Source organism: Diceros bicornis, chromosome 25 (genome assembly GCF_020826845.1).
Source record: "Diceros bicornis minor isolate mBicDic1 chromosome 25, mDicBic1.mat.cur, whole genome shotgun sequence".
NCBI classification, from domain to species: Eukaryota; Metazoa; Chordata; class Mammalia; order Perissodactyla; family Rhinocerotidae; genus Diceros; species Diceros bicornis.
Genome location: NC_080764.1, coordinates 21,667,423 through 21,811,601, shown reverse-complemented (window position 1 = coordinate 21,811,601; position 144,179 = coordinate 21,667,423). Strand labels below are relative to the sequence as shown.

Below are 144,179 nucleotides of genomic sequence, written 5' to 3'. Positions count from 1 at the left end.
ACCCGTGGGGATCAATCCACTTATGTCTGTCACTGCACATAGATGCTTAAGTTGTTTCATTTTAGATAATGTTTTTGTTCCCCTGGAGAAAACGCAGCAAGTGCAAATTCTTCCTCAAATTTTTCGTGGTACTTTAAATAACTGATTCAGCACTTTGTCTGCTACTAATGGGTAGAAAAGGCCACATGTTCTCAAAGGATTGGTTTGGTCTGGATAATTGGCTTTACCATTTGTGATGTCCTTTCAAGGACTGGACTGAGAAAAATTTCTGGGGGAACTCAGATCCAGGAAGAAAACATGGAGATGACTTCTGGCTCTGACAGACCTAGCAAGCTCTTCACTTATGAGCTTTGGTGACGTCCCCTGTAAAGGAGGAAAATATGATGACCCAACTCAAATGCCTATTGGTAGAATTGAACACACACATATCCTTAGAATATATTGCACCTTGCATTACTTTGCTAAAGCTGCTGTAACAAAGAACAACAAATTGGGTGACTTAAGCAACAGAAATGTATTGTTTCACAGTTCTGAAGACTAGAATTTGGAAATCAAAGTGTCATCCGGGTTGGTTCTTTCTGAAGGCTGTGAGGGAAGGATCTGTTCCAGGCCTCTCTCCTTGGCTTGTAGATGGCTGTCTTCTCTTGTGTCTCTTCACATCATCTTCCCTCTATGCATCTCTCTGTGTCCAAATTTCCTCTTTTTATAAGGTCCCCAATCATATTGGATTAAGACCCTACCCTATTCCAGCATGACCTCCTCTTAACTAATACATCTGCATAGACTCTTTTTCCAACTAAGGTCACCTTCCGAGGTACTGGGGTTTAGGACTTCAACATATGATTTTTGGGGAGAAACGATTCAACCCATAACACACCCACATAGACCTTTGTGCTACATATCATAATTGCATAATATTTAGTATATTCTTACATCTTCCAAAGCATTAATGAAAAAGACAACCTCTTTCAGGTTAAATATGTACTCAAAATGCAGTTTAAATGGAATCAACATTTTGGCAGAATATCCAGTCAAGGAAAAAATTGAGGGGGAAAAAATCTTCCCTCTGAATTGAAGAGGTAGGAAAACTGAACCTGGCAGATGAATTTGACACTGGCACACGGTGAGGTAAGATTTCTATTTCTCCTCTGCAATGTGTCTTTCATATTAACGGTCATGGTCAAGGTGCCTGAAGCTCTTTGATCTCCTACCTGGCAGACTTCATTTTCTCTGCTCCCCGGGCTCTCTGCCTTTAGTAGACTTCTGTTACCCCTATATAAATAGCTGTCCTGGCCCCAGCCAAAGCTTTCAATGTTAATTAGTTCCTATGAACTGACTGTAAACTTGTGGAAATGATGGCTGATTACTTTTTATTTCTTCTTTTTTTCCTTCATTGACTTTTTAGATGTTCTTTGAACCCAAATCTACACATCTAATCTTCATCTCATATCTAATCAACATAATATAAGCAATTTGGGGATAATTTTAGAAATAGAACACTCTCATGCATGAGAATATTAGAAACAAAGCATGAGGTAAGAACTTTGGCCCTTTCTTACCTAATCCTCGCCTACAGGATCCCTCAATCTCTTGGTTAGGAACCCCTTTAATCACCATCTTTTTGTTTTTTGGTTTTTGGTTCTGGGTGAGGAAGATTTGCCCTGAGCTAGCATCTGTTGCCAATCTTCCTCTTTTTGCTTGAGGAATATTGTCCCTGAGCTAACATCTGTGCCAATCTTCCTCTATTTTTTTTTGTATGTGGGACGCCACTACAGCATGGCTTGATTAGTAGTGTGTAGGTCCATGCCTGGGATCCAAACCTGCGAACCCCGGGCTGCTGAAGTGGAGCACGCGCACTTAACCACCATACCACTGGGCCAGCCCCGATCAACATCTTTTTTCTTTGAAATGGAGATTGCTTCATTTTCTTTCTGGTTGCACACACATAGTCCATACTTCTTGTAAAAAGTTTATTAAATATAAATATAAAGGCACAATAATCATCTTTTATTTTTCTATCTCCTTCCAGACTTTTTCTTTTTTGTGTGTGTGTGTGTGGAAGATCAGCCCTGAGCTAACATCCATGCTAATCCTCCTCTTTTTGCTGAGGAAGACTGGCTCTGAGCTAACATCTATTGCCAATACTCCTCCTTTTTTTCCCCCCCAAAGCCCCGGCAGATAGTTGCATGTCATAGTTGCACATCCTTCTAGTTGCTGTATGTGGGACGTGGCCTCAGCATGGCCAGAGAAGCGGTGCGACAGTGTGCGCCCGGGACTGAACCCGGGCTGCCAGTAGTGGAGAGTGTGCACTTAACCGCTAAGCCGTGGGGCCAGCCCCCAAACTTTTTCTATACACATATAAGCATGCATATATTTTACAAAATGGTGCCATAAATATACACTCTGTGATCATCTCTTTGCACAGAAAAATGTAGCATGAACATATTTCTTTGTGAAGAAATGGAGCTTCATGTTATCATTTTAATGGTTTCTTGGTATTCTGTACGTAGATATGGCATGATGTGTTTAATACTTTGACCCTCCAATCTTGATCTATGACGTTTTCCAGATTTCACACCAGTTTTTACCTCTTTTTTAGAGGCCATACTTTTTAGGTTTAAACTGCAAGTTTTAGCAATAAAAATAGAAACTCAGGGCACTGACGTCTGAGCCATAACTCCTGTCAAGTCACATCCTGCGCAGAGTGCCACCGTTTTTCCACTGTGAAACGTTACTTGAACAGATTCTCAAAATAGCACTCCCTCTTTTTAGCATGGCAGCATCTCACTTGTGTTATCTGGCCCTCCCAAGCGGCCAGCAAGAATTCTCAACTCCTCGGCTCCAGAGTCCCTCTGTCCCTGTGCCAGACCAGACTTAGCGATCAGGGCATGATATCGGGGAGCTGCAGGCAGTTGCACCTTTGGGACAGCAAGTGGGAATGCAGACTCGTGGAGCTGGCCAGCTCCCTGTCTCCACCCACGGCAAGAGATCCTGGTGTCATGCATGGTAGTGTTCTGAGTTGGAGATGAAAGGTCAGGGGTACAGGCTTACAGTGTGCTCCAAACCCAGCCTAACCAGCTCCCATTTTGCACATGCTGTTATCTATAAATTACAGAGCAGGTTTAGGGAGGTTCTAGACTTTTCAACTCTCTAATTTTCACTAGATGTAGTATAATTTAGTAAAAGAGTATGGCCTTCAGAATCAGACAGTCTTGATCTGCCCCTTACTATTTATGAGACCCAACACATAAGCACTCAGTAAATACTTATTGAATAAATGTGTTGACTGTATGTCTGTGAATTTCAGTTTCCCCAGTTGTAAAACGGGGAAACTGAAACAGCCCAGTTCACAGGGCTGTTGTGAGGCCTATTTGATGAATGCACAATTGGCTTATAAAAGGCGTGCCATAAATTAGAGCTGCTACTTTATTATTCGCAGAAGAAAAATTAGAGCTCTTCTTACCAGAATCCGTTTTATAGTCCTCTCACCAGATTTATTCATTCAACAAATAGTTATTAAATAGGCACTGTGATAAGTACTGAGGAAATATGTTGAATAAGATGCTGTCCAGGGCTGCAATCTAGAAATATCCACTCATTCATTCATTGAACACATATTTATTCACCACCTGTTGATCAGGTAATGAGCACACAGTCATTTACCTCCAAAATATTTCTTGTATCTGTCTGCTTACCTCCATCTCCATTGTCATCATCCTGTGGACCATAGCCATGCTTCGTAGCTATTCTCCCTCCCTCTATTCTTGACTCTTTTAAATCATTTCACATCCAGAGTGGTCTTTTAAAATTGTAACTCTGATCATGCTCTTCCTTTGTTAAAGCATAAAATCCCATTTAAAATAAAAGCAAACTTCTTACCTTAGTCCATGTGGGCCTGCATGACCTGGCCTCTTCCTACATCTTCAACCTCAGCTTAGCCCACCCATATCACTCTCCCTCTACCCCTATGTTCCACAGCCTGGCAGCTCCTACAACCAGCCAAGCTGGTTTTCTACCTCAGGGTCTTTGCACGTGCTGTTCCCGCCATCTGGAATGCCATCTCCTAGACTCTTTGGATGACAGGCTTCTTCTCATCTTTCATATATCAGTGTAAAGGTCACTTTCTCAGAGAAGTCATCCCTAAAAACCATAATTTATTCCCTAACACAGCATCTTGTTTATTTCCTTCCTACTGTTTTTTACAATCTCCTTTTATTGTTTTTTATTTGCTTACCTGTTTATTGTCTATCTCTCCCACTATAACATAAGCCCCATGAAGGCAGGAGCCTTGTCTCTTATTCATTTGTTTGCTCTTCATTTCCTAGGACTGTGCCTGCCACATAGTAGGCACTCAATAATTTTTTACACGGAAGAATGAATGAATAAATTTCTATTATTTGAAAACCTCCAGGAAAAGAATTCTCAACCTCAGGTTGGCACGTTCTAGGTACATGTCTTTTGATGTGAAAAGTTATTTTTATGTTGGGCTAAATTTAAAAAAAGTTGATAGAATGCAACCTGGAGAGGAGAAGGGAGTCAGTCTCCTCCAGGAGACGAGCAGTGAAGAGGACACTCCAGCAGCAGAAAATTTAAAAACTAATTTGTATTTGGGGACAGAATGAGTTGCTTCTCTACTGTCCCCTAAGTAAGGCTTCATGGTAAAGAGGATGGGCTTTGGAGCTAGGAGCCTGGATTCATGTCCCTGCCCCACTGCTTACTAGCTGTATGACCATGGGCAAGTTAGATGATAGCTCCAAGCGCATTTGAGTGAGAAATGGACCCCCAAGTCTGCTACAGGGTAAGCACTCAGTACATGTTAAATAACAATTATTCTTTTTATTCTGCTAAAAATATTTCTTCAGATATACCATTGCCAGTTTAAAAGATACCAATGGCCAAGGCCTAGCACAGTACTGGCTATGTCAGAGATGCTTAAAAGGTGAGAATGCAACATAGCAGAGTGCAGTGGTTCACAAACTCGAGTGTGCATCAGAGTCAGATGGAAGGCTGGTTAAAACACAGAGGGCTGGGCCCCTCCATGAGTTTCTGATTCAGTAAGTCTGGTAGGGCCTGAGAATTTGCACTTCTAATGAGTTTCCAGATAATGCTGACGCTGCTGATTAGGGGACCACACTCTGAGAATGATCGACAAGGGTTAAAGTACACCAACTCTGGTGCCAGACTGGCGGGTTCAAGTCCCAACTAAACCTCCTCACTATGTACATGATCTGCAGTGAGGTGCTTAATCCCTCTGGCCTTCGTTGCCTCATCTGAAAGCAGAGATAATAATTGAGCCTTCCAGGGCCGGCCCTGTGGCTTAGCGGTTAAGTGCGCATGCCCTCTGCTGCTGGCGGCCCGGGTTCGGATCCCGGGTGCGCACCGACACACTGCTTCTCCAGCCATGCTGAGGCCACGTCCCACATATAGCAACTAGAAGGATGTGCAGCTATGACATACACCTATCTACTGGGGCTTTGGGGGAAAAATAAATAAATAAATAAAATTATTTTAAAAAGATAATAATAATAATTGAGCCTTGCTCTAGAGGTTGTTGTGAGGTTTAAATGAGGCCTCACATATCATAATTGTTCAATACACATTAATTGTTAGTTGTTAATAAAAACCAATTTAAATGAATTTATAACAGTGCTATCCAATAGAACTTTCTGGAATTATGAAATGTCTTATTCTATGCTGTCCAATTTGCTGGCTACTAGCGATATGTGGCTATTGAGCACTTGCAATGTGGCTAGCACAATTGAAGAGCTGAATGTTTAATGTCAATTGATTTTAATTAATTTAAATTTAAATAAACACATGTGGCTAGAAAAGCACAAATATCTAGTTAGAATTCCTCCCCAAGACCTGGGCAGAGCCTCCTTTTTTTTAAGTATTTATTTATTTTTTTTTTGTGAGGAAGATCAGCCCTGAGCTAACATCTGCTAATCCTCTTTTTTTTTTGCTGAGGAAGACTGGCCCAGGGCTAACATCCCTGCCCTTCTTCCTCCACTTTATATGGGACACCGCCACAGCATGGCTTGCCAAGCGGCATGTTGGTGCGCGCCCGGGATCTGGGCTGAACTCCGCGCCGCCGCAGCGGCGCACATGCACTTAACCACTTGCGCCACCAGGCTGGCCCCTGGGCAGAGCCTCCTTGCGGCAGCTCTGTGAAAAGCTGACAGCCCAGGCGAATGTAAAGACCTGGGTGTGTGTGGATCTACCACTTTCTAACAGCTTGACCTTAAACAAGTAGCTCAATTTCTCAGCAACACAAACTCATCTGTAAAATGGGGATAATAACACATGCCCTGATTCCTCAGAAATTCTCTATGTGTCTTAAAGTGATAATTAATGTAAAATCATAAACTCAATACAATTACAAGGATTTCTGTAAAGCTTTATATCATTCCCACAGTTTTCTTCCTTATGACCTGCTTTAAGGGCAATGGCTCATCATCCTCAGCCTTTTGTGTCCACAGGGCCTGACACGTAGTAGGCCCTGAGTTAAAATGCAGCCTCCATGCAGAATGTCTTCTAATTTGGCCCACATATATCAGTGCTCTAGGACGTGTAGTAAGAAGAAGGAAATATCCGTATTATTTTCAACACACCAATATGCCTTTAAAAAGTTATTGTCCAAAACTCTTTTTAAAGTAATGTTTATTTTGTCCCAATTGTAAATAATTCATAGTTGTTTTAAAAATTGGAAAATGCAGACTATTATAAAGAAAAAATATAATTCATCCACAATCTCTCCAGCTAGAGATAACCTTCATTAATATTTTGAGGCATTTCTTTTCAAATTTATGAGTATGGGTGCATATTCATTCATTTATTCATTCATTCATTCAACAAATATCTTTTGAGTATCTGCTACGGGCAGGCACTTTTCTAGGTGCTGTCCTAGGTGGAGCTTACATTCTAGTGGATGATATTTGAAGACTCGGTAAAACATATATACGAATTTTGGGCCGGCCCTGTGGCTTAGGAGTTAAGTGCGCATGCACTCCGCTGCTAGCGGCCTGGGTTCAGATCCCAGGGGAGCACTGACGCACCGCTTCTCCGGCCATGCTGAGGCCGCGTCCCACATACAGCAACTAGAAGGTTGTGCAGCTATGACATACAACTATCTACTCGGGCTTTGGGAGGAAAAAAAAAACATATATACGAATTTAAAAACAAAATCAGGCTAATGTTGTTATACTCTTATATAGGCTATTTATTGTTTTTTCTCCTTTCCATTATGTTGGGAGTGTTTTCTAATTTTTGTTTTTTTAAAAGTAGATCTGTCCTTACATTCATTGCCTGCTGAGGCAACACACAGGGCTTGTTGAGGTAAAAGGAAAAATAAATACTTAAGTCATGTCCTCAGGAACTTCAGCCTGCGGCATGATGTTCTTAAGGGATCAGTTGGACTGCCCAATACTCTGTCCCTTGAAGTATCTCGTCCAGAGCCAGAGAATCCCAAGTCCAGGTCTCAATGTTCAGATTTGACTGAGTCTTCAGGCATCGCTGTTTCGTCTTGTGACTGAAACATTTCTTTAGGTCTTAAAAAGAAAGTTTTCTGGAGTCATCAGGATCCATATTGTTTGTGGCCCACGCTCTTCTATTCCAGTATGATTAACATGGCTAATTACTCTGCCCTTTTGCAGGTTTAGATGAGAACAACTAAAACTTAAATCCTGAAAGAGCCTTCTAAGTCAGAGGAATGAGGAGCACGGGTGGGGAGCAAAGCTCAGACTGGGATCGGGGGCTGTAGCTGCTAGACAGAGAGAGCAAGAACAGTTTGTCCTCTTCTGCGCCCTGGGCCATGACAACCTTCCTTTTCACAAAGCTTCCCTCTCTTCCTGTTTCTTCCCATTCCTCCTGTCTCCCACGGCCCAATGTCCTTTGCCCCTTTGAGTCTGCAAAAAGCAAGAGAAAGCCCGTATTTCCTCAAACCAACAAGGGCTGACTTGGGAATAAAAGAACAAATCCATGAATAAATGAAATTGTTGCACAGAGGAAAGTGTCATGTTGATGGGCCTCAGTGTAAATCATCCAGAAAGATTGTTTTTCATCTTTTGTCTAGAGAGGAACAAGGAAGATGTCGATTGGTTGCTGTTGTCTGCTCATCAAAGGCTTGCGCCAGAACAGAGTCTAGAAATGAGGAGTCTAAACAATGAATGGCACCACAGAGCTCTACGTGTTGAAAACAATAGCCAACATTTTGCGCTGCTTCAGGATTTTGCTGCTGATAATTTCAGATGACATCTCTGCTTCTCTTCTTTTGTTCCTTTCCACAGTCTTCACCGCATCATTCATGCTGACAGTCCATTCACGTTGCTGATAGTTCTATGCAAAATGCAACCATTAGCACTGAAAGGCTTTGCTGCCGGATGAAGAGACGGTATAATGTAGTATAAGAGTGTGGACCAGTACTGTGCAATAGAAATAGATGGAAAGCCATGAATGTCATTGAAAATTTTCTCATAGCCCTACTAAAAAAGAAAAGAAATAGATGAAACTAATTTTAATCATCTCTTATTGAACTCTGTGTACCCAAAATATCATTTCAACATATAATCAATAGAAAAAATGTTAATAACATATTTTATATATTTCATACTAAGTCTTCAAAATCTAGTGTGCATTTTCTACTTACAGCACATCTCAGTTCTGACTGGCCACACTTCATGTGCTCGACAGCCACATGGGCTAGCGGGCACCAGCAGTGCAGATATGGGCTCTGCAGCCAGAGTACCTAGGGGTGTAATTCTGGGAAAGTTGCATAACCTCTGTGCTTCAGTGTCCTCATCTATTAGCTGAGGAAATGATAATTCCTACCTCATTTAGAATTGTGATGAAGATTAGATGAGCACTTAGAACATTCTCTGACATAGACCTGGCACTCAGTAAATGTTAGCTCTTACAGTTATCAGATATATATTTAACTACATCCTTATAATGATCAAAGCAATCTTTCAGTAAGGTCCTACTCTGGGCTTCCTAAATAGGGACTGTATGTCTGATATGTTGCAATGATGAAAATCATATGCCACTTCAGAATTCCTCCATCACTTCAAACACAGGTTATCGGAGAGAGTTTGGTCCTGAGCTGTGCTTTTGTAAAGCTGGGTAACCTGTAACTTGACAAACTTCTTTATACTATTAAGTCTGTAGTTTCTTATTGAATTTTCCAAATAAGCAGTATCATATTTTTATTTGGACGTAAAATTAGGTTCACAGTTATAAAACTATCCCAGCTTGCTTTTGACGATCTCTTATGAGACTGAAACCGCGCTTCACTACCGTAAGAAGATAGCACTCATCTTCTTGAAACTACGGCTTACAGCCGCAAATCCATATTAATATCACAGGATCTATTTGGGGGCTGAAGCACCATGATATATAAATTATTACCTGGGCACTTTTATGAAAGCATTTGAATAAACAACAGAGTAATCCTACTACAGTTGTTTTGGGCCCCTTTAAAAATATACCTTAGAAGTTTTCAGATTGCTAATTCATTTATTTATATATTCACTCATTCATTCATTCAACTATCTGTTTACTCAACAAGTATGTATTGAGGGCTTACTATGGGCCAGAAACTTTGCTAGGTACTGAAGAGTCGATGGTAAACAGAACATACAGTCCCTGCCCCCATGAACTTACAGTCCACTGGGAGAGAAAGACGTTAATCAAATAATCATGCAAATAAAATTGCCAACTGGCATAACTGCTATTAAGGAGAGGAAATGTTGCTCTGAGAGCCTTGGAGGAGGGAATTTGATTTGGTCAGGGAAGTTTTCCCTAGAGAAGTGCTGATGGGGCTGAGAGCTGGAGGAGTAGGAGTTAACTATGTAGAGAGAGGAGGGAACTGCATTCTAGCCAGAAGGAATAGCATGAACAAAAGCCCTGAGGTGGGAGGGGCATGGTGACAGGGAGAGATTGAAGGAGGTCTGTGGGCCTGAAACAGTGAGGGCAGGTAGGCTGAGGCTTAGCTGGAGAAATAAGTTGGACCAGACATCACAGGTTCTTGACAGGCACCTTAAGGATTTTATATTTACAAGAGGAACATTAGGAAGCTGTCCCAGGGTCTCCAAACTTGGGGATGCTTTTCTTTTGTTGGATCAGATCTCACTTTGATTCTTTGTAATTGTGATGAAATATAAATGTCAGGACACCAAGACGTAGACACTAGGCAGAGGGCTACACATGCCTTTTATTCCTCATCAAGTGCAACCCAAAGTAACAGCCACTCCAGCTCCTGCCTCTGGTCCTCCCTTTAGCTGCTCTTCTTCAGTTATCTGAACAATTCTGAGCCTCAGTCTTCGTGTTCCTCCCTTGGTGTTTGGGAGAGGAGACAATAGAGGAGTTTTGACTACAGCTTAGATGGGAACCCCTGAAGAGACCAACAGTTGCAGAAAAGGAAATAAAGCTCTTACACATTTTGAGTCAGACCAATGAGTCTTAATTCTGGGTAGGAGGCAAAGAGGAAAGACATGATCAGATTTGCCTTTTAAAACAATAACTAGGTACAAGTCACAAAAAAAGGATGAGAGGAGGTTAAGAGAGGATGTATGGAGACAAGAATACCATTGTTATCATCCAGGCAAGAGGTGATGTTAAACGTAAAGACACGTAGATAGATTTGAAAGATAGCCAGAAGGTAAAACCAAGTGGACTTGCAGATAGATTGGATATAGAAAGCAAGAGGGAGGGAGATGTCAAGAATAACTCCTAGAATTTTGAGCTGTATAACTGGGTGGATGGTCATACCCTTCCTCAAGATATGGAGCACAGAGAGAGCAAGATTTGAAGGAAAAGACTGAGTTCAATTTTCAACTTGTGGAATTTGAGATGCCTCTAAGGTATCCAAGAGAGGATATATGCAGTGGATGTTAAGGTCTGGGACTAGAGACATACATTCTTCAAGACGCTTGATGGATGTTTTCAATCTGGAAGCTCAAGTACTTCAGCCTGTAAATGCTCTTGAATCATTCCTTTGAGGCTTTTCTTCCCTGCATTTTCTCTGTTCCTTCTTTCTATTGTTATTTCTATTTCTCTTGTTATTTAGGTCTTATCTTTCCTCTCCTATTTTTCATCAAATAGCTTCAAATCAGTTGAAGCAAAGCCATTTGTAACCCCTATTAACTTGCAAGTTTTCTAGGGTTCTGGCTTCCAGGAGAAGTTTTCATTGGCTGATAATCCTTGGGATGCAAGATTAGCAAGAGGAATGACCACTCTTCATTTCCCAGATATGATTTACTTACCAAACAATAACTAGCTTCATGTGATTTAAATGACCTGGCCATTTGCTTTTATTTCAGTTTTGACTTTTGTGTTTCCTGAATCTATATAATGCATTGCCTGTAGATGCCTTGCCAACTTCCACTGTCCATCTCCATTATTGGTGTGAAATGGGAATTTGAAGATCCTCTACTTACCTCTGCATATCTTTGATTAGTTTTTATCTTAATTATTCTGGAAGCTTGAATTGTATCCCATTGGAAGGGGAAAAGAGATATTAGTTCTATCTAAAAGTTTATGATTTCAAAGCAGCCCACATTGACCAAACTCAGAAAATGAATTTGAAGAGGGTGATTCGTGGCTTAAAAGTAAAAGTTGCAGCTATTATTTCAATGTGAGACTCCAAGAAGGGCAATGTTAGATGGTGCCTTGGTCCATACTTTTTGAAAGAGAGGCTTGAGTTGACACTGACACATACTTACATTGACCTGTACTCTAATATGGAAAAGAATCTCTGCCAAGAGCGTCAATAATGCTAAGTGAAAAGTCTAGTTAACTTACCTGAGTGTGATTTCCCACAGCGGCCCTATGCTTTGAATTGACTTTTTTTTCAAGATGTACATGGCTCCCTGCCCTTTTAAACACCATATTGATTTCCTTCTTTTATTTAAACACCCGTCCTCTGAGTTCTTAGCATTTTCAGCTTATTAAAACATATTTTTCAAGTAATCTTTGCAAACTCCTACAATACCGAGTCCTGAAAATGTCGCTAGGATAACCAATGTAGTCCCTTCTCCAAGTAGAGTGACCCTACATAACGTTCTGTGCCTCAGTTTCCTCATCTGTTAAAGGAGAGTAACAATAGTACCTATCTCAGAGGGTTGTTGTGGAGAGTAAATCAGTCAATACATGGAGAATAGTTTCTGTACAGAGTACGAGCAGGCACCACATAACATTTCCGTCCATGAGAGATGGCGTATACAGTGGCGGCCCCATAAGATTAGTACCATATAGCCTAGGTGTGTTGTAGGCTATATCATCTAGGTTTATGTAAGTACATTCTATGATGTTCACACAACAACAAAATCACCTAATGATGCATTTCTCAGAATGTATCCCCATTGTTAAGCGACTTATGACTGTAATTACTCAAAAAATGTTAGGTATTACTTTGTTATTATTATCAATACTATTATTATATGAGAGCTGAGTGGCTGGTAGGAGACATTCCTGGCTTAGCGTTCTCTTGGGATGTTATCAGGAGAGAGTGAATTGGTATTTGAGGTTTCTTGATCTGTCCAGGATGGATGAATGTGTTACAGTGTCCTTTCCGTACCCACCAGAGCCTCATGTGGACCTTAAACTCTGCCTTTGAGACTTTTCCAGGGTACATAGAGTCACCAAACAGACAGAAGATTCCTTGAGATTCTAACCACTTGCCATTTAAACCAGTAGATCCAAAAGATAATACCCTCCACCCTTACATAGAGCCCTAAGTAGATAGGATTTTTTATCTACCCCTGCGTCCTAATACCAAGAGGACAAACTAGGCAGAGGTGGTATGACTGTGACAGGGTAAGTGACATGGTTGATGTGGCAAAGCACAATCTCATGAAACAGGCCCTACTCAGCTTTTGATTTAAAGAATGTTAGGCCATGCTATTCCTAGGGCAGATCCATCTGCACAGCAACCCCCGCCCCTCATCCAGGGTGAGATTTATACATGGCTGAAAACACACCAGCTAATTCTCTTTGAGTCTAAATCTCTCCCCAGCTTGCATTTGAAGATGGTTTATGGGCACAGAGCTCATCCCTGGAATGCTGAAAGAGCTAAATATTTGCCCAGTAGGCACTGCAACAAAGGCGGCCCCAGCTTTTTAGCTTTGATGGTTGCTTCAAGGTAGGATTTTGCAAATCTATCTTGCTGCACGCTTAACCAGACTTCTCGGCTTTGGGAAGGCAAGCCAATTCCCAAAGTCCCTTTACTGAAACTAAATCAATTCTCCATGACTGCCCCAAGTTCCTGATTCCAAGTGTAATCCTTTTATGTTACTCCTGTAAATTAACTGTGACTAGAGAAGGATCAAAGAGCTTCAGATACAATTCAAATTAATTTTGAAGGAAAGGATTATCTCAACTGAATTTGAGGAGATCCATTCCTTTCAGCAGCTGGTGTTGTATTTTCATATGTATATAAAAGTATTCTGTACAAATATCAATCCTACAGATCTGGGGGCAGGACATAAGGGAGATTTAACCAATCAGGAGATATTTTTCATGCCATCTCAAAGTAACTCACAGATGCCTGACAGCTGCAGCTGTCCGGGCCCCTTGCGATGGCATTGCTGTATGACTCAGAGGGATGTTTGTGCCAGAGAATGCTGCCACTGCAACACTACCCCAGAGATGCCCCAGGAGAAAATAATTTGGAGCAATGAGTGAGTGAGGAAGGTCCCTGGGCAGATTTAGTCAAACCAAACCCCACCTGAGTTCAGTTAGTGGTCTATGGAGAGGGGGAAAATGCATGGGCTTTGGGGTCAAATAGACCCAGCCACAACTCTCAGCTCTGGGCACTTTATATTCAGCCAGTCAGTCATTTACCCATTCACTCACTCACTCAACTAATCTTTATTGAGGATCTACTATGTGCCAGACACTGTGCTAGGTACTTGGGATATAATGATAATCAGGACTGGCGACATAATTTGTGGGTCTGGTGCAAAAGGAAGATGCAAGGCTCTTGTTCAAAATTTATTAAGAATTTCAAGATGGTGACAGCAGAGCATTAAACCAAGCATGGGGCCCTCTGAGCTTGGGCCCGGTGCAACTGCACTACCTGAAGCCAGTCCTCATGGTAAGCCTCAGGAGACAAGAGACTTTGTGCTCATGGAAATGAATTTCTGGGGAGAAATTCATTAATCATACCTATTAATCTAAAATTGTGAATCTGACCAAGGCTGTGAAGGACAGGAGCATGGTGCTATGAGTGCCTGTAAGAGGGGGTGTCTTAGTCGGCTCAGACCGCCATAACAAAATACCATAGACTGGCTGGCTTAAACAACAGACATTTATTTTGTCACAGTTCTGGAGGCTGGAAGTCCAAGATCAGGATGCCAGCAGGATTAGGTTCTGGTAAGTGCTCTCTTCCTAGCTTGCAGAGGCCTTCTTCTCTCTGTGTCCTCACATGGCAAAGAGAGAAAGCTCTAGTCTCTCTTCCTCTTCTTATAAAGGCACTAATCCTATCATAGGGTCCCCATCTACATGACCTTATCTAAACCTAGTTATCTCCCAAAGGACCCATCTTCAAATACCATCATATTGGAGGTTAGGTCTTCAAGATATGAATTTGGGGGGGGGGGGGGACACAAACATTCAGTCCATAACGAGAGGGTTTGATTAGTCAAGGAGACCAGGAAAGGCTTCACCAAGGAAGTGATGCTTAGGATGAGATTAAAGATAAATAGGTATTAACTAGGCAGAAATGAGAGCTGATTTTTGATCAACATTGTGCTCTGAGATCTCTTGTGACTCAGAATTTACATATCAGTTGGGCTGGGTTCCTAACTGGGAGATGGGAATGAGGTAGGGCTGGTGTAGGGAATGTAAACACTTGGGATAGATTATAGAAACACATGTCAGCTTAGAGACGTTCATGTCAGATTCCTAACAAAGAACGGGAAAAGGAACAGATTCCACATTTTCTGCCTTTCTGAGTTCATTCCAACATTGTCCGGGTATTAGACCTCCTTACGAATGATGTTGGGCTCTGTGGTTTTTGTTTTCTGCAACCTGCTCTTGCTAATGCTCTTTAACAAATTCAGAAGCAAAGAAATTGAAAACCATAAGACTAAGCTCCCATGGAGAGGAAACTTGAACATCTTATTCATCAGAGTGTATACAGCAGTTCACAAAGTGCCTGGCTAAAAGTGCATATTCCCAGAGGAAGCACTAATAGAGAGATGGAGAAGAGAGACAGGGAAGGGAAGGAGGCCAATGAAAGTGTGTTATTGAGCACCTGAGACAATCCTATTGGGAAACTCTGGGAGACCAGATCACAATCATTGCAAAATTGTCTCCCTCCCCCAGAGGAAAGGAAGATAAGGTATTTATCCTCCAATTCCCAACCATTAGGCCCGCCTCTGGGGGGCCAAGAAAAGGCACTTAGATGGAGATGACTCCTGCAGGCATGTACTGGAATGGTTAATGCCCAGGGGACATGAGTAGGGCATCAACAGGGTCTGCTACAGAGAAAAAGAAAAACAGAGTGAAGAGCAAAAATGAAGAGGAGGAGATAGGAACAACTCAGTGTAGGTGTGTGTGTGTGTAATGAGATCTATTAACAAAAATTTTTAAATAATAAATAGAAATACCTCACAATCAACCCCTCTATACAATCCTCTCTCCATCTAAAATAAGCACTTCAACATTTACCAGTTTATAAAGATTGTTGTTTCTCATGCAAGGATTTCCAAATAGAACAACATGCTATAAAGTATTTATAAATAAAAATAGATTCAAAGAAGAGAAAATTCCCTAAAGGGCTAGTAAAGATAATAAATATGTGAAATGACATTCCACCTCATTGGTAATCAGAGAAACGCATGGTAAAACGACGAGATACCATTTTGGGGAGAGAGTGTTTTGGGAAATATTAAAAAGATTAATAATATCCAGTGTTGACAAGGATATGGGGGAATAGACATTGCCATACATTACTGTTAGGAATTGGAGTTACTACAACTTTTGGGGAAAGAAATGTAGCAGTTTACATTAAAATTATAAACACACACACCCTGTTGTTCTTTCAGTAGTCTCTCCTGAATAAATAAAGTCACTGGAATATAAGGATATTTATACAGGCATGTTTATTGCTGCATTATTTGGGCAAAAAGGTTAATTCCATTAACATGGAAAATAAATGAATTAGTGCGGTATGTATTGACTTTTGAGGAATATTCATGATACAATGAGAGAAATTAACAAGTTGCTCTATAATGTGTATAGTTCAATCCATTCAAGTGAAAAAAGGAAAATGTCAAAACCTTACGTATGCACAAATATATTTGTGTGAGATAGAGAAAGGTATGGAAAGATGTACTTCAACTGTTGCCATTAGTTACCTTGACGTTGGGGCATGGTGAGATTTGTGGCAGAGGGGGTACTGCAGGTGAAATATTTGTTTTTTCATTGTATTGTTTGCCTTGTGGCAAAAAGCAGGTAGTTCTTTTGAGGTTTGAAAAGAAAATTAAATAAAGCATGAAATAAACAACCCCTCAGTGCCGGCAGGACTGTTGAGAAGCAGACGTTGACAGATAATTGGGGGCCTTGAGAATCAGTGGAATGGTTGTGGAAAGAATCAGAGCAGCTTAAACAAGGGGATGATCCTCACTTTGGGAATATTTTCTGAAGAAATAGCTACCTCTCCCCTCTCTGGACCTCCCTTCTTTTAAAAAAATGGTACAAATTTTTTTCTGCAGTGCTATAGAAAACATGTCCAAAAACTGAGTAGTTGAGCAAACCATAATATACTAAATACCTTGCAGTTGAGTAGTAAAGGCCAGAACTAGGCATCTTTGGGTCTGTGTTGGGCTCTATTACTTGCTGTTGTGTGACTTTAAGCAAATCACTCAACACATTTGAGTTCTAGTTTCTTCATCTTGAAATGAGGATAACAATAGTATCAAACTCATAGATTTGCTCTGAGGATTAGATGAGATCTGCATATCATTATGATTACTACTACTACTTTATAACATAAAATGAACGAGTGAATGATTAGATGAATGCAGAACTCTATGTGAGCTACTGCTAAGGGAAAAAGTAGAACAGGACATGGGGGCTTTATATTAATTATGTCAAAATTATTTATACAATGATTAAAATGAAAAGGTCAAAAACTTTTATAAATGCTAATATTTGCCTCTAATTTTATTGATATTTTACTTTAAAGTTAGTTAATTGTGTAATAGCTTAAATGCATATATAGTATTGAAAGCAAAGCCAAGAAACAAAATTGCTTAGGGGTCTACTCTTGGACAATAAAAATAATGTTTTGTGGTGTGATTGCAACAAATATTTACTATGTCTCTCCCCACGCCCTTCACACCCACCCACACACCCACACACACACACACTTCTCCCAGAATAACCCCATAGTCCCCAGGCTGCTCATCAAGCTTGTGGCTGACAGCTACAGTCTTACCAAAATACAGAGTCTTCTAGGATGTCTTGCCAGAAGGACCGAGGTCCAGGCTGGCGGAGGCATTTGGAGCAGGTTCACTCAGACGGAGTTCGAAAAGCAAGGAACACACAGATACTGTGTATCTATGCAGTAGACAAGCCTAGTTGATAAAAAAAAAAAAAAAGAGGAAGCACAAGTTCCTTAGCAGGGTAGATAAGGCGCCTCAGAATCCGGCTCAGCCTCGTTGTTAGTCTCCACTCCCGGCACTGCGCAGGCCCCGCTGCGCGCCCTTGCACCAGCCCCACCAGCCTTGCTGCCCATCGCTGAACACCGCATGATGTGCATGCCTCCATGCCCCTGCCCAGGTTGCTTTTTCTGTCGGGAATGTCCTTCACACTCTCCAAGGTTCCCCTGGAAAATCTGCCCTCATCATTATCTTCTCTTCTTTCTTTAGAAGATGGAATCACTGTCTACTGCGCACAGCGTTGGGTACAATTCTCTCCCAGAGCACTTACCATCTTGTACTGTAACTATTTGGTTCTATAATGGGACACCCCCAGCTAGACTCTCTTCTCTACCCATTTTTTGTTTCTCTTTCTCCCTGCACAGTCACTAGTAAATAGCAGGCATCCAACCCTGTTGGTTGGCAAAATACATGGGGAATGAAACACACAGAAAGAGAATTGCTTATTCAGTGACATCCAATTTAATTCAGCACCTCACTATTACACAAGCAACTCTAACACAGAATTAAGTATAAACCTAAGTCATGTTCAGATGTCACCCCAAAAGGTTTAGTCACAAGAAGCACAAAAAGAACTATGATAATAATTTCATCTAATTTGCTCTCTGCCTTCCATGAGCTCAAACATAGTAATCTACTCCACTTGATGTCAATTTCCTTTCTATCCTTCCCTCCTTTTCCTTCCTATCCATTTCATTCATACAATAAATTTTGACCAAGCACTTCGTATTTGCTTAGAACAATGCTATGGGGATACAAGCATTAATAAGATGTAATTCCCGCAATATTTAGATTTAGAATCTTGGCGCCCTCACTTAACAGTAGAATGAACCTTGGGGAAAACACCCTCCCTGACCCACAGCTTCCTCATCTTGGAATTGACCTAGCTTTTCTTCTGTCAAGCAAAAATCCTTCCTCTTTAGGGCTTTGGGAAGAGGGAGAATTCTCTTTGGACAGGGAGGAAAAAAAAGTTGTGGATACTCTTATATGACTTTTTTTTTTGTCCCATCACAAGGATGTTTGGCAACCTGCAGGAAAGAACGTGTCAGAGTCAAATGTAAGAGGAGAACCAGGTTAAGAGTGGAAAAGCATGTGAAAAGAGTAAACAGCATGTGGGTTTGCCAGGATGGAGAGGAGGAAAGGGTGACCCAACCACCTGATTGTAACTTAAAATATCTTTTCTACTCTATTGATATGACCATTGGATGTTACTAGTGTGGTAGAATTTGCATAGTTGATGAATGAATTCTATCCATGGTTATAAGGTAATCTGATATCTTTAGAGATGATGTTATTGCTTAAATTTTTAAGTGCCATGTGTGAAAGTGAATTATTGAAGAATCAAATCAGGAACAAACACATCACTGGATTGTGTTTAAAACACATAAACAAGCTTATTGTTGAGTGGGGGAGATAAAATGAGAGACTGAGAGATTTAGCTAGCTTATATTTTCTCCAAGGTTCAGAATATGGGCTTGGAGCCTGACAATCTAGAGTCAGATCTCATCTCCACCACTTACCAGCTGTGTAACTTTGGGCAAAATACTGAGACTTTTATTCCTGAGTTTCCTCATCTGTAAAATGAGGATAATAATACTACCTACTACATAGGATTGTTGTACTTGATAAATAGTAACCAGTAATATTACATTAGCCCTCTTGAGATGGAGAGTTGAGAATGGTCTTCTCCTTATATTAAACCATTTGATGAAATAGAACTTGAGCATTATAATTAAATCTGAATGGGATGAGGAAAGAAAGCAAAGCACCGGCAGAAATTTTCATTTGACTGAGTTGTTATCAACGTGGCTAATACAATCATAATATATTACAGGCAATGAGGGCACTGCAGATTTTTGGCTAGGTATTCACTGAAACCATTAGCACTTCGTATATCAGAAGTTAACGCCTAATCCCCTGAACAAGGCAGTTTGAGCCTATATTTATAACTGCCCTGGAAGTCTGTTGCTGAGATGAAAGATCCTTATTCATTTGGGATCTTAGTCAAGTTCAGGCCAAAGGAAGGAAGGGGAGAAAGACTGCAGTTAGCTGGCACTAATCTAAGACACGGCTTGGGATCGATGTCTTAACTTGTCACAGAGATGTTTTCCAGAGCGGATACTAAGTAACGTTGAACTTGAAGAGAAGTTAATATTATCCAACTAACCATAGTGTGGCTTGTCTATTCTTTTTTTTTTTTTTTTTAAGTATTTTTCGCTGTATTATTATTTAAAACTTATTCTCCTGTATCTGTCATAGGAAAGGCTTGAAGGCTTGAATATTCCCTGAATTGCTTATCAGCAAGGGAAAATGACTTTGGTATTGCTATTTTTCCTTTTCTAAATTCAACTCCCACCAGTACCCATAGCAGTGCTGTGAGGACAAAGTTGGCTAAAAACAAGCGTAACTAGAGTTATTGAGATTTCCTTACTGTACCTGTCACCAGCTATATCACATGCCCTCTCTGTGTTTCATCAGTCCTATCAAATGTTCCCTTAAGCAGACTATTACAGATGCTATGGGAAAACCAAGTTAAGTGTGGGTTCAGGAATGCTATAGTTTTTTAGGAGAAAAGCAGACCAAAAGAATGGAAAAGACCCCCATTCACTAGCCTTTTGGTTGGGGTTCACGGTTGCTTAAGATTCAGGGCACTTGAAACACTTTACTCTCATCTGCAATAGGATAAGACAAGGAGAGGTTCTTTGTTCAGGGTTCAAGTACTCTTGTGACCATCCCAAAATAACTCTGAGTGTAATACAGTAGGGCCTCACGTAACTAAACCCACAAGCCTTCGACCTGTCATCATTGTCACCCCAATCGTTTTTTCCTTCCTTCTTAGGCAAGCCAGGCACTTGAATAAAATTTTCCGTCAACACTCAGAGTTGCATAAACCCCTTCTTTTTGCTTTTCCAAATCCACTGGGAGTCCCCCTGTCAGTTAAAGAGAAAAGTACATAAGCTGGACTTATCAAGCACTTCTCTCCTAAATAAGTTTGCCTAGTGGCTTACACTGTTCTTCACTCGGATTCGAATCAGATTAAGCCAATCTTCCCAGTTGCTTTCATTTCACCAAAGGGTTTTATTTTCTTAATTTGTCAGATTTTGCAAGAATTGTGATATTTTCAACCAGCCCTTTATTCACGAGGCCATGTGTGCCACTGTGCAGCATGTATTTATTCCATCACCCAAGTGATTGTGCTGAGTTGAGCATTAAAGAAATTTGATCATTTCTTTGGTCTCTATTTTGGAAGATGCTGGTGTTTTATCCTTGGTGACAACATGAAAACAATATTTAAACTAGGTTTACAAAGAGAAGGGGTTGAGATGGGAAGGTAAAACTGCAAACATTTTGTTTTAAATTACCTCAAGATGCAGCATGGGAAATGAAAAAGTTTAAGCTGGGAAGTTTCTAGAGTTATGGTAATACGACATAGAACAGCAGCACATTAAATATGTATGTATGAAACAGTGTGAAGTTGACACAGATAGGAAGGAGATAAGCCAGTAACATTGAATTCTTGCTTGGGTGATAAAATTTCAGGCAATTTTTTTTTTTAATATCGTGTGGGATTTTTTTTCCTTTTTATTTCTGTAGCTTTTTCTATATCTTCTCTAAATCTACATGATTTTACATAATCTTTGCTGTCTCGTGCAAGCGTTTTTTGTACAATAAATTCCTACAAAAGGAAGTGTATATATAAAACAAAGTTTTTATTAAAGGATGTAAACCATTTTTATTTTAGAAATGTATAAAACTTAAATAATAAAATATTATATAGCTAAATCTTTGCCAATTTTTCATTTTCCTTTAAAAAATTGTGTTGGTTTTCTCTTATCTTTGTTGCAAACAGTCTATGGTATAAACAATGAAAATTGTTACTACTTTAAGGGATTATTAATTCATATTAATAATAATTATTTTTTACATATTATTATTATTTACAAAACAGAATCATATTATAATACAGTTCTGCAACTTATGTATTTCCCCAGATATATCTCGAACATACTGCTCCTAGTCAATATGTATAACTCGACTTCTTTATTTTTGATGCCTGTAAGCTCCTTTGTATGTGCCATTTTACTGTGTAGCAGATACATATATTTAATCAGAATCTCATCACTGCACAGGGTTCATTTTCTTAGTAATTGCAAACAGTGCCATAATGAACATCCTTTTATGGACTCTTTACCATATTGTGCATGAGTTTTGCAGGGTAAATTTTTAGAAAGGGAAATGTAAGTTTCCAAATCAGGCTGGCAATTGGGTTGGACAGCCTTTCCAGTGTAGGACGACCACAGGAGGATGAAGTGTGTATCCCACAGCCAGCACCTGCCGATGGCATTGTCTGAAAAGACACTAAGTTTTGTTGGAAAAACGGAAACTTGTCAGTTTCTTCACCAGTAGATGGCACCTAGTCTCCCCTTATATTGACTAAAATCCCCCCTAACTTCAACACATTCCCAGCATGTCACCCAGCCTGCACTAACAAAGCGATGATCACATCGCGTACAAATGCCCCTGTCTCATTCCGCTTATCCCGTGTTTGTATTGTTCTGGCTCCAGGACGCTGAGACTTTAAGCCCAAGGCTCTAACTTGAGCAGGAAGAGTTTATTTTGGGATGAAGAATCTTCCCCCATAGGAGGGCCTCTCCCCCAGTGTCTCTGTTTCTCTGTCTTTAGAAACTGGGAAGTTCTGGAGGGGAAACTTTTTCGAAATCCTCAGAATTGCTTCTTTCAGAAAATATCAGACTCGTGTTGGTCAGATTTATTCAGTTTATAGAGGGGAACACAGAGGTGCAGGTACGTTGAGGGGTCATGTTGAGAGTGATTTCAGTCAATTATGCATAGGAAGATCACCCTACATATCTTAAGTATTTGGAGTTGAAGGGATAAATATATACAAAGTATCCATTTCATCAAACCTATAAATATACATGTTTCAAATGGCCAGAGAGGAAGGAAGGAACAGCAAACTATAATTTTTTAAAATGTGATGACACATCATTTTGTTTTGTGTAGGTGTCAGTTTTCTTTACAATAAATATATCAGAAAAGCTCAGTGTGACTGTTTATTTTATAAGAAAAAAACATTTTGGTCAAAGTGAATGTAAATCTCTTCCTACAGAAAACATTACATTAGTATCACCTTGAATAAACCTTCAAGAGAAATGTAAGAGAGAACTGGAAATTCCAGATTGCCTTTTCTATAAATATGGAAATGTCCAGACAGAGTTCTTGTCACTCTTAAAGAACTGTGCAAGCACATGAGGTTTTCTCAGAATAGATAAGAAAGATGAGATTTTGGATTTGGTAAGAAAGGAAAAAAACCAATTTATGATACATTTGGCCAGTTGCACCAATGTAGCACTGTGAAAATTCCACTTCTGGCCCTTTGGGGACGGTTTTATACCATGACACACAGAGTTTGCTTATCATCACCATTGCCTGCAAAAGTATAGTCCTTGAAAAACAACCAGACCTTCTTCCTCCTCTTCTCCCCCTCCCTCTCAAATCCAGATAGAGAATGTAAAGCTAGGGTCTTTCTTACAGAATATTTCATAAACAATTAGGTGATAGGGACCAGTAAAATACAAAAATACCTTTGTTTTGTTCTAAGTTAGTGGAACACATCATTATGTTGACCCCCCTCCCCCAGAATATCATGATACTGATATCGGGGGAAAAAAATAAGTGGTGAATTTTCAACTTAATTTATACAATGTAAAATAATTTGCTCCCACGTTTATGTAAACACATTTTCTTCTTTTTTGGCTACAACACTGCGTTTTTAAATCTTCTCGTCCAGCATAAGTCTGACACAGCATCAAAATTCCATCTCAGCCTCACTTGAGATTTTAAAGGAAAGGTAGATGATAGCTTTGGTAGGAAATGTGGAAGAAAACTGGTTTGTTTTATGTGACTTATGAACAGAATATGATCCTTTATATTCAGTTCAGTATTAGGCTTTTTAAAAATGATCACAAAACTGTTCACTACATGATTCTTTATATCAGCTTTCTTGGTGCGTTGAGCGATGGTTATCAGATCATTAGCTACTTGGCAAAGAAGTGCAAGTGTTGATAAGGAGCTGCCAATGAAAGAATAGGGCTTTTGAAATTATAAAGCTAGTGAGTGAGGTGGTGTCCTAGTAGCAGTGGCCTTTCAGAAATACTTCCACTGCATAAAGTTAGCTATGCCTGTAGGCATCCTTCCTCTGGGCCAATCAGCTACACTGCTCGGTTCTTGAAAGTCTGACTGTTGAGACCCCTGTTTACAACCTTAGCTGAACATTTTAATCATCTGGGAAAACAATAATTAAAAACAATATTGATGGTGGAGCCCCATCCACCCACCCCAGTTAAATCTGAACGTGGGCTTGGGCAAGGCGGTGAAAGCCCCGGTATGGGTATTTTTTCAAAGTTCCCCAGGAGATTCTGATGTGTAGCAGGGTTGCAAACCATCTGTTTAAATCTAAAAGAAAATTTCCATTTCAAATTCCCTGAGCAGCTTACAAGCATCTGGTTAGAATATGAGGTTTTTTTCCTCCCTTCCTCAGAAGGGGGCAACTGGACTGTGCTAATGATATAACCAAGACAGTTGGGGAGAGAAAAGAATCTGACTTATGTAAAGGTCCAAAGATACCCACCAAAATTATTTAAAGAAAGGTAAACTTTTCTTGCTGAGGGTGCCTCACAGTTACCATTTATGATGCTATACTTGCCAAGATCTTTTTCTCCTTTCAGAGCCAGTTTCCCAAGAAAGGATGAAGCTGGCCGCTGGGCTTCCTCTGGTGTCTTTTCCTATCCCCCTCTTAGTGAGCCCTAATGATGATTTGAGCCTGTGAAACTTTCTGGTCAATGAGTCCTCCTAGTTTAGGTAATGGAGTCAAATGGACTCCTCCTAGCTTAGATAATGGGAAAGAGTCTTCTCATTTCTTGCCAGCTTTTCATGGCTGATTGAGCATGAGAAGCAGTGCATCATAGGAGTTAAGGGTGGGCATCGGAGACAGACCACACAGGTTCAATTCTGACTCCTCTACTTCCTAAATATTTATATATTCAGACAAATTATTCAATTTCTCTGAAACTTGTTTTTCTTATCTGTGAAATGGTGATGATAATTTTCAGGGATATCGCAAAAATTAAATGGAATAATGAACGCAGAATATAAGGATTAAATGAAGTAAGGTATGCAAAATGCTCAACATGGTGCTTGACTCAGAGTTAGTAGTCAAGAAATAATAGATACTACTATTTTTTTTGTTTGTTTGTGAGGAAGGATTGGCCCTGAGCTAACATCTGCCAATCCTCCTCTTTTTTGCTGAGGAAGACTGGCCCTGGTCTAACATCCAGGCCCATCTTCCTCCACTTTATATGAGATGCCGCCACAGCATGGCTTGACAAGCAGTGCGTTGGTGCGCGCCCGGGATCCGAACCAGCAAGCCCCGGGCCGCCACAGCAGAGCGTGCGCACTTAACTGCTTGCGCCACCGGGCCGGCCCCTAGATACTACTATCTTAACTCTCTTTATCCACTGCCACTTAGCTAACTTGCTAAATTAACCACCTCTCTTTACTCCCTCTAAAAAAAACATACTGACTGATGCCCCTAGAATACCCTTAAGTACACAGGCTTATTTCTCCTACCAGTTGAGTTATAACCTTATCAAGAGTATTATTTGCTCCCAAACCTGTTTATGCCAGTTATACTTGTAATTTAAATTTAATTAAATATTAAGTAAACAGATGAAATATGAATGTGGAGAATTGTTTCTCTAAAAACTAGGTTGAATGCATAAATCAACTCAAATTGCAAAAAAATGTCAAAGTAGATGCGGTGAAACAACTAATTGTAACAGACTTAGAAAATGGTAATAATCTAGAAGAATTTTGGGCACAGATTGATTTTAAAATGACTTCAAGTTTTGGCTCTGCTTTTGAGAAACCGATATTAGATATCATATGGAGGTCATTCATGTAATAATAACAAGAATCTCTAATCAGCATATTTAAAAAAGACTTGGTCTTACATCAAAAGATTGATGACTGGATATACACTTACAGAGTACACTTTTTTTTTTTTTTTGTGAGGAAGATCAACCCTGAGCTAACATCCATGCCAATCCTCCTCTTTTTGCTGAGGAAGACCAGCCCTGAGCTAACATCTATTGCCAATCCTCCTCCTTTTACTCCCCAAAGCCCCAGTAGATAGTTGTATGTCATAGTTGCACATCCTTCTAGTTGCTGTATGTGGGACGCCGCCTCAGCGTGGACAGACAAGTGGTGCATTTGTGCGCGCCTGGGATCCAAACCCAGGCCGCCAGTAGCGGAGCGCATGCACTTAACCGCTAAGACACGGGGCCGGCCCCCAGAGTACACATTTAAAATGTTGGTACATAACATTTTTTAAAAATTATCAGATCTTTTTGATTAACCTACCACCTTATCATGTTGGATAAAGAGGCTTTTATTAAAATATTATTTTCCAAAGCTTTCACATTGGGAAAAAGGGGGGAAAGGTGATTTTGTTTTCTCAGGGCAGCCACTTTCCAGTTGTAATTAGCATGAGATGGATAAGGTTTTTTCTCCTGTTTTTGTATTTTTATTACCAAAAATCTTAAGCATAAGAATATTATAATGAACCTTCATTCTATAGGTATAATGATCCATCATCCAACTCCAACAACTATCAACTAACTCATATCCAATCTTGTTTGATTTATAGTCTACCAAGGTCATTGCTTCCTGTATTATTTTGAAGAAAATCCTCTATTCTGAAAGTTGATTTTTTATGGCTAAAATACTTTGTTTTATTGTTTCCAATTAGAAAATGTTATTGAAGTGTAATATGCATATGGAAAAGTACATATATTATAAGTGTACTTGTTCAATTAATTTTCTCAAACACAATACATTGGTGTAAGCAGCATCTAGATTGAGAAGCAGAATATTATGACTTTTAACTGCTTAGGTTAGCTTTGCCTATTTTGTTCTTCATAAGATGGAAGGGTATAGTATGTTCTCTCTGTGTCTAGCAGATTTGTTTAGCATAAAGTTTGTGAGATTCATCCATATCATTTATGCTCATTACTATCTAATATTCCCTTGTGTGAATATACCATGATTTATCCATTATACTGTTGATGAACAATTGGATTAATTCCAGTGTTTTGATATTATGAATAATGTTTTTATCTTCTTATGTACATAAGAATGCATTTCTGTTGGGTATATACCTAGGAGTGGGATTACTGGGTCACATTCAATTTTTATAAATGCTGCCAAGCATTTCTCCAAGTTGACTGTCCTAGTTTCAATTTTAAAATATTTGCTTTGTGAGCCAGCCCTGATAGCCTAGTGATTAAAGTTTGGCACCGCTTCAGCGGCCTGAGTTCGCTTCCCGGTTGCAGAACCACACCACCCATCTGTCAGTTGCCATGCTGTGGTGGTGGCTCACATAGAAGAACTAGAACGACTTACAACTAGAATATACAACCATGCACTCACGCTTTGGGGAGGAAAAAAAAACGGAGGAAGATTGGCAACAGATGTTAGCTCAGGGAGAATCTTTCCCTGCATGAAAAAAACAAAATCAATAAATTAACTTCCTTTGGAAAAAAAAATTGGCTTTGTGGTGTTAGACTGAGAAGTTCAGAGAGCCCATCTGTGTAGCCCTGAGGATCAGAAGGACTTGTGTGGGAAAGTTCTTAATCCCTAGAAAGGAAGCTCTAAGAGGCTCTTGGACACCATGTCTGAACCTCCTCTCTCTTTAGGCCCTCTCTGGAGAAAATTTTAAATTCCCTAATTGGGATTACAGAACAGACCCAAACTGCATGGGAGATGGCCAAGGTCCAGTGTGGAGGGCCCAAGATGACATGCAAACTACGGGATTTTAAAAATGCTATTGGAAGTTTAGGTCATTTATTTAAAATAAGTTCAAGATGTGACTCTGTAGATCTTCCACTTGGGAATATGTCCCAGGAGGCAAGTTATACACAAGTAAAAATATATGAACACAACAGGAGACTTGATCTATATGTGCAATTATGATAATCTCCCTTTGTCCCTGAGAGGGGAAATGACCATGGTGTTATGATGGAAATAGACTTACTAGAACTTGAAAGATGGTAGGGTCAACGAGGAGTCAAATTTTCTGGCTTGGACAACTGGGTTGACTGTGAAGCTATGACCCCTGAGAAGGAGTGTGGGAGAAGCAACAGTCATGCTGTGTGGCTGATACAACTTAGACTCCAAGAAGTCTTTTTATGTTGTTGGGGACACACTCTTCTTCAACCAATGAAAGAAATCATATTTGGCTTCTTAAAAAGTTTCGTGGTATCACCAACAAGTCATACTAAGTCAAAAATGGCAAGATGGCATCACCAACAGTGAGCTCTAGTTCACAAGCTGGTATTAAAGAGGTGAGGTTTCAACCCATCCCACCACCATGAGGGTGATAATGCGAAGAACTGCCATGAGGTGAACTGTTGGTGTCTGTCTCTCCCGTGAACTAGAGGTTCTGTGAGGACAGACACTGGGTCTTTTCATTGTTGAATACCCAGTGCTAAAACTGTGCTAGGCCCAGAGAATATGCTCCATAAATGGGCACTGAGCTGAATTGAACTGAGGTCTCTTATAAGGATTGGTCATAGGAGTCTTGTTTATCTCAGGAGACTATATAATTGAACCAAAAGACAGGTAAGAGAGGGTTCTGTGCAGGAAGGTTTAGGGTGTGCTGGAGGGTGTTGTATGCAGAAAAGATTATTCTTAAGTTTACTCTCAAATACACAATTGGCATTAAATTTATTATAATCACACATTCATAAGCCTAGTTTTTTTTCAGCTTTTAAATTGAGATTAGAAATCTAATAATTATATTTTACTCCTGGCAAAATTTAGCCGTCATTTTTAGGAGATAGTATAATAAGATTGTTCCATTTATATATCCAGTTAGCTACATTATCTTTCTAAATAGCACATCGCTCTAATAGGCCAGATTTTATAAATCTGTTATATTAGGTTTTCTTTTTAAATATTTTACTTTTATTAATTAAATAAAACTTTAAATACTTAACTCGTGTGTGTGTAAAATAAAAATTCTCTGAGCTATGCTAATATTGCCCATAAACTCTATGAGATTTCAACTTAAAACCATAAAATAAATGAGATTTCAATTTAAGTCAATTACTCAATTACACATTTTAAATTGGAATTATGAGACTGTCTCCTACATAGCATGGTACGTATGACAAATATTAATATGAAAATATTAATATTATGGTTTTGATTCTCTGCAACTTTTCTACACTTAGTTTTAAATTTTCCCAGCGTGTAAAAAAGAATGCATACTCGCTTAATGAAGATGATTACTATGCTAGTTAACTGAGGCTGCCTTTTCACAATAAAGACCATTCCAGTTAATGGTGGTCATTTAGGACTAGAGATTTTGTCCAGACTTGAGACCTAGAGCTCCAGAGATACTTAGCGATTCTTCTCCTCAGTCTACGGTCATCCTGACCTCCTTCTTATTATAGTCACTGTATTTTGGGTTTTGAAACTTGAAAGGAGGTTGTCCGTCTAACTTGCATTACCCAATTCTCTGTCTGTTGTCAAGGGTCTACAACTCAGGACCAACTCCAAACCAGGCGGATCACCTGCTTTCATTTTATTTCTTCAGCTCTTAAGACATGCGCGTAGGTTTCTCTAAAGACTTTTGGACTTAACAGGATTTGAAGACACATAAACGTTTTTTCCACTTAAGTTAAAAGACTTTGAACTGACAAAATCCTAAGATATGAAAATGTTTTCTATTTTGCTTGATGGAAACTCAGGACAGTATACTTTTCAGGAATATTAAGCTTATAACTTTGTCCGACTTGTGGTCCTAACTTAAGAACTCATTCTATTGCTACCTCCCTCAAGATGACGATACTAAGACTCTTATTTGTGGACCTTTCCGCTTCATAATCAGTAGACAGACATTCTGAAAGTCCTGTGCAGACTTCACTAATTGATCACTGCATTTTCCTCACTCAGTCCAGATGCTACTCAGAGTCCTTAAAGTAATTTTGCAGGTGACACTACGGAGATCTATGAATTGAGCCTAGAGAGGAAATCTCTTTGTCACCTTCTCTGTCATGCTAAGGGAGCAACAAACATCTCAGGATTGGAAGAAATGTGTTCTCAAAGGAAAGATATTCAGCTAAATTTATTTGAAGAAGTATAGTTTAATGGTTAAGACCGTGGATTCTGGGAAACATACCTACTTTCAAATACTAGCTCCACCTCTTACTAACTGTGAGCTTTGGAAAATTATTTAACCTCCTTGTACCTCAGCTTCCTCATCTCAACACTGGATAACAACGGTTATCGCAGCGTTGTATGAATATTAAATGAGATAATACATATAAAATGCTTAGCAGGATGCCCAGGACACTGTAAATGTTTACTAAATGATGATGGTGACATTCCTGAATTTTCTGGGAGACAGCTGAGGGAAGAAGCACACCTTCAACTCGGGAGGCAAAACGAGGGCACTGGGGGACAGCAGCAACGGTCAGGGCAGCTGAGCAGGACCAGAGCCTTTTTAAACAAAGGCATAGGGCAGAAAATAAATCCAAGCCCCAGAATCCCATCTCAGAGGCCCCAGGACTGCAAATAGCAGCTGCAGCTGCAGACCAAGGGCTGGCCTTTACATGTCCACGGTGTGAAAAGACTCATGGTGACAAACTGATCTGTTCCGTCACACCCACACAGAGCCAGCAATCACACACAGGAGTAAACTCGGAATATAAAGCAGCCATTTTTAGTAGAGTACAGCAGACTAACTGATAATACAGACTATGTGGGAAACAGGGCTTGGTGAATTTTGTATACTTGGTGAATTAGATATTCTCGTATGTACTATAGATGATTCTGGATCATTTAGCTGCCAATAGTAACTCCTTCCATCTGTAGAGCACTTACCATGTCCAGACACTGTGTCAAGGACTTTACATATGTTAGCTCATTTAATCCTCCCACACAGCTATGGGGCAAATATGATTATTGTCCCAGTCTAGATCTTGAAAGGGGGCCAGCAAAAGACAAGGAAACTAAGGCTCAGAAGGTTAAATAGTCTACCCAACATTACAAGATTCTAAGTACACAGCCAAGATATAAACCCAAATCTGTCTGACTCCAGTGTCTCATCTGTTAAATACTTTGCTGTGCTGCCTCGAAATTATAATGATATCTTGCTCACAAATTATTTCATGTGGTTATTTCTTGTTACCTCAAATAGTCCCCTACAAGGAGGGACCGAGGTGCCACACCTCGTTGTTTTGTATCTCCAAGCTTTCAACACATAGTAGGAGATGAATAGATACTTACTGATAGATTCCGAACATTGTTGTGATGGAGTAGGGGAATGGGAGGAATTGGTCAGATCCCATGACATAACCTCAAAGTCACTTAAAAAAAAAGACTTACCTCTCAATCCATATACATTTAATTTTTCAGCTACATTCGCTAAGTGCTTGCTGCAAGATATAAAGATCAAGACAAGATCCTGCTTCAAGAATACTGTAGTCTAGACCAAGTATTGCAAATTCAAATGCCCACCTGGGCTAGGCAGTTAACACAAATGATGGAAGTGGCCCAAGAAGCAAATGGGAGTGGCCCCTATTGAGCTCTAGCTTATTCTTTCTACCTGGACCCAGTATTTCCAAGAGAAGCCAGAAATTTAGATTTTATGTGATTTTTATTTTTTTTTGTTTTATTTTTTTGTGTGTGAGGAAGATCGGCCTTGAGCTACCATCTGCCAATCCTCCCCACCCCCCCCCTTTTTTTTTTTTGCTGAGGAAGACTGGCCCTGGGCTAACATCCGTGCCCATCTTCCTCTACTTTATATGGGACGCCGCCAGAGCATGGCCTGACAAGCGGTGCATTGGTGCGCGCCCGGGATCCGAACCAGCGAATCCCGGGCCACCACAGCAGAGCGCATGCACTTAACTGCTTGCGCCACCAGGCCCGCCCCTGATTTTTATATTTTTTAACAAATGTGCGGGCCCAGCAAAATTCATTTGCAAACTGGATTTCACTCACAGGCTACCAGGTTGAGATCTCTGCTTTAAACAATAAAACACATAGATAAGGACCATACGAGGCAGACAAGACTGTAATTACCATACAAGGAGTATATATAAAGTATTCAGAGAAGTCAGAGATAATTTCCAGCTGGAGCAATAAAGAAGACATTATAGAGGAAGTTACCTTTGAGTTTATCCCTTCAAAATGCACCAGCTTTGGAACCACCGTGATAGTAAGGAACGCAGCTTCAGCTGCAGGTTACAGGAGAAGCCAGGACCTGCAGATGGGAAATCATGGGTCAAGTTCGGGGACCTCCCAGTTACACTGTACTTTGTTTTTTGTTTTGTTTTTTAGTTTCTTGCTGAAAATAAATATATTGTACATGTAATCTATAGTTATCAGAATTAGAAAAACTTTTGTGTTTTTCCCGTCAGCATTATCAGCATAGAGTAGAAGATATAGAGGCTGAAAATTGTTGAGAGTCCATAAATTGAAGGAGATTTTAAGGCAAAGGAACTCTCACTTCTTGTAGCCTACTGCATGGTGTGTGGTAGGACATGAAGCTTAAAAGAATATCCTAGGCTTGGAAGGGATCCAGCAAAGCCACCAGGACTAATTTGGGAGATGAAGGGTATGTCTTAGGAGGAGAGGCTTAGAGAGCTTAACATGCTTCAGTTTTAAAATAAGGCGGGTGAGCAGAGTTCTATTGATAGCCTGCAAGGCTTCCAGTGTGAACTTGTATTTGGTGTAAGATAAAATTCAAAGTCACACTAAGGAATGTCAAGAAGGCGGGTTCCTTTCTTTTTCATTTCAAGAATGATGAGTCCAGGAACATTTTGTGCAAGAAAGTCTTTAAAAATGGAATGGATTTCCATAGAGTATTTGGGGGAGCATCTTAAATTTTATCACCAACCGTTCACTGCAGTGCTAAATTTAAAGATCAGTTATTCGTGACATCAATTTATAATGTTGTGGGTAGAATCATGACTGTCTTTGTAGCTGCAAGTACACATAGAATAAACTCGAGAGAGCCAGAAAACGTAATTTACTAAGTGAAACATAATTCACTTAGTAAAACTCCGCTGAAATTCTACAAATTCACCAAACCTTCACCACCTTTGCCATGTGTTCCTTCTGGTTTCAAGTACACTGGGGCAGTTTATGGCCAGAGAACTGGTAGACCTAAGAATGTCAGTAATAATTCTGTGGAGTCAGGCTTCAAATTTTAAATCACTTGATAACCTGATTTCTTTTGTATTTTGACTAATTTCATTTTGGATCCTAGACCTCTGCTCTTCACAACTTAGTGAAAACTCAAAAATCTCCACAAAATACACATTGAAGAAAACTGGAAGGAAATATAACAATTTTAGCTATTTTTATTATCTCTAAGTGGTTAAATTTTTAATATTCAATATACATTGTAGGTTCAAAAATGGAATTCAGGATCAAGGTCAGAGACAGGAGTCATTCACACAGTAATACCTGAGAATGTGAGAGGGGATTAGCTCGCCAAAGGAGAGAATGTACGTACAGAGCAGAGGGCCAGGAGTAGAATCCTGGGGACCTCACCCCCCAACCCCGCAAGGACCCAGGCAGAGGAAAAGAGGGAAAGCTGGGGGAGAGGCAGAGTCTGTCTACTGCCACTTAGATCCCTGAGCCCCTTCCTCCTGATCACTAACAGTCATCTAAACAGAGCCCTTAAGCTATCTTGTTCGCATGCCTTTTGCTATAGACTGTATTATGACCCCCTGACCCCCAAGGTGATAGTATTTGGAGATGGGGCCTTTGGGAGGTCATTAGATTCAGATGAGGGCATGAGGGTTGGATCCTCTTGATGAGGTTAGGGCCCTTGTAAGAAGAGGTACCAGAGAGCATGCTCTTTGTTTCTCTCTGCCCTGTGAGGACACAGTGAGAAAGCAGCTGTCTACAAACCAGGAAGAGAGCTCTCCCCAGAACCCTAACCACACTTGCACTCTGATCTCAGACTTCCAGCCTCTAGAACTGTGAGAAATAAATTTCTGTTGTTTAAGACACCCAGTCTATGGTATCTTGTTATGGCAGCCCAAGCTGACTGACGCATCTTCAAAAAATTTTTTGGATAATCTTTACACATTCTCAAATTGATATTTTAAGTTTCCTATCATAAGTTTAAATAGTTGCAAAGAATGTAATTTTCAGCTTTCTGTAATAGTTAACGTTAAAAATAAAACTATAATCTCCCTATTTTATTTTATTTTATTTTTGTGTGAGGAGATCATCCCTGTGCCATTATCTGCCAACCCTCCTCTTTTCCCTGCTGAGGAAGACTGGCCCTGGGCTAACATCCGTGCCCATCTTCCTCCACTTTATATGCGATGCCACCACAGCACGGCTTGCCAAGGGGTGTGTCTGTGCGCGCCCGGGATCTGAACTTGCAAACCCCGGGCCGCCGCAGCAGAGTGTGCACTTAACCGCTTGCGCCACCTGGCCGGCCCAGTAACCTCCCTATTTTAAATATCTCCCACAGAATAAAAATGCCATAGTGATATGATACCCACCATAATATATTAAAGACACATAAATAAGATCTTTAACTACTGGAAATTTAACATTATTCCCTTTCCCCCTGAGTAAATATTTTCATTCTACTTACCTGACAGGATTCTATTCCCATTTAGTATAATTTCTTACCTTAAAAGTTTTTTTCTTTATTTTTCATCTTATACTTCTCTGCCTCAAAAGATATATAAATAGAAATTTTAAATAACATTTTTTCTGTGACCACAAGTCTTTATAGTATTAAAAAATGTATTTGGAATTAAGTTATTGTTATAAGTATTTTTTGTACACATTGATTACAGCAACATAAAAGATATTACTAACTGACAAATAATTATTAAGCTCAAAATGATATCTTATTGGAAATGCATCTGGTGGTTGGAAAATGCTTTTCTCCTAATTAGTTTATTCATGACTGAGTATTATTTATTGTTCGAAAGGGACCGAGTTCAGTATCAATATCAGACACAACATTCCTGTCACAAAAGGTCGCTTACTGTATGATTCCATTTATATGAAATATCCAGAATAGGTAAATCCACAGAAACAGAAAACAAATTGCTAGTTGCAAGGGGCTGGGCAGAGGTGTGAATGGGGAGTAACTACTTAATGGCGCCAGGTTTCCTTTTAGGGTTATGAAAATGTTTTGGAACTAGATAGAGGTAGTGGTTATATCACATTCTGAATGTTCTAATGCCACTGAATTGTTCACTTTAAAATGCTTAATTCTATGTAACGTGAATTTCATTTCACTAAAAAATTAATTTAAAAAATACACTGACAAAAAAATCTTAATCCTTTGAAATTAAGAAATCTCTCTTAAATAACTCTTGGATCAATGAGGAAAATAAAACCCAAACTGAAGATTATTCTGAAATTAATGAAAAAGTAAGTACATTAAGTCAAAACAGCCCTAGTCCTAGGCTGAAAATAAAGTCTAAATTAAATCCTCAGCGTAGAAAAGAAAACGACAACAACAAATTTGACCAAAAGAAGTTAGGAGAAGAAAAGATAATAAAACCACAAACTGTTTCTTTCAAAACACCAATAAAAATAGTTATACCATGGAAAAATGTATTAAAGGAAAGAGAAAAAATAAAAATATTTATTCGGAATGAAAAAGGGGCATAAAAATCTCAGACACAGCAAATATTACAAATTAAAATAAAACATGGCATATCACAATATTCTTACTAAATCTAAAAGAAATGAATAATTTTCTAAAACAAAAAAGTTAATTTAAAAAGTAGAAATCCTGAACATCTCAAGGTCTAGAGAAGAAATTGGAAATATTGTTAAAAATGGATCAGACCAGATGGGTTTACAACCAAGTGTCATCTGTTTTCAAAGAACACATTTGCCTATGTTATTCAAACTATTTCAAATATTATAAAAAGATGCAAGTATCTATAATCAATTCTATGATGCTAACATAACATATGCTAAAAGAATTTATGGAGTAATTTCACCAACAGACATAAATGCAAAAATATCTAAAATTAAATATTAGCAAATGAATCCAAATCTATATTAATAAAATAATACACCATAATAGAATAAGATTATTACCAGGAAGGCAATGATTGTCCAACATTTGGCAATTTTTAAAAATACTATAACTCATTATATAAACAAATTAAAGAAGAAAAACACATAATTGCAACAATATATACAAAAAACACATTTGATAAAATTCAATAGTCATTACATTACTAATAAACAGTTAAGTAGGAATAAAAGCAAACCACCCAAAAATGATAGACTATTTACTGTAAATTAATAACAAATATCACATTAAACTTAAATGCTAGATTCATTTCTATTAAACTCAAGAACAAGAGAGGAGGTCCCACCTTCCACACTATTATAACATTATATTTGGGGTTCTAGCTAATGTAATAAGTAAATAAAATAAATTCAATAAATATTAGAAATTTAAAAAATAAAATTTCATTTTTGCATATTATATAATTATATAGTAAATAAATCCAAATGACTTTCCTAAAAATTCTATTTTGACTTAAAAAATTTTTGATTAGGTGGCTGGATGCAAAATAATTATACAAATAACTTCATAGCTTTTCTTCATACTCTCAGTAACCAGTTAGAAATAGAGAAAAGAAACTTCATTGGAAATAGTAACAAAAACTATAAAATGCATAGACACAAATTTAACATAAATGGTATAGGATTTTTATAGGAAAAATTATAAAGTTTTATTAATAACTATAAAACAATGTCTCACTTGGAAGATATGCCATATTTCTATATGAAAAGGTTTAATATTATCAGATGACAATCATTCATGAATTAATATATAATAATTTATATAATTTTAATTAGAACAACCTTTGTGTTGGAAGAAAGTGACAGCAATTGACAAAATGAATTTAAAGTTTATAGAGAAGAACATAAATGGAGAATTGCAAAGAAAATTTTGAAAAATTAGACCAGAGAGGGGAATTTGCCCCGCTAGATATTAAAACTTAACATACAACTAACCTAATCCAAATAGTATAATAATGGCAACACATTAATAAGTGAAAAATAAACACTGTGTCTATAAATAGATTCAAGTTTATATGGAACTTAAACTCTAATTAACATTTCAAGTCAGTGGTAAAATAACAGTGAAATGGTGCTGGCATAACTCCCTGTTAAGCCAGGGGGGTAAAATAAATAAGTTTAGATCCCTAATTCACACAATAAAAATATTTAGTTATTTAAATACATTTGAAGAGAAATTTATACAATGTTATAAACCAATGTTATTGCAATAAACAAAAAATTAAAAATAAATAAATAAAAAATAAAAGCTAAAAAAAGAAATCAAAGAAAAAATAAATAAATACATCTGAAGAAAATTTATGAGGTATTTGAATAACCCTAGGTGGAGAGACTGTAAAGTAACACAAAAAATTTAGAAGCCATAGAGGAAAATGTGACAGATATGAATAAATAAAATCTAAAAATTCTTTTATAGCAAAGGACATCATAAAATCAAAAGGCAAAGAAAAAGAGAAAAGTTATTTGAAATACATATTATAGACAGAGTTAATATCACTAACGAAAAAATAAAGGATTTGAAAAAAGCAATTCACAGAAAAAGAAATAGAAATCACTAATAAAGATGAAATATCACTTAAGCTTCTGGAAAAATGGAAACTCAAATTACAAGTAATCATTTCTCCCATTAAGTTGACAATTTTTTAATAAATGATAACAGCCAGGGTATGAGAAAATAGGCAATCTTATATGTTGTTGCTGATTGACCTGTTGAATAGGCAACATTTTGGGAGAGTGATCTAGCAGAAATCTATAAGATTTAACTATGCATCTGCACCAGTAAGCTCACCTTTAGGAATCTATCCTGCTAATTTAAAAGTATCCGTATATAAGGTTATAGTCTATGATGTTTATTGCAGTATTAATTGTGGTGGTGAAACACTGAAAACAACCTGAATGTCCATCAAAAGAAAAATAATTGAGAAAATATGGCGCACTATGGTGCATCCATACCATGAACGATTATTCAGCTATTAAAGAGACTGAGTTAGGTCTATATAAATGTTAATGTGGAGGGATGTTTATGAGAGGTTAAATGGAAAAAGCAAATTAAAGAGTAATGTAAATAAAACATAGATGAAGAACTCCCTACATATGAATATCTAAGTTTTATGTGTCTATGTGAGTACAGAGGAAATTTAGACCCTAATTCACACCTTGGCATGAAGACAGGGTTGGGGAGAGGGTGAGGCTTATTATTTATATTTTTCTGCACTCGTTGGTTGGTACAGCGAACATTATTGCTTTTATTTTGAAAGATGTGGCAGAGATTGATATTTGCCTATCCAACATCCATTTTCTTCATTCTCTTTAGTAACAGAAGCCCATTGCCACTGAGAATGAAAGACTACGTTTTCCAGCTTTTTTGTAGCCAAATACGGCCATGTGATCAAGTTTTGGCCGGTGGGATGTATTAGACGCTTTGTGTTAGACTTCAAAGAAGGCTCCTTAAAATGAAGAAAATGAGTCCTTTTTACTTTTTTTCTGCTGCTTGGAATGTGGATGTAATGGCAAGAGCACTAGCAGCCATTTGAGTCCATGAAGTTACCTGGAAGACAGTAGGGCAGGAAGAAGGAGCCTAGATTCTTGATGATGCTGTGGCGCCACTATAATGACTCTAAACTAGTTACTTTTGGACTTGCTTTATGTGAGTGAGAAATACTTCTATCTTGATTTAACTGTGGTTATTTTGTGGGTTTGTGCTATATTCAGCCAAATCTAATCTTAAATGATAAGAAGGGGAAAACCCAATAAAGCATTTAACAACAAAAAAAAAAGAGCCCTGTTGACCGTTTTCCTCACTTTCTGAGAGTGATGTTGGAGATAAAGAGTTTGAAACCTTCTAGATGGATGTATAAGATCTGACTTAGGAGTTAAGGGCCGGCCCTGTGGTGTAGCAGTTAAGTGCACGTGCTCTGCTGCTGGCGGCCCGGGTTCGGATCCCGAGCCAATGCACCGCTTGTCAGGCCATGCTGTGGCGGCGTCCCATATAAAGTGCAGGAAGATGGGCACAGATGTTAGCCCAGGGCCAGTCTTCCTCAGGAAAAAGAGGAGGATTGGTATGGATGTTAGCTCAGGGCTGATCTTCCTCACACACACAAAAAAATTAGGAGTTAGGTGTTCCTAAAACAGCACAGTCCTGGGAAAATTAAACATATACTTATTATTCTAATTTAAAACGTTACTTTAACCATCTAATACACACTACAACCATTTACCCTAGAATTTGTCCATATTTCCAATTCCTCCAATAGAGTTTTGTGTTTTTATAATTAAGCCCTTTATTACCAAAAAGTTCCCCAGGTCATAAAATATTTTCCCCATGGGTTGCAATATTTCCTGGTACTTGTTCACATCAGTAAAACGATCAGTGCATTGAAAACCCAAAGAAGTTTCTGCAGAAGCCAACAATGGCAGGGCACCTCTTTTGTGGCATGTGTGAAATCTGCTCAGCATTATAAACATTCTTCTGCAATATGACACTTTGTCCTTATGTCCATTTCTTATGGTGGTGTTCAGTGTGCTGGGAATGTTGAAAAAATGATTCTTTTTTATGGACTACCCGTATAGAATCACAATGTTAAATCTAGAAGGGGCTTCGGAGGTCATTTTTTTAAGCCCCTCATTTTACACAAAAGAAAACTGAGGCCCAGAAAGGCCACCTGACCTTCTTAGAGTAACTCAGCTGGTTAATGATAGGTCCAGAAATAGAACCCAAGGGTCTGACTTCAGATTCTAGGTTCTTTAATTTGTTTCATGTATTAATTGATACTCTCATGGTAGACTCAGGAAAAAAAGTTATTTTTTTTCTTTCAAGGCACATCTAACTTTATATTACAGAATATCCTGTTTTCTGGCTGATATTTCGCTTTTTAGCATCTAATTGCAAAGAAATATTTTAAAAAGCAAAACAATGTGTGCAGTAGCACTATGTGGTTGAGAAAAAGCTTTCTTTGTAGAAGATGCTCATTGACTTTCTTAACTGGCTTTCCTCCCTCTCCCCCCACATAGCTAAAGCATGATGCTGTTGAGTTCTAAGTTGAGTTTCCACCCTTATATGAAAAGTTAGCTTGGCACAGTGTTTGGTAGGGCTAAGTCTGCCCAGCTGCGCTCTCAGCCACAAGGGAAATTAAATGAGACAGTGTGGCTGGTTCAGTATAAATCAATCAGGGTCTTTTGAAAATGATCTTGAAAACGCATACTAATGAAGGCAAGCGAGTAGTTGTCTTTTCATATAAATTAATTTTAGTCCTGGTCTCTGAGGTGCCATGCATGTGGACAAAGAAAGTAAGGTGTCTTTTTAGTTTGACCACTTGGTAGTTCATATTTCTCCATCAGTTCCATGAGAGTTTTGGGAGAAAGTGTTCAAATCTGATATAGTCCACCAATATCTTAAGTTGGATTTGTGTGTCTGCTTGCCATTTTGAAACAAAACAATGGCTACTGGTCTGACTTTCTTTGCCCATGGCCCATATATTTTTAAGTGTACAATTCAGTGGTTTTTAATATATTTACAAAATTGTACATCAGTACCTAATTCCAGAACAACTTCTTCACCATCGCCCAAAGAAATGCCATATCCATTAGCAGTCACCCCCAATTCCACCTGCCCTCAGCCCCTGGCAACCTCTAATAGACTTTTGGGCTCTGTGGATTTGCTTATCCTGGACATTTCATATAAATGGAATTCTACAATATGTGTTCTGTTGTGTCTGGCTTCTTTTGCCTAGCATAATGTTCTCAAGCTTCATCCATGTTGCAGCATGTATCATGATTTCATTCTTTTATATGCCCTGTAATTTTTTTAAAGAATGTTTCTTGAAAAAAAGTAAATGCTAACTATTTCTTAATAGAAACTTTTGCTATTCTTAGAGGAGAAAATGAGACAAGATATTCAACATAGAAATTTGACTTGACAAATTAATATTAACATATTAATAAAAAAGAAAAATTTCAAACCCAATCATTAAGAACTGGTGAAAATGAAAAGCTAATGGGAGCAGAAAATTGTCATCTGAATACAGAGATTTTTCTTTATAAGCTTAGTGAAAATTCAGGTATATGTTGCATTGGCATATTACAATTTTTATTTTAATTTAATTTTTTATCATACAGCAAACTTCTTGCACTCCTGGGTTGATGCATGCCTCTGTCAGACAGAAAGAGAAGAGCAAGAAGGAGCACGAGGCTGCAGCTGAATTTAGAAAGTTAGAGGTGTTCTCATAGCCACATGAGATGGATAGGAGATTCCTTCCAGTAGGCGAGAGAGCAGAGTGCAGACAACAGATGTGAGAAAGGTCCTCGTAGCTGTCAAGTTCCAGCATCCTTGTGCTGAAGAAGAGGCGGTGCCAGCATGATTGATGTCCAGAGGGAGTTTAAAAGCACTGGACTTCTCCCCAGCTGCTTGTCACGCTGACCTGCACCATCTCTCAACTGCTTGTGGGGTTTCTATCAACTAGTCCTGGAAGAGAACAAACTCTTTGGAGAATAACATTTTATTGTGGCCATGCCAGAACCCACTAAGAAAGAAGGTAAGACTAATCCATAGATCTTTTTAAGAAAGTGTGTTTATTTTGGTATTTTCAAACAAATGTCCAATTTCTTAAAGAGACTATAAAATAATAGAATCACTGTGATTTAAGGAAAAGATGCTTTAGAGTAAAGAGACCAGAGGAAAAATATAGTAAGAGTTATAACCAATTGAAAAATATCTGATAATGATAGTTTATGAAGGAATATATATAAAATGATCAAATATAAGTTTATTATTCAATTGCAAGGGATCCTTAAAGTGTAATTTGAGGAAGTTAAATAATCATGATGAGCAGATTGCATTTTCAAGTATATTTTCTTAGGTTCAATCACAAATTTTTCATCATATATTTGCAATTTGTGGGGGGTGGGAGGGCCTTGGAATGATGTCTTAAATGGTTAATAAATTTGGTCAAGATTTCAAAAAAGAATTTATGACTTTTACAGATTTGCTACATTTTTTGTGGAAAGACGTTTAAAATATACAGATTTTACCTGAGTAAAAGAGAATATCTTTGATTATCACTGATTGATTGTTTTCTTTAATGAGTTTTATTTTAGATAATTTCATAATATGTAGCCTTTAAAAATAATTAAACCAAAAATATAAAAATATTATTCATTAGAAGAAAAGTTTCCTCCAATGAACAGTTTCTCCTTTCTATTAAAAAAAGGAATATTTTAAAACTACTAATTAATAACATAACTTGGAATTAGAATTACTAAAATGACTAATGAAAACCACAAATTAACAGCACATGTACACTGAGTTTAATTTTTAATGGAAATCTCTTTTTAAAATATTGTTTCATATCAGTCTCGATTAGTGCTTACCGAATCTTTATTTTTCACTTCTGCAAACAAAAGCAAAAAGAAAGATTTGCAGGGAGCATAAAAATAGTATTTAGCTTTTTCATTTTTAATTCTTAAAACTGTTTTTAACCATCATTTTGAAGAACCTTGAAAAAGAAGCTAGACATTGAACCCAAAGTTGAAATACTAACCAAGCGTTCAAAAGTCTTTGAAATATATTTTCTTTATGTAATTAAGTAACCAGTGTTGACAGGCTGTGGTGATCAGTTTACAGGTTGGCTTTCCTTAGTGGTGGAGGGCATTGATGGATGAAGTCTTCCGCCCAAAATAACCACACCAAATGCATGCATGAATATGGGAACCTAATCCTGACCATCGGGCAGTCAGGCCAACCCCCTCTAAAGTGTCTTATTTGTAATGCAAATGATTTACATGTGTATTAAGTGTCCTTTTTATTTGATCTGTCACTTGACTAGCCTCTTCAAGGCTCATTTGGATGAAACGCATTCTATGTTTTCTGACTGAGGACGGAATATCGTTTTAATTATCCTGCATTTAGTGGATATGTTTGCATGTGTTATTTTAAAGCCCAACTGAAAATGGCAAGAAAGCTGAAAAACTAATAAAAAAAAGATGACAGACTGTAAAGCCCATAAAGCTAGTTAAATTATTCTGATTGCCAGATGTGATAAAGTTTTACTTTTTGTCTGACAACTCACTCTGATCCATTCTACTTTTAGAGACAATGAAATTTTAGAACTACAAAGAGGAAAATGTATCTTTAACTTCAGGGTCCCATCCCCCCCCAAAATATATATTTTTTATCTTTTTGAATAAATTAACACACATACCAAATACCTCATGATCTTCTTTTGCCATAAAAGAAGAAGTGTGTTGATATTCTGTGTAGGAGTCCCCCCACCCAAGAGAGTAATTTTATACTCATAGATTCTTTGGTTAGTTTAAATTTGGATGGTGGGAGTGGGGATAAAAAGAGAGTTACTGATATATTTAAAATCCTTAGAGGAAGTACAAGGATTTTTTTGTTTCCTTACCAGCAGAACTGATTCTTAAAGGAACCGCACCTTGAAGAGTTTTCCTGGTGAAATCATTATATTTTAATATTGTTTACATCAGAAGAGTGAGGATAACGGAAATTCAGGAACTAATCTGGTCCTTGCATCTTCTCCTAACCAATTGCATTTTCAATGGGGTTGGTTTTGTTCCATACAAGCATCCCTCTGAAAGATAGCCTCCAGAATAAAACAGGCCACCAAACCAATTCATCAAAGTCATTTCAAACTATCTGCAGAAACACTCCCCAGGGACAGGTTCCTCCAGCCCCTACAGTTCCTCTTACATCTCTTCCCCAACTGGGAGGACTATGCAAAGAAGGATGTGACCACCCGCTGTGAATCGTGATAAGATAATATGGGCCGGTTTGGCCCCCATAGGATTCAGGAGGACCTGGCAACTCTTCAAAAGAGGCTGTTTTCAGCAATTTAGGATGCAAAAAAATGTCTCTCTCAACTATCTCCCAACCTACAGTCACCTAATCCTGGGAGCTTCATGTTGGGTCTTGAGAGAGCTGGTCCTTCCAAGGAGGAGGAGGAAGGACAGGTATAACTTTGGACCTCAAGGAGGAACTCTAATGGAAGTAATTAGTCAACAGTCCTTGTTTAGACCCTTGAAAATATTCTGGATGATTTGGGAATCCCTTTTGGAGAAAAAAAGCATTATTTCTAACGAGCAACCACTTCCCACTGCCCTCCTCTCCATCTTGATCAGTTGTGTATTTATTCTTCGGAGGATTATATTATTTATGCTGTCAGTTCCAGATAAAAAGCCTATCTTACACTTTAGATTCATGCAGAACCTGAGGCCCAGTAAAATTAAGTTATTCTATTCAAATAATGAGAGAGGATATAGAAGGAAATTTGAGATTTGTGGGAATCTCCCAGATGCCTTGCTGACACATTCATTTACGTATCAATCATTAATCGAGCACTTAACATGAGCTAGTTGCTGGGATTTCAGAGATACATACAACACGGTTTCTAAAAACCCTCACAGTTAATTGCCTCGGGGTCATATTGTGTTAAAAAATCACCTTTCACTGGAAATTTTTCTTTTCTGTCAAAAAGCAATTTTATCAGCACGAGATTAGAAAACTGCAATAGCCTTTCTTCTGTAGTAGAATCTCTAATAGTTTAAAAATACTATGAATGGCTCTTAAACCCATAAAAATTATTTCCTCAGAATTTTATCAGTGCAGTATATGATAATTAAAACCATAAAGCCTGGTTCTTTAATATCCTTAGATAATTGTTAACTGTCAGATTCTACAGAAACTAGAAAAATTCTCTTCCAGAACACCAAGTTGAGGCCTTAACAAGAATTTCACCTTTTGTTATGTAGTATATCAAGTCCTTTTATATTTTATGTACTTAACTTGTGGGAAAAGGGCAAAAGTTCCTCCTTGGTGCTTGTGTGCCGTTCAGAAAACGTTGGGAAAGACACTGTAGTTTTCTCATCTTCCGTGTAAGATCTCTTCATGAAAACTCAAACATATGGCAAAACATAACTCCATTTATGACCATAATTTTAAGAGGCCATGCTGATAACTCCAGGAATCAAACGCATGGCATTGTTGCTACAGATTCTTCTGCTGTATCAACATACAATATCCACCTATCGAATCTATCTTGGCCTTTTTTTTTTGTTTTTGGTGAAGAAGAGTAGCCCTGAGCTAACATCTGTTGCCAATTCTTCTCTTTTTGCTGAGGAAGATTCACCTTGGGCTAACATCCGTGCCCATCTTCCTTTACTTAACATGTCGGACGCCTGCTACAGCATGGCTTGATAAGCTGTGCATAAGTCCACGCCAGGGATCCAAACCCACGAACCCTGGGCCACCAAAGCAGAGTACTTGAACTTAACCACTGTGCCACTGGGCTGGCCCCTATCTTGGCCTTTTTCAGTAGAAATAAGTAGGAACATGGTAATGGAGAATAACTTTTTTCAGTCCACAGTCTTTACTTTGCTATATCTTGCTTTCTTGGTCCCTACAGATTTCATCACATTTTCAAGTTCTGCTAAGCCCCAAACCTATCTGAATGTAGAGCAGCATTCATCACCTCTTGCCTATTTCTCAGCATCACTCAAGGCTTAGTCATCATCAGAAAAGGAGCCCTAGTGATGGGAAACCTCCTTCTCATATTTACTCCTTGACCTTCATTTTCCACCTGCATGAGACTGATGGCCTATTTCAAACACCAAAATAAATTTGTCTTTGGAAAAGTCATCTTTTATATAGAATAGTACCTTTCCTTCAAATTGGGGAAAAGTTAATTTGTTGGAGGTAAGAGAAAGAACGGGAGAAGGGGAAGGAGATATTTTCTCAAGGGCAACTATTTTCCTCCTAACTTCAAATGGTTCATTTAGGCCAAGTTGAAGATTTGAACGAGGAATAAAGAAGTTGTACGAATGAATGCCACAATAGCTGTTTTTTTCCCCTGAAAAAACTTTGCCATGCCGTACTAGAGAAGTATGGTGTAGATTTGAGCTCTCTGTCGTAAGAAGGAATACTCTGCGGCAAATGCACGCTAGAGGGGCTTAATACTTGGCAAAATCATTCTTTTTCAGTAGCCTGCTTCTGTGACTGTCCGAACTGCACCTGTTAGGAAGATAAATAAAGGCCTGGCCAATTCTTTCCTCTCAAGCGCCCTAAATATATCGCTTTAAAAAAACGTTGGAAAAACAAGTTGTATCCTTGCTTCTCGTCCAATAAGTCTGAAGAAGTCTCCTCCAGGCCTTTCAAAGAGCAGGGAAGTCAGGGTAAGGAAGTTAGTTCCTCAAATGAACAGACATAGAAGTTAGGTTCTCTGGTGGGTCTGAGGGACCCAAGAGAAAGGGAAATGCAAAGCCCTTACAATCCTTTGTTGTCTCAATGGCTCGCTTTATTTTAGCCTTGAGACGTGGCCTTGAAACATTTTATTTTCAGCCCCTATGGACACACAATTCACAGTATCCTTATATATAGCAATTTCAAAGTATCCCTGAATCCAACATGCATGTTGGAATAAACTGAAGGCTGAAGTCACTTTTAAGAAATGCTGGTGAGCAAAAATAAAGAAACAGGCGATCTTTTTAAAAACTTGAGCAAATATGAAACAGTGCTTTTGCAATACTTTTGTAAACAAATAGATCGTTTTTTTTTATTTTAGAAAGTTGTGGGAAGAGGCTGTTGTGAAAGGAAATAAGTGCTGTTGTTTCTATAGCCCTAGAAAGCATTTTTGTTACGTTTGCTCACATTTCTTACGATTGTTTTACCTAAAATGTGTTGGTAAGCCCCTTATGGACACACAGAGAAGAATTTTTATCATTGTTAATGATTACTATTTTTATCTGTGCTCCTGCTTAATTAGTCCGTGAAACCTATATTAAGAGACACAGAATACTGTTGGCAGCCAGTGACTTCTGTGGTAATTCTAGACCTCATCTCTAGACACACTTGAGTGTGTTAGATAATAAAGGATGGGTTAAAGCTCTAGTAATCAAAAATAATCAGAGAAATTTTAATTTCCTGTGTGTACCTGACGGGATATGGACGTGTCTTCTTTCTTTGCTTTTATTCCATGTGAGTTTTTGATGGGAACAGATGTCCTTTCTTTGATTGGTTCTTTGATTGATTCAGAGTATTGCACCCTGGAGAAACTCAATAAATACACAGAAAGGTAGTTACTGAATTATTGTGTTCTGAGTTAGGGTAATCATAAAGTAGCTATTGTTTACTCAAGAGTAGTTTTCTAAAATTTGAAAGCATAGTGATTAAGGAATATGAAACTGTGAAAAAGAAGAGATTTTATTATTTAATTTCCTGCATACATGCAAATTGTCTCATAACCAGAAAGAACAGGGCTTCTGTGTCCACAACTTTTTATAAAGATAGCCAGCAAATATCAAAGTTACAATATTGTCTGCTCTGCTCCTGGTGGATAAGCCCAATTTTAACGTACAAAGGGTCATTTGTTTTGGACAATCACACAGAGAGACAACAAGCTAATTTTAGGATATTCGAATTCATGGGGCAGATTATTCATGGGTTTTCGGTTCTTATATTATGGGCGATGTATTATTTATGCATTTCCAGAGTAAAGTTTGAGATTCCATCAGACTGGGACATGAAGTGGTGGATTTGGCAAAGAGAAAGACCAGGATCATTTAATCACTTGCTTATTTCTCTCTCTAAAATGAGTTCACAAAAAACTAACTGTAATCCGACTTTCATTATGCCTTTCAAGTTTGAAATTCACTTTGATAAGTCTTTTGCCTTCTTATACTCCCTTAGGAATCTTTTTATGGGATGATATGGCAAATCAGTACAATTCCTAAAATTATGTTTAATAATATGTCAGGTGTTAGATCTTATAATTTTGTTTTATTCTTTTTTGTGTGTGAGGAAGATTGGTGCTAAAGTCTAATGCCCATCTTCCTCTTTTTGCTTGAGGAAGATTGTCCCTGAGCTAACATCTGTGCCAATCTTCCTCTATTTTTGTATGTGGGACACCATCACAGCATGGCTTGATGAGTAGTGTGTAGGTCCACAGCCAGGATTTGAACCTGTCAACCCCAGGCCGCAGAAGCAGAGTGCATGAACTTAACCACCATGCCACTGGGCCATCCCCTGTTTTATTCATTTTTTGACTTGTACTTTAGATGTTTACAAGAAGCTGGGGCTAAAATTTTTCTTTTTCTCCAAAATCGTCCAATTCTTCCTCTAAATAGCATCAAATCTCTTTTTACTTATTTATTTATTATTGAGGTCACGTTGGTTTACAACATTATATAAAGTTCAGGTGTACATCATTATATTTCAACTTCCATATAGACTTCATCGTGTTCACCACCAAAAGTCTAGTTGCCATCCGTCACCATATACATATGCCCCTTTGCCCCTTTAACCCTCCCTCCACAAAACTCTTTTTAAATTCCTCAGGAATTCTTTGCTTGTATCAGGTAATAGTTTTTGCCTTCTATAAAAATTTTATATGTCTTGGAACAGAATGCTCTGCTTATAACTAAGAATTCTCCTATTTGTGTAATTCTACAATTTAATTTTTCATTTTTTCAGTTAGATGTCTTCAGAATTGTTCTGTACATAGAATGTATTTTGGCTTTTTTCTTATGCATATTAAGTAATATTCATTTTTAAACATAGTGACATACACAAAGTATACTATTTGTAGAACATTCTAGACAGTTCAAATTCCAGCTGCACCATGTCCTGAGTCACTTACGCTTCATATGCCTCAGTTTCCTCATCTGTAAAATGTGAATAATAATAGTACCTAACTCATTGGGTCTTTGTAAGAATTAAATGAGATAAATCAGGTAAAAAGCTCAGAACAGGACCTAGCACATAATAAGAACTCAAGTATTTTCCCTCTAAAGCAGGAAACTCAGAAATCTTGTCCAGCATAAAGTATTAAATGCCTCACATTTAATATAAACTTTGAGGGTATTTCTGCCAACACATAACAACCACTATAAGAAACATAGCAACCACTGCTCACCTCTTTATCTTGTGTTAATATTTATAATACATTCTAAAACAGCTGCTGTTATCATCATAACCATCATTGCCACCACCATGAGTATTTCCTTTTTTCACTTGTAGTGAAACATCTTAGCTTTCACTCATGGAAGCTCAGATCAAATAAGAGGCCACGGCCTCTGTTGTGTTCCCACTAAAATGTGTTATGTCCAGCTGAGAGTCTCCAGTTGTTAGCCAGACGATGATAACCAGTTGTTTCTTCACTGTTCCGTTGTAGGGGCGTGGCCTTTCCCACTTAGATGAAAGAGTCACTCTGCACAGTTGAACATGTAACTATATCCATCACCAAGGGTTATAAGGCTTTGGTTTGTGGGACATTAAGATTTCTCTTCCCACCAGGGGTGCTCTTGGCAGGTGGGGTCTTCCTTGGGTCTGACTATTTCTGAAAGAACCATGTAAAGAACTCTCTATGACCACATATGGATGTGGTGGGTGATTGATTGAGTGGCTATGTTTACTGCTGTGGAATTTTATTTTTATGACCCCACCTGGCATCAGGCCTGTCCTTCCTCTATTTTTAAAAAGTCATCCAATGTGAGGCCCAGCAATGGCTTGGGGCAAGGCCTGTAAGGGATTTATTTGATACCCCTATAACTACATAAGAGTGATGTCATTGTAGTGTCGGTCTGCCCAGGAGCAGACCCCCAGGAAAGGCATAATAAGGGACTAAAGGCAGAAATTGTTAACAATTCAAATCACATTTGCAATAATTTCCTTTTGACCTGTGCTACATTTTTAAACTTCTTCAATTTGAGTAAAGCTTTTCCTGCACCACCACCCCCCATCGATGCCACTCTAATCCCATTTGATTCTTACTCTAAAACATGGTAAGAATAATGATAAAGAGACAAGTCATCAGATCTTAGCAAAAGATCTTGTTATCATCCAGTCCCATGTTAACTGGGAGAAGCTATTTGTTGCTATGTAACAATAACCAGATTTTAATCCTCTTCCTGTGAGGAATGACATCTTAAGCTGAAAACACGTGTAATTACGAGGACGTAAGAACAAATTGACTAGGAAAGGGAAAAAACCCTGTGGATTCAGGGAAATTCCATCGAGCTAAATAATGAGTCACTGAAAATTTACATACTTGCTGCACAATTAGACTTCATCTATTCGGAAGCTTAGAATACAATCTTTGTTGATATTGGGCCACAGTAAATAAGTATAGAATAAATTGATTGAATCAAATTCTGAATGGCTGGATTCTCTGGATAGCAAAGAGTTGATTTTGTTCTTGAACCTTATTATTTCAACCAATTTGGATATAAACATGCCTAAAATATAATATATTACTCCTTGCTTTTAAAAACAAAGTACAGTGGATATAATTTAACTTTGTCATAAATTATCAGTATGAGTTATTGTATCACGTGATATCCTAAGAGCCCAAATTATTTGCCTTTTTGTTAAATGCGCTCATATTGATTTGTATTTTGAATTTGTGTCTGATATTTCATAGCTTTCCTGTTTCATAAAAAACAGATGTAAAACCAATGAATCACTTAGGTAGTAATCAGTAAAAGTTTATTGTGCACACACCAAAAAGACAGTTTGCAAACTGGAAGCACTCAAACCAAAACACGGAATGAGGGTCAGAGGTATATTGTTATAAAGCTCTTATACAGTGTAAAGGCAGTGAGTATTCATTCTTCACAGGGATTGGTTACAATATTAGAATTTTCCTTAAATGAAACGGAATTGGTTAATGGTTACCTCATATTAATTTGGGGGAAATTTTTAAGTTTTGCTTATGATTTTTAAAGGCATAAGCAAGAAGTGACCCAGGTCAAGTTAACCTCCCTTGTCTTGCAAAATAAGCTAAATTAAGCTTTGCTTGTATGATTAACTGGTTTTGTCTGCTCAGGGAGTTTTCAAGCCTGGTTTCTGTTTGTGTTAACAATCTCTTGCTTGAAGGTTGCTGTCTTCTTTTATTACTCTTGTCAGGGAATGTGTGAAGCTGCCCCCTCTCTTCCCTTTGCTGTTTGCAAAGAACCCCCCGGCCAGAATCAGGTCAATAATCTGGCTGAGTAGGGCTACAAGGTGGAGTGGCCAGCAGGGTGCCTATGGCACCACATTTAAGGAGACACTCACTCTCAGGGTCGTGCATGTGCGGGGTCTGCACCTGCTAGCAAGTGCCTCCTTAAATGTTGCTCCGCAGGCACCTGGCCTGCCTCACTCTGTCCTGGTTCTGGAGCTAACTGAGGACCTGGGGGCGGGTTGTGGGTAAAGCACTGCAGCTCTGAGTGCGCTGAGCTGGAGGAGTTTGAGACAATTCATTTTTCTCTTCGGAGGCCCTTATAATTTGCTGGTCAGCAGCTGTTATCTGGATAAGTGAGGTTGCTAGATAGCTGAATTCTGAATAGTGGAGGTGGTACTAGACAATAATGCCCCTTGGTCTCTATCATTATGCACATAGGACAATAAGTTATTGCCCCCAGAATTAATTTATGGCTTTTATTTTGACTGCCTCATTTGTTTTATTAATCAAGGCTACAGATGTTTCCTAAATAAGGCATATGACATGAGTTTCTCAAAAAAAAAGTGCACATGCACAAAATAATTTTTTAAGATTTACCATAAATTCTAAACGGTTCTCAAACTTTTTGGTCTCAGATCTTTTGGCACTCAATAATTATTGAGAAAACTAAAAAGCGTTTGTTTATGTGCATTATATCTATCAATACTTACTGTATTAATAATTACAATTGATAAATTTTCAAACATAAGAATGCACAGCACACGTTCCATTAGCTGTCAGAGCACTGACGTCATCATACATTATATATCCCCTGGAAAACTCCAGTGCATGTTTGTGAGACAATGTGAGCGAAAAAGGCAAATAATGTCTTAGCATTATAATGAAAACAGCTTTGACCTTGTAGACTCCCCAGAGGGGTCTCAGGGGCTCTTGGGGATCCCAGACTATACTTTGAGAATCACTGTTATAAATCAATATAGAATTGCCTCTAAAAAATGTTTAATTCCCTTAAACCCCAAGGTACAAAATATCCAGACCTATAGCCTATAATGAATAGAACAGGGAACAAAATAGCATATAACTCTGAAAACATTAACGTTCATATGAATTAAAGATTAATTCATATCCAAAATCTATATCTCTGATGCCTAAGCAATATGGCCAGTACAAATGCACTGTCATTTGTGTTTGCTGATTTTTTTGGTGACACTTATGATTCATACAATCAAAACTTCTCTAAGAGTTATGAATGTCCTCATGCAAAGAACATTTTATATTAAAGTAGTTTCCATTATGCCATTGTCTAGGCATATGACATCCAGGATGCAACATGCACACAGTGCCAGAGCTCACCCTCAATAGGAGATACACCTGACAGCATGTATTGCATATTTCATCTAAAAAGGAAGATAATTTGCTCTGCTACCAAAAAAGACAAAACAGGAGTTGGCCAGATAGAGCCTTATTCACCATAATGTTTACAATACATAAAACGTTCACATATTTTATTTCAAACTGAGAATTTGACTTTGAGAATAAGAAATAATCAGGAATAATATACAATTTTCTCCTGCACTCCAAATTTCAAAGGATGGTTTTAGCACATTTATTTTACCTAAAAAAAAGTAACAAAAAGAAAGCCACACACACACAAAAAGACCTATGATCCTGTCAGTCAATGATAACAACTGTTATTATGTGTTCCTCCTGTCTTTTCTATGCCTATATAACATATTCATATGATGTAATTATGCTCTCCATGCTATTAAAAAACTAAATTACATTGCACATGAGGGCCCATAAAATATTTTTAAGTAGGTCAAACAATGTATTATTTGAGCCAGTGAGCCCACGGGAAGGAGAGAACTGGGTTGTTTATATCATTTTGGTGTAGAGACACATACATATAGAAAGGCAGGTTAATACCTTTTAAGAGTTAGGATTTTTTTCCCCTTTAATTTACTGACCACGGAACTCTCGATCATCGAAAATAGACATGGACTGGGTTGGAGAGAGTCAAACCTTTTATGGAGTTACTGGGTTCCTAGTCTTTCGGCAGAGCACAAAGGCCACATATGGGCTGTCTATTTAATAGCTGCCACCAGTGCCCGTCAGTTAGAATGCCCTGGCACTCACCGTGCAGGCCTACCATTGGTGGCATACCTGTGCTTTTTACAGTAGGTAGTCATAGGAAAAATCCACCATAAATAGATCAAGCCCTTTGAAAGCATTTCAATGTTGCAGAGGGAGAGAAAGTCTATATCTGTGAATTAGAAAGGATCAAAGAACGGCCACCCTTGCCAAAGGAGGAAGGAGCTAGCTTTAGTTGCTGGTTCAGAATCCAGCTAATTTTTATGTTGTTCAGGAAAATATTTCCTTGGCCTTAATTTTTCACAGTATCTTGGTTTCTTTCTTTTATCCAAAAAAAATTAACAGTAACTTCTATATCCTTGCTTCTTGAGTCCATCCTGTTGGTACATTTTCTAATTGAGACGATGGGGAAGGATGGATGAGGGGGACAAAAAGCCAACTTTATACACTTGGCAGAAAAGTTCCATGGAATTTGCCCTTTGGTTCTTGAATAAGCAGAAATATAGCAGGATCTCACCTCAATAAACACCCATTTGCTCTAAATCTAAAGATTTAGAGAGCTTCCCAAGGCGAGGTGCCTCCTGACAGTTACAACCCGGGGAAGCTGACAACGCAGGTGGCATGGTTGACTGAGGGTTATTTGCTAAGAAACGCAGCCCAGATTTTGAAAGGGAGGATTCCTTAGAAAGGCAAGGGTGTATTGGCACTGAGAGCCAAAACTGTAGCCCTAATTGCTCCCCTGCCCTTGTTAAGAAATGGAAGACGTGTGTTGACAGTAAGAAGAAATCTAAATGATGGGGTTGGGCGAATGCCTCGGAGCATTCAGCCAGCAGGAGGGTCACCAATGGGAGACATAGTGTTCCCTGCGGGTAACGCAGATGAAGAAAGCTGCCCTTGGAGTGCCAGGGGACGGTTCTTGATTTCTTGGCAGCGAGGAAAAGGAGCTTTTGTGCGGGTACGAATACCCTGCCAGTTAACTATATTTATGGAGCACCTGCTGTGCGGAATTTGAAAAGGAGGAGACAGGCCTTGTCCTCAAGAAGCTTGTGATCAAAGAGAGAAGAAAAGTCCCCAGGTACTGTAAGCCCTTTAGCATTCACAATCACATTTGAAATGAGAGGATTCAGTGATACTTAGGGCGTAGTCTGAGCCTTCTCACTCAAAGTGTGGGTCATGGACTGGCAACATCAGCCTCACCTAGGAGCCTGTTAGAAATGCCAAGTCTTGAACCCTGCCACAGACCCCCGGTCAGACTCTGCACTTGACCAAATCCCTGGATTATTCGTATGCACACAGCAGTTTCAGAAGCACTAGAGGGGCTGTGGAGGTGGTGAGCCTCAAGTGTTTTGAAACAGCAAAGCCACCTGGTTCTAAATTGATGGAAAAGGGCAGTTGATTTACCTGTGAGGTTAAGCAAAGGATCTCATCTTACCTACTTTTGTAAACCCCTGCTCTTGTTAAATCTGTGATGGAAGCTCAGTGAATCCTGACTGCATGGGTGCTTCTTCCTACGGTCCCTGTTCAGGGGGTACTGTGGAAATTGTTGTGAACGAATTATTGTTATAGAGGCAGCTAATGAATTTGGGGAACATGCAAATGATTTTTATGTATGTGTGTATTTATTTATTTATTTTTTTGGTGAGGAAGATTGGCCCTGAGCTAACATCTGTGCCAATCTTCCTCTATTTTGTATGTGGAACGCCGCCACAGCATGGCTTGATGAGTGGTGTGTGGGTCTCCATCTGAGATCCGAACCTGCGAACCCCAGGCCACCAGAGTAGAGAGTGCGAACTTAACCACTACGCCACCAGGCTGGCCCCACAAATGATTTTTGGAGGCTTAGGCAAAGCTGGGCATGATAGAACCTGTATGAGTTAGAGTAAGAGATAGGCATGAGTAGTGCCTTTAAGGCAACAGGGATACCTTGGGGCTCTCAGACTTACCTGCAGTGGTTCATTTTCAGTCTAAGTCATGTGCTGCTTGGCCTTCACCACTCCTGGTTCATCATCTCTCCAGGTTTAGGACAGCTGGAATTCTTTGTTTCAAATGCTTTGAAAACTATTGAGAATCCATCTTCTTATCCTTTCTGTTCTACTAGGATTGATTGTTTGATTGACCAATTTATCTACACTGTGCAAACTCTATAATGCATGTAAATTTCATAAAAATCAATTATTATTACCATTTTACAGTAGGAGAGTGAGGCGCCTACCTTCTCTGTTCAGTTCCCAGATACTTCCTCAGCCCCCACCCCAATTCCAAACATGTTCTAACATGATACAGCCCACAGACCTAGAAATGAGGCAAATCCCTAGCAGACGGCATGTGTGGAAAGACATGAGTGTTATTCTCACAGGCATGTCAGAGTAAAATTGTGGTAATAATGACGATAACCATGAAAAGAGAGGTAAAGCATATATGGGGCTTACCATGTTCCCTGCCCCTGCAGGAACTCATTCATTCCTGCCAAGAACACTTGATTTAGGTTTTGCTATTATTTCCATTGCATAAATGAGGAAATCGAGGCACATTCTAGTCCTATGGATAGGGCAACATCCATATGAGGCCATGTGGCCATGACGACAAGACCAAACAATTCAGTGGGAAAAATGCGGTAATATCTCTGGAAAGTCCATGAGCCCACTTTTGCCTCCACAAGTGTAAGCAGCTGAGAAGGAAGCACAGCCCCGTGCTGCAGAGCCCAGGTTCTGAGTCAGGCAGACCTGGGCCAGAGCCTGGCTCTACCCTTCATGGGCTGTGAGACCTTGGAGGGCCTCAGTTCCCATCTGCAAAATGGGGATAACTATAGTACTGACTTCATAGAGTTGTAAGGATTGTAAGAATTACTATATACTCAGTCCTGCATGCAGTGGGTACCAATAAGTGGTTGTTACTTATTTATTCCTTCACTGGCTGTAAAGTAATGGGGTTTCTGTGATTTTAAGAAGAAAAAGCTCTGGCTCTGCCTACTTACCAGGAAGGCATGCATTTTCCTACTTCCACGTCCTGCAACCAGCCTAAACATGTACCAGCATTAATATTCTATAATGTTTCTGTAGTTCTGACTAACTGATACAGTTGGCTGTTAAGGACCGATGTTCTGTGGATTTGTTGGAAGCTGAACTAAGCCCTTTAAATTCTCATTTTTGTTTGATTTTAGGGCTGTTACACAGAACATTGGGGCTACAGAGACAATGGAAATGGAGAATTCGCATTCAGGACACATTTAGAGTTTCAGTGTCCCAGACGATTCTCTTTTATTTATTTGATTAGAATTCACCCTTAGCCTTACTTCCAAAACAGAATTTTAAGCAACCATGGCCTCCCTTACAAAATGGGCCTTTGTTTACACAGATGCTGAGAAAGCTCGGCCAATTTGATCGTTCATACACAATCACCAAAGACCTCTTTCTTAATTCTTTTTTATCGATTCACTATGCATGTAATGTGTTTTCAGCAATAAAATGAAGTACCAGGGAGAAAGGAAAGGAATGAAAGATCTCTGTCCTTGTTTAGTTGGGAGGGAAAAGAAACATAAATATACTGAGACAACTGGAAAATAATTAGTGAATAAAGAGTGTATTATGATGTGGTCCAGAATGCCAAGAGAATAAGGGAGGGAAACAGAATGAAATAATTAGCTCTGAGAGTCTTACAAGAAATGTCAAAAAGACAGACCAAGATTGCCAAAGGATAATAATAATGGTAATAGTTATTGCTGCACCTTGCAGAGCTCTATCTACATGCCAGGAACTGTACTGTGCATTTTACATAGGATTAGCATACTAAGACATCATTTATTATTCTTATTTCACCAAAGCTGATAGAGACTAAGGAATTGCCCCAGATGACACAACTAATAGGGTGTAGAGTCAGGATTCGAACCTGGGTCTATCTGACACAACCACGTGTAGAGAAAAAACAAAATGTCTCTTGGGGAGAAGATCATCACTCTTCTCCGTGGCAGAAGGGTCAGAAGGTGAAAAGAGAAACCAGCTTTAGAACAGAGGGGCTACTGAGGTACCACAGGAGGAGGCAATTGAGGCAACAAGAGGAAGGAGAGGGAGGAAGTATCTGCTGACAACGGTCTTGAATGCTAACCTGAAGAGTATAGACCTAACCAAATAGGTAACAGGGACCCTCTCGGGTAGAAGAACAGGAGGAAACATAGTTGTGGCATAAGTAACCCCTGCAGCTGTGGGAAAAGACTGGAGGGCAGAGAAACTTGTCTGGAGAGAGAGCCAGCAGGAGCTCCTTGGGCTTTGGGCAACAACGGCCCAGTCCAAAAGATAGTGTATCTGAGAAATTCGCTTCTCGCTCTCAGTATTCTGACACCAGTGTGCTGCAATAACTCATCCAAAGACAAGAGGTCAATATTAGATTTCCATTTCTGTACTCGGTTCTCTGAAAATAAAATGCTTTGACCAAGGGTTTCATCTTCTGCTTGACGTTGGCACTAATGATCCTTTCCATGACATGGCGAAGAAACCAAAGCATTTCTGTTGATCTACGGGACACTTGTGCTTTCACTGTATCTTCCAACAACATCACATCTTCTGCCAATCTGTAAGGTTATATGCTTTTTCTCCTTTGGTTATATTTTTTTCTCCCTCATTAGTAAATAGTAATATACTTATTTACGGTCATCTGAATGAGAGTAGTTGTTTCTTTATAAATGATAAATTGGAGTTTCTACTTGGCACAAAAAATTAGTCATGGGAGAAAGCATTGCTGCATCCTGGCAGCCATGCATAGCTCCTTTCTTGATTTCTGCTACGGTGCAGTCCATTCCTTCTTCTGTGCTCATTCCACCTGCCTAGATCAAAGAGGGCACTTGACCTGCACATGATGATGATCCTTGGGCCAAACTGCTTGTTGTGAGATATTGTCCTCTTTGTTTGGAAAAAGCCACTTGTGGAAAATCCTAGAGCCTGACAAAGATAAGGCTCCTGGGATCCCACAATGTGCCTATAATACAAAAACTTTTCTTTAATATTTAATTATCAAGCAGAAAATTATTCTAAAAGAGATCACCTTCAGTAATTGCCTCTTTTTGCCCTGGAGTAGGAGCAGCTGGTTCACATATGTCATTAATTCCCAGTTCTGGGCATCCATAGGGATTCAGCAGGGAAAATTCTATGCCCTTTCATCAAGGGGTATGCCTTTAGCTACTTGGACGTAGTATATTCTTTAACAGGCTTCACCGCCAGACTGCTCTGTAATTCTGAATATCCACAGCCAGGTCTAAAACCTCAAACCACAGCTTTGAAAATTTTGGGTAAGCGTAGGTGATAATCTACTCCAGGCGTATGCACTTCCAGAAGCAACTGCGAGAGGAGTTGATTATGTTTCCCAGTGAACAGTGGTTTGTCTTGTAATAAAATGAAACGCTGCAAAGCCAGAGGACTTTGGTCCCATCATTATTCAGAAAGTGTATCTCATGAGGGCAGGATGATGTCAGAGGTGCTGCGGTGCCCTTGCTCTGTGGGGAAAGTGGGGTCTCAATTACTGAGCACCAACCTTAACTTAGGCTCTACAGGATGTGAGCGCTTTCAGCTCTAAAGGATGTGCTTGCCACTCACTGTGTCTCATTTCATCCTCCCGGCATCACTGCATATAAGACAAATGTCGTTATGTCCATTTTTCCAATAAGGGAAACAGGCTCAGCACCGTTACTGCCCTGCCTGCTGCCTGAGGGAATACCTAAGTGACAAGGACACATTTTACCTGTGCTCTGTCCATCACTCCTGGAAATCTATATAATACCACTTAGATCCTCACCTCACACCATACATTAAAAGGCAGTGTGTCTTGGGCCTCCCCAATACCATAGGTTGATGCTTTTCTTGCTCCATCCCTCAGGTGAGATGGCTGCCCAGAGTTGAACAAAGCCTGGTAGCTTTTCTCTGTCATAAGTGAGCCTAACACTTCCATTACTCTTTTCATTTCCAGAAAATGAAGTGCCGGCCCCAGCCCCAGCCCCAGCCCCACCCCCAGAAGGTGAGTAAAAACACTGCCTCACATGTTTGGACTGCAAATCCAGAACGTCCATCCCAGCATGATTTGGCCTCTGTTGAAGCTGTGAGCTTTAACTTAACTCCTATGGAGAAGCTGGATGACCCCACCTGTGATAGGTTTATAATAACAGTAATACATTGTGTTTATATAACCCTCTCACGTTAACTGATTTGGTTGGCACGTCATATACTTATAAAACCCTTCGAGTTATACCAAAGTTGTTGTCATGCCCATGTCTTAGCGTTGTGGAGGCTGAGCCTCCAGGGAGCTGAAGGATTTGCAGGGCTGTTTCACAAAGAGGGGAGGGCACACGAAGCCTACATCTTTCTTGTGAGAGTGGGGAGTGGATCCTCAGTACTGGAAGATCAGCAACCCCTTCCTGACATGAACTATGTCACCGTCAAGCACCTCCAGAAACTCCTTGGGGAGTTTCCAGGAAAGTTTGGTGGTCTCTGAGGCTCAACATCAGGAACAGCTTCTCTAGTTCTTAGCACCCTGTTGTCCACCAGGGGCAACAAAAGAAAACAAGGAATGAAGAGTTCCAGTGAACTCCTTAGCAGGTAGAGGCAGTGCCCAGCGATGCACCATAGGTAAAGCCTGCTTTTACATCCACATAGACCTAAGGAAGAGAACAGGATTGGAAGAATGACAAGCCCAAGTGTGATGTTAAACTCCCAACATGGATCTTCAAAATCATTTGTCTGCTCAGGCAAATGGTGCCCAAGAAGGAGGCAACCAAAATTATGTGCATTTTCCCATGAAGATACCAAAGTGCCCTCTCTAATCACTTTTCCTCCTCAATAAGATGAGATACTGGCATTCATTTAAGAATTATTCACAGGGTATTTACCATGTGCTATTGACCAAATACTCATGAATGACTAGGTGCAGACATGCTGTACCAGATGGGGAGCTCTAAATAGAACACATTTTCCTATATTCAGTTTGTTTACAGCCAAGTAGAAAATAAAATACAGTGGGGAGAACCGTACATTAAATAAAATGTAACCACTACATTGAAAGTCAGGCAATACCATAAGAACCTCACAAGGTGGTACGTGATTTCATGCAGGTTACTTGAATTGACAACGTGGTGTGAAGCCAGGGGCTAGGAGATCACTGGAGACCAGTCCAGCCTAGACGAAAGCAGGAGTTGAATAAGGCCTCAGTTTCTGATGATCTTTTTGCGTAGTAATCTACAAGGAGATGATGACGCTCTTCAACCCAGCAGATCATTTTCCAGTGGGGCAGTCTGAGAAATCTGTTCACAGGAGCCCCTTTGTTCCGCTAAGAATACTAGATGCACACACTTAAAACCCTTAAATAGTATGGAAATAGCTATGTGTTGAAATGAATGCAAACGGGCTCAGTGCCATATGAACTCACAGAGGAGCCAGCTCAGGTTAGTTATCTTTTACGCAGAGTAGACGTGTGACATTCTTCTTAGAATCTTCTTCCTTCGTAGGTTTTCTCCTTGTACATACAGATTTGTTTTTGCCAACACTGAGTACACTGAGGACCTACAGGCCTTTACGGACATACCCTTTCCCTTCTCCTCTTCAGATCAGTGGCTGTCACGGGGCCTCTACAGAGTCCCTTTTATTACGCCATATTTCATAGTCATTGCACAATATTGACCTCTTGTTGCTAAAACAAGCCTCCACCCAACTTTGCTCAAATTGTCTTTGTTAGTTAAATAAGACTCAGATCTCTATTCATCAGTCAAAAAAAAAGAGGGACAGAATTCATGCTTGAAACAATTCTTTTCTTACAGATACAGGTCAGACACTATTTGCCAGTATCTAAACTAATATGATTCTTGACAGAGAGAAGTGCAAACTAGATGGTCTCAACTGATAAAATCTGATGTTACTGCTCTTGCATTGCATTTATTGCCACTTAACCCAGAAGATTAACATGTACACTTTGAAATATTGTACAGTTACCGATTTTATACCCTAGCTCTTTACTATGATATTATCTAGAAGTTCAAACTATTGGAACCACAACATGGATCAAACTTCCTGAAAAAGCCACTCACGTGGGGTCTAAAATGAAGTGATCCATATTTTTTACTCACTTCCACGCCAGCATGTTATAACATGGTCCCAGCATAGTTAAGTATATTCTAACAAAATCTGTATTGCATGTTTCTATGTATACTTTTTTCGGAAATGACGAGATCTCCTAATTGCTTTTATTAAAGGTTTAATGTGACTCTACATTATAATTCCCAATTCATAATTCACATAGTATAGGATAATAAATGAGTAGATAGCATCATTTATGATCTGTCCTGTTGTCATTAATTTCTTCTCTCCTCTCCTCCACCCCATTGCTCATCACACAATAAAATGCTTTCTTTAAGATACTTTTAAAATTGTGCTTGTACTTTCCACACAGAACCAAAAAAAGAGAAGGAAGCTGGAACTGCACCAGCAAAAGGTGAGTTGGAGGGAGGGAGAATGAGGCTGAATTCACAAAATTAGAAGCAGAAAGAGGTCAGTGATGATTGCCATGGTGGCCCCACAGAATTTCTCTGCATTGTCTTGCATCAGTGTGGTTTAGAGTTCTTTGTTTGCATCCTGTCTGCACGACCCATCAGACAGGTGCTTTGATCAGTTTTCATTAGTCATCAGTCAAAAAAAAGAGAGAATTCATGCTTGAAACAATTCTTTTCTTACATATACAGGTCAGACACTATTTCCAAGTATCTAAACTAATATGATTCTTGACAGAGAGAAGTGCAAACTAGATGGTCTCAACTGATAAAATCTGATGTTACTGCTCTTGTATTGCATTTATTGCCACTTAACCCAGAAGATTAACATGTGTGCCAAAATATATTCTTTGAAACTATTGTGTAATTACCGATTTTATGCCCTGGCTCCTTTCTATACTATTATCTAGAAGTCCAAACTATTGGAACCATAACACGGATCAAACTTCCTTAAAAAGTCAGTCCCTTGTTGGGTCTAAAATGGGCTGGCCCAGTGGCATAGTGGTTAAGTTCGTGTTCCCCTTCAGCGGCCCGGGGTTCACAGGTTCGGATCCCAGGAGTGGACCTATGCACCACTTATCAAGCCACACTTTGGCAGGTGTCCCACATATAAAGTAGAGGAAGATGGGCACAGATGTTAGCCCAGGGCCAGTCTTTCTCAGCAAAAAGAGGAGGACTGACAATGGATGTTAGCTCAGGGACAATCTTCTTCACAAAAATAAACAAATAAATAAATAGGATATGTTAAAAAAAAATAAAGATTAAAATAAAATGAAGTGACCTACATTTTATACTCACTTCCACGCCAGCATGTTTTAACATGGTCCTGGCATAGTTAAGTATATTCTAACAAAATCTGTATTGCATGTTTCCACGTATACTTTTTTCGAAAGTGACCAGATTTACTAACTGCTTTTGAAAGTTTACTATGACTCTACAGTCTAATTCCCAAATTCATAATTCACGTAGTATAGGATAATAAATGAGTAGATAGCATCATTTATCTGTTCTATTGTCATTAATTTCTTCTCTCTTCTCCTCCACCCCATTGCTCATCACACAATACAATACTTTCTTTAAGATATTTTTAAAATTGTTCTTGTACTTTCCACACAGAACCAAATAAAGAGAAGGAAGCCGGAACTACACCAGTAAAAGGTGAGTTGGAGGGAGAGAGAATGAGGCTAAATTCACGAAATTAGAAGCAGAAAGAGGTCAGTGATGATTGCCATGGTGGCCCCACAGAATTTCTCTGCATTGTCTTGCATCAGTGTGGTTTAGAGTTCTTTGTTTGCATCCTGTCTGCACGACCCATCAGCCTAATGATGAATGGTGCTTTGATCAGTTTTCATTAGTCTTCAGTCAAAAAAAAAGAAAGAATTCATGCTTGAAACAATTCTTTTCTTACATATACAGGTCAGACACTATTTGCAAGTATCTAAACTAATACGATTCTTGACAGAGAGAAGTGTAAACTAGATGGTCTCAACTGATAAAATCTGATGTTACTGCTCTTATATTGCATTTATTGCCATTCAACTCAACCCAGATTAACATGTGTACCAAAACATTATCTTTGAAACCATTGTACAATTACCGATTTTATACCCTGGCTACTTACTATGATATCATCTAGAAGTCCAAACTATTGGACCCATTACATGGATCAAACTTCCTTAAAAAGTCAGTCCCTTGTTGGGGTCTAAAAAGGGCCGGCACGATGGCATAGTGGTTAAGTTCCAGCGCTCTGCTTTGGCGGCCTGGGGTTCACAGGTTCGGATCCCAGATGCAAACCTATGCACCGCCCATCAAGCTACACTGTGGCAGGTGTCCCATATATAAAGTAGAGGAAGATGGGCACAGATGTTAGCCCAGGGCCAATCTTTCTCAGCAAAAAGAGGAGGATTGACAACGGATGTTAGCTCAGGACCAATCTTTCTCACAATATATAAATAAATAAATAAATAAATAAATAAATAAATAAATAAATAAATAAATAAATAGGACATGTTAAAAAAAATAAAGATAAAAATAAAATGAAGTGACCTGCATTTTATACTCAATTCCACGCCAGCATGTTTTAACATGGTCCTGGCATAGTTAAGTATATTCTAACAAAATCTGTATTGCATGTTTCTATGTATACTTTTTTCAAAAGTGACCAGATTTACTAATTGCTTTTATTAAAAGTTTAATATGACTCTACAGTCTAATTCCCAAATTCATAATTCACGTAGTATAGGATAATAAATAAGTAGATAGCATCATTTATGATCTGTCCTGTTGTCATTAATTTCTTCTCTCCTCTCCTCCACCCCATTGCTCATCACACAATAAAATGCTTTCTTTAAGATACTTTTAAAATTGTGCTTGTACTTTCCACACAGAACCAAAAAAAGAGAAGGAAGCTGGAACTGCACCAGCAAAAGGTGAGTTGGAGGGAGGGAGAATGAGGCTGAATTCACAAAATTAGAAGCAGAAAGAGGTCAGTGATGATTGCCATGGTGGCCCCACAGAATTTCTCTGCATTGTCTTGCATCGGTGTGGTTTAGAGTTCTTTGTTTGCATCCTGTCTGCACGACCCATCAGCCTAATGATGAACGGTGCTTTGATCAGTTTTCATTAGTCATCAGTCAAAAAAAAGAGAGAATTCGTGCTTGAAACAATTCTTTTCTTACATATACAGGTCAGACACTATTTCCAAGTATCTAAACTAATATGATTCTTGACAGAGAGAAGTGCAAACTAGATGGTCTCAACTGATAAAATCTGATGTTACTGCTCTTGTATTGCATTTATTGCCACTCAACTCAACCCAGATTAACATGTGTACCAAAATATTCTCTTTGAAACTATTCAAAGAGTTACAGTTACCGATTTTACACCCTAGCTCCTTACTATGGTATCATCTAGAAGTCCAAACTATGGGAACCATTACATGGATTAAACTTCCTTAAAAAGTCAGTCCCTTGTTGGGGTCTAAAATGAAGTGACCCACATTTTATACTCACTTCCATGCCAGCATGTTATAACACAGTCCCAGCATAGTTAAGTATGTTCTAACAAAATCTGTATTGCATGTTTCTATATATACTTTTTCAAAAGTCATCAGATTTACTAACTGCTTTTAGTAAAAGTTTAATGCGATTCTATAGTATAATTCCCAAATTCATAATTCACGTAGTATAGGATAATAAATGAGTAGATAGCATCATTTATCCGTTCTATTGTCATTAATTTCTTCTCTCCTCTCCTCTACCCCATTGATCATCACACAATAAAATGCTTTCTTTAAGATACTTTTAAAATTGTGCTTGTACTTTCCACACAGAACCAAAAAAAGAGAAGGAAGCCGGAACTACACCAGCAAAAGGTGAGTTGGAGGGAGGGAGAGTGAGGCTGAATTCACAAAATTAGAAGCAGAAAGAGGTCAGTGATGATTGCCATGGTGGCCCCATAGAATTTCTCTGCATTGTCTTGCATCAGTGTGGTTTAGAGTTCTTTGTTTGCCTCCTGTCTGCACGACCCATCAGCCTAATGATGAACGATGCTTTGATCAGTTTTCATTATAGACTTTTCTAAAAGAAAAAACAACACTGATAAAAATATCACAAGCACTTGTTGAGATGCCAGCAAATTTACTGGTAGTTTCCGAGTCCTGACATGCATGTGAAGGAAGAGAGGTGTCTGGTCTTCTTGGGATTATACCAATATGGCAAATTATCTGGATTACCTAGATTGTTTTTTATTGGAATTTTTTCATCTTACTGTGTGAACTATTCTAGGTTTCACTAGTAATTTTGAAGATGAGTATCTCATTTTGTAGCACTGACTATGTATTCATGTAGATTTATGTAAGGATTTATATAGATGGACAATACAACCTTAAGCAAACATCACGTTGCTCCTTTTTAAATTGGAAACTCATTTATTTCTGTAATATTATTCTATTTTTACTTTATATGGAGATAGTCCAGCTTTAGAAAATGAATAATCTTTATCATGTCCTGCTGTGGATCCATGAAATACTAATTCTTTTGTCTCCTCATGGAGGAAGTTATTGTCAGTACTGACCATCTGCCTTAAGCTAAGGGGCATTAGTCTTCTATAGAAGAAAGTTTTCACAGAGGTAGATTTAACAATTCTGCTTTACATGTTTGTATCATCATTTTTAAAAGTTCATCTTTTATTTGTGTAATGAATAACATAGTCTAAATTTTGGAATAACCACTTATTTCCTGACTACAATAAGACCTTTCTCTTTTTTCTGGACTCCACTCAAGAGCATCTTAAGTATCTCTTTGTTCTCACTGTGTCATATTTCATTACCTAATTGCTATGACATTATTTTCTCCTATACATTAGTAAAACACTTTTTTGCTTTCTTTCAGTACGTTGAACCACTTTTCTTCAGCTAACTTGAACTTATGCTCTCATAAATGAACACATAATGTTAGTACACTTATGTACTTGACCTTCAGTGGCTTCCATGGATAGCAACCTGAGTACTAATCCTGGCCACGTGGGCCACAGTCTGAAGGTTACTTGCTTATGGAATGCAGACAGTGCAGACTCCTGGAGCTCCTTCCATGAGATGGGTTCAAGGATGTTGGGACATCCTGCCTGAAGTTACTGTAACATTATTCTCTATAAAGCCGATGGCATACACCTCTGTTTCCAAATTTGGAAAGGTGCTTGAACCAGGCTGTAAGGCTCAACCAATAGAGCAGATGATGTAATCCCAGAGGGCAAGCTGTCAAAGTTTAAACAAAGCTTGTGCCTGACCATTCATCTGAAAAGTCATCAAATTATATTTGTATGCTTAAATGAGAAAATGCCTTTCTGTAAATTAAAATCAACCAACCAACCAACTAGTCAACCAACCAACAAAAATTTTTTTCTTTATGCAGAACACAATACAATGAAAGAGCAAGGCCAGATGACTAGGGCAGCTGAAACTAGTAGCATTTTCTTCTGACATTTGCAGAAGTTAAGCAAGGCCCTGGCTCAGATGCATAAAACTGCCATGTGTGTATTTGCTTCACGTGGCTAGGAAGCAAATCAATTTAGGATAGAAAGTGACATCCCTAAATAAAGAAGGTAAGTGGAAAGTTATTTCTAAATATACAGTCCTCTTCAACTATTACTCACTTTCATCAAGGACAGAGAAATTTCAAAGAAAATACTTAAGCAAAAAGTAGACACAATAATCAGTGCTGTGTATACCCCTGGTTGAGATAGCAGCCTTGCATGAGCATAAAGAAGATTGACAGGTGCAACAGACGTTTTCTCCAGCATTGGCTAGAATGTCCTTCACCCTAACCCCACCCTCAGTGCCTCTAATTGTTTTTCAACCATTCAACTCAGGTTTCACTCCTTTGTCAGCTTTTCCCTGACCATCCTAGCTCTCTCTCATTTCCACTTTCTCCTCCTGATTTCTCTTGGACCTATTGCCTCTGTCGTTAAATCACTCTTTTCTCCACTTAATCACATATTAATGGTTCACTCCTTTTCCTAACAGGTTGTAAACTTTTTGACAGTCAGGCACCATGTCTTAACACCTCTTTGGGCCTTTCATCTTATTTCTTCCAGTGTCTGGCAGAGAACTGCATGTGGCAATCTCCTAATAAATACTTGTCGAATGAATGAACAATTGAATTTCCATGCTGCCTTACCTGCAGATCATGCAGATGATAGTAATCTGGATAGATTTGTATTCCATTTAACATGTTGGCTGGGCAAGAGGATGAGCATCCCATGCATACTTTTAGTTAGTGAGGTCAGAATGAGATACCAGCACTGTGCATTAAGAATGCTCATCCTCAGAAGAGATGTATGATGTAAAACCAACTCAAAGCTATTGAAAATGGTCACACCTGGATGTTAGCACATTTTCAGCACTTTGATTAGTCCTCTATCTAATTAGTTGAAGTATATTCAACTGATAGCTCTAAGACTGTCACTATTAAGAACATTATTCATAGTAACGCAGCCTTATTATCTTTCCTAGATTGCCTGAATCATTCTGCAAAGGCTTGGAAATGTCCTAAAAAAATTTTTCTAGCCACAGAATGTTGTTTGGTTCTGATATCAATCTTATAAGTAGTGTTTGTGGTTAGATTTGTCAACTTTCTCACATTTATTAAGAGTTTCTGCCTGGGAAACAGCTGATTTTCCAGGAAGGGGTTTTATTATTTGCTTCTTTGCTTCTGAACTTGTCCATCCAGCTATCCTGCTCCCTAACACTGCCCACTTTGTCCTAGAATTGAAACAATAGGGATGAGAGTAAAGAAATGTGTTTAACCAAACAGCAATACCAGAATTTAGATGTACAAATCCCTTGCAGAGTGTCCATACTGGGAGGCAATATCCTTATAAAAATAATGCTGCTGTGGCTTAGAATTCTTCCAGAAAAATGACAGGTGGCAAATCAATGGAATGCAAAATATAGATTCTTTTCTATATCCTCAGTAGGGCCAAAGATCTGCCTTTTGTTCTAATGTTCACGTATTCAGCAGGTATTTACTGAGTGTTAGCTATGTGCTAGGTGCTGGTCTGGACACTGGGTCCTGCCCTCCAGGAGCCGACTTTAGGGAGCTTACAGGGGAGAACAACCACCAGCAGAAGACAGTGGATTTCAAGTTTGGAAGCAGACAATTGTCATGGAGGGCCATCTGTAGAAAATAATGTGGGTTCTCAAATGGGATCCTACTTTATTTTGGTCAACCAACATTGTAAGTGTGAACATAGGGTAATGAGACTGAGTCTCTTCTGTGCCTTAACAATTGGCCCTGTGGGAAGTTTCCAAACTGGTCCTGTGGGTGGTTCCAAATGTGCCAGCAGCATTAGAATCAGGGACCACTTTGAAGATCAGTGGTCTTCATTGCAATGACTAAGTTCTGATTTTTTTTTAATATTTATTTTTGCATTTATTCGTTTCTAGTCTGTATATTTTTTGGTAAGCCCAATTGGAATAGTTACTGTCTCTTTTATTTTTCTTTCAGAAAAATAATTGCCTTTGGTAATTGCTGCAAAGGAAGTAAAAACTTACTTTCTTTTTCCAGGCATTAACATTAACATTACCACATAAACTACTGTGAATGAACCCTGTGTTTTAAATATCTCACATAACTTGAGATGAAGAGTCTTTCTTTTGGTGTAAATGTGGTTGGCAGATGAGGAAGGAAATCAGCAGAAGTTCCAGTAAATTTCTCCTAAATTATGATTTTTTTAAATTGAAAGAATGATTATCATTTTTTCACCTAGGTCCTTTACATCTGCAATAACATTATCCTGGTGCTTTTTACTGCATACTAAAATATTTTTGTACAATTTTGCCTTTAGGTGTCAGACAATCAACCATCTACTAAAAAGTCTTTGTACTTTATCTATATATTCTAATTACATTATTTCTTTGTAATGAATTTGGTTAAAAATTTACATCACCATACTTTTCAATTCTAAGACAGAACCATCATAAAATGCAACATTGGTTTAATAGATTTTGGGGGAAAAACTCATTAACTAAACTTATATATTGTAAGATGAATCCTGATCTCAAAAGCATCAAAGTGTGAAGGCATATGTCTTCTCATTAAGAAAATATGATAAATTAATCAAATGCCTCAAAACATGATGAATTAATGTTACCTGTCGATGTTATTGTCTTCCATCTCTGGTTGTTCTTGTTGCCATTGTTAATTTTGGTCACATACGCCAATAATTACCGCAGCTGATTACCCTGCTTGAGGAACTCATAAATTGTCTAAATCAAACAAGGTATTTAATGAGGCTTATTTACAGTCACTTATATTTTAATTTTATATGCTCTTTGGTCTTTACTCTAAAATCTCAACAATTGTCCCAAGTTTGTTTTACTTAAAAAATTAATTTAAAAAGGCAATTTAAATCAACCATAAGTAGAAGTTATTTTATGCCCAAGAGAGTGTGGAGAATTTCAAGAATGTACACATTCTACCACTGCTGGAGTTCCCTCCCTCGCATTCCAGATTTCACGTGTACCCCCCAAAATCCCAGGCTTGTAATATGAGACTGAGTTCTTTCTCGACTTTCCAGGCATTCTTATCTGGGAACTTCAGTCATTTAAAGAATCATTTTTACAGTTTTACAAATGCTATTTTCCCACGATTTAAAGACAAATAAAATTCTGCTTTGGTAAATCTCCCTTCTGTGTAGCTGGGGGAGACAGCTCTGCTGCTCTGCGGTCTGTGGTCTTCATGTACACTGTTTTTTAAAAAGCCAAAACCAGATGTGTACATTTTCATCGTCATTGTAGTCACTTCTAAATAGAAAAAAAAAAAAAACTATGACTTACATATTGTGTTTTTTGTTTTGTTTTGTTTGAAAATGTTCTTTGTATGATGCCATGCCTTTCATATATGTGTTGTTGAATTAGGCACAATGCAAAAGACTTGGATATTCAATTTCCCTTCTAGCAGTAGAACTCGCTTTTCCATGGTAAATAAGAACAATTAAACCTTTCATTCTCATCCAATTCAACCAAATTCCACCAGGTGACTTTTCAAGAATTTCAGGTCAGGATCCCAACATCTTAACTACATTTCTCAATCTAAAGGGATGCCAGGACCAAAGCTACTTTTAAAAAAAGAGAAAGAGTAAATTTTGCCCTTGTCAATTATATTTTCTAGCACTTCAGTAAATTTGAAAATTTATGTACAATGAATCAAATAGTGCCAATTGAGAAGTAATTGCTGTTTGGAAGTAACATTGGATCATCTAAAGTATCATTTCACAATACTTTGAACTACTGCTTTAATATGTGGTGCCTTAAAAGTCTAAAATAATTGTGCACATCCCCGCAAATAGTCTTAACATTTAGTGGACATTGAAACTACTCACCCATCAAATTTTTGCTAAAAAATGGATTATCTTTTCATTTTAGTTTTATGAAAGTATGTGAATACTCTTTTTTCAATCATTTAGCATTCTAAACAATTAACCCAAGGATTCATTACACACTGTACACAAAGCAAACAAACAAAAAACAGCCACAAAACCTGTATAAAATGAAGTGTCGATTTGACTCAAAATTGTTCTAGTTTCTAGTTTATATATAATAAACGAAGCTCCTTTCTAAGATTTGGTTGAGATTTAAAACTTCATTTTCAAGAATTTTTACAGGACTTTATATCAACATTCTTTACATATTTCAGTAAATAGAAGTCTTCAAATAGGTTACAAGAATAAAATACTAACATCGAATTAAATTAATGGCAAATAATATAGAACAATTGCAAGGTATTTTATTTTTGGTTATGTGAAATTTTAATTATCTAACAGTCTTCTGAAATACAGAATTCCCCTGACAGCTCAGAAATACGTACACTTCCTCAAATGCACGGTTTTGTGGCATGTTAATGGATATTCCCAGCGAAAAGGATTCAAAAGTGAACTAAGTTTGCTAAACTGCTAACTGCTATATCATTTCTTGTCTCCACCCCCAGAGCCAGCACATATCAGCACAAAGCTGAAGGCTTTGAGATATCCCTCAGCAAACGTGCACACACAATACAATAAAATACAAGCATTTAACTTTATTTAGCCTAGCGTTTTCCAAGCTTCTTTGACCACAGAAAGCTTCCTCTGAAGAATTCCGAATCTCACAGTATCCAGTGAATCTCCTCTTGGGTTCTGAAGATTTAACATTTATGTTCTCTATATATTACATTGGTTATTTTGTTAAAAAGTAATAAAATGTATCTCCAGTTGACTTTTAGAAAAGAAATTTCAGACTAGTAATTAATATTTGTTGTAAATATTCTATCATGTCATACCAAAATGTGCTATTTTCCCTCTTCTTTTCAGGAATTTTTTCCATCACATGCATGTGTTTTCTGTATTCTATTTTATATAATCATATAAGTTTGTATTTTGAAATCCAAAATTATTCCAGTATTTTAACTACAAAAGATTATTATTATTGACACTAACACTAGTCGTCATGCTCTGGGAGGGGAGGGGCAGAGGTTCAGATAACACCAAATGCCTATTTAAGCGTCTAAAATGTAAAGACACTTTGAAATTCAGACGTTTTAGAAAAGAGGAGTATTCAGTGCCTCTGTGCATAAACACTACAAGGCATATTTTAAATTTCACAGATGTGCATGGGTAAATATTTTAAAAATTATACATTGGCCAACACCAATATAATCTTGGGAAAATGCTTATAAAGTTCCTAAAATAATTATTGGTGAACTTGGTAAGTATCACCAACTGATTTATATTAGTTACTGTTGACTTTTGTTTCCTAAATACAGAAGGGGAATTAATCACAAGGTTTTCAGGGTGGTGGATAAAGAGTTCTCAAACGATACATGTTTGCTTTTATGTCTGTGTCCAAATGATCGTGGCATATGAATTATGTCTGTAATTGACTTTAGTTATAAAACAAGAACTCGACAACCACTTCCATTGTTGATTTCATCGAGGTTAGATTTTTAGCATTAATTTTTTTCCTAACCTACGATCACGTAAAACACTTACATAGAGTTCCATATTTCAGTCTACACTTCCATTGGATTAACCTACTCTCTCATCTTTTTATTTATTTTTCTCTTTGGCCCGAAGTACTCAAGTTTAATCTTTCAGGTACCAAGTCTTCTAAGGCTTACTCATCAGTTGAAAGTGTTTTGTGTAGTTTCTCCTCTTCTTTTTCAGATTTCTCTTTTCTCAGGATACTCGAGACGAAGTCCTTTTCTCCTTGACGTTTTATTCCTATTTCTTGTTTCAGATGAAGAGGAAGTCTTCCTGCCTAGTGCCCTACCTCCAGGTTAGGATGATTCCAACCCTTCCTCCCACTTTGTAGTTTATTATTAATTGACGGTAAAAGAAAAGAAAAGGCAGAGCCCCTTGGTGAGAACATGCGCAGAGCAGGACCACCAGGTTTTGCCAGCACCAGTACCAAGAGGGAAAACGTTGGCTTTAGCGGCAATTTTTGCTTTCCATGAGAAAATTTTTTAAAAGAGGCTTTCTTTGTGAAATAAATGACTAGTAAATCTTGGGTATAAATTTTAGGGGCAAAAATGTTTGTCTTCTATGTCCGGCTATATACTCTTTTTCCACGTTCTTTAGATATTTGGATTTTTTTATTTTATCAACATTTTTTAAAGAAGACACATACTTGTTATAGATGCTTTCATAGTTGAAGCTCTCCTGATTTTTCCATCCAAGCCAACTTCTAGCTTTCTCTCCCCATCATCACAAGAGACAGGGTTTGGGGGAATCCAAGAAGGTTGAAGTCAGCCCTCCATTTCCACCCCCTTCCCCTTGTATCACCCAAATCACGCTTTCCTTTCAGGTTTGGGTAGTCGGGCCCTGGAAAGAAAAGATTCAGGTGAGCACACGCCTGGAGCAAGGTGTCTCGGCCCCATCCTAATATAATCACTACTGACCTCATTTCTTGAAGCTGTATTGATTCTAATCTTTGTTTTATTCCGTTTGTAGCTTTTTAAGCAATCTTTCGTTACATTTTCTCTTACAAGAAAACTAATGTATTGAGAAATAATTAATTTTGCATGATACACACACACACACAAATTCAGGAATCTAGCCACGTATACCACAGGTTTGTTGGTTTTATTATAACTACCATTTTTAACATTTGCAAATACAAAGAGATTAAAAAACTTTTAAAATCTCCATTACTGGGATGTGCTGAATTAGATCATAATTCACATTTTTATAGAACTTTACATAAAATTGATACAACACCTACAAACGCATCCTGTCAGCTGTGCTACAATTCTATGATGTCATTCATTCATTCAACAAATTTGTATTGAGGGCCGACTATGATCCTCCTATGGGCCTCTTCTGGGCCAGACACTTTTGCAGGCACTTGCAGGTATAGAAATGAACAAAACAATAAAAATTCCTGCCATCATCTTGCAAATGTGAATGGCCACTATTCATTATTGCTATTAAGATCACAGACACACACAACATAAAATTTTAACATCAACTTGGGTATTAAAAAAGATTGTGTAACCATGTGACTACATTACATAACTTCGTTGTGAAAATGATGGTCTCCTATGGATACAAATGCTAAGCGTGATTGATACATGAAAACTAAAATAACTAAATACACATTTCCTTTTTTTCAAGAAACATTAACAGGTAGAGAGTTGGCAACCCATGCATTTTTTTTTCCAGTTATTAAGTGGCTGAAACTGAACTTCTCTGCCTTCAGCTCTTGGAGACAGAGGGAACATCTATAGTTCTCTCCCCTACCCTTCTCATTGGAGTTGACTGCTGATTAATACCAGATAAGCACCTGGAGTACAAACTAGAAAACGCAAAACAAACTTCACTTCCAGCATGTCTCTCTTCATGGGAAAGCCTCAAAGAGTATATTTTACTTTCTGTTTTTTCGTTTTTTTTCTTTTTTCAGGACACTCCTAGTATCCTTGAAATTTGTACCTGTAGGTCATGGTCTGTTACTTAATTGTCAAACCATGGCCAGATCTATATAACCCTAATAGAATTGTCTAATGACACAACAGTAGGAATCTAGAAATACCAGGCCAAGCTTGGCTGTCTGACTCTTCCCAGTTGACCTACAAACTGACCCATCCAATTCTGTTGTTGTATAGATATGGCCTTATAGTCAGTCACCTGGAAAAATACTAAGAGTACTGCTTTAATATATTTCCCACCATTATTTGTCTGTTAGAGGACAGGCAGGTTGAGGAACCAAAGGAACCACGCTGCCAACAAGGACAGAGTAACAACTTAACCTGAAAAGTTTTACTATTTCTAGGAATTAGCAAATGTTCCTTTATTCCATCATGGAAGAGATATCCCTGTAAGAATGGGCTGTCACCCTCTACTGATGGCTGGGAGAGATAGATGGAAAGGATGATGTTATATTTATCCAGGTTTATTAGACAAAGAAAAGCTTCACGTTGATGAGACCAACAAACCCAGGTAAGTCTGCCTAAGAAGGACCCGGCCCTGAAATGATGCTTTTCCTCCTTTCTGCTCATTAGAATGGTCTCTTGGCGAATCACCTGCCACAGAAGATCAAGATAAACAGAATGCCAATTCTCAGCTCTCCACCCTGTTGGTGGAAAAGCCTCAATCAGGAACAGTGAAAGTTGGTGAGTATTAAATCCTGCATTTTTTAAAAAATGGAAATGAAATGCACATAACATAAAATTAACCATTTTAAAGTGAACAATCAGTGGCTATTAGTACACTCAATGTCGTGCAACCACCACCTCTATCTAGTTCCAAAACATTGTCATCACCTAAACAGAAACCATGTACTCCATTAAGCAGTCACCCTCCATTCTCCCTCCCCGCAGCACCTGGCAACCACGAATCTGCTTTGTCTCTATGGATTTCCCTATTTTAGATATTTCATATAAGTGACACCTCACAATACATGACCTTTTGTGTCTGGCTTCTTTCACTTAGCGTGTTTTCAAGGTTCATCCAAGTTGTAGCATGAATCAATACTTCCTTTCCTTTTTATGGCTGAATAATACTCCATTGGATGTATATACTAAATCCTGCTTTTTACAACCTGAAAAGGTGAGAAACAGCTATCATTTGAGTAACTTTTAGCATGTAGTAGTTGAGTGCCTGGACCCTGGAGCCAGGTTGGGTTCAAATCAGTTTCCTCATCTGTAAAATAGGGGTAATACTACCTGTGAAGTACTTTGAACAGTGCCTGGCATATCTTAAAGTTCTGAGCCCGTGTTTGCTGTCCTTATGGTGTGCCCCATTCCATAAGATGATTACAAATCTGCACACCTGCTAGATCATAATGTGTAGCATCTCAGAGGAAGCTAGTTAGACAGATGGTTCAATTTTGGAGATAGTCATTCAAAAAATATTGATTATACCTCTTGTTTTAGGCACTGTGCTGAACACTGAGTGTAACACGTGAGCACTCAGAACTGACAGTCTGGGCCGGCCCCGTGGCGTAGTGGTTAAGTGCGCGCGCTCCGCTTCTGGCAGCCCGGGTTCACATCCCGGGCGTGCACCGACGCACTGCTTGTCAGGCCATGCTGAGGCGGTGTCCCATATAAAGTGGAGGAAGATGGGCACGGATGTTGGCCCAGGGCCAGTCTTCCTCAGCAAAGAGAGCAGGATTGGCACGGAAGTTGGCTCAGGGTTGATCTTCCTCAGAAGAAAAAAAAAAAAAACTGACAGTCTTTATGGGAGGAGCACACAACAAGAAATTAAACAAATAAACAGATAATCACAAAAGCCAAGTGCCATGAAAGAAACAAACAGGGTGGTAAGTTAGAGAAGGACTTGCAGATCCAGGAATTTTAACTAAATAAAATTTTATAAGGAATATATTGTGATCAGAACTAGCCTTTGACACTTACCAAATATTATGCAAATGAGCACGTGGCTGACTATATTTTAAAATTACTTCTTTTAGGTCTAGAATGTAGCAGCACACTGCATGAGAATGGAAAAGTTGGCTCCCCTCATGTTTCTGGAAGACATCAAAATGCTGGGCTGGCTGCTGGTCTAGGGTTTGGTTGTCCTCAGGGTCTAATCGGTCAATACAAACAGATAGGCAGGTTTAATTCAAAAAGATCAGTTTCATTTAGTCATGTTCCTATAATTCCAGACTTCCCATTGTGTTGCCTAATAAAAAGGATGGAAAAAATCCATATATTTGAGGTTTTTTCCTCTTTTTTTGCTCTAATAATTAATACATTGGAAAGTGCTCAGAAAACTACAAATGAGGTACCTTTTAAACATCACTACTTGCCAACACAGTAAATTTGTAAAGTGATTTTATTTTAATTTTATTTATTTTTTATCAGGAAGGCAACTTCATTTTTTTTTCTTTTTTTTTTTCTTTACCTTTTGATCCCCTTCACCTATTTCTCTCACCCCTACCCCCCCGCCTCTGGCAACCACCAATGTTCTCTATCTATGAGTTTGTTTTGTTTTGTTTTTTTATATTCCACATATAATAGAGATCACACAGTATTTGTCTTTCTCTGTATGACTTATTTTACTTAGCACAATGCCTCGAGGTCCATTCATGTTGTCACAAATGTCAAGATATCATTCTTTTTTATGGCTGAATAATAAATAGTCCATTGTGTATATGCACCACAATTTCTTTATCCATTCATCCATCAGCAGACACTTAGCTTGTTTCCATATCTTGGCTATTGTAGATAATGCCGTTGTAAATCTTTTATCTTTTCAAATTAGTGTTTTCATTTTCTTCAGAAGAACATCCAGATGTGGAATTTCTGGATCATATGGTAGTTCTGTTTTTAACTTTTTGAGGAACTTCCAAACTGTTTTCCACAGCGGCTGCACCAATTTGCATCCCCACCAACAGTGCACAAGTGTTTCCTTATCTCCATATCCTCACTAACACTTGTTATTTCTTGTCTTTTTGATAATAGCCATTCTAACAGGTATGAAGTGATATCTCATCGTGGTTTTGATTTGCATTTCCCTGATGATTAATGATGTTGGGCATCTTTTCATATACCTGTTGGCCATCTGTATATCTTCTTCGGAAAAATGTCTATTCAGATCTTCTGCCCATTTTTTGATGACATTGTTTGGTTTTTGCTATTGAGTTATATGAGTTATTTCTATATTTTGGATATTAGCCCCTTATCAGATATATGATTTACAAATATTTTCTCCCATTCAGTGGGTTGGCTTTTCATTTTGCTGATGGTTTCCTTTGCTGTGCAGAAGTTTTTTAGTATGATGTAGTCCCATTTACTTATTTTTGCTTTTGTTGCTTTTTTTTTTTTTTTTTTTGAGGAGATCAGCCCTGTGCTAACATCTGGCAATACTCCCCTTTTTTTTGCTGAGGAAGACTGGCCCTGGACTAACATTGGTGCCCATCTCCCTCCACTTTATATGGGATGCCGCCACAGCATGGCTTGCCAAGCAGTGTGTTCGTGAGTGCCTGAGATCCGAACCGGCGAACCTCGGGCCGCTGCAGCAGAGCGCGCACACTTAACCCCTTGCGCCACCGGGTCGGCCCCGACTTTTGTTGCTTTTGCTTTTGGTGTCAGATTCAAAAATCATCACCAAGACCTATGTCAAGAAGCTTACCAACTATGTATTCTTCAAAGAGTTTTATGGTTTCAGGTCTTATGTTCAAGTTTTTAATCCATTTTGAGTTAATTTTTGTAAATGGTATAAGATAGTGGTCTAGTTTCATTCTTTTATATGTGGCTGTCCAGTTTTCCCAACACCATTCATTGAAGAAACTATCCTTTCCTCGTTGTATATTCTTGGCTCTTTTGTCATAAATTAATTGACCATATACACATGGGCGTATTTCTGGGCTCTCTATTCTGTTGCACTGATCTATGTGTCTGTTTTTATGCCAACATCATACTGTTTTAATTGCTACAGCTTTGTAATATACAGTAGTTCCCCCTTATCCATGGGGGATATGTTCCAAGACCCCCAGTGGGTGCCTGAAATCACAGATAGTACCAAGCCCTATATATACTATGTTTTTTCCTATATATATATTCCTATGATAAAGTTTAATTTATAAATTAGGCACAGTAAGAGATTAACAACAATAACTAATAATAAAGTTGGCTTTGGAGCCATTATTAAGAGATTCTTGGACACAAGCACTGTGATACCACAACAGTCAATTTGATAACCGAGATGGCTAGTAAGTGACTAAAGACTGGGTAGCATATACAGTGTGGACACTCTGAACAAAGCGATGATTCATGTCCTGGGTGGGACCGAGCAGGACCTTGAGAGATTTCATCACACTACTTAGAATGGCACACAGTTTAAAACTTATGAGTTGTTTATTTGTGGAATTTTCCATTTAATATTTTCAGACCTCAATTGACCACAGGTAACTTAAACTGTGGTTAAAGGGGGACTACTGTAGTTTGAAATCAGGGATCATGATGCCTCCAACTTTGCTTCTCTTTCTCAAGATTGCTTTGGCTATTTGGGGTTTTTTTTTTGCAGTTTCATACAAATTTTAGGATTACTTGTTCTATTTCTTTGAAAAATGCCATTGGGATTTTGATAGGGATTGCATTGAATCTGTAGATTGCTTTGGGCAGTATGGACATTTTAACAATATTGATTCTTCCAATCCATGAGCGTGGAATATCTTTTCATTTATTTGTGTCTTCTTCAATTTCTTTCATTCATGAGTTTTCAATATACAAGTCTTTCACTTCCGTGGTCAAACTTATTCCTAGGTATTTTATTCTTTTTGATGCAGTTGTAAATGGGATTGTTTTCTTTATTTCTCTTTCTGATAGCTTGTTATTAGTGTATAGAAACACAACAGACTTTTGTGTATTGATTTTGTATCCTACAACTTTACCGAATTCCTTTATTAGTTCTAACAGTTTTTTGATGGAGTCTTTAGAATCTTCTATCTATAATATCATATCATCTGCAAAATAGTGACAGTTTTACTTTTTCCTTTCCAATTTGGTTGTCTTTTATTTCTTTTTCTTGCCTAATTGCTCTGGCTATAACTTCCAACACTATGTTGAATAAAAGTGGCGAGAGTGGGTATTCTTGTCTTGTTCCTGATCTTAGAGGAAAGGCTTTCAGTTTTTCATTGTTGAGTGTGATGTTAGCTGTGGGCTTGTCATATATGGCCTTTTTCGTGTTGAAGTATGTTGCCTCTATACCCACTTTGTTGAGAGTTTTTATCATAAATTGAGGTTGAATTTTGTCAAATGCTTTTTCTGCACCTATTAGATGATCATACGATTTTTATCATTCATTTTCTTAATGTGGTGTATCACATGGACTGATTTACGGATATTGAACCATCTTTGCATCCCTAGAATAAATCCCACTTGGTCGTGGTGTATGATCCTTTTAATATATGATTGAATTTGGTTTGTTAATACCTTGTTGAGGATTTTTGCATCTATGTTTATAGGGATATTGGCTTGTAATTTTCTTTTCTTGTGATATTCTTATCCTGTTCTGGTATCAGAGTAATGCTGGCCTCATAAAATGAGTTTGGAAGAGTTCCTTTCTCTTCTATTTTTTGGAAGAGTTTGAGAAGGATTGGTATTAATTCTTCTTTGAATTTTTGGTAGAATTCACCAGTGAAGCCATCTGGTCCTGGATTTTTGTTAGTTGGGAGGTTTTTGATTACTGATTCAATCTCCTTACTAGTAATTGTTCTGTTTGGATTTTTTTATTTCATCATGATTCAGTCCTGGTAGGTTATATGTTTCTAGGAATTTATCCATTTCTTCTAGGTTGTCCATTTTTCCATTTTTATTTCACGTATATAATATAAAACTAAACAAAAATTATTTCCACTGATTAACCCATTGCTCCTTTTCTGCTCCATAAACCTCAAGAGCAGAACAAGTTGGAGTATCCTAAGAACTTCTGGGGTACTCACAAAAAAAATTGGCTCCATTTCATTGCACAATGCCATAGGCACCAGTCACATCAGAGTATATGCAGTGCAGTCTTGTGTAATTCCTTCCAGTTGAGGGCAAAACAAATGACAATTTTTAAACCATAGTCTGAATCACTTGTGCTTTTTCTAGGTGAAAATATCACCTTTATAGCCAAAGTCCAGGCTGAAGATCTTCTTAGAAAACCCACTATCAAATGGTTCAAAGGGAAATGGATGGACCTGGCCAGCAAAGCTGGGAAGCACCTCCAGCTGAAGGAAACCTTCGAAAGGCATAGTCGGGTATGGCCCTGAACTCCTGGCACAGAGGCTCAGCTAGCTCATTCCTTCCGTGTCAGTAATAGGTCATTTTCGGGTTTAGCTTTGAGATATTTCAGTCCCAGAAAATTCTCTGGAGTTACCATTCCTAGTGTCTATACTCTAGCATGGTTGCCCTGTTGTACCCAGGGGCTAAGGAGCACATTGATTCCTCCTGTATTGAAAGCATTGTACTGGATTCCCCAGATGCAGACACATCTTTAAGCCAATGCTGAGAAATTTGGAAAATAAGTGAAATGTGATGGCCTTTTTCTGTTGGCAAGGTAGGTCTGAAATATGTCCTGATACATTTTATTGCAGGTGTACACGTTTGAGATGCAGATCATCAAAGCCAAAGAGAACTTTGCAGGAAACTACAGATGTGAGGTCACCTATAAGGATAAGTTTGACAGCTCTTCATTTGATCTTGAAGTACTTGGTAAGAGAGCTTTCTTGTCCAGATAAATGTGATTTTTTTCTTTATGGGGTATGAGGGGATAGAGGAGAAGAAGGTCATTCAATACTATGAGATTTTAAAAATAAAGTTTCCTTTAAAACTGTGTGTGTTTCTGATTGTGGTAGTCTCAGCAAGCCTGCTGAATTAAACTATGAGACAATTTAAAAATAGAAATTGGAGGATTTTATTGCTAAGTATCACTTGCCCATGCTATCTATATTCCTTCATTCTCCCAGATAAGGGCCGATGCCATTTTTTGCTGCTACTGAATATACCTGTTTCATTGGGTCCACTATTTCCACTCAAGTTTGGAGATAAGTTAATATGGTATGAGGATGTCAGGATACCCAGGTGGAAGGGAGGATTTCTCTTATAAGGACTAATGTCAGATATGGAAGTTCTCCATCCGTATATTCTGTATACTTCCCAGAGTGAATTTAATAAGGATAAATGTAAAGGTGTACCTATTGGTTGGGGAAAAAAGAAACCCACTTCTATAAGTATACAAAGGGAAAGGTGACTTAGCAGCAAAGATCATAAACTTAAGACAAATCCAAAGTGAGATATAGCTACAAAAGACAAAGCTGGTGTAATTTAAAACTGGGCCATTCTAAGTGGTACAGGATCTAGGTTTAGGAAATAATACTACTCTCTGCAACATGCTGCTTGTTCCACATTTGGAGTAATGCGTTTGGCCATGGGCACCATACCTCTACTGGGATCCCTTCTGGAGTAGAGTAACTAGCAGGAGGAAGAATCCAGAAACTATGCCCTATTCAGTTTGAATGTGTGAAGGAAGGAGGTCAGACATATATGACTCAATGTAAATAGGGGAAGGGCTGCCCCACAGAAGAAGGAAAAGGCCATTTTCCATGTACTCAAGAAGCATTTAGGCAGATTAGAATCAAAAGGTGGAAATTATGAGGAGGTGAATTTTGTCTTAACATTAGCATGACCTCTTTCATTAAAGTTATGTGGACACAACAGAAGGTTGTGAGATTCCCATTCCGAGAGATGTCAAGCAGAGGCTAGATGATCATGGGTGGAGGTGCTGTCGAGATTTCTGTATTAGTTGGGACTCTGGTCCTTAGCAGTGCTTCTTCAATCTGGCCAGGCATCTCTGAGAATAACCTGAATGGCTTTTTAAGATTGTTGATCTCTGGGTGCCCATCCTTGATCTGGTGAATCAAAATCTCCAGCAGGGGGATCAAGAAGTTGATATTTTTTAAGTTCCTCAGGTGATTCTAATGGGCAGGCAGGTGGAATGACAACTGGATAAGGGAACTCCTGAAGTCCTTTCATTGATTTTGTGTGAGGGAGCATGAGGTATGATGTCTCGGCAGCTCAGCCATCCAGGAGGAGAGCCAAGCCCCTTCACCCGGCATTCCTTTCATCTGAGGAATCCCCCTAGCCTGGAAAGGGACTGAACACAAACTGCCTTCTTAATGGGTATTTATTTTATTGTTTTCTTTCCTTTCAAAGAATCTACTGGAACTACTCCCAACATTGACATCAGATCTGCTTTCAAGAGAAGGTAACTTCAACTGGGGAATCTAGGTAGCTTTTGTATAACATGAAAGTGGAGGATTTTCAAAACATGCTTTCCCTTCCGCCACACTCTGTATTACAAATGAGAACAATTCTTTTCACTGTAGTCAAACGTACCTTATATTCAAAAGTTAGTGTTCTATAAAAGCCATGGTTTAAAGCCCAATCAAGTATATACTGATCATTTTTAAGAATATTCTTGTTATAGTGAAGTGTCCATTTTTAAAGATTTCACAGTTGCCTTATAAAGACACACTTTCAACCTATTCATATGTGGCTTCTTCCTTAATGGCATTATTTCCCACCAAATAGCCAAAAAAGATAGATATATAAGGATACACATCTTATATAGCATTAGTTAAGTAATGTCAGAAAACCTATATTGCTTTTCATCTAGAAATCACTTATGGAGCTGTTAAACCAGGTGCCCAGAAAACCACAACTAAGTAGCTACCTATTGAAGTTTGCACTATTTAAATATTGGATTATCCTAAATGAAAGACTACTGAGTCTGCTAGAATAAAGAACACTGTAGGAAGGCAAAATGTGGACAATCTATTTGATTTATTTTGCAACTGCTGAGGCTGAAAAGTCAGGGGGTCAAGGAAGAAAAGTGAAAAAATTTTTCTAGTCTATGAGAAATGTAACTAGCCCCATCCCACCATTATTTTACTCTCCGTCTTAATTCTTCCATAATATAACTTTATTGATGAGAGCAAATATTTTGTTCTTGCTATGACTGAATCCACATACAGTTTTGTTGAATAAGGAAAGTATCCTAAACTAGTATAAAGCAATGATTCAGTCCATTAATAAAAGGCTTATTTCCCTCCTAAATTATAAATAAATAAAAATTTTAATTACTTTAAAAAGATATTTAATATTACCTGGTCAGTCAATTGGTATTTTTTTTTGTCATAACTTTTAAATCCTATTACTTTCCCTCCACCTTCCCTTCACCCTAGGTTCAGCAAATGCAGAGGTCTAAAACTATGTTCATCCTATGTACAAGTATATTTTAGGAGAGGGAGACATAATCTACCTAATTTTGTGCTTTAAAAGAATAGACATGTGTTTACCTCAAAAAGTCTTCTAGAAATACCTGCTATTAAAGAAGTTTTGAAAACACATTATTTGAGTTCAGTTCTTATGACTTACATGTTATATACACTGTTTTTAAACCCACAGACTCTTTTTCTTACAAACCATAACTAACATTTGTAAAGAGCAGGAAACAAAATATTCATTAAAAAATTAAACGTGTAAGTAAATACGTAGCCATTTAAATGTCAGCTCCATAGCTTCTATTTAGAGTTTATATGAAATCACAGAGGTGGCTACATGCCTAATTTAGGATGCATTTCTCTACAGGAAAGCACTTTTAAAAGCTCCTAGTAAAAGGGTCATCAACAATTCAAAGACAAATTTTTGAAAAATACATTTTAAAAGGTATAAATATTACCAAGAAAATGAAAAGCTTATACCTATTTCCCTTTAAAACAGAAAGGAATGCATCTTTTAAAAAGCTCTGCACTAGCTCCATTTTTATATTATGTTGGTATCACGTTATCTGGTTCATCTCGGATACAAAGAGGTTACCTTGGAATATAAGCTTTGTACTTATATATTTGACATTGGTACACTTCGTCTTCTGAGCCAATCTCTGTCTTTCATGAACAACAGAGATCAGCAAAAGTCCTTTGCTTTTTACACAAGTACATTTCTAAAGCCCCCCAACTTGCAAAAACAAAGTACTTTGTGTTGCTTGGCTTAAGAGCATTTGTGTTACTCCGTTTTAACACAAATCCAAGCAGTTTTATATATGCAATCTACCAAAATGTGTCTTCTGAAATCGTAGAGTAACACAAGCTCCTCAAGTCTGCTTTTCCACAAGTACATATTCCAAAAATGTAAAATGTTACTTGTGTGAAAAGAAATCTTTTGTGTTGATTTAGTCCCACGACTTGTGTGCTGGTACAAAATTGCATATACGTCATATGTAGAGTGTTTGGGGGAAACTGTTGTGTATGTTTCTCAGCATTAAACCCAGATTTGCTTTTCTTTTGTTAATGACAGTGGAGAAGGTCAAGACGATGCAGGAGAACTTGACTTTAGTGGTCTCCTGAAACGTAGGTGAGAACCAAGTGATGGAGTGAGGCGCTGTGGCCTGGAAATCTTTTAGATACCCACTCAGAGAAGTCAAGTTTAAAGTGGATGTTTTTCAAAGAATTTCTCATTTCTTAAAATGTGTTTTGCTTATAGAATATAACAAAGTTGACTAAGAAAGAGGAAGAAACAACTGCATACTAATCTGATAAAGATTTTAGCTAATGCTTTTAAACTTTCCTTTTAAATGTTTCATGAGTCTTCACATATTTTCTTAGTTGGGGATGAGGAGATTTGAAACTGAGACAGAGGACTTAAATACCTACAAACCTCTGATTTCTCTTATTTCAAACATGATTCCCTGTCATGATTGAATAAATAAAGCCTCCATTCTCCTGCCTTTGATATTTGACCAAAAAATCAATTTCACAATTTTGGTAGAAGTCTCTGCAAGTGTGTATATTTTTAAAAAGGCAGACCTACTTTAATATAATATTTATGATTTACTGCATTTCATCAAATCTAAGACACCATTCATTTTAAGATATACCTGTATTTTACAAATCACTAAGCAATGAAAAAATTGCTCCAAATAGTGGATTATGACACGCTATTGATTATAAGACACATCATTATTTCAAAGATGTTTAAAATGCCCAAAGAAAGTACATTTTAGAAGTGATAAAATATGATAACAAAATGGAAATAAATGTTTAGTATTATGACTCACACTCCCTTAACATTGTTCTCTCACAATAAAATTTATAGAATTTCACTATAGATATTTAGTACATAACCATTTTATAGGATTTCTGTCCATATATATGCATATATATAATCATATACTAAATTATGTTTTATATAAAGTTATACCTATCTATTTACTATAGCGCAGAAGCAACAAAGAGAAATTGATTTTTCTGGGATTGTGTTTATCTAGCAAATTTGTGAATGGAGTAAAGCTACAATTCTAAATTAACAATACAGCCATGAGCCGCATAATGACATTTCGGTCTATGATGGACCGCATATACGACGGTGATCCCATAAGATGAGTACCATATAGCCCAGGTGTATAGTAGGCTATACCATCTAGGTTTGTGTAAGTACACTCTATGATGTTCACACAACGAAATCACCTAACGACACATTTCTCAGAATGTATTCCTGTCGTTAAGTGACACATGACTATATATAATGTTGATACCAGTTTTCATTTAGGTTTTCAGATTCACTTTTTATTACTTTCAGCACTTTCTATAATTATTAAAGGAACATAAGTATAAACATACTTCACAACAAATTACAAATAGTAATAAACTGAGTTTGTATTTATTCTCAGTTTAGTTGGATGGCTTTATTCAAGTCCCTATGAATGAAAAATTCACCTCTACTCTAAACATTTAGGTTGAGAATAGAAATATTAACAGGTGAAATTTATTAATTGCTGATGGATGTTAGCCAATCAACAGACTTTGGCAGTATCAAATACACCTTTCCTCCTTTGGATACTTCAAATAATCATTATTCTCAATAATATTTATTAATTCCCCAAATTTATTTAAAGCAATAGAATATGAAGTGACCTTAAGTGAGCTTCACTCTTCCTCATTCTACAAATGAGAAACCAAGGACCAGAGACGTTGAGAGACTTATCCCAAGTCACACAGCTAATCAGAGGCAGGGCAGGGACTTAAACCCAAATTTCCCCTTTCTGAGTCAGTTCACTTCCTGTGACTCCATATATGAAATATCATTCTGAATATGCCTCGAAAGTCAGTGCTACAGTTTGTAACCGAAATTGACACTTTAGGAAGACAAGAGAGCTTTTTTTCCCTACAATCATTGACTTAGCCAGGAAAACACTAAATGCTTTCTTTGTGTAGAATATAATGCCAGGTGATGGGAGGAAAAGAAATCCAGTGCCCTCCAGTGCCTGCTAGCCAGAATGGGATGAATACATATTTGTGGGAGGGAAAAGGTAGTGGTGAAAACATGGATTTGAGTCTCAACTCTCCCGTTTACTAATTACATGACTTTGGTCAAATTATATATCCTCTCTGAGATTTGGTTTCCACATCTGTAAATGTAGAGAATAAAAACTACTTAATAGAATTATTGTGAGAATTAAATAAATGAAAAGAGCTGGCTGATAGTAGGTGTCAAATAAATATTCACTTCCACCAAAAATGTGACATTTTCTCTTGAAGAGCATATATTTGTAAAGAGACAAAATACACTCACACACACACACAGACACACATCAGTCAATACAAATGTGTTACAGTAGATTATTAAACACTATGCTCTGATTAAAAAGGAAAAAGAAAGAAAAAAAGAACAGACTAGTCCTACCAGCCGTTTGCAGAGTAAAAGAAATGATCTAATTAATGGTCAAAATGACTAAAGAAAAAAATTACTAGAGAAAATGGGCAGCAAACATGTCTCTGGTTCTCATTTTCTTTACATCCCCTAATTATGATTTTGACTCATAATTAGATTCTCGTTAACATAAGACTCTATTGATTTAACATACCGTTCTAATCCACCAGTATAATTTTAGAAATGGTTGTGTTTTCCTACTAATTGTGAATTGCATGTGTTTTCATTGTGGTAATGACATGTGGTTACCATTTCTACTCCTCCAAGAGTGTGTGGCAAAACCCCTATCAGAACTGTTACAATCAACATCTCTATACAGCAAAAGATCTCCCTGCCCTGGACAGGGCCAGTGTATTTCAAATAGGCATTAGCAAAATCAGAGTAAATCTTTTGGGCAGCATCTTGTTACCGGATTTGACCTATATAAATACTTGAAAGTTTTATTCTACATAAAATTTCTATAACTGCTTTGTTCTTCACTAGGATCGTCAAGTTATTGAAATTTTGATGTAGATGAAAGTACTGTTAATGTTATATAGGTCTATCCCAACACTTGGAAATGAATCAAGGGTGCCTAAAGAAATTTGGACTTTTCTCCCTACTGTAGTTAAAATAGCCATGTAGATAGTACCATGGGCAGCCACCAGGGTAAATAAAGACACATTCTGGATGAGTTAAGGAAATGCTACAGGTGGGAGCCTTGACCTCACATTCCAGCACAAAATGATAATAGTTTCATCTTGCAATTTGGAATTCAATTAAGTTATGGGGAGAAAAGAAAGGAGTAGGCAAGAGGTTATTGGTGTTTATATACAAAATTTGACAAGAGTGTGGTAGCATGGGGTGTATTTTGGTGTTCTAATGAAAAAAATGGTGAGATGATCAGTTTTACGAATCTACCAACAAAACTTAAGAAATCACACTGAAAATTATGATCTTTATTACTGGCTTCCGTCATATAAATATTCACCTCGTGGATCTAGGTATGTCTCAGTTTTTGATTTGTGCCTCTTTTTAGCTATTTTAATCTAGTTTGGTATCTTTAAATCCCTTCACCAGTGTCAGGAGGATACTTGAAATGTGTTGGTGTGTCATTCTTCTTGGCCAAAATACAAATTTAACACGATGTAGTATGGCATATTGTATTTTGAAGACTATATGTAGGTTGGAATGTGACAAAAATAGAGCATTAATAAAGTAGATTGAGGAAACACCCACAGAGAATATATACCTATGTACATACATACACATTTTAATTGCAATTCTCCAAGACTTACTACAAAATATTTAAAAGATATATTTGAAATTTAGACTGCTTTCCGGCAGTAGATTTGTTAGATCTGGCAAATTATTACCAATATTGTAACTCCAGGACAACTTTCTTAAGCTTTTCAAGTTCCCTTTGTTAATAGAGGGTATAGTTATCATTTCAGCGAGATGAAGATAATACTTGTGTCTTGAGTTTTTAAGAGGCACATTTTCCTATTAGTGTGGTCTAGTCCTTCCCACAAAGGTTACTGATGGACCAATGACCTCTCACTTCCTTCCATTTTCCAGATTTGCCTCAGCATCCTCCTCCACTGGGCAAAAAGACTTACATTACAATGGAAGTTAGATATTCAGAAGTCATCCTTGCCTAATGCCACCCTAAACTCTATGTTAATATTTATAGTCTCCTCCCCTTCGCCATGATTACAATCCAGTATTTCCTCAAGAAACTCTAAAACAGCTGTAATTAATGTGACAATGCAAATATATGTAACCCATCATTTGCTAACATGATAGCATGAATCTCTTTTCACACTGATGTTTAAGATGTGTTGACGATTTTCCTGGAAAATCATATCCAAACCAACATTATTCACAGTAAGTAGTCACTATAACATTTGCAAATTAACTTGATAAAAACAGTCAACTAAGCTTTAACAAAATCAGGACTATTTAGCCAGCGAAGGAAATCAATTTAAGTTATATTTTGCATTTACACTAAGGCTCTTTCCCTAAAGAGTGTTTATTCCTGAGTTTTGGTTTCATTTTTAGGTTTTAAAATAAAGGCAGACAAGTATACTTTATATCTTATGTTTTTTTAGTTATATATGTTCTTCATATGTTCTCTGTGTTCTTTAGTCAGTGATCAAAATTTGGGGTCATAATTTTGATAATTACCCTAAGTATTTATTTTCCCCTTGTTTATGGAAGCCTTAACCATTTGCTTTACAGTTTAACATTTATTATATTTTTAAGATTCATACCCAACCTGCTTCCAAAAAAGTTGAAGACAGTACTTTAAGATGAAATATGAGAGAATTTTTGGCCTCATTCACCCTTTCCCTTGACAATTTAGGGGAAAAAAAATTCTTTTAAAAAGCATCTGTATCCACAAAAATCATATGAAAAACAAACAAAAAACTCTTCCTGGCAGTTTCAAATATTTTTTGTATAAAAAACAGCAAAAAATGGTTAGTGTACACGTTTACTAATATGGTCGAAAAATGTCATTTGCAAAATCCTAAGATTTGGAATACTATATTTCTACTGTCGCCATATATAGCTGACGTGAGTATAGCAATGAAGGTAGAAAGACAGCCTTTTTCTTTCACAGACCAATATTTAAATCTTCTAGTTCTTAATCTGCTTTTCAAAATTATTTCAATACCCATGTCCTAGATGAAAACTGATGATAAGTCCCACAAAATCTCACCTTCTATTTAGACTTTCCAGTTGAAAATAAGTGAAAAATATCTTCAGGATATTTCCTCATATCCTCCTCTCCTCCTAATATTGTGTTTTTAACTAGGAAAACGAGTGTCAACATAAGCGCACGTTTCTGATCTTAACTAATCTGCAAATTTCCCTGAGCCTTCAAGCAAAGCAAGCAGACTTTCTTCTCGGCTTTAATTAATCAGGCTCTAAACAAAGCTTTTAACGCCGAACCGAAAAATCGGTACCACACTGCGACTTTCCTCGTGTGTAAAGGCCAGTGGGCAGCTACTAAACTACACACTGGTTCTCCCCGGTTAGGGAGGTGAAGCAGCAGGAGGAAGTACCCGAGGTAGACGTGTGGGAGCTGCTGAAAAATGCAAAACCCAGCGAGTACGAGAAGATCGCCTTCCAGTACGGCATCACCGACCTGCGCGGCATGCTCAAGCGGCTCAAGCGCATGCGCAGAGTGGAGAAGAAGAGCGCAGGTGGGTTGGTGGCCTGGCGGCGGGGACTGTTTCCTGTGCACGCGAAAGACGTGACCGTGAACCGCATCCCGTCATCCCTCTTATCTCCCGCTGGGTTTGGGGTGGGAGTAGGTGGGGTAAGATTTGCAGGGGTTACGTTTCTCTTGGTTACCTTTGCCTTCAGGTGAAGCAGCCCACTGCCCCGCACATCGCTGGCTATGCGGGTAGCGGACAGACAGCTACTGAAGGTTTAAGGCAACAGAAGAATTACGTTAGGGTACCGCATACAACATAAAATGGAGTATTGAATATTCCCGCTGTCACTGGGAATTTCCCAGTGGCCCGTTTCTCCAGCCTCCACATTTCCCTCCCTCTCAAATTCTTGATTCTTATTTAGGCAGAGTAGATTCCATGTCTCTTTGTTTTACCATCATATTCTTCCAACCATTTGATGGGCTGTGGGAAATTCACTTCTCGCGCCCAACAAGATTCTCAAAGTGTTTTGTAAAACAGCTGTGCTGTTCCCTGGGGATCTGAAATGGATGCAGTTTGTTGTGGTTTTAAATATCTTTTTTTAAAAAAAATACTTTGAGATGTTGAAATTTAAAATAAAATTTAAAAAAGAGAAATACATTTTAAATGGACCATTAGCTCTTCAAATTTCCTATACTTGGTCATTGTCAGTTATCGGTTTTATGACACATCAGGTTACTATATCAATCCTATTGTTTATTGTTAATGTTCAAGTAGAATTTAAAGAATCTTACCACATCTTTTTAAAAATCTGCCCTTATTTCTAACCTCTCTGTAAAGTGGTTGAGAGATGGCTTCAGAGAAATAATAAAAATGTTAATTTTGCTTTGTTGACATAACTCAGCATCTCACCATCTCAGAACTCCTGGAGTTTTATTTCTGAGAGGTGTCTGAGACTGTATAGTCACACATGTGGATGCTAAGGAGTAGAGCCCCCTGAGCTCTTTTCCCCTACACTGCTCTTTCTTATTTTTGTCACTTGGCTCTGAATTGATGTCTTCAGGTATACAGATAACTTGTTTTAAAGCTAGTGTTTATTTTATCTTGTTAAAATATGAGGAAGTGAGCTTGTTTAAGCAATAGTATAATCAAGTTGGACTGATGGAAATACAAGCATGACTACTTCACTAGGTATTCCACACTTATATATATTTTCCAAACTGTCTAAATGACAATTATGATCTTTAAAATCAGAAAAAAATTATGAAATTTAAAAAAAAGAAGTTAACTATCTCTCTTTAGGACCTTACAAAGACAATATTTTTAAAAACTACTGTGTTTTATGTTATTTAAAATATTTTGAAATCCTGAGTTCCTAACTATATATGTAAGGGGTGTTTTAAACATGCCACTATTTGTACAAGTTTCCATAGTACAAAAATTTTGATAAGCCTACTATTTCAATTAGTCAAAGGCATTCAATTTAATCTTATGAGTCATTGAATTTATCTCATAAATTTTATGATAAAAAACTATCTGCAGCATAGAAGAAGTACGAAGATAATACCAAGGATCCTGATAGTAATCATGCTAGGAGACTAAGCATGTTCTTCAAGTTGGATTTCATTTGGATGATTTATATTATACATCCCCTGAAGAATTAGGACAATCATTTTTAAAGCTTCCTCAATAATTCTTTTCTTATGTTTCTTCCAAAACATGTGGCTTCTCTTTAAATTTTTAAACTATTTTATTGTATATAAATTGACACAGAATTCTAAAATATAAAGGATAGTTTGGATGGTTCCTAATTTTTTTCTTCTCCGAGTCTCAATTTTTCATTTAGTTTTAGGTTTGCACACATATATTGACTATTTAAATTCATAGCATATATATATATATATATATATATATATATATACACACACATTAACATAATTTTTGCTTCTTCTCTCTATCAGCTTTTGCAAGAATTCTTGATCCTGCATATCAGGTTGATAAAGGAGGCAGAGTAAGGTTTGTTGTGGAACTGGCAGATCCAAAGTTGGAAGTGAAATGGTATAAAAATGGTCAAGAAATTCGACCCAGTACAAAGTAAGTGGGCTTTGCAAATAATCAGTGATAACTATATAAATCAAACAGTAGTTTGACTTAATTTTCTGTGAATGAAAGCAGTTTTTAGTTTATAATGCAAAATCATATGGAGAGAGAGTAAAAACTTTTCATGTATTTTAGAACCATTAAAATTATAGTGTTATATAAATTAAACCTTGGGGGTTTTTTGTTTTTTCTTCTATAACTAGTCATTCTGTATTTTATCTGGCAACCCTAATCATTTTTTTTTGAGGAAGATTGGCCCTGAGCTAACATCTGTTGCCAATCTTCCTCTTTTCTTCTTTTTGCTTCCCAAAGCCCCCAGTACGTAGTTGTATATCCTAGCTGTAGGTCCTTCTAGTTCTTCTGTGTGGGACACTGCCTCAGCATGGCTTCATGAGTGGTGAGTAGGTCCGCGTGCAGGATCCGAGCCAGTGAACCCCGGGCCACCAAAGCAGAACTCGTGAACTTAACCGCTACACCACCAGGCTGGCCCCCTAAACCTTGTTTTATGTTTTAACTTTATACAAACTATTTCAGATGATTCCCAGTTATGGTTTTGTGTTGCTATAGGTTATATGTGATTATTTCAGAGCATTGCCAAGCTTCTCCCAATTTTTAAAATAAAATTCTGAAAAATTTTGAAATATGTATTTGATATACCAGCTGGGAATCACACTTTATAATTATATAACTTTTGTTTTTCCAGAATAGCATCTAAAGACTGTGTTTTATTATTTCTTGGCCCTCTCCCAAATGAAGGAGACAGACTAATCCCTGATGTCTGATGGTATCGCTAGTCTATTATGAAACTGCTTTACGGAGAGTCTTCTTAGCCTGAGAGATTTTCAACTCCAATATATTTTTTTAAGTTAACAGGAGCCATGTGCATATTTATAAAAGACTTTAATCCTGAAAATCTGTCACTTCTGTAGTACAATTAGGTGGTTTCCAAATTCTTGATGTGGTCATGCCTACAGAGTGACTGTGATGATAATGTTTATATCTGGTAAAAAAGGCGGCCTGAATTTACCAAAAACATAGTTTTACTTGATTATCTTTATCCAGACAATGTTGTTTAGTATTTTGTTCTTGAAGTGTTCAATTTGAGAATTTTCCAAATGAGAACTTTTTCTTTAGTCTGTTATAATGCCCTAATATACCCATCTATAATCCAGGTCACAGATGATTAAATTTGACCATCTTCTTTGCTATTTTTGTTTTCAAATACTCAAGTTCTTTCTTAGTAGATACTAATTGTGATATGATAAGACTAGTTCTTAAGCTCATTTAAGAGAATATCACATTGTATAGAATTACTACATTAGTATATTGTTAGTGATTGTGTTCATACTATTGCTTAAATTGTATAATCATTTATTCACCCAACAAAATCTGTGTCACTGGGCTAGGCAAGTAGTAGAATCAATGAATCAATGAATAAGATCAAGTCTCTGCCCCTCTATAAAGTAATTAGTAAGGTAAATGAATTTTTAAAAATGTACGAAGTTAAAAATCTCTCTGACAACCTCAGCCCTATTTTCCAACAATGGGTTAAAAAAATTTAAATAGCAATGTGAGTACTGATTTATATTTGAAATAAAAAACCTGACATAAAAGAAAATAATAACAAAAATTGAATATTATGTGTAAATATGCATATGTACATTATGTACTATAAAGATAAAAATTGATTTCATGTTTAATGTTTATTAAACTATGTAATATATGCTACATAATGGCAGATCAAAATGATATCCCTGACTTTCAAATATTACCAAATTACAAGCCAAATTTGCTGGCAATAAAGAAAAGAATAAAATCAAGTTCATTGACTCTGTTTATCTTTCTCCTGTTTAAAACAGATACATCTTTGAGCATAAAGGATGCGAAAGAATCATGTTTATCAATAACTGTTTGCTAACAGATGATTCGGAGTATTATGTGACAGCTGGTGATGAGAAATGTTCCACTGAGCTCTTTGTGAGAGGTAAAGTGAAATCTCTTACTGTTTTCATCAAGAGCCAATGGCTCTCCTTCTCCTGGGGGTAATAATCAAAATGAAAGTGATGAGGTGACCTCTTGAGCTCCAGAACGCAGCTAGGAGTACCTCCAGAAATGGTTTAGCTTGGGTGTTAGATTGGCTCTGCCTTGAAGCTTCTCTACACTTGCAATTATTGTGTATCGTAATTAATCTTCAGGTTTGTTGAAGACTAGAAAAGCCAAGGAGAGAAAAAAATTTCTGAGTAAAAATGCCTTGTGGTTTTGACTGAAGCAAGCAATATTTTGCAATATAGTTATCTAGTGACAGCTTCTGCAACCCAACAAAGTCTATTGGGTAACCCTCATTTCACACATTCAGCTGATCACAAATAGATTTCTCTTGAAACCAGCTTTATTAGTAAAAGGGCATCAGTGGTTGGCACTGAGAGTGCTGAAGACCATCATTTACTAAGACATTGTGAAAAGAGCTGGAGGATGCCAATGAAGCCATGAATCACTTATTTTCTTTACAAGGCCCTCTGATTAAAACAACTCGGCAATTTCTATCATCCATCTAGAACCAGAATCAAAGAATGTTAGTGTTATAGGTTCTCCTTCATCAGAAATGTCTGTTTGCCAAAATATGCTATTTGCCAAAAGAGGGATATTTGATATATTTTGTCTACTCTTTAGAACAATGATTTATTTAATTTGAAGAGTTCTGAGAAAATTGAGAAAACTCACCCAGGGTTGCCAGCTATTTATTTTGCCAAGAAAAGTCATAAAAACCTCACCTACTATCTACCAACATCTAACTGTAGCTCTATGATGGATGATACTTTCTTACAGTTGGTTTTTCACCTGTGAACAAGGGTCATAAGGCAGGTTTTGGACATTTAATGATTCTGATTCTCCCTTTTTTCACTCTAGAGCCTCCAGTTTTGGTGACCAAACAGCTGGAAGATCTGAATGCTTACTGTGGGGAGAGAGTGGAATTAGAATGTGAGGTGTCTGAAGATGATGCCAATGTAAAATGGTAAATAGCTTTTCTGAGGTCTGTGCATTTTTAGTAGACAAAAAAAAAAAAATGTGCCTTCATAGTTTGGAGAACAGAAAATGGCTTTTACACATATGAAAAGAATCTCAACCTCGTTCGTGTTAGTAGAAATTGTAACTAAAACTATACTAAGATACCGGGGATTTTTTCACCTATGAAATTGAAAAACGACTCAGAAATCTATATTGGTGAGGACGTAGGGAAGTAGGTACTTACTAATAAATGGATGGCTCAGGATTACCCAGGTCTGTTTGACTCCAAAGTCCCTAGATGCTGTTAACCTCTACACCATGCTTACTCTCACTATGCCATACTGGCAACTTACATGAAAAATATACCTTTTGTTTTCATTTTATTCCTAGTCACTTTATTGTTATAGTAGCTCAGAAAAATATTTGGAACTGAGAATCATCAATTACTTTATAAAATAAAACGTTTTTTTTTTTGTCAGTTGTGAAGTGTTTCCTCAAGTTCTCTGTGAGAAACCTCAAAATTAAAGATTAGAAGATTCAAAACCTTAAAATGAAATGCTTTGTTGAGAAGTATACTAAATTACATAGCAGGAATGTGTAGTAATTGGTACAGTTAATTGTTCATTCTAATCAGGAATTATAGCTATCTTTAAAATGTATTAAAACATTATTCTTACTAGTTTGTATCAAGAGCCCAAACATGGGTAATATCCATTCTTAGCATCTTCGTCTGATTGATCTTGAATGAAAAGAGGGGGTTTATATTCTTTTAATGTAATTTTCAGACAATACTTGTTACAATATTAATCCATTGTTAGATTGATTCCTACATACTTTAAGCCAACTCTTGAGTGTCTGGTATCTACAGTGGGATAAAGCAAAAAACAAGACCAACAAGGTCTGTCTCCTGAAGGGTCTTTTATGAAACTTTTGTATAATCTATTTTAACTCAGGTTTAAGAATGGTGAGGAGATCGTCCCTGGTCCAAAATCAAGATACCGAATTAAAGTTGAGGGCAAAAAACACATTTTGATCATAGAAGGAGCAACAAAGGCCGATGCTGCAGAATATTCTGTAATGACCACAGGAGGACAATCATCTGCTAAACTTAGCGTTGGCTGTAAGTCAGACTTCCTTGGATGTCTTCCACCTTGGCTTACTGATGGTGTTACATTTGTTAATTCAGTTTTAAGAAAGTCAATCTATTTGATTTCTACTTGTGGCAATTTTAAATATGTAAAGTTGGAATCCATTCTAGCTGAATGTCTATGTCATATCAATTAGAGACTCTGAGAAAGGAACCAATTACCCAGTTTGATAATAGAGCATCAATATTAGGAAGAAAGTATAAAAATCACCTGCCAGAGAAGTTACCCAAATGGTTAAGAAATATTTGAATCCCAAAGCTATATAAATGGATGATAAATACTTAGATATGATATCAAATCCTGATAGTTTATTTAATCCATAGATTCATTAAATAAACATTCAACATTCTGAAACTACATTTAGGGTGACAAGTTACTCAAACTAATGGGGCTCAATCAGAATATTGTAAGAACTCATTTGCTAACAGGATTCAGAGGCATGAGAGAATTCATGTACTTCCCCAAATGCCTCCTGATAGTAGTCAGTTCTCAATGGCAGAATCTGTCCCTTCCAGTCAGCCATGAAATTTAAATAGCAAATCCCTCAGGAAGATTGGTAATACATGCAGAGCAGAAATCCCGCTTCCTTACTTCTTTGTTAGTCTGGTTGCGATTCATATGGTCATTGAATTATTCAGAAGTAACCCAATATATTCCCTATGTTTCATGGAATAGTGGCCATTTTAGTTTAATATCAAAAAAAGTTTTTCAACCATAGGCAGATCCTTATCTGATATTTGTATCCATTTAAAGCAATTACAGTCAGTTCTGCTATGATGCAACATATGCGTTTCTAAAAATCACTATGCTATCCAAAGTCATGCAATAAAAACCAAAGGGCTAATAGGGAAAGTGGAGTTATGTGCACAATACTCAAAAATTTTATCAGCAAAACAGTAAAAAAAAAATTATAAGAACCTAATGAAAAGCAATAGCACAGTTGCACATGTTAAATGGTTAATAAATGCTACAATAAATATGATATTTTACCTTGGAAAAAGACCTGAAATTTGCTTGTGGAAGTGATGTCAGAAGTGTTGCAGCTTGTGAGCTATTGTGAAGTGGTGGAAGGAGGTTATTTGAAATTGGACGGATAGTGGTAATCTCAGATGTGCGTGGGTGTGGCTCATATCACATGGGTGAACTGGTAGCTGGTAGATGTTTGAGGTGTGTATGTGTTATGTGCAGTCCTACCTGGGTCACCTCAGCAGGGTGTGGTTTTCTGGATTCACCTAGTTTTCTCATGAATGCAATCGTGCATAATCAAACATGAAATTTGTGTTATGTTTCAGTTGTTCCCTAACATATCAATTGGAAAAAATTCTCACTTTTAAAACAAGTGGTGTAGCAAAACTGACTGTATCATTGTTAAATGACACCATCTTGGCCTGTCTGGAGTTTGGATTTGGCATTTACAACTGTCTATAATTTCTGTAGTGAAACCCCTGAAGGTATTGACACCCTTGACCGATCAGACTGTAAAACTTGGAAATGAAATCTGCTTGAAGTGTGAAATCTCTGAAAACATACCAGGAAAATGGACTAAAAATGGCCTACCCGTTCAGGAGAGTGACCGTCTAAAGATTGTTCACAAAGGAAGGTAAACAAGCGAGGCAACCCATAAGCGAGGACTGGTCCTCATCTTCACTTTTCCCACTTCCTGAATTACATATTTGGTGAAGATATTTGGAGAGTAGTCATAGGGAGAGGATCTATTTCTGGTTCTTTGCTTCCAAATAGCAAGAACATGTGATTTCTCTGTTGAACATCGTCTCCTACCTGTGATCCTGAATCTGCTCCTCACAGCGTGGTGCTCTGTCTGTTCAAAACCCATTGACTGATTCTTTCCATCTAAACTTGAAGTTAGAGGAATGATACTGAATTCTAGTTGAGGAACTGGTTGAAATGGATTAACTGTCCCTAACCAATAAGTGTCACATGACCTTTCCACAATTTTGGGGGAGGGCATAATGTCCTACAATCTAGCAAGCATCTAAGGCAAGGGATCTTAAGCTTGAATCATGGATCCTTAGGAGATCATGAATGAACTTCAAGGGGCTCCATAAGTCCCCTGAAATTGTAAGCAAATTCTGTGTGTACAAAAATACATGCTTTTCTCCAGAGAAAGGATCCATAGCCCCCATCAGATATTCCCTGGTTCATAACCCCAATAAAGTTAAGAACTATTGCTCTTGGTTTGACATATAAAGCCAAAGTCAAGATTATTCTTGATAATTTCTTGAATCTTAAAGTATGGTATTAGTGAGATGTTATGTCTTAGCCTTTTTTAACCTATGAGATGAAAAAAGGAATAATAGACTCTCGCATATATAATAAGCAGGCTGTATTTGCAGAGATAATTTCATATACTCCAAAATGAATATTTAATGTGGATCAATAAATAGGATAATTAAGTCTTCACATTCATATTCTCTCTCTCTCTCTCTCTCCAGCCTGCACGAAATAAGTTAATCAGATAAAGGCCAGGTGTCTCTTCAGCTTGATTGTGTAAAATCTAAATCTTTGCAAACTCTCAGAAACATGTTTTTCTTGTTTCCTTAGAATCCACAAGTTAGTGATAGCCAATTCTCTCGTTGAAGATGAAGGTGATTATGTGTTTGCACCAGATGCCTACTCTATCACTCTGCCTGCCAAAGTTCATGTTATCGGTGAGTAGATAAAAGAAATCATTGCAGAATTGTGTTCTTGCTTGTTTTGCTTACCTTGGAAATATACCATATTCAAAACTATGTGATATTTAAAGAAAAAATACATGAATTGGTACTAACCACTAATCATAATAGTTGATCCTTAAGAAGTCTTAAAATGAAGTAGTTTTGCAAGGTGCCAGGCACTGATTACTTTGACCCCTCTTATTTTCTTTTTGGCCAGATAACATATTGGTTACCACCAGTGTTTAGCACTAGCCAAGTATTAGCCCAGATATTGACACAGAAATGACTGTCTGATAACAAAGGCCATGTTTAATATTCCAGATCCTCCTAAGATCAACCTGGATGGTCTTGATGCTGACAATACAGTGACAGTAATAGCAGGAAACAAGCTTCGTCTTGAGATTCCTATCTCTGGAGAACCACCTCCTAAAGCCCTTTGGAGCCGAGCAGATAAGGTTTGTTCTACACACACACACACACACACACACACACACACACACATGCACACACTGCTCACCCCGTTCCCTGCCCTCCACTAGTCAGATGAAAGAAGAAGGCAAATAAGTTTACGGGGGACGTACAGATATAATTCCTTTGAGAAAGAAAGATAACTGATTTTCAGGCAAATCTAATAATCATTCATTAACTTTCCATATTTCTGACTACTATGTGAGCAGGCATGTTTTTATGTGCAGTGAACAAGATCTCATCTTTCATTCTAATGGGTGTCAGAGAATGGGGTAAGAGAGGAACAGACAATGAATTATTAAATAAGTAAATAAACAAAATCACTGTGGATAGTAATAAGTGCTATGAAGATTAAAAAAAACAAACCAGGGTAATATGATTAGCAAGTGACAGTGTGGTGAATGAAAACAGCCTCTATAAATGACAACAAGGAACTCATCATGTTAAGACCAAAGGAAAGAGATTTCCGGGTAAAGGCAATGCAAGTGCAAAGGACAAGGGGGAGAGAATGAGCTTGATGTGTTGGAGGAATAGAAACAAAGCCAGTGTGGCTGGCGCAGAGTGAGTGAGGAGGAGAATAATAAATAAGGTTGGAGTGGTAGAGTAGTGCCAGCTCAAGTGTGACTCTGTGGCTTCCTATATAAACTATTTAATGGGCAGTAAAACTATTCCATGTTATAATTATAGATACACGTCATTATAGATTTGTCAAAACTCATAGAATGTACAACACCAAGAGGGAACTCGAACACAAGCTATGGACTTTGTGTGATAATGATGTGTCAATGTAGGTTCCTCAATTGTAACAAAAGTACTGCTCTGATGAGGATGTCAGTAGTGGGGAAGGTTGTGCATGTGTGGGGATAGAGATTATAGGAGAACTCTCTGTACTTTCAATTAAATTCTGCAGTGAACCTAGGTCTGCTCTAAAAAATAATTTATTAATAAAAAAATAATTGGAGAGTGTTTCCTCCTTTTCTATTTTCTGGAGTGAAAAAAAAAAAGAGCATCATTGAGCTACGGGAAGACTTTAAGCGGTCAAATATATGTGTAATTGGAGTCTCCAAAGAGGGGGATAGAAAAATATTTAAAGAAATAATGGCCAGGGCCGGCCCCATGGCTTATTGGTTAAGTGCGCGCACCCCGCTGCTGGCGGCCCGGGTTCGGGTCCCGGGCGCGCACCGACGCACCACTTCTCTGACCATGCTGAGGCCACGTCCCACATACAGCAACTAGAAGGCTGTGCAGCTATGACATAACAACTATCTACGGGGGCTTTGGGGGAAAAAAATAAATAAATAAAAATTAAAAAAAAAAAAAGAAAGAATGGCCAAAAATCTTTCAAATTTGATAAAAACTATCAAATTGCAGACGCAAGAAGCTCGATAAAACCCAAGCACAAGGAGCATTAAGAAAACTACACCAAGACCCATCATAATCAAATTGCTCAAAACCAGTGATTAAAAAAAATCTTAAAAGTAGACAGAGGAAAAGATCACATTAAATAGACGAGAACAAAGGAAAGGATGACAGCAGATTTCTCTGGAAGCAAGGCAAATGAGAAGACAGTGGAGCAACATCTTTAAAGAAAAAACCTGTCAAGGACTATCTGACAGTGGCTCCAAGAAAGCAAAAGGACCTTCAGGACCGGTTCCCTCTGTTTTTGTCTGCAGTGACAGGGCTTCTTATTGTTGCTATAGAAGTTGGTGTTTACATGCTTTGTTTTGAATGAGGAGGCTACAGAGCCAGAGCAGTGCAGGCCGCACATTTCCAGGTCAGCTCAGGAGAGGTGACCCCACTGGGCGGTGGCTCTTCTCACACTCTTTGCCCCTCACATTCCTCTTCACCCCTGCAGGGGCTCCTTCCTCTGTGACTTCAGATCCATCACCACCCTGCACCCCCACCCATGTGTATCTGCAAGGGCACCCCTGCAAGGCTGGTCACTCAGACCACTGACAGATGGTGATGCTGGGCGTTAGCAAGACACAAACTGCAAAGACTCCCAGGGAGAGGGAAGGTCAGTTCAACACGCCCAGGGCAGGTGTGTCCAGATGGGGACACGGCACAGGGCTGTGTGTGAAGTTCAGAAACTGTGGTGAGAAATCATGTCTCTTAGGGAAATGCAAGTCAAAACTACAGTGAGGGCCGGCCCCATGGCTTAGCGGTTAAGTGCTCGCGCTCCGCTGCTGGCGGCCCGGGTTCAGATCCCGGGTGCGCACCAACACACCATTTCTCTGGCCATGCTGAGGCCGCGTCCCACATGCAGCAACTAGAAGGATGTGCAGCTTTGACAGACAACTATCTACTGGGGCTTTGGGGGAAAAAATAATAAATAAATAAAATTATAAAAAAAAAAACTACAGTGAGATGCCACCTCACACCCAATAGGATGGCTACTTTCAACAAAACAGAAAATAAGAAGTGTTGGCAGGAATGTGGAGAAATTGGAACACTTATGTCCTGTTGGTGGGAATGTAAAATGGTACAGCTCCTTTGGAAAACCGTATAATGATTCCTCAAAAAATTAAACATAGAAATACAATATGATCCAGTAATTCCACTTCTGGGTATATATACCAAAAAGATTTGAAAGCAGAAACCCAAAGAGATGTTTGTAAACCCATGTTCATAGCAGCATTACTCACAACAGCTAAAACGTAAAAGCAACCCAAGTGTCCATTGGTGGATGAACAGTTAAGCGAAAGGTGGTAAATCCAAACAATGGAATATTATTCAGCCTTAAAAAGGAAAGAAATTCTGCTACAATGTGGATTAACCTTGAGGACATGAGGCTAAGTGAAATAATCCAATCACAAAAAGACAAATACTGTATGATTCCACTTGTATGAGGTACTTAGTCAAAATCACAGAGACAGAAAGTGTAATGGTGGTTGCCAGGGGCTGGGGGAGGGGAGGATGGAGAGTTAGGGTTTAATAGTTTTATTTAAGTTTTACAAGGTAATATGAGTTATGGAGATAGATAGTGGTGATGACTGAAGAACAATGTGAATGTATTTAATACCACAGACCTGCACACTTAAAAATGGTGAAGATGGTAAATTTTGTTACATGAATTTTACCGCAATAATAAAAAGAAAGAAAAAAAAAAAGAAAAAGAAAAAACCTGTCAACCTAGAATTCTATATTCAGTAGAAATAATTTTCAGAAATGAAGGCAAAATAAAATTATTTTCAAATATACAAAAGCTGAAAGAAATCATCACCAGCAGACCTGCGTTATAAGAAATGCTAAGAGAGGGGCCAGCCCTGTGGCATAGCAGTTAAGTTTGTGCGCTCCGCTTTGGCGGCCCGGGGTTCGCCGGTTTGGATCCTGGGTGCAGACCTTCTCACCTCTCATCAAGCCATGTTGAGGCAGCGTCCCACATAGAGCAAGTAAAAGGATGTACAACTATGACATACAACTATCTACTGGGGCTTTGGGGAGAAAAAAGGAAAAAAGGAGCAAGATGGGCAATAGATGTTAGCTTAGGGCCAATCTTTCACAAAAAAAAAAAAGAAAGAAAGAAATGCTAAGAGAAGTCCTTCAGTTAGAAGAAAAATGATGCCAGATGGAAACATTTTCACAAAAGAAGAAAGAGCATCAGAAATGGTAACTACATGGATAAATATATAAGAGTTTTTTCTTATTATTTAAATCTCTTAAAAAGATAATTGTTTAAACAAAAAGAATAACAATGCACTGTGGGGTTTATAACATAAATGTAAGTAAAATTTTTGACAATAAAAACATAAGGTCAAGAGGAAAGAAGTGGAAGTAAGGACTGGGAGGGGTGAAATGAAAGTATGCTATTGTAAGTTTCTTTTGCTATACATGAATTATTATAAGATCACATGAAGACAGACTGTAAAAAGTTAAGGATGTATACTATACTCCAAAGGAACTATTAAAATAATAAAACAGAGTTGTAGCTAATAAGCCAACAAAGGACATAAAATGGAATCACAAAAGATATTTAATTTATCCAAAAGAAGGCAGAAAAAGAGGCACAAAGAAAAGATGGGACAAGTAGAAAATAAATAGCAAGATGATAGAATTGCAAAGAGAAATAGATAAATTAGAGATTTCAGTGCTCTTCTCTCAATAGTTTATAGAACAAGAAGACAGACAAGCAGTAAGGATATAGAAGATTTGAACAATACTGTCAACCATCTTGATCTAGTTGACATTTGTAGAACATTCCTTTGAATAAAGCAGAATGGGCATTATTTTAAAATGCCCATGGGAAACTTACCAAGCTAGACCATTAATAAGTCTCAATAAATGTAAAAAGATTCAAATCATGCAAAGTATGTTCTCTGATCACAAGGGAATTAATTAGAAATCAGTAACAGAACGATATCTGGAAAATTTCCAAGTAACATTTTTCTAAATAACTCATGGATCAAAGAAGTAATCACAGAGAAATTAGGAAATATTTATGAACACACCACATAGCAGAATTTGCAAAATGCCACTAAATCAGTACTATCTATTAATATCAGTAATATCTATTAAAGAAATGGAATTTGTAGTTAAAAACCTTTCACAGGGGGCTGGCCCCATGGCATAGCGGTTAAGTGTGCGCGCTCAGCTGCTGGTGGCCCAGGTTCAGATCCCGGGCACGCACTGAGGCACCACTTGTCAGGTCATGCTGTGGCAGCGTCCCATATAAAGTGGAGGAAGATGGGCACAGATGTTAGCCCAGGGCCAGTCTTCCTCAGCAAAAAGAGGAGGATTGGCATGGATGTTAGCTCAGGGCTGATCTTCCTCACAAAAAAAAGAAACCTTTCCTAAAGAAAATTCCAGGTCTAGATGGCTTTATTGGAGAGTTCTACAAAACATTTAAGAAAAAAATAATGCCAATCCTATACAAACTCATCCATAAAATCAAAGAAAAGAGAATAGGTGTATTTTCCAACTCATTTTTGAAGGCCAGTATTCAAAACTATAAAAAGACATTACAAGAAGAGAAAACTACAAACCAATGTTACTCATGAACATAGATGAAAAAGTTGTAAACAAAATTTAGCAAATCAAATCCAACAATTTATAAAGGAAATAATACATTATGAGCAAATGGGTTTTATCCCAGGAATGCAAAGCCTGGTTAACATTTGAAAATCAATTAATATAATTCACCATATTAAAAAACTAGGGGAAAAAATACCATCATCTCAATAGACACAGAAAAATGTTTGACGAAATTCAACATCCATTGCTAATAAAAAATCTCTCGGCAAACTAGGAAGTGAAAGACTAAATGTTTTCCCCCTAAGATCGGGAACAAAAGAGAGAAAATGTCCACTCTCACCGTTTTTATTCAACATTATACTGAAGGTTCTAGCCCAGACAATCAGACAAGAAAAAGAAATTAAAGACATCCATATTGGAAAGGAAGAAGTAGAATTGTCTTTATTTGCAGATGACATAATCATCGATGTAGAAAATCCACTGTAATCTACAAAAAAATCTACTAGAACAAATGGTCACGGTAGCATTATTTGTAATAACCAAAAGCTGAAAACAACACAAAGGCCCACCAAGAGGTGAATGGATAAATAGATTGTAGGATATTCACACAATGGAATACTACTCAGCAATAAAAAGGAATGTACTAGTAATACACATAACAACATGGATGAATCCAAAAAGCATCATGTTAAGTAAAAGAAAAATTCAAAAGGTTACGTACTGTTAGATTCCATTTATATGACATTCTGTAAAAGAGAAAACTATAGGAACAGATAAGAGACCAGTGGTTGCCAGGGATCAGGGTGTGGGGTGAGTGAGTTTACTGTCAAGGAACATCTGGACACCATTGGAGGTAATGGAAATGGTCTGTATCTTAATTGTGGTGAGGGGTACAGAATCATATAAATTTGTCAAAATTCACAGAACTGTATATCTAAAAAGTGTGAATTTTACTCTGTGTAAATTATAGCACAACAAACAAAATAAAATATAGGAAACTAAAGAGGATAGTGTAGCACCACCCTAAGTAAATATTTTTCTTTTCACAGTGAAAAAAAAAGCAGAACATCTTTTATAATCTTAAGACTAAAAGTTGGCAAATATGAGGAAATTTTATTCTATTATAAAATAGAGGAATTATGAAAACTATTTCAGATATTATTACCATTGTCACAATCTTATGTTATTGAAGACATATGTGTCATAATCCTATAGAAGATATGACTTGGGAATCAGAAAAATGTAATGCTGCTTGAAATTTCTGGTTTAAGAAAGAAGTAAAGGAAAAGAAGATGAGATGGAAAAGGAGGAAGAGGAAAGGGGAAGGAGGAGGCTGAGAAAATAAAAGAAGGAAAATATAATAGAAGGCTCAACCTCATTACCTCATTCTGTCTTTGCTTTGGGAATTAGATGTTCATTCTTCCACGTCCTACTGGAAGGGAAAAATCAATACTCAACAACCTGTATGGAAAATTGGCATCACAGCCTTCCTCAAACCTTTTCAATATTTTTAAATTTTCAAGACTTCTAAAGAAATGAACAATTCATGATTTAGTTTCTGATATGAGTTTAAGTATTTCTGATTTCATATACAAAGAGACTCCTCTCCTAGAATGATGTGTCTGCACTCATGTGTTTAGTCCTCCAACTTTTTCTTTGGTGAATTAATGGTTAGCGGGCTTTGGAGTCAAATCCCAATTCTACCACTTCTTAGCCATGTGGCCTTGGGCCACAGTCTTCTCATATGTAAGAGGCGTGATGATATAGTAGTCCCCCCTTATCCACGGCTTCACTTTCCATGGTTTCAGTTAGCCGTGGTCAACTGTGGTCTGAAAATATTAAATGGAAAATTCCAGAAATAAACAATTCACAAATTTTAAATTGTGTGCCATTCTGAGTAGCGTGATGAAATCTCGCACTGTCCTACTCTGTCCTGCCTGGGATGTGAATCATCCCTTTGTCCAGCGGATCCATGCTGTATATGCTACCTGCCAGGTGGTCCCTTAGCTGCCTTGGTTATCAGATCCACCATTGCAGTATCGCAGTGCTGGTGTTCAAGTAACCCTTATGTTACTTAATATTGGCCCCAAGGTGCAAGGGTAGTGATGCCGGCAATTCGGATACGCCAAAGAGAAGACATAAAGTGCTTCCTTTAAGTGAAAGGTGAAAGTCTTGACTTAATAAGAAAAAGAAAAGCAATTGTATTCAGAGGTTGCTCAGATCCTTGGTAAGAACAGATCTTCTATCCATGAAATTGTGAAGAAGGAAAAAGAAATTCATGCTGATTTTGCTGTCACACCTCAAATATGTATGTATAGGAAAAAACATAGTATACACAGGGCTTGGTACTATCTGCGGTTTCAGGCATCACTGCGGGTCTTGGAACATAACCCCCGCAGATAAGGGGAGACTACGCTACCTTTGTCTTTAGAGTTGATGGAGGATTAAACTAAGAACATTTATTTTAGGCGTTAGCACCATGTCCAGCTTAAATTATAAGGCAGTTTGGAATCGTCCTTGTTGCTGTATAGGTCATGCCACGTTTTGTTTCTTTCCTCCTTAGGCTATTATGGAGGGTGGCCGGATAAGGGCAGAATCTTATCCTGACAGCAGCACTCTGGTTATTGACGTAGCAGAAAAAGACGACTCTGGTGTTTACCACATAAATCTGAAGAATGAGGCTGGAGAAGCACACGCAGCCATCAAGATTAAAGTTGTGGGTAAGTCTCCTGGGTCAACAAACTTCTAGAATCAAGTTAACATGTCTAGATCCAGACTTTGCCAGCTCTTGGTTCTCTCAGCTATTCTGGGTAGTAGCAAAGAGAAACACAGCGTAGCTGGATTTTATGAATCACGTCTCTCCTTTTCTACCTTTGCCACTTCTTTTCTTTCCTTTCCTTCTCGTTTCTTCCCTTCCGTTTTCTTTCTCTTCTTTTTTCTTGCCTAGAGGACTTATTTCAAGAATGAGTGGCAAAGGTGAGCCATTTTGGGTTTCTGGTCATTAGCTCTTCACATTCATACGCCCTTTCGGTGCCCTCTAAAGTCACTGACACGCAATTGCTAAATAATTTCCCACATCGTAATCATTGTAGAGAAGTAAGATCCACTTTGGTCCGTAGATGACCATCCAAGTGCATTTTGCCTAAGCCTGAAACTAAGGGAAATGAATCTAGCAGATTATTGGTGGTCCAAGGTCTCACGGTCTCTTCATCTCACTTTAGTTTTCCCTTAAGAATCATATTTCAAATTGACCAAAAACTAAGGTCACTTTATCAGGCACTGAACTGTATTTACAAGACGTGGTAACTTGCCATTTTTGACTTGGATTTCTACCAGTCAACATCTTGAATCTCCCAACTGATGCAAAATTTACAATAATCAGTCCTTGATTCAGTTCCGCTGAAAGTTCACTTTGTAGTTAAAAAAAAAATCATATCCGACATTCAGGCAATAATTTCTCAGTTACCATTTTCAAGCTAAAGAACAAGAGTCTTAGGTTCTATGTGGGGCTTGTTCTCTAATGTTATGACACTAGTTTAAAGGAATTTGATTTTTATTTTTATTAGGCTCACCTTCCCTTATCTCATATGGAGCATAACTTTTTGCTCAAATTAGTTACTAAGTGCATTTCAGTAAACATGCAAAAGTACTCAGAAACAAGACCATTTCTGTGATTATCACCAAAAAATATATGTTCCAATTAACATTTTTCTTTGCATTCTCTCTCTGTCTTATTTTATTTTACTTCATTCTATTTTCTGTTTGCTACAGACATCCCTGATCCTCCAGTGGCACCATCTGTGACAGATGTGGGAGATGATTGGTGCATCATGAACTGGGACCCTCCTGCCTACGATGGAGGGTCCCCAATTTTAGGTAACTGCATGTTGGTCAGTCTGTGGAACTGCCAGTGGAATTGGTGTCCTCTTTATGCACATTAGTACACAGTACATTTTAAAAATATTGCATTTAAAAGAAAACCTTTTATACGTGACTTTAAATATCCATTCAAATTGAAATATATTTGGGGATGCTCTGTAAGTACTTGAGATTTAAATAGCTCTGATGAATCTCATCTGACTGCCTGTTCTCTTTTTTGTTTGATATTTATATTTAATATCTAATTTTGGAACAACTGTAAGTCTAACTTCAAACTGTTCTAGTCAGTAAATGTCTAGTTCCATAGAATTATGTCTATGAAGAAATTTCTTTTAGAGTTAAATACTTAGAAGAATTTGCTTCCCCTATGGAACAAGAATTTTTTCTACTGACTAATAATGAAACTCACAAAACCCGTCATCTCCCCCTTCTTACCTACACTGCTGGGACTCAGAGCCAAATCTGTTGCTCAACTATAGCAACTGTGTTGCTATGGCCTACATATCTGTCATCTGTTTTTCTCTCTTTTCTTCCTAGTACAATTTTAATTTTTTCTAGTCCTGTTATTTTTATCTATATACTATGATGTTAATATTTGTATTCTCTATAATGTCTCTCAAACAACTGATGGAATAAGGTGGGTTAAAAATACATACATACATGACTTGTTCGCTTAGAGGCCTGAGAATACGGGAAATTTTAAGATCTTCTAATATCTGACAAAGTTTAATTTTGGAGACCAAGGAAAAACCTCAGTTTCCATTTTGTGTCACCTGCAGGATACTTTATTGAAAGGAAAAAGAAACAAAGCTCCAGGTGGATGAGGCTGAATTTTGATCTCTGCAAAGAAACGACGTTCGAGCCCAAAAAGATGATTGAAGGCGTGGCCTATGAGGTCCGCATCTTTGCGGTCAATGCCATTGGCATCTCCAAGCCCAGTATGCCCTCCAGGCCTTTTGTTCCTTTGGGTGAGTCAAGAGAGCTATGTCTTTGTCATGGGAATCATTGCCCCAGGCTGTGACTGCTTCCTTCTGACTTCTAACTGGAGCAGACCTGGAGGCTTAGAGTGGTGGGTGAACAAGAGGTTGGAGTTGGTTAGGGGCAATTTTCTGTCTAAGAAATTAAAAAACAACTTTGGTAGAGTTGAATGTCTTCATAATGTAGGCCCCGGAATTCATTACCAGAATTCCAGTGACAGCTGTGGGTGGCTCTGGGTGCTGCTCCCCCTGAAAACATGTAGCTGAGCCCATTGACAAATGACCACTTTCCATTTGTCCAGAAGGTATCACTCAGGACCTTGGTATCAACACTGTAACTAAAACAAGTTGAGATCCTTCAACAAAGCACAGTTGAAAACTAGTCTCTTTGCTTTACAATCACGCCTTAAATGTTATCTCCTGAACCAAAAAGCCATTTCAATAAAGGCAAAGAAGCAGAAGATAAGATATCTCCACTATTTTATAGCAGTGAAGTATTTTTTTCAGTAAAAAGAAGATTTAGTACAAGAGTTTGTACTTTAAAATTAGAGTTATGAGAAATTTACTTTGATCACTAAATCCCAAATTTTGACTTTTTTCAACTGCTTTGGGCCTGCCAGCCTCCCACACCAATCTTCCAAATTGGAGAGAAAGGGTGGCAGCATTTCTAAAATTTTCTATGTCTAGCAGATCTTTGCCTTACACACAGCATAGGCTCAAGGAGTCTTCACTGAATTTTATTAAGACATGGAGCTTTTGTGTATGTTTTTATTTGTATCACGGTTCCTTTTATCACAGCTCCTGTGCCATAACTCTGTAGTTAATAATTTCTTCTTTTTCTGTCTCTTTTATCTTTGAAGCTGTAACCAGCCCTCCAACTCTCCTGGCTGTTGACTCCGTAACTGACACCACTGTCACAATGAAGTGGCGGCCCCCTGACCAGATTGGTGCTGCAGGTTTAGATGGCTATGTGCTAGAGTATTGCTATGAAGGAAGTAAGTACAACTCATAGTTAAAATGAATACCATCATCAATAGGTGAGACATGCTCCCCTTTCTTTTGTTTCTCTTTCTTGGGTACCCATCTCCATCCTACTGAAAATCACAACAAGCCAAAGGTCATCCTTCTAAAATGTATAAAAATTTAGCCCTTCTTTGGTACTTGATGCTATAAATTGAGATCTCAAAAATATCCTGGCTAGGCTGCCAGATCGGGCAACATGATTGATTTAAGACATAGGAGGAAGGGGCTGTGCCTTCAGGGACTTGCAGTTCTCGAATTGGTGGAATTAAATTGTACCAAGGCAAAATAAAAGTCTAGTTAGGATGAAGCGAGTTGGAAATTCTATACTCTATACTGAGCAGAGGTCAGCTATCAAAAGAGCTGCCTGTTTCTGGGTAATAATGAGAGACTGCTTACAGTCATGCGCCACATAATGACATTTCAGTCAATGACAGACTGCATATATGACGGTGGTTCCGTAAGATGAGTGCCATACAGCCTGGGAGTGTAGTAGGCTATACCATCTAGCTTTGTGTAAGTACACACTATGATGTTTGCACAACGATGAATCGCCTAACGATGCATTCTCAGAACGTATCTCTTTCATTAAGCGATACATGACCTGTATTTGGTTATCCGGTGATCATCTCCTGCCTTCTTAAAGTGAAAAAAAGAAGAATTAAGGATAACTTTCAGTGTTTAAAGGAAGCAGCATTAACACCCATGTGGTATAATAAATAGGTTCAACGAGTGGCAGTAACTTGTCTCAGGGCTCGGGTATATCAAAATTTAATCGCTTAAATTTAGGAGGGAAAGAGATACAGGGGAAAAAAATCACCGATAGAAATAATAGAAAAAGAGAAAATGACACAAGAAAGTATGGGCTAGAGTGTACGTAAAAACAAAAAAGATGTGAAATACACTGAGAGCCTCTTGTGTTTTTGATTTCCTACTGGTTGTGATTTGAAAATGCGTGAATAAAACCGCCCCAGCTCTGGACTCAGACTCCATTCTAGATAATGGTGGTAAACAATCCACCAGGAAAGCTTGTTCGTCCACACATAATAGGGCAAGACTTCGCTTCCAAGGAAACTCTTTGGACCCCAAACTTTGACATGGATCTTACATGAAGGAAAGAGAGACTGCAGAGCACATTTGGAAAATCGAGAATGTGAACACAAATGCACCTTTCCAGGAGGAAAACCTCGATGGAGAAGAAACTTCTTATGAAGAGAAAACTGATGAAAAAGAAATCCCAGGCCCCTGGATTGGGGCACCCCTGGAAATGACCATCTTTGGTTGGGAGGGAAGAAGAGGAGGGGGGAGTGAAGCATCCTGGTAACACTCAGTTCCATTTACATGCACTCCACTCGCAGAGCACTATGCTTAATTTTTCCAGGGCTTAGTAAGCCACTAACCAAACCAATGGGAACAATATAAGAAAGTTCCCAGAGTTATCCCAGCATGGGAGGGGGACAGTGCTACTAATGCAACAGGTAAATTCTTGAGTGCTTCAAAATATGGTTTATTCCCATTCCTTTCCCCTCCCTCCCATTTCAAAAAATTATGAGCACTCTGCTTTGTTTTTCATATTGCCCAGATTTTCCCAATCTTAGATGTGATGTGGCTCTGACCACAAACCTTTTGTGTGTGTATGAAACGGAGCAAATTCTTTACTCTTTTTCTTTCTGATAGGTTTAAAAAGTAAGAAGATACAGCAAAATGATAGATGGCTGTCATTTTGATGTTACCAACCTTAGATAAAATACAACGAAGTGTATTTTACATGATTTTGTGTGTGGTCTGTGTAGATACATATGTATATCTATATATACATATGTATATGTACACAGTCATTATTATGTATATTATTTTGCCACATAACGTTTTGGAAATAGCTTTCTATGGAAGTTCTTTCATAACGTGTATATCTTTCTTCTTGCAGTCTTTTCTTCCATTCTTTATGTGTCTGCCCTAGTCTTCATTCTCTTTTAATGGCTGTTGTCCTTCAGACTAATTTTCTGTAGTGTTAATGCTTTTAGATATGTCAGGTTTTATTCTGTAAGAGAATTCTTTCTTTTATAAGATCGTGTGTTGGTTTTGACTTTGCCTTTCTCTTGTTTTGGGTTTTTTTTTTTATTGCCTGCAGCATTTTACTCTTTGTTTTCTTTCTTCACTCTAGTTCCTTCTTTTCTTTCTTAAACATTCTCCTCATGTATTAAATAACTTTCATATTCCTTCCCCATCCCCCAGTCACTGTTCTCTTTCTTTCTGTTTCCCTCAAAGTGGTTCAAATGTGAAGGGATGATTTTTGTTCCCCTCTCATCTTGTTTCGTCCTGTTTTCTCTTGAAATTTTCTCCTTTACTAGTTCTTCACTGTTTCATGCAAATTTCCCAGTCTCCTATTTTCACTTTCTCATCAGTTGTCTCTTGACTATGAAAATACCGACTCAGTAGCTCCCAAACCAACCATTGGCTTAAAGATGTATCTCTTTTTCAAAGTCCTCAGTAATTTTTATCATCCACATGCCCTCCCAGCCATCAGGATATTCTGCTCCTTCTCCCTGATACTCCTAGAAGGGTTGGAATGAGAGAAGTTTCCGAGAGGAGGCCAATCCAGTCCTCACTGCCCTGCTCCTCTCCTGATACCTAGAAAGTCATCATCCCAAACCAGTGGGGTATGCCCACGACCACCCTGTGAGCCAGCCATGTTCCCTCCACCCATGTGGAATGCAGGAACCCAGGCAGGCTCAATTAGTTTTCTTGACCCAGAGCTCATTGTCCTGGCAACCAGGGGCTGCCTCCCGAGGTGCTGGATCAGTTTCCATTTCCATTGAGAACTTGAGCCCTGGTGAGCCAGGGCTGGCTTTATCACGAGTGCCCTTGCTCCCAGACTCAGACTCGTGAGCCCCATAGTGGGAGCACTGCGCTCCCTAGACCCTAGAGGACCCTCCCAGGCTGGGGAGACACAGGAGGAAGGGTAGACTGTTCCACTGTGTGCTGCTCCCCTGTGAAGTCCAGGACCTGCTCCTCATTGCTCTTCGGGGTCTTGCTTTGTTCTTCTCTACCTCTTGTTCCCACAGCTGGAGGTGCCGCAGCCTCCCTTCTCCTCCTCTTCTCTGTGGCAGGTGCCTCAGGACAAAAGCCACAGTCCGAACAGAGCAGGCTGTGCCTCTCCTGAGGAACCACTCCCCCACTCCCCTAACATGTTTCGTCTCTTCCGTCACTGTTCTGAAGACAAATATCTTTGCATACTTTGCATACTTTACTAACAGAGAATGCTGACTACTGATATGATATTCTTCTGGTGTGAAAGTGGGTGTCTTTAATTAATTTTAATGACGGATTCTCAAAGGTACATCAGCAAAACAGTCTGATGAAAATGGGGAGGCTGCATATGATCTGCCAGGTAAAGTATTCTATGAAAGATCTCGAACTTTCTTACACTATGATAAAGTTTCTGGGGATGTTCCATGACCAAGCATGAAGTACACCCACTACCCACTCACAAAAAAGCCCTTTGGGATGGAAAGGGAAGGTGGACCGTGAGTTACGAATGTGCGAGCCAAGCGTTCATTTTTTTCCTATGGGCATAATGCATACAAACTTTTAGAAGCTGAAATATTTGTAAGCCCTGGATGCTGGGTTTAAATTACCTTGATGTTGTAGACAAAGCTGCCAAAAAAAAACCTTAAAAAAATCAGAAATTTTTATTGAGGTGAAAGAATTGTGCCACTTCCTTACAAGGTCTTGGCTCCTGAGCTGTCTCTCCTCTTTGCCACGGATGTAAGTTTCTTTTCTTCATAAATCAGAGCGTGATGAGATTCCCTATGCTCATATTAGTGTCTCATAATAATAAACCAGCCAAGATAAAACAAAGAGATTATATCTCTCATTCATAAGAATAACATTTTCCCGTTTTTTTGAACTTTAATGTACATAGATGGCTGAATATCTTCATTACATCCATCATCCATAAAACTGAATTGGAATAAAACTGTTGCAAAATTTTTGGAGACAGTTATTATTATTCAAGATACTCCAGTATCCTGAGGTTTTTTAGAAATAGCAGAATCCGATTATCCTTCTTCCTGTTCTTTACGTTAGCCATTCTCGGCCATTTTTCATTTAAATATGAAAAATGCCCACTCATATAGTCTGAATTCAGATCAAAGACATATTCTCTCAAATAATTTAATTATAAGTAAAATACTAATTTGGGGTCGACTGTACCAGTTAGGATGATTTCTTTCACTAAACACCATTCCTCCTCCTTTTTTTTTTCTTTCATGGATTTTAGGTGACAACTGGATAAAAGCAAACAAAGAGCTGATCGACAAGACCAAGTTCACCATCACAGATCTGCCGACAGATGCGAGGATCTTTGTGCGTGTGAAGGCCATGAACAAAGCCGGTGCCAGCGAGCCCAAGTACTATTCTCAGCCCATTCTCGTGAAGCAAATCATAGGTAGGTGGCAAGGCTTCCAAAATTTTGTCTCAATTTCACATTATTTGCTTTTATTTTTTTAACTCCTTTTTTCCCCTCAAAACCTCCTATTTCACTGACGCTCTTTTGATATTTTATTAATTCCTCTTGGGAGTTAGAAGTGAACAAAATAGTTCTTTTCGGGCAGTGTGAGAGGTCAGCTCAGGGTTTATAGCTTGGTATGAGGACCAGTTAATTAACCTCACCAGGTTCCGTGAGTCAGCTCTGGCTGGGCTGCTATTCACTTTGGAGAGAGGGCGGGTGTGTGGAGGCAGTAGTGCAAACAATCCCTATAGCAGCAGCCCGGCTCAAAGGGGTCTGTCGTCTTTCATGACAAGATGAACACGTTATTTGCCCTTCCCAACGTCTGACATCTGCACTGATGATGGAAAAGTGATGGTGAGTAAAACGGCTGGTGCCTTAGCACAGATCAAGTCAGTACCACCAAACTATGCTATTTCTTCTCTTCCTCACCACCATGCCCTCGAAGTTAAAATAACAGGGCCAGGGGCAGGCCTGCTGGTGTAGTGGTTGAGTTTGCGCACTCCACTTCCACGGCCCGGGGTTTGCAGGTTCGGATCCCAGGTGCAGACACATGCACCCGTTTATTAAGCCTATGCATCCCACATAGAAAGTAGAGGAAGATAGGCGTGGATGTTAGCCCGGGGCCAATCTTCCTCAGCAAAAAGAGGAGGGTTGGCAACAGATGTTAGCTCAGGGCCAAACTTCCTCACCAAAAAAAAAAAAAAACACGGCCAGTTTTGCCTTGGAATGTTCTTGATGAAGCATAACAATTATTAATTTTATTAAACCTTGGTCCCCAAGTAGATGTTTTTCCTCTACTCTGTGTGACAGTGAAATGCAGAGCGTGTATAAAGCTCTCATGCTGCAGGCTGTAGTACAATGCTTGTCTCTAGGAATAGTACTTGTCCACCTGACTCAGAGGCTGAACTAGTGACTTTTTTTCATGAAGTTCCATTTTTACTTGAAAAAACGGCTTGATATTTGGCGGATATTTTTTAGGAAATGAATGGAGTGAGCCTGTCACTTCAGGGAAAACAACTTACGATATTAGTTATCAATTTGTCAATGAAAAAAATTGAGCTTTCAAACAAAATTAAGAATTTTGGAAAACTTGTATCCACCACCATGGACTTGACAGCTCTCAACACTTAGAAACTTTTCTGATGAAATAGTTGGTGTTTTAACGAATGTAATTTTTTGATATAGGATAATGGAATGTGTCAACATTTGGAAGATCTGCATAATTCAGTGAAGCAATATTTTCTAAACGACCAATGCATGTTAAAAAGTCATGCCTGGGTAAATTGTACATTCAAAATGCAAGATAGACCAAAGGATATTAACGGAACAGAGATTAAAAAGTTCATTGAAATGGTTTCAGATTCCACATTGCAGCTAATCTTTCAGAAACTACAACTTATCATGTTTCAATGTAGAATCAAAGAGGAATAACCACAATTGTCTGAAAAGTTTATTAAAATATTCCTCCTGTCTCTGTGAAGCCAGATTTTCTTCACATACTTCAACCAATATAACATATTGCAACAGATTAAAGGGAGAAACAAATATGAGATTCCAGCTATCCTCTATGAAGTCAGACATTAAAGGGATTTGCCGAAATATAAAATGCCATTCATATCGCTAATATTTTGTTAATGTAAAATATGGTTGTTTTCACTAATATGTTATGTTTTTATTTTTCCAATAAATAAGCAAATAAATATTTCAAAAATCCTCAGTTTTAATTTCTAACATGGTAAATATTGATAGATACAGCCCATATAAACAAACGCTTTTTGGGGCCTTTGATAATTTGTAAGAGTGTAATGGTATACTGAGACCAAAAAGTTTGATAATCGCTGCTCCGGGGGAAAGAACATTGGACTGGGAACCTGGATATCTGGGTTCTGGACCATTTTCTGCCACAGACTCATGGTGTGGCTGCCTGAAACCTTTTGGGAGTGAGTTAGGGGATGGATAGATGTAAGAAAGCACAAAGCATGCACATTTTCTTAGTAGGTTCTGAAGACAGGCTACGTAAGTTGAATTCTGTTTCCATCATTTATTAGCTATGTGGCCTCAGGCAAGAGACTTGATCTTTCTAAGCCTTTAATCTCTTTATCTGCAAAATCAAGATAATAATAGTACTTACCACATCGGTGAGAATTGATTAAATTAATCCATGTTGCTTGCTTTATAGAGTGCTTGCCACATAATAAACCCTCAGTGTACATTAGCTTTTATTATGATGATGGTTTAGTTTGTTGGAAACTTGCTAAGTCTTCTTTTCCTCATACGTAAAGTTAGGGAGTTAGAGGATCTCCAAATTCTCTTCCAACCCCACCTTTCGGTCATCATAATCATCATCATCATCACCTCCTCCTAAAGTTTCTTGAGCACTTAGCTATTTTCAGCCATTATGCTAAATGCTTTACATGAATGACTGTATTTAGTCTTCACAACAATCCTGTAAATTAGATGCTCTTATCATCCTGATTTTATAGGAGACTGAGACCAGATCAACTGTCTGATCTAGGACTAAAACCTAGATCTCTCTGACTCTGAAGTCCATGCTTCTAAGCAGAGCATAGGCACCGAGGCTGACTCCAGGTTCTAATTCTGGTTGTGCCACCTTGGGCAAGTTACTTAACCTCCTATGCTTCAGTTTCTTTATCATAAAATAAAAAGAGTACCTATCCTACAAGGTGGCTGTGAGGTTTAAATTAATCCCTTCATGAAAAGCATTTTAGCCCAGTGTCTGTCACATGCTACACACTCAGATGATGAGATCTGCTTCACCCCTGTGAGCCATGAGACTTTGACTCTCTGTTCCTGATGAGTTTGCAGCAACACGTTCTAGTATCTTTGTGGTGTTTGATTAATGATCATTAATATACAGTGGGCTAGAACTGCCTGTTACGTACTTTACCATAGCCACACAGGGAGAAAGTTACTATCGAATTCCAACAGAATTACATAAATAGCAAGTGCTAGGTGCTCAAAATTTTTTGCTTAAGAAAGAATGAGCAGTCCTACAGCTAATGTGATGCCTGTAGATCTTTTATGGAATGTTCATTGGAGAATATACTCTCTGTTAGAAACTATGAAAAATATGTATTAGGTCCTAAGAGAAAATTTGGTGTGTTTTTCTAGAAAGTTGCTTTAGGTTTATAGTGACAATAAAAATAAGAAGTTACAGGAAAATCAAGAAGATCAAGGATAAATTTTGAGGTAGACCGTTAAAACATCTCTACTTGAAGAAAACATTTGGAACCAAAGTTACTGTATATAATCTGTTAGAGGCACATCTAAGATTTTACTGCAGAGACATGAGCACAAGGATACCCCATTGAGCATCATACCAAGGTGCTTATGTAAGGCTGTTTCCAGTGTGCCATACTGATTGCAAATTATGCTATTCTACTCTCACTCAGAGCCTCCAAAGATTCGCATCCCAAGGCACCTGAAGCAAACCTATATCCGCAGAGTTGGAGAAGCTGTCAATCTGGTTATACCTTTCCAGGTAATCATTCAGGGGTTGCTCATTTTCTCTTTCCGGCACTGGGGTGTTTGAGAAGTAGAGGGAGGTACGCTAGTATTTAAGTTCATCATGATTCAGGATTTCCTCCGAGGGAGAATAGGTAAATAATGGAATAGATCTGGGGACTGATTAAACAATCTGCTGCTATAGAAGTAGAGAAATCTATGAAAGTGTCACAGATTTTTCTTCTGCATGAAGCAAATGAGATCTAGTCTTGTTTGAAGCTCAGGGATTATGGTGGGGCAGAGAGGAAACATCGAAGAGATACCAAAACAAGAAATGCTTTAAGATTCTTTCTCGTCTTATAAATCTGTAAAACTGATCTTCATTTTAACTGAAGTTCTCCGTGTAACATTCAGGAAAATAACATGTGCTTCCCACAATTACCCAAACCAAACTAAATTCCAATAAGAGGGATAGCTGAAATTTGTAATCTTGATGCCACTAACTGAAATATGTGAACATGGTTAAATCATTGCTCTAGCAAAAGAAATGTATTATTCCCAAGATTAACCAGGTTTCACCTACGTTAATTAGTTTTGCTCTCATACACACCCACACACACACACACACACACATACACTGCACCACCACTCACTCATCTGACTTCTCTTATGCCTCTAGACAGTGCTGTTCAATTGAACTGTCTGCAATGATGGAAATGTTCTATATATGCGCTGTCCAATGTGGTAGCCATGAGCCACCTGTGGCTACTGAGTACTTGAAATGTGCAACTAGGAACTAGTGTGACTGGGGAAATGAGATTTTAATTTTCCTTAATTTTAATTAATTTTAGTTTAAATAGCCACATGTAGCTTGTGGCTGTTATACTATACAGCATGGCCTTAGAATTAGAATTTAGGTCCCTGCACACATTTGAACACACACACACACACACACACACACACACATATAGTGCATTCAAACCCAGGGTCCCATGAAATCCAAGCTAAAGAGACAGCCAATTCAGGCCATCCTCATTGCACTCTGGGCCCAAGCCTTAGAAGAAGCAGTTATCTTCTGCATATACAGTGTGTGAAATCAGAATGAAATCCAAGGAGGACGCCAATGTGAACACAGCAGAGGAGGAAGGAAATGGCTTGGTAAAGTTCCTCCGACTTCTCTCCTCTCACAGTCTCAAATAAAACCAGGAGTTGGGACAAGGCAGGCACTCAGGACCCAGCCTCAGCCCTGGACTGGGGCTACTGAATCAGCCCTGCAGTTTCCGCCTCATGTCTACCACCAGGGCTAGTCCCAGTGCCCGATCTTGGGGCTCTGTGTATTCAGCTTCTGTCACTGAGTCTGGAGAGGAAAGAGCGTGAGAACAGGGACCTCATAGGTGTGGCATCCCAGGGGCTGCTCAGCCGCCAGGAAGTGGTGATCAGACTAGTGTGTCGTGTTGGTATATTTGTGTAACTTCTAGAGTTCTCATAGACATTCTCTCATTTGAAATGAGAAATGTGGTCACCCACCACAGACTGTTTCCAGCCTTGCCTAGAATGGGGTAAACCACTGTCATTTTTTGTAATGCTGAAAAAAAATCTTCACACAATCTGATTTCCCTCCCCCTCTGCTTTTTCTGTCTGTCTTTTTTAGGGAAAACCAAAACCAGAATTAACTTGGAAGAAGGATGGTGCAGAAATTGATAAGAATCAAATAAACATTCGCAACTCTGAGACTGATACCATCATATTTATCAGAAAAGCGGAGAGAAGCCACTCTGGAAAATACGATCTGCAAGTCAAAGTGGAAAAATTCATGGAAACCGCATCAATCGATATCCAGATCATTGGTAGGTTTGGAAGAAGGAACTAGAATGTTCTTGCAAAGCAGTATTTGGACTAATTGTCCTTGTCACTAAGGCAAGAGTAAGAATTTTTGTTAGGCAGGCTCTACACAAAATTCTTTTTTTTAGAATTTTTTTTTAAATAGATAAATTAGTAAGATTTGTTAGCATTTCAAAATAATTTTTCACTGACTAAAAGAAGTCATCATGGAAGACTTAGGGCATATATATTAAAAAAAATTAATGTGTGTACTTTTTAGTGAAAACCATCTGTACTGCTTTACAATCCAGTTCTCTCTTACTCTGTTTCTCAACTCTTTGATGATAAAACTATTCCTATATTGAATTCTTGCATAAAAAATATTATAGAGTCTCGATATAATTTAAGATATTTCTTACTACACCTAAAATTTTCTAATAATAAAGTTTTAGTGGAGAAAGAAAAATTTTTATTATATATAAGGAAGATGTACCTACACAAAGCTAAACAATTAAACACTGAATTGGTTGATCCTGCAGGACTAGTTAGATACTTGCCTGTTCAAATAGGTTAGTTCTTACTTCTGTCTGGAGTTAGTGGAATAGAGGGAGGATCTCTTACAGATGGACTTCATTCACTTGAGCTGTTCTATAACTTTTGCAATGTCAAGAAATAAATTTAAAAGCAGAGCTAGAAGTCTTGTCTCCAATCATTTTTATTACTATATTTCAGCAAATTTGCTAAAACTAGAGGTTCTCTAACGGAAGGAGCGACTTCCTGTGGCAAGCCTTCACTTGGGTGAAATTTCATGTCCTTTAAGCACTCTTTTCGAATTGGCTAAATCTTCTTGATTTTTGTTAAATTGAGGGGAGTGTCAAGGCCACTCTGTACGCTTGGATCTGGCCTGGCTCCATTCAATGGAACCCCCGGTGGTAAGGTCTGGAAAAGCACTGACTCCCGTAACACAGGGAGGGACATTTTTTTTTTCCTACTTTGCCATGTAATTACTTTATCAGGTAGTTATAAGTGCCTAGCGCATCACTTGCACATCCAGAGTGCTCAATAAATAGTGACAATTATTATTTTGTTATTTTATTAGTCCCAAGTTTATGTATCTGCCATGACTGTAAAAATCTAGCAAGGCCATTTACTGTTAGGGAGCAAGTGTTTGAAAAGTCAACATGAACTTGAAGACAAAGTGGATTTGGGGTGCAACTGGGAAGTTGAACTGAGGAAAGACAGGCAGTGGTGAAAACAGGAGCTAGAAAACTGTGCTTGTAGACACTCACTGTTGGTAATTGTGGAAAGAAAGGGAGGATTATCACAGTGGTTTCCCCCACTGAGTCCATGAAGACTGCTGGTTAAATCTCCTTTGAAAGAGAGAACAACATTACCAGAAAGCACACTGGAGTTTGCTTTTTTCAGTCTGACATTTCCTATAGAAATAATTATAATTGCATTTTAATACCTGAAAAATATTTCAGGGCAGAAAGAGGGATGATTACAGTGAGAAGTATAGTAGATGTGAAATTTCTCTAAAAAAATTAAGAAATACTGTGCAAATATATAATATGATTTTGTCCTTCCTTGCACCTCTCTGCATGATTTTTTGGGGGGGCCTCCCGATCAAGACTTAGTTTTCTTGACTCTTTGGCCTTCCTAACGTTACTGCAATTTACTGGAAGGTCAGAGTTCACAAAAATTCATGTGGTGCAGAAAGTAAAGTGAGGAAAGACTTTATTTCCTCATTAATGTATTTTACTTACATAAAGTGGAAACACTTGATAAACACAAATAAATCTTGGAGGGAGAGTTGGCAGAGTGGTAAAAAACAGTTTTCCTCACTCCCATTAAAGGTGCCTTTTGGGTACAACAGAGGAACCCACTCACCAGCTGTGGGCCTCAGTGCCTCTCACCAAAAGCGGGAGCTGCTCAGCCCAGGTGGGCTCTAAGATTTCAAGTCCAGTGTCAGCTTACAATTCCCATTAGGCAGGGTAGCCTGGTGAATCATTGCCATAGACTGTCCCTGGAGGCAGGGTTAATGAGGTTTGAAGTTTTGTTTAAATTTTCTTTTCAAAATCCTTTTCTTTCCACAAAGGTGAAAGTCAAGAGTTTCCAGATAAGCTTAGCTGGACTGCATTCCAATTCTCTGAATTTTAAGAATGGTGAAAGAAATGTGGGTAGAAATGCAGGGAGGGAAGAGCATTTTTAAATATCCTCCTGTACCAAGGTATAGGGTGGGAGGGAAAGTGACCTCACAGTGATGCCATGAATTCATCCTACAGACCGTCCGGGTCCGCCCCAAGTGGTGAAGATTGAAGACGTCTGGGGAGAGAATGTTGCTTTATCATGGGCACCACCAAAGGATGATGGAAATGCTGCCATTACAGGGTACACGATCCAGAAGGCTGACAAGAAGAGCATGGTAAGGTGTGGCTTTCTCAGTCCAGCAGCAGCAAAATCACATTTATTCAGAGGTAAAGGGGAAGGCATGAGGTCCTCTCTGGTGAGGCCCCCATGGGGGGCTGTGGAGACGTGATGGGGTGTAGCGAAAAGGGTAAGGCCTTTGGATCCACAGAGAGTTGAACTGGAATCCCAGCATTGCCACTTAAGACCACATGTACATGCGCAGTCACTTAACCTCTTTGATCTCCATTTTCCTTATCTTTAATATAGGGAGACAAATACTTACTTTGCTTATCGTGAAGCTAAAACTATATAAAGCAGCTGGTGCAATGCTCAATGGAATTCAAAAAATCCATTTCTTCAACAAATATTTACTCACTCTGAATTCTGACTCAGATTTACACCCATGCAACTCTTTATCTTTGTAAAATAAATGTTGGATAGCGTGGACAAAAAGAGCCAATTATAAAAGAAAGATTCTAAAGGGAACAGCATGTGCAAGGGTCCTGGAGGGAAAGAGCTCACGGTGTTCAAGAAGCAACCCAGTTAGAGTATGAATTATTATTACCTGTATTGTATAGATGAAGAAACTGAGGCTCAGAAACGATAAATGACTTGCTGGAGATAACCAGATTTTAAATCTAAAAGTCTAGGTCTTTCTGAGTTAGAATCCATCCACTGTACCCTACTGCTGCCCTAACTGCAAGTGAATGAATGAATAAAGGAATCTTTGGACACACAATGGCATGGAGTCATTTTTCATTCTCATAGGGAGAGTGAAACATCATACTGAATGATATTGATAGGAAGTCTCTAGGCGTTTACCCTAGTAGATCTCAGTAAGAACTTAGGTTATGAAGTTACGTCGGATTAATAGAAGAAGGGGAGAGGGTTGAAAAGGGCAGTCTAACTAATAGCAATGGATTTCAAACCTCTCCTTTCCATAAACTAGTTCTAGCATGTGTTTTTTTTTTCCCTGGATGGGTGTTATATGACAAAATAAGATTTGGCATTTAAAGCAGCATTTTTCAGCTAAACCTGGACAGCTCAAGAGGTAAATCAATGCATGACTTTGCAAGAAAAGTATCTGAACATCTTGGATTTCCTTAGCAATGAGAGCTCTTCTTTGGAGCTTGGCCCAGATACTGGCGTTGAATCCAGGGTACCATGGTTCCTATAGAGAGCCCCTCAGGCGGCTCCCCCATTCTTCCACCCCCAGCATACTTGCCCAACATTTGTCTTCTTAGATATCCAGTCAAGTCGAGGTGAGCCAGGACTTTCCTGCTGCTTCATGTGACTGAGGTCTGCCTAACGGGGAATAATCCCCAACCCCTGCACCCCTGTATTTCTGTTGCATTTCAGCAGGGGCAGACCAATAGAACAGAAGGTACTCACTCTGCCCAGTGCACTTCCCAAGAGATCACCAGGCCATTGTCTCATTGTAGCTACAGATGCTTTTCTTCACTTGAATTCCTATACCCATTCATATCTTCCGTAAACATTGTTTTCATTACATGTGCCAACATGTTCGTTTATTCATTCATTTACTACATGTTGAGCACTGTTCTAGCTGCTGGATTAAAAAAAAAAAAAACAAGACGGCTCCTGCTCTCGGAGCACTACAGCCTAGACAAGAAGAAAGATGTAAAACCAAATGATAAAACAATATAATAATTGTTGGAATAAAGGTTTGCATAAAGTGCTTTGGGAATACAGGAGGGCATAACTACCTTTGTCTGGTGTCTTAACAATATCCAAAATATAGAGATTATGATGACCCCTAAAACTTGCAAGGAAAATCCTTTTCCTTTATAAACTTATTGCCAGCAAATGTATTTTCTCAATTAGTGGTATAAAATATGTCATACGTGTGGTTTTCTACTGGTTGCAAGATTAACTTTGAAACCATTGTATTTCTTGGTATGGTGAGGAAAAAATTGAAAAAAGTTAATATAGCTTTAGCTTCTCATTCATTCATTTATTCAAGTGTTCAATAAACAGTTATTTTGTGTGCAGTACCTACCCTGTGCCAGGTGCAGTAATAAGCACAGGGGATACAAGGGTGAGGTAAAAAGTCCATTTTTACCATCATGGTGTGTCCTTTCCAGTGCGGGAGGTAGAGAGTAAACATAGAAAATAGTAAATATATAATTTAAGGTAGCAAATGCTGTGAAGAAAAGTTAACCAGGGTAAGGTGACCAACGTGGTACAGATGGAGTCGTTGGAGGGTGGACAGTTAGGGAGGAGATGCTACCTGAGCAAAGACCTGAAAAAACCTAAGTTAATAATATTAGGCAAACTTATTGGACAAGATTAATTTTTCTCTAGTGATTTAGTTTCATCTCTTCCTCAGAATAGATAAGTTGGCACTAAAATTTTATAATTATACTTTGTTGTACAAGAGATAGACAGGTAGGTAGACAGATGATAGACACTGTACAGTTATGAAGACATATAAAGGTAGTAATTGACGTCTAGGGTATATGAATCTAATGTGTAAATGAAGATTAAATTACATAATCAAGTGAAAATCAATTATAAAGTATTAAACAAATTAAATGTACATTGTTATTACTCTCAGTACAAAAATTAGTGCTATTTTTCTTTTAGTTAATGAAACATCCATATTATTTATTCTAAACCAGTGGAATAGTTGTGTATTTTTAGATGATTTTCCTCAAATTATTATTTTTTTCTTTCAGGAATGGTTCACTGTCATTGAGCATTATCACCGAACCAGTGCCACCATTTCTGAACTGGTCATAGGAAACGAATATTACTTCCGGGTCTTTGCTGAAAACATGTGCGGCCTCAGTGAGGATGCAACGATGACTAAAGAGAGCGCCGTGATTGCCAAGGACGGTGAGTAGGAAGCAGACTCGACATTTGGAAACCTTGGTTTTCAATGACTAGACAGAGAAGACTAAGAGAAGAAGAAATGTAATGAAAGGGAAAAAGAAAATGATAAATTCACATTTTTAAATTATGGTAAAAATGTCCAAGTGAAATTTTAATTTTACAAGTAAAATTTTTAAGAAAAATTATATTATTATTGCATTTTTAAAAATACAAACTTTAATTCATTCCAACTTCTGGGCAGTGGGTCTGTAAATGGCTAAAATGACAGGAATAGGAAAAAGTAGACATTTGCTTCTTGAGCCTGGGTTACTTATTCTCGGACATCTTCCATGGAGCTACACATGAGCCCCACTCTGCAAGGAGAGGGAAAGCTGAATTCCTCCCCTATCATTTCATGTCCTCATTAACCGCTGTCCTTCAAGCTCTTCCTCATTGTTTTCACATTAGAGCACATTGCTGATCAAAATACTCAGACACCGAACTCTTCTCAAAATTTGTTCAGTTTCAGATGACCACTCTGGCTTTCTGCCCGCTGTGTGATTGGCTGTAGGTTTGTACCCTTTGGAATGAATGCCGTGTGGCTTTCACTCACGTTTTTACATGTTGCAGGGGAGTTTTAATCATGAGTAAAGTATGCCAAGGAAAATATATTTTCAGGCCAATTTGTATATTTCTAACGCTTGTTTTTAAGGTAAAATCTACAAAAATCCAGTGTATGAAGACTTCGATTTCACAGAGGCGCCCATGTTCACCCAGCCTTTGGTTAACACTTATGCTGTAGCTGGTTACAATGCCACCCTGAATTGCAGTGTGAGAGGAAATCCTAAGGTACCATGGTTTTTTTTTTTATCACATTAAATTTGAGTTAATCTCACACTCCGTCTTTTATATTTGCCATGTTGTAATTATAAGTAATAATATAAACTAATCTTCTAGCTGCTATTTGTGTCTTTTTCTGGGATAGAAAGGGGGTTCAGTGTGGTGCTGATGGATAATTAAGTACACTATTTAAATGTAGTAATAAAAAATGCTTATATTTCTTTACTAAGAGATAGTTTCTAAGGTAAAACCAAACCACCCATTTTTACAAAAACTAAGAGGTAAGGAGATGGAAATAATATTGTTTCACCTGAAAAATTAGGTGATAATATTGATTCATCAAGTTTTCTGAACTAGATTAAAGCAAATAATGATGATGATATAATGCAAGGAAAAATTTTAAATGTGCTGTTATAAGGGTGCAGAGTACCAGGAAGGGAAAAATCACATTTGATTGAAGAGATTTAGACAGGTTTTTTAAAATACAAGCTTTTGAAAAGAACAACAAATTAATGAATGTTGCCCATTGAGATATCTATTCCTGGGTGGCACGGAGGGAAAGTGCCCTAGAATTTGGAAAAATTGCAAATAGTAGTATTTTTCCTACATATACCATGAACAGAAATAGGGAAGAAAAGAGAGAAGCCAAACTGAGGATGGGAGGAAGATGCTGAATTCCTGTTTAGTTAGAAGTGATGCTGGTACATCCAGATGGGAATGACCAGTGGGCAGAGGAGAGGTTCACTGGAGCTTAGGAGAAAGGCCAGGGCTGGGACTCTCAGTTTAGGAGTCCCCAGGCACGGGGGGGGGCTACATTCCACCCCTTACAGCAGAAGCTCTAGGAAGGAATTTCATCGAGGAAGGAGAGTAGTGTGCAAAAAGCCAAGGACCAAAGTATGAGCCTCAGTGAATGCTCTCATTTGAAAGGCAGAAGGAGAAAGATGACAGTGTGAAAGAGACAGGGTCTGAGCAAGGCAAAGTCATGTAAGAGGTGGAAGTGAGAATGTGGAGGGTGTGTTTTTACCTAAGGAATGAGAAGACAATATGAGAAAAGAGTGGAGGGTCGACAATGTCAAATGTAGTTCAGAGGTCAAGCAGAATGGAGTCACCTTCCTGGGCAATAGGGTCACTACTGTTCTTGAATTATGTGGTTGGAGTAGATCCATTGCCACCTGATAACACATACAGATGTCAGAAGAGAGATTAAATGGTGAGGTGACATAAGCAGCCCATCATGGGTTAGAAAAGAATATCAGGAAAAGGAAGTAGAGAAAATCAGATGGTTATGACACCTTATGGGGATTCTCTGAAAAATGCCTAGCAATACACACTGTCTAGGATGAGTTAAGCTAATGGACCTGTAGATCAAATTTAAATGTAACTGAATCTGTTTGGGAAGATTACCCCAGAGCTGTCCTCTGAGCAAATCTGGCTTGCTTCTTCAGAACTGCTCATTGGCTTTCTTGCCAAGCATTAAGTAGAATTTTAATTTGAAAGAAACAGTGCTTCAGTAGCTGTGAATTCTTCTTAGATGTACTTTCTTTCTAAGCCATGCTTTAAAATTCTGTCACTGGCTTTGATGGTCAATTACTATGCTAAGTACCAGATATGATTTGACCTAATTTACTTCAACCTTAACTTCAGCCCAAAATAACCTGGATGAAAAACAAAGTTGTTATTGTGGATGACCCAAGATACAGGATGTTCAGCAATCAAGGGGTCTGTACTCTGGAGATTAGAAAGCCCAGCCCCTATGACGGAGGCACTTACAGCTGCAAAGCAGTCAATGACCTTGGGACAGTGGAGATCGAATGCAAACTGGAGGTGAAAGGTATGACATCCAAGATCTTGTGTATAGACTAAAATGAAAGAAAATCATTTAGTTATTGTCCTTACTGCAAAATCCAAACTGCTTGCCAAAATATTCTGGGGTGGGGGAGGAAGTGGGGAGAAAATTCGGGGAGAGAGGACATTTTTACATTCTGCGTTCACTCTGATTCGTTGACGGCTACTTTATTATTTAAGTGGACATTTTTATCTCTTGCAATTCTTCTTAACTAAAGGAATATTTAATTTCAGTGGAATGCTAGTTTGTGCACAGCATGGCAAGAATGAATAAAGTCAAGGGGTTATTGCTTTGGTGCTATAGTCCATCTATAAATAGAAGCCTAGTACAAAAACTCATCTAATGAAACTGCAATTAAGAAATTTACACTATTTTTAATGAGTTTACTATTTTGTGAAACTTCCAATATATATGTGGGTAAGTTTGCTAATTTAGTGTTTAATATTACACGTATAGACTATAGTATACGCATATTATAACCAGTTGCGTTTAAAATCTCACTAGAGAATTTCCGTTTATAATTATGCATGTTATTTATACTAGTTTTTAGAAGTGTTGCAACTCATGTAAACCAAGAAAACATATAAGGATTTATGTGGTAGAAAAGTCTCAGCATAACCTGTCATCTTAATCAATTTTAATATTAATTGGGTATAATTTTTATACTGAAGTTTTTTCTTGACAATCAAAACCTACTTTGGGACACCATTAAAACTCCTAAGCTGTCAGTCATCATTATGAAATAATAAGTGACATGATCCTAACATCTTTTCTCTTGTTATCTTATTGTATTGTGTTGCCATTCTGTGATAATTGAAGTCTTTATTTTTCCTACCTCTCTATAATGAGGAAATTATGATCTAAAAGTGAAAAGGATAACTTTATAAATATCTGTTTTATAAAAAACATAGTAAGTGCTTAGGGTATTTATGTAAAAAAAAAAAAGAGTTTTTTAGTCCTAAATTTAGAATAAATATAGTAGAGACACTTCTTGAAAAAAAATTTTTCCTTTTATCACTTTTAAAAACCAGCATTCTTTCTCTTATGACTTCTGTTCCTCCTCAGGTAATACAGCAAAGCAGATTCATGAATGATAGGAAAAACTTTTTAAAATTTTTTCCTCTCCAATGTAAAGCATATAATATTCTTAGAAAATTTCAAACCTTACTATTGAGATACTGCTTGTAATTTAAATATTATTATTTTAGCTGTTTCTTAGCTTCAAATGCAGGTTAAGGTCACAATTGCAAACACATGTGGTTTCTAAACTCCTAGCCTTATTAGTTCCAAGATATTGTTGGTACTTATGTTTCAACATCCAGAAAACAAACAAAAAAACCCAGTACCACTTCTGCGTGCTTTGAAAATAATTAGATGTTGCTAATGATGATTTCATAGATGGTTCGGCATTTGTGATCCTCCATACAAGCAAATAATGTTATGCATATAGATGATATGTTCTTAATAGTAATTGTATAGTAAATTGTATAGTAATTGAGTTAAGTAATATAAATTATGTTTTCTAGTACATAAGTTCCTAATAAGGTGTCAATTGTGGTATATTGGTAAAAGCTTTTGGTCCTAAAAGTAAAGCCAAGATTGTTTATCATCAGATTGTTATCTGATAATAGGTGACTTGAATCAAGTTAAGCTGTGAAAAAAAATAAAGGTAAGAATGTCAACCGAGAATAAATAAATACTGGTACAAATATTCTAATTCTGCAGTGATTTATCAAGGAGTAAATACCCCTGGACAACCAGTCTTCCTGGAGGGGCAGCAACAGGTTTTTTAAAGTTGATATCCCACGATATTTCTTCTTTCCGTTCCATTCCTCTTACATGAAATAGCACTTTGCATGTAAAGCTTGACTTTCTCATTTGCTTTTAATTGTATTTCTTAGCAGCTCATGGCATACAATGTTTATGCCATGAACAAGGAAGGCCAAATTATTCAAGGATATTAAGTAATGTAGGAACTAAGTTTTCTCAGAAAACTAAGTACCGTACCGCAGGTCCCCATGAAGAAAGCCAGAAAGCTTACATTTGAAGATAACCTCATTTTTGACATAAGATTATCAAAATTTGGGAATCAGTGATATTTCTTTAATATTTTCATTTTCAAATGTAGAGAGATATGTTGTTCTTCCTTGAAGATAGTTTCCAGTGTAGGTTCCTTAGATTCATGTTGAAATTCAGAAAACTGAACATTTTTAATTGCTAAGTTGTAGCAAAAGTGTTCTAGGCATTTTGGTGGGGAGAGGACATAAACAAAAATAGATCCAATATTTGGAAATTTTTATATTTCATATTTTCAGTGAAAAATTCTCCAGTAGACTATCTATAATCCATCTATCTGCTGGACATTTTAAATATTTTCATGGGACCAAAATTATTTCATATATTCATGAATTTAAAAGGAAAGAAAATTCTAGGCCCCATTACTAAACAGACTAAGTGATAAATGAGTCCTATTATATACATATGATTTACCCCCATTTGGAAGAATGAATTAACAAGTTCTTTGGGGCTGGGTTAGCGACTAGTTGTAAACTTTAATGACGTAGATTTATGCCTGAGTTTACAATATTTGCTCTCTGAATTCCCAGAGATAATGTCCGCTTTCAAAAAAGGAAAGAATTAGGGCTCTTTCTTTAAAGTTTTGTAAATTACATTTTCTAGCCTAAGTTTGTTTAAGCCTTGCGTTTATTTAGATCAGTCATATGTAATCAGTTAAGAATACAATATTATAGAATACACTAGTCTAATGTTTATATCTACTTGATAATTTTGCCTTTTAGAATTTCAACATATATATATGTACACTAATGCTTTGTCTATTGCCTATGTTTTTCTTTTGTTGAAAAACACAATATATATATGTTGTAGGGTTGTTTTTTTTTTTTAAGCTAATGGTTTGGAAGCTCTTACCATAAATATTCACTGTACCATCAAATTTGCTTTGCCACCTATTCAGGCAAAGTGGTTGTGCGTATTAATAAATGTTTTACATATTAATGATCCTTTTGCAGTGACTGGATCCCTGCCCTTCATTCCATGTGCTTCTATTTTCCTACGTCTTTCACATGACTAAGGATTAATGAAATCACCTCATTATAATCGTGACCATAATTTCATCCAACAAATACTCAACTTTGGTTTTAGCACTTTATTAATGCTTACAACTTCTCTCTCTCTTTCTCTCTCTTTTCCTTAGTCGTAGCACAGTAAGGATTTTTGAATGTATATTATCATCTAAGGTAAGCTTTCATATGGTTTTGGCATATGAAGCTTATGACTGTCATAAGCCATACAAAGCCTGTGGTGTATGGCATGATTTTCATTATGTAATCCAATGAAAATAGACTATTTAAAATCTCTAACTTTGTAGTTTTAATTTGTATTTCAGTATCGTGAAATTAACAGCTAGTACTTATTCATCACAATCTCCTGTTGACATGAAGCAAGTTGTTGAATGCAGTAGAGCATGAATTAAAGCATTTAATGTAGATGAAAATGAGTGATACTCAAGCATTCTGAACTCTTTGCATCAAGGAATGGACATGTACATAAATGGCATCATTTCTACCAATATGTGACTTGAATTTTTTTTTTAAAAAAAGGAGAATGACTTTCCCAAATTTGCATTAAAGTAGTTTTAAGAATGTTCAAATGGCATGCTGTTTTTGTCTGGACGTGAATTTATTAGCAAGTAGTGAAACACTTCTCTAAAGGACCATGAATTTTTATAGTTTCATGGGTTCTCTTGTGAAGGGTACTTGTACTTTTTAAATGTAATTCAGAAACACAGAAGGTAAGTATGAAATAATTGTAGGTGTTTCTCTCACCTTTAGAAGGTATTGGACAGGTTTTACTATTTTTAACAAAATATTTCCAATTTTTGCACTTTTTGACAGTGTATAAATAGCCAAAGTTAAAGGAGTAGTCCTTTTTTCTTCTCCAATGTGCTTGAATTAGAACGCTTTGTGCTTAATTAAAAAGAACATTAATGAACTGGAAACAGTTCTTCCCGCTGATTCATAACATGGTATGCATTTATTCTGCCATTCACCCAGAACACTTGAATCTTCTATAGAGGAATCCCAAAACCTCAAAGTATTGCTCAAAGAGCAATAAATACTTTCCAACCAGTTAGGAATTTAAACTAAGATTGAATAATAATAGGGAACAAAAAACTGCTATGGGTCTGCGGGGAACTTGCTTTTCCTTCTGGATGCCAAGTGCTTTAAATTCTAAATGTACTAAACTCAAGAGATTTCCAAGTAGGGACTGAATGAATCTTTGTAACTAACCGGAACACAATTAGTCACATTTCCAGGCAGCTAGTCAAGAAATATTATTTCAACGATTTTTCACGTAGATGTTCTTGACTTTGCCTTTTCCTTTGTGTCCTCTCTAGGTGGCCTTTCCTTCTGCAGGCTCCTCTTGCAAGGCGTGCCTCCTAACATAATTGATTCATATTTGCGAGACGTGCACTCAAGCAATCCTGAGGAATACTAAGGGCCTGGGCACAGCCTCTCTGCGCTCCACTGCTTTGAAATCTGGTTGCAATGAGAAAGCATTTTCTGTTTTTTCCACCAGGCACCCAAGTGTGGTCATTTTCTTTCCTCCTAATGTTGAAGAAAAAAAAATGTTTGCATGGATTGCTTAATTAAAAATTGCAAACAAAAATCTCATTTGAAGTCAGCATTTTGGTCTTTATTGTCTGTGCTTGGGCACTGTACTTTACAAAAAAGCAAGCTATAGAATAAGAAAAAGCAGTTATTTTTAGTTTAAAATAGTAGGCTGTAAATGCTTTTTTTCTTCCCCCAGAGTAAAACATATAGTACAATCCACCATGTAGGATCTTGAAAACCTATCTTTCTCTTGATCTAATGGATTTTTCTAAGCAAAACAGAGTTGTTTATTTCCCAGAGCCCTGCTCAACACCAGTGGCTCTATGCCCTTTTTCCCATTTGAATTCACTAAAAGACTTCTTAAAGTCTTTCAGACAAGTTTTCTCAACAGAAGAGAAAATGTATTCAATAAATGGCACAATAAATCTGAAGTGTTTATGATGAAATGACATGGTCTTCGTTTGTGTGTTTGGGGTTGTGTGATCAGACAGAACTGAAAACAAAAGCCTGGGAGTCAGGATGCTACCAAACTCAGGCCTGACCCCCACTGTGCCTCTGGCATGGCATCCTGGCCAGCTCCACCAGAGCTCCTGCCAAGTCAGCTAGTCATAGTGATGGAGAGCTGTTGCAGACTCCAGAGCAGTTATAGATTTAGGGTTTGCTGATGGCATCCATCCAAATTGATGGAAACCTTCTTCAAAAATCTAGAAGCTGAGAAACATTTGTACAAGCCCATAATGTTTTCGGCAGCTTCCTTCCCTCTTCCTGATGTTACAGAGAAAGTTTCAGTGAGGAGAGTGGAGTAGAAGTGTGAGGAAGGGATCGCACCATTAGTCCGTTGCCTCCCTCCTTTTTTTCCTTTTGGTCTTTTGTTCTAGAAGCTAAATACATTGTGACCTGTAGGTGGGCCCATAGCATCCTAGGACAACATTTTAAAATATCTGCTCTACTTCCTTTCCAGTTTAGAGCTGGGAGGTTGTGATGGTGATCATGCTTCTGGGTTGATATGGGGCTCATAAAAGGAAGAAGTAGATGATCCAGGAAGTTACAGTATGTTTGGGAACAGCAAGGGAAAATTCGAGTTCTTGTCCAAACTATGGTGGTTGCCTCTTTTTGTGTTCTGATTGGTTGGTAATCTTGCCTTACTGGTTGTTAAGAATATTGGCTATCACCCCATATTCTCAATAACTCTGAAATAATAATGTGTGCAGTCCCTACGTAAACATCCATTTTAATCAGGAAATTTATTTACATATTATTGGCTAAGATATTTTACATAAAAGAAGTCTGGCTCATCTATAAAGACATGAAGACCGTATCTTCTATGTACAAACCAAATAAATAACAGTGTGGCAAAACCAGTCAGTGTTGCCCCTGCAGCCTGGCTGCTGGGTCAGAGCCCCAGTGCAGCGGCTGGGCTGGCTGCCTAATTCAAACACTCATTGACCAATTTTGCCAACTCATGGTGAAGTTTCTTAGGCTGTTTATAAACATTGCCTGAAAGTGTCTATAAAGCATCCTTACAAAATATTGGCTCCCCAGTCATGACATGCTCTGTAACTATATTTTGTACCAGGTAATGTTATTTTTCTACATACAATCTCTCATCATATTAAGGGTAGTCACACACCGCAAAGTTCCAACAAGGAGAAAAAGTCTATTTTTTGTGTGTGTGAGGAAGATTAGCACTGAGCTAACATCTGTTGTCAATCCTCCTCTTTTTGCTGAGGAAGATTGGCCCTGGGCTAACATCCATGCCCATCTTCCTCTACTTTATATGTGGGACGCCTGCCACAGCATGGCTTGATAAGCTGTGCATAGGTCTGCACCGGGGATCCAAACCCACGAACCCTGGGTCGCCGAAGCGGAGTGCATGAACTTAACCACTATGCCACCAGGCAGGCCTCAAAAAAGTCTATTTTGAGACTACAAAGAGCACAAAATGTCAGAAACTGTCATTGCTATTAGCTCTCCTACGACTTTGTTCTAAATTTGTTTAAATTTCCCTCTATTAAAGAAAAAGTATATATCACAGGAATTTACCAAGAATTCTTTTTGGGAACTAACCACTCATTAAATTTTTTAAAGGATCACGTTTACTTACTTTAAAAGAAAGCTTAATGAATGTTTTCATCTAAATTAATATAGAAATAGAAATAAAAACCAACTGGTTCCAAGAAACATTGGAACAAGGTAATATGTCTTGAACCACTCATTTTTAAATCGAATTCTCAAACATTCTATTCAGCTCAGCCAATGAGTTACTGAATGCCTGATGTGTGCATGGCACTATGATGGATTCATAGGAACCCAATGACGAATAAGCCACTTCATGCCTTCAAGGAATTTATAATGTATAAGACTAGAACACAAAGAGAAACACGTAAACAGGGCACAGTGCAGGTGTAAGAGGGCATTATAAGGATTCAGAAGTTGGATAGTGTGGTTTATGTATTTGTTATTATCCATGTGTGTATCACACTAGGATGCAGTACAGGACATGCCACGTGACTTTATTTTTCTAAATCAAATTAAATACGACTCTGACTTCCCCACTAGCCAGGAAGATTGAGAAATTCTCTCTGTCCTGCTTGGGGGTCCTCAGGCCCTGGGTCAACTGGAATCTTTCCTAGTGCCTAGAAAATGGAGAGAAGGAAAGTCTCTCCATTTCAGTCTATACTGGTGACTACAGAGAGGCCTGTGGTCCAAGCCAGTATGGTCCACTCAAGGGTGACTCTGAAACCTCCCGGACAAGTGTGGACGTGGGGTCTTTCAACCTCCAAGGCCATATCTTGGCTATTTATCTGCTGCTTTTAAAGATGTTCTTTGTGGGAATGCTGGACAGTTCTTCCACTTAGTACCAACCGTGGAACTGGGCAAGAGGGAACTCTGCACTTTCAAGCGCCTTGCTCTGGCCCTCCTCCAGCCATATCTCCCTCCACAAGACAGGGAGGCTGTGGAGCCAAGGAGATGTGCGTACTTGGAACCCTTATCATACCCTTCCTTCTTATAGACCGCACCCAAGCCCACTTTTAGGGACTTTGTGGGCCTTTTCCCTGGGTTCAACCCCTCCAGGAAGAACCATGTAGGCAGTATGCACCCTGAGGCCCAAGGGGTAGTCTGGAGTCACCCCTTTGCCAGGAGGTTGGGGTGTGGGGGATGTGACTAGAGTTTGTGCATGAGGCTGGGGCATCTACATGTGTGTACCTGAGACCCCTCACAGTGTGGTTCAGGAAGGAGCTAAGATGCAAAGAGCAGGGAGACCAGGGATTGCAGTGGGCCATAATATTCTAGCAAGTATCTTGGAAGAATCTGATAATTCTACATTCAAACCTGCCCTTCCAGGTCATTATGAGGGTATCCTCGTAAAGACTGGAGGATACAACTATTTTATTAACCATCTTTTAGTTTGATTGATATAAATTACAAAAGTTAGGAGCCCGCCAGCCCCAACCACCTCTATTCCCTTTCCTCTATCCCCACCTCCCCTCCTCTACCATCCCACATCACTCTCACCTCCCCACTACCATCACTTCCTCTTACCTACTCACCAAACTCCAGGCCTGCCCCTCCATCTCATTCCTCATTTAAGTTCTCCTGAATGGAATTCTAGAAATACAAGTTGGGCCTCTTTTTCCTGGGAGTAGGAATAGAATAAGGAATAAAAAGACCAGACAGTCTTCTAACCAATTCTCCCAGCAATATTAATTGAGTCTAAATTGAACTCTACATTTGTTTCATTTCCTTATTTTAGCTGGGCCACTAATTACCATCCTTGTACCAAAGATTCAGGTGATTGTTACATGAAGGTATTTATAAAATCCTTTGTAATTAAACTTTGATAACTTAGAATGTACTAGAGAAACAAACCGGGTAATGGAACGACCAGTTCTCCTGATTCTAAGGGCTGTCATCACTCTGAAAGTCACCTGATAATCTCTCTCTCTGTCCCCAAATACCCTGGCCTGGGCAATCTCTGGCCTAGCTGAATATTTTTCTTCTATCTGGAGTAGCTTACTCTGGACAACATACGAGGGAGGCAGCAGTTAAACACTCCCAGAGGGGTTACTCAGAGTGTGGCTTGGGGCACTGGCTGACTCAAGTCATTAAAAGAAAAAACCTTGCTCTCAAGTGCATAATTGATCACAACTTCTTTTTCTCCCACGCAATAGCTTTGGAAAGACTCTGTTCTTTGTAAATAAGCACTTAGCTATCCACAAGCAAGAGATTCCCTCCTTTCATTACTTTACTCTCACCTTCATCTTAGTGTCAAAGCCCAGGAAAACATCTTAAAGACATTACATATCAATTTAAAAACCTTGGCTTAAAATTTTTTTAAGTCAATTAAGAGAAAAAAAAAAATAGCTAGGATTCCCAGCAATGCTGTGGCAAGGAAAGGAACTTTCAGACTTTCAGACTTTGTAAGGCATCCCTCTTGGACGATTGGGACAAAGGATAATTGGAAAGGAGCCATGTTTCAAAATAAACCAAAGCTGATTTGAAGTCATGTGGTCATCTGGAAAATTCCAGGCACTAGAAAGCCAAATAATGTATCCCCTGCAGGCTATGGGATGAAGCGCCATTGGGCTGGTCATTCCAACCCCACTCCCGAGTGCCCACTGGGGGCCATTGTAAATTTAGTTCCCATTCCTGCACTGGGAGGTACCTCTGAGCTGCAGGCAGTGGGGGTAACAGTGGAGGTTATCAAGAAGGGGCAGAGCCTCTCTGTGCAGGGTTATTTTTATGCACTTCTTAATAGCTCATGGCTAGGGCTCAATAAACATTAGAGAGCAGTAGAAGTAGGAGTTCACTGGTGAGATAAGTTGTTCTCAAGGTCTTTCCATGATTGTCTGGACTCTGACCCAAAGTCTGCCTTTAGTAACTCTATTCCCTAAAGAAGTTAAGCAAAAGTAATAGCCAGACCAGAAGGGTGTGGCAAGAAGGGGTTCAGTGAAGACCAAGACCAAGGATCAACATCCAGCAGGAGGCAGAAAACGAGGACAGACTAACACATTATTATTCATACAGAGGGAAGGGCAGTCAAGAGCAGCAAGACAGAAATGAAGCCAGAAATAACCTCACCAGGTCAGGAACTAAAGAAAGAGGAAATAGCAACCAGAAAATCAATAATAAAAAGAAAATAGCACCTCTTATCTGTTTCACAGGCATTATCTCAGTCATGGTTTCTTAACCCAGTCCACCACTGCTGCATTCTTTGCAGAAGAAAGGAAGACCACGTTTGGGAAACAGGAAGTGACAGCATAGCTTGAAGCCTGTGCCACAACCCCTCATATGCTTATTCATTAAAGTTGGTCTAGGTGTTGTATTCTTCTCTGTGATATATGAGTTTATTTTAATAGGAAAACATTTTTTTTCTTCCCACATCTTCAAATGGATGTTGTTCTAGGCTATTGTCAGGGAGCTAAAGGTACCCCAGTCTGGGAAGCACAGCATAATCTTAGAAAAGCCTCATCAACAACCAACACCCAACACTCACCAAGGACCAACAAGTGGATCTCGATTACACTGAAGATAGTATTATGCAATGAATTTTAAATATACATATATGTTATATATATATATATAAATATAAAATAAAAAAAATAAAATAGGAAATCTTAAACATCTATCTATCATCTACTTATCTATCCATCTATCCTTCTTTGTCCTGGAAAGAACACCCTTAGGCAACATTAAGTGAGTCAATCTGGTCTTTCTCATCCCTTAATTGCCCTGAGTCCTTTCTCTCTTCTTTCTGCCCCACCCACCTTCCACCTGGCGCTCAGGAGACTTGCTCAGGATGGTGCCCCCACCTGAGCCTTCTAAGACTGTATGTTTCAGCCCCTCACTACTCAAAATGTGGTCCAGTGATCAGCAGCACTGGTATCGCCTGGGAGCTTGTTAGGACTGAAACCTCTCAGCTCCGCTCTCACTCTCCAGATCCACTAACTCGGAACCTGCATTATAACAGGATCCCCAGAGGGTGCGTGTGCCGTCATGTTGGAGAGGTGCGGCGCCAGCCCTCTTGCTCTCTAGTTCCTTGCACAAATATTTATTTGGGGCCATTCTCTCTCAGCTGCCCCAGAGGAAAGACATTCTGATAAAGCATCCCTCCTAAGGTATTCCTGAAAACAACCTAACCTAACATCAAAATGGACCTGTTACTCCTAAAAGCCCTACCCAAAGACAGGAAGAACTCTCATGGGATTTTAGCCACCCTAGATTGCTGCAGAAAGAATTTCTGAGGAAGGGGATTCCCTCTAGTGCTCTTCAAATCATACCATGGAAATATTTCAAAGCAGTAGTTCTGAGTTCTGTGAACTCAGAAGAGGATAATAAATTAAAAAATGGTTAAAGGATATAAACAAGACTGCTAAGAACTGTGTCTCTGAGGGAAGTCAGTTTCCTTAACCCTAAATTGCTTTCGCAATTTTAGATAAAAAGCACAATTACAACATCTCCGATTCTATTTTGAAATTTTGTTTTCTGATCTTGTCTGGGAAATTAAGCATTTCTAGAGAGGAGAGCAAAGGTTTTTGTCAATCTATTATTGAACACTGCATGTCTGCTCATGTATTGTGTAAAGTACCATGGCTCTATAAAATTTGGGCTTTAGAGTCTCAAAGTACAAAACTATAAAAACATAAATCAAAGCAAGTAAATGAAAAAAGGCAAGTATTTATACTACAGAACTATACTCATCTTTGTAAATACTCCAGCCTGTGAGTCCAAACCTCCAAACACTTACACAGATAGCTTGACTCCCTAAATGATAAAATTCTGCTACGCTGAAAGTCTAGCCAGGTGATTTCTTGATTGCAGCCCATGACTTTTTCCAAACCAATGAAAGTCGGTAGCTTTTTGAAGAGGTTATTTCACCCACAGCTGCTCCTAATCTGGCTATATGAGACTGTAACATTTTGTGGGAAGTTGGTCTAATTGTTGAGGATGCTAAGGAAGATGATTTGAAACGTGAGTGAAAGTTTCACAAAAAGAACAAGTAGTAAGGGTCTGGCCCAGTGGCTTAGTTGTTAAGTTCATGTGGCATGGGGTTCGCAGGTTTGGATCCTGGGTGTGGACATATGCACCATTTATCATGCCACGCTGTGGCAGGCGTCCCACATATAAAGTAGAGGAAGATGGGCACGGATGTTAGCCCAGGGCCAATCTTCCTCAGCAAAAAGAGGAGGATTGGCAGCAGCTGTTAGCTCAGTGCTAATCTTCCTCACCAGAAACAAAAAAAAAGAACAAGTAGTAAAACCAAAGTGTCTTTTCTCCTTTGGGAAAGGAATTCAATTCAGCTAAACAATCAAATAAAAATGTATGAATGCCTATTGTACTATGGATATGCAAGAAGTTACCATTGGGGGAGGCTGGGAGAAGGGTACAGGGGATCTCTCTGTACTAGGTTCACAACTTCCTGTGAGTCTATAACTATTTCAGAACAAAAAGTTTAAATAATTATGGACGTCTACTGGGTGCCAGGCATTGAGGAACACACCCAGTGCAGGGATACAGTCCAGGCACTCTGAGCTGGGAGAGAGGCAGATCAGCACATAAACAAGTGACCAAAACCAGACTGGGTTACAAGTACAAAGTGCTCTGGTGGTGTGGATTCTCAGAAAGAATCTGAGGCCATCTCTGAGAAGGTGGAATTTAAGCTGAGTCTTGACTGATGGGCAATGTTTTTATGGGTGATGAGGGCTGGAGAGTACTCCCCAAGCCCAGGGAGCAAATGAGGGCATGAGAAAGTGCTGAGTGACCCGTGAAACTGGAGCCTGGGACTTAGGAAGGGGAGTGAGGGAAGAGACATTTGGGAGATAAGACTGGAAAGGTAGACTGGGCGTTTAAATGCCAAGCTAGGGAGGTTAGACTTTACCAAAGGCTTCTGAGCAAGATACATCATTTTTAGTAAATTTAGTGAGATAACTCTTTACATAATATTTAGAATGGACTGGAACGGTATAAAACCTACAGGATATATAGAAACTGGACTGTTCAATATGATAAAAATACCCAAGTCTTATATTTAATATGTGTAATTTATTAGGTGGCATTTAGCAGTGGTTAGGAGTATAGACTCTGGACTCTGACTGCGTGGGCTTGAATCTTGGCTTCGCCACTATTCTAGCAATCATGGGCAAGTTATTGAACCACTGTGCTCCAATGTCCTCATCTGCAAAATGGGAATAATAACAGGACTCACTTCCTAGGATTTTTGTGAGGATTAAATGAAATAAATCCTGATGCTTAGAACAGTGCTGGCATAGGATAGGGGCTCATAGACATAAGCTACCATGTTAGATCAGGTAAAGGGAAAAGTGTATACATCAATCACTATGTAATAAATCATGATAATCAAAGGAAGCCATGATGCAAGAGATAGAATAATAGGAAATCTCTAATCTACTTTTCTTTGACATTAGACAGTCTTAGTACGTCGTGAATTAATTTGAAATTTCCAAAAATTCACCAAAAAAAAACAGGAGAAAAGCTGCTTAGGAGCAAGAGTATTAAAGAAAATGTGTTTTTTAAGTTTTTATTACATTTACTACTTTTTAATAGTGAAATATTCCATATTTGCAAAATGATTTTACATGTATATAGCATAAATAACAGTAAAATGAATACCAGCTTCCTACTACCTAGCTTAAAAGCCATGATTGAGACAACTAGATGGCCCTCCAGTATCCATTCTCTCACTTTTCAATAATAATAGACATTTTTTAGCTGGGCAAATGTTTGGCCTGTTAAAGACTACATTTCCAGCATTCCTTGCAGCTAGGTGTAGCCATGTGACCAGGTTCTGGCCAATGGGATGAGAGCAGAAGTGATGTGTGCAACTGTAGGCCACGCCCTTACAAGGAAAGGAGCGCATATCCCCTTCTCTTTTTCCCCCTTCCAATTGGTTGGAATTTGTAGCCAGCTGTTTTGACTACATGTACAAGGGCAACATCCTAAGAGTGGCAGACAAATAAAATGGAAGAAATCTGTGTCCCTGACCCTGGCCCTGGATTGCCTGCTCTGACATTAGGTGAGAGAAAAATTAACTTCTATCTTGTGTAGGCCGCTGTAGTTTTGTATCCTAACTAATACAATTACCAATACTTTTGAAGCCATCTGTGTGCCTCTCTACAATCCTATCTCCCTTCCTATCAGGAGTAACCACTCTCTGGGATTGTATTTATCATTTTTTCCTTTTCTTCATAGCTTTGCCACCTATGTACATATTCCTAAATGCAAAGTCATGTGTGTTTTCAAACATCATATAATTGAAATCATACTGTGTGCTTTTTTCCTATGACCTGCATTTCTTTTCACTCAACATTATGCTTGTGCAATTAAATCCATGTTGAGAAGTGTAGCTATAGTTCATTAATTTTCCACTACTATATTAAACTTGCTATATCATATTCAATTACGTGAAAATACCACAGTTTATTCATCCATTCAGTACTGGTGGACATTTAGGTTATTTACAGCTTTTGATTATTGTATGAAGAAAGGTGCTGTGAATATTCTTTTTTTTTTTTTTTTCACTGAGGAAGATTTGCCCTAAGCTAACATCTGCTGCCAATCTTTCCTCTTCTTGTATGTTAGCCGCCACCACAGCATGGCCACTGACAGACAAGTGGTACAGGTCTGTGCCTGGGAACTGGGCCCAGGCCGCTGAAGCAGAGCACACCAAATTTAACCACTAGGCCTCCGGGGCTGGCTCCTGTGAATATTCTTATAACTGTCTCCTAGGACACATATGCAAGAATTTCTCTAGGAGATACTCCTGGGTCAGAACTGGAGTCTTACAGAGTATGTGCACCTTCAACTTTACCAGATGACAGTAGGTTGTTTTTCAAAATGGTTGTACCCATCTGCTCTCACTGCTAACACTTGTACTTAGGTAGGCCACGTGATTAAGTTCTAGCCACTGGAATATACATAGAAGCGTTGTTTGGGACTTCTGCAAAAGCACCCTACTTTGCTGGCTCAGCTGAGTGGTATCCTCCTTTTTTTTCCTACCCTCTTCCTTTTTCCTGCTGCTTGAAATGTGAATTAGATGGCTGGAGCTCCAGCAGCCATTCAGAACCAAGAGATGACCTTATAGGTACAAGTCAGTCAGAGGATGTTGGAGCAGAAAAAGAGAAGAACCTGAGTTCCACATGACCCTGGAACCACTCTAACTAGTCCCGGGCTGCCAGTTCTAGACTTCTTCTATGTGAGAGAGAAATAAACTTCTATTTTTGTTTATTTCACTATGTTTTGGGGGTTTGGTTATAGGTATCTGAACGTAAGCCCAGTTGATTGTTTTTCTGTTTCTCATTGATTTTCAAGAGTTCTCTATATAATCTGGGTACTAGTCATTGTGGATTTTATTTGAGGGAAATACTTTTTCCCAGTTCATGGCTTGTCTTTTCATTCTCTTTATGATGTCTTTTGATGTACATTAGAAATTATCTGCAATATAGTTAAATTTCTTAATGTAAAGAAGGATGTTTCCTTGGATTATTCATGGCATTGATAAATTAAAAAGTAGGTATCTCCATGCTTACTCTACATAAAACCAGCATAGTTAAAAATGGCTCTCTGTCATTATGATTCCTTTCCTGCATTTGTGAGCATCATTTCTCACATTAAAGGTTAGGAGATGTATATTCAAGGAATGGTTTGCTATGTAGACACCCTCATATTTGCTCTAAAGCAGGGGTTGCCAAAATTTTTTCTGTAAAGAGTCGGACAGTAAATATTTAAGGTTTTGCAGGCCACACAGTCTCTGTCACAACCACTGAACTCTGCTTGCGGGGCATGAAAGCAATCATAAACAATATATAAGGCATAAACACGGCTTTATTCATGGCACTGAAATATGAATTTTATATAATTTTGCATCACAAAAAATTCTCCCTCTTTTGATATTTTGTCAATCATTCAAAAATGTAAAAACCATACTCAGTTCGTGGGCTGTCTGAAAACAGATGGTGGGCTGGGGAGTAGTCTGCTGACCCCTTCTGGAGGTGTGATGAATCCTGTGGGACAAACTGCATCTGCTTATAGATGGTACACAACACAACTATCTTGAAAGCAATTTCTGAGCTTGTCCTATGCCTTAGAAAATTGCATAAAGATCTGAACCATGAAGTGAAGAAAAAGGCAAGTGGCAGGCTCATCTCAAATTGTGCAACATCACATGTTTATGACAGGATGTCCCCTGTCTCAATGGGTGCATTGTGAGGTAAGGGCCTGGTGAACTTCCATTGTATGACAAGTGTGCTTGCTCCAGGGTGCAGTGGGAGGACTCTGGGGGGATCCCTGTCTTCTATTCCTAGGGAAGTGTGTGTGTAAAAATATCCATTGCTATTGGTATTAAATGCTCTGAAAAATGAGATTTGGGTTTCAACCATTCAGTCCCGTTGTTAGACAGTGTTTCCAAGTCCTGATTTTTCGTTTCAACAGTTTGGTCTCTGAGCCCTGAACCTGCAGTGAGGGTTCTCTAGAGCTAATACACCGCAGGGCCCCTGTCTTTGGCATTGGAAGGAAAAATTGTGCTTGTATGTTTATCAAGCAGGATCTCTCTTTGGGCAGACAGATGGGACCATCATGCCGGCGACCCAAGATGTGCAAAATCATGTTCTCACACAAAACGCCCCAGGCTCTGCAGGCAGGCAGCATCGTCCTGCTGTGGCTAGCCAAAGGCCAGAGCATACGCACACTAGGAGAACGGAGTTGTGCACACGACCACAGGTTAGAGGAACCAGCTTCCTGACTGTCCAGCCAGCGAGAAGACTTCCCTCCGGGGAGCGCTACCAAACGCCCCGGGAGAAGA

General features: G+C 38.2%; 1 protein-coding gene across 7 annotated transcripts; it reads left to right on the top strand.

Annotated features, from left to right (window-relative positions):
* Positions 1-41,284: 41,284 nt before the first annotated feature.
* Positions 41,285-132,421, top strand: MYBPC1 (myosin binding protein C1). Of its 7 annotated transcripts, XM_058568562.1 has the most exons (33): positions 41,285-41,368; positions 58,826-58,873; positions 61,295-61,336; positions 62,508-62,549; positions 63,779-63,820; positions 64,723-64,764; positions 72,163-72,201; positions 72,730-72,765; positions 74,423-74,533; positions 79,958-80,106; positions 80,443-80,560; positions 82,061-82,112; positions 84,203-84,259; positions 89,636-89,802; positions 91,716-91,848; positions 93,714-93,838; positions 94,762-94,867; positions 95,814-95,980; positions 97,446-97,608; positions 98,571-98,677; positions 99,005-99,138; positions 106,686-106,842; positions 107,894-107,998; positions 108,781-108,969; positions 109,839-109,973; positions 114,281-114,448; positions 117,925-118,013; positions 119,628-119,823; positions 122,083-122,222; positions 124,906-125,065; positions 125,754-125,890; positions 127,526-127,712; positions 132,145-132,421. In XM_058568562.1, exons 1-33 carry the CDS (start codon positions 41,344-41,346, stop codon positions 132,243-132,245), a joined length of 3,669 nt encoding a protein of 1,222 aa, XP_058424545.1. In that variant the 5' UTR covers positions 41,285-41,343; the 3' UTR covers positions 132,246-132,421. The 7 variants fall into 7 exon arrangements, with proteins under 7 accessions (XP_058424545.1, XP_058424547.1, XP_058424546.1 ...); XM_058568564.1 differs by lacking the exon at positions 63,779-63,820; XM_058568563.1 differs by lacking the exon at positions 72,730-72,765.
* The last annotated feature ends 11,758 nt before the right edge of the window (positions 132,422-144,179 follow it).

What these genes read in the sequence shown, in the direction of transcription:
- MYBPC1 (XM_058568562.1), top strand. Translation starts at nt 41,344, where the DNA reads ATGCCAGAACCCACTAAGAAAGAAG. An exon ending in CATCAAGATTAAAGTTGTGG is followed by an intron (nt 106,843 to 107,893) that starts GTAAGTCTCCTG and finishes TGTTTGCTACAG; the next exon opens with ACATCCCTGATCCTCCAGTG. An exon ending in ATCTGGTTATACCTTTCCAG is followed by an intron (nt 118,014 to 119,627) that starts GTAATCATTCAG and finishes TGTCTTTTTTAG; the next exon opens with GGAAAACCAAAACCAGAATT.